General features: G+C 43.6%; 4 protein-coding genes across 14 annotated transcripts in view; 1 reads left to right on the top strand and 3 right to left on the bottom strand.

Moving 5' to 3' along the window:
- Positions 1 to 2,288: 2,288 nt before the first annotated feature.
- On the bottom strand, positions 2,289 to 32,453 carry UBE2D3 (ubiquitin conjugating enzyme E2 D3). 2 transcript variants are annotated; one of them, XM_006126894.4, is made up of 8 exons: positions 31,904 to 32,453; positions 11,332 to 11,395; positions 11,202 to 11,233; positions 7,372 to 7,449; positions 7,018 to 7,123; positions 5,319 to 5,412; positions 4,749 to 4,798; positions 2,289 to 3,597 (listed from the first exon to the last, which is right to left on the bottom strand). In XM_006126894.4, exons 1-7 carry the CDS (start codon positions 31,925 to 31,927, stop codon positions 4,750 to 4,752), a joined length of 447 nt encoding a protein of 148 aa, XP_006126956.1. In that variant the 5' UTR covers positions 31,928 to 32,453; the 3' UTR covers positions 2,289 to 3,597; position 4,749. The 2 variants fall into 2 exon arrangements, with proteins under 2 accessions (XP_006126956.1, XP_006126957.1); XM_006126895.4 differs by lacking the exon at positions 4,749 to 4,798 and having other exon boundaries at positions 31,904 to 32,428.
- Positions 32,454 to 38,009: 5,556 nt separating this feature from the next.
- CISD2 (CDGSH iron sulfur domain 2) lies at positions 38,010 to 57,901 on the top strand. The gene is made up of 3 exons (XM_075929673.2): positions 38,010 to 38,175; positions 55,587 to 55,801; positions 57,510 to 57,901. The coding sequence occupies exons 1-3, from the start codon at positions 38,073 to 38,075 to the stop codon at positions 57,597 to 57,599; spliced, it is 408 nt and encodes a 135-aa protein (XP_075785788.1). The 5' UTR covers positions 38,010 to 38,072; the 3' UTR covers positions 57,600 to 57,901.
- Positions 57,902 to 69,632: 11,731 nt separating this feature from the next.
- SLC9B2 (solute carrier family 9 member B2) lies at positions 69,633 to 93,408 on the bottom strand. 8 transcript variants are annotated; one of them, XM_075929675.2, is made up of 13 exons: positions 93,126 to 93,406; positions 90,584 to 90,659; positions 89,312 to 89,414; positions 88,756 to 88,936; positions 85,483 to 85,653; positions 82,298 to 82,440; positions 80,512 to 80,639; positions 79,710 to 79,885; positions 77,056 to 77,162; positions 75,754 to 75,903; positions 73,750 to 73,858; positions 72,520 to 72,656; positions 69,633 to 70,269 (listed from the first exon to the last, which is right to left on the bottom strand). In XM_075929675.2, exons 3-13 carry the CDS (start codon positions 89,402 to 89,404, stop codon positions 70,033 to 70,035), a joined length of 1,632 nt encoding a protein of 543 aa, XP_075785790.1. In that variant the 5' UTR covers positions 89,405 to 89,414; positions 90,584 to 90,659; positions 93,126 to 93,406; the 3' UTR covers positions 69,633 to 70,032. The 8 variants fall into 8 exon arrangements, with proteins under 8 accessions (XP_075785790.1, XP_006126950.1, XP_075785791.1 ...); XM_006126888.5 differs by lacking the exon at positions 93,126 to 93,406 and adding an exon at positions 92,498 to 92,628; XM_075929674.2 differs by having other exon boundaries at positions 69,634 to 70,269; positions 89,312 to 89,417; positions 93,126 to 93,405.
- Positions 93,409 to 99,222: 5,814 nt separating this feature from the next.
- BDH2 (3-hydroxybutyrate dehydrogenase 2) overlaps positions 99,223 to 104,470 on the bottom strand; it is a 22,593-nt gene continuing 17,345 nt past the window's right edge. For all 3 annotated transcript variants that reach the window (XM_089778050.1, XM_006126885.5, XM_006126886.5), the window contains 3 exons: positions 102,942 to 103,000; positions 102,037 to 102,129; positions 99,223 to 99,440 (listed from right to left, as the gene is read on the bottom strand). In XM_089778050.1, coding sequence (XP_089634176.1) covers positions 99,387 to 99,440; positions 102,037 to 102,129; positions 102,942 to 103,000 — 206 coding nt within the window. In that variant the 3' untranslated portion in view covers positions 99,223 to 99,386. The remainder of the gene's footprint in view (positions 99,441 to 102,036; positions 102,130 to 102,941; positions 103,001 to 104,470) is intronic.

The following is a 104,470-nucleotide window of genomic DNA, read 5'->3' as shown; positions in this document are numbered from 1 at the left end:
ATGAAATCAAGTCTTTTGGTAATCTGTGGTCTTAAATGGTGATTCCTTCAGTACCAGACTGGATCTACTGTAACTGGGCTTTGGCAGTTACTAATCCAGGGCTTTTTTTCTGACAGTATGGCCCGGAACAGCATACCGTCACTTATTTTCCCACAGAAAAGGAATGGGATTTCCCCATGTGTACCAGCACATGTTTTCCTGGGGCAGGCTGGCTCCTGACAGAAGCCTGCTCAGGACATGTGGTGTTTTTTCCCAGGTCCCAGCACAGTGTTGTGTTTCTTAAAGGGGTTGTGACCACATTTCGGCCCCCAGCATAGGGGATTTTTTTTGCTCAACAAGCTTGCCCCAGAGTACAGACACCTTTCTTACAAAAATAAGTACTGTGCTAGTCTAAAACCTACTAAAAAGTGCCTGCTCTAAGCATTATTTCTGCCTATCAGGCAAGTTACTGTAGGAGTTTAACACCATAATTGAACTGGCAGTTTCTTCAAGATGTCATAAAAATGACAAAATTCTGACCTGTACTGATTTGGTACTTTTATTACGACAGCAGATTAACTGGAAGTTGTATTCAAGTAATTTAGAATATTGAGGTTATATTTTTTCTACTCATTGTAAGCCTTAGAATAGTAATTTAGCTTCAGCACATAGAAGCTACTTCCATTATTATACACACAGTCCTGGACTTACAACTTAGGGCTGGCTGGGAAACTCAATTTCAGTTCTACACAAAGTTTTGAGATTTCAGGGAAAAAAAGCTTGATAAACACCAAACATTCTTGTTATGCTATGAGAATGTTTGGTGTTTCTAGAATAAAAAGTATGCTCACTCACTCACAGGGAGAACTTGCCAAGGAGCTACACAGGCAAACTGGCAGCAAATGAGGCAGGTTTCCAGCTGAAGTTTAGTTGAAATTGACATGTTCCTATGGAAATGCACTGTACATTCACACAAAAACACAGTTCAGGTTGCACTGGCTGACATCCCACAAGTAGCAAAATTTCACATGGACTTTTCACTTAATTGACAAAGACCAACAGAAGAATGTCAAACTTCTAATGATCTCTGTTGTAAGCACTTAATTCTGCACAATGCTTCCTCATTTTAACATAGCTAATCCAGCTTCTACTGGAGGGTAGGCGCATTGGCAGATGAATCACTTGGATAGATTGAGGACCAAGGCATTTTTCCTGTGGCAGTAAGAGGCTGAAAATAACCTCACAATCTTAACAGGATGCAACTTCTCTCTTCTGAATCAGGGCACTTCATTGTCTTCCAGCTAGATTCTTTACTCAGGCTCACACAATTCATAGATTCTTAAATTTAGAAGGATCATCTAACCTGACCTGTATAACAGGCTACAAATTTCACCTATTAATTCCTAAAACAAGGCCATAACTTGTGTAAAGAGGCATAGATTGTATCTGGGAGAGGGACAGTTACAGTATCAAATGGACACTCAAGCAATAAAGACACCTGCCTGAGCAACATCTGTTTCACATCTTACAAGCATTTTGAGCCCAGTCTCCTCAATCTTAAATTGCAAAGCTCAGCTAACACTTTAATTTGAACTGAATCTTTAAGCATTCTGATCCCCAAAAATCAGATATATCTATATCCTGTAGAAATAGGAAAAGAACATCACGAAAATCCAGTTACTGAATGAGTAATATTTGTAATAGAGCATGGATCTAACCATTTCTTAAATGATTCCTGGAGTATTAGGCAAACTAGATTGTTGTAAAAATCACAATTGCACCTCTATTTTAAAATGAGAACAAACCATGTACCAAACTACATATTCAAATATTTTATAAAAGTTAAGGTTTAACATTTATTTTACATCTAGCTTTCCATATCCATGTGGAGACAAGAATTAGAATGCACATAAACTATAAGCAGTGCAAAAAGTGATGCCAGAGAGAAGTCACAGATGCACAACAAACTGATAGCACAGGACTAGGGGAAAAAAATGAAGCTATGGACAGTAAGAATGGAGACAAAAAACAAGATCTATGGAGGAAGATGACAAGAAAAGAGAAAGATGATTAATAATGCCCTTGTTGCTGAAGAGGAAAGAAACTAATGGCATAAGATAGTGTTTCTCGTCAAATTAAAAAAATCTAATAGCAATGACTCTATTCATTCACGTTTTGTCACCTGAAATAAATGTCGGTTGTATTAAAATATTCATTAATGTAAATGGCAGCATAGCAGAACAAGTCCTTTTCAATGGATAACAAACATCCCACATAGTAAAGTCACTTCAACACAGCCTCATGACAACTCCCACATCAAAACAGTACTTTATTTTGCATTTTTGCCCCATTATTACTCCCACATTAAGATCTTTCAGCTATCATGTGTACAAGGTGAAAAACGTCTCAGTCAGCAACAGGGTGCATCTGGAAATGCCTCCACAATACACCACTTCAGATCTGCTGGGTCCCAAGTTCATCCCTGAACTCTGGGCTACCAGTACCAAGTATAGCACACTAAGGCTACACTACAAGGTTAGCTTATTAATTCTGCATACATCAGGCTGATCAATGTGTCAACCTGCAACAGACCAAGTATTATAACTGAAAATGGCAAAAGATTCACTCTATTGAACTTTACATCATTATTTGATGTCAAACAATGAGGCAAATCCCAACAGTATATACAAAAACCAGCTTTGCTTTTACAAAAGATTTTGTTTCCCATATTGATTAATCCAGGCAGCTAACTCATTGGTTTATGCAACTTTATTGAAGAAAATAATTCAGTTACTAGCAGAGCTATTAGTTGATCACTCCTCCACTGACAACTTGCTTCATTTATTCAGTGCTATATTAAACAGTGTTCTGGAAGATAGATTAACTAATAGCTCCAAGACTCCTAAGAAAATTTAAATGAATTACAAAAATGAACTGAGACCCTATTCTGGAATACAAAGGATGTTTGACTTCCAATTTCCATTCTCTGTAGAACAAGAACTGGTCATTCTTTTATTGACATGCATAGGATACATCACATTTTCTGTTCTGATGCTATAGATTCTGTACCAATTCTTCAGCCATGTCAGTTATGAGCATAAGCATATAATAAAACCTCAGATCTCTAACACTGGAAGATTCAAAACAGGATGGATGTGTTACTGCAATGTTACTTCCTTTGATGTGAGAAAACTGAACATCCATCTCCCCTCCCCTCAGGTGATATCTTCAGTATCTGTTAGAGCAGTGAGGAATGGTTTTAGTCTCATAACCAAGTTAGAATGAAGACATTGGCCACATAATACACATGCTCCTTTTTTTAAAAAATTCAGAATGTTGGGCAATTGTTCTTGTGTAACTACTTTATAGATTCTAAAAGCAGTTATTGTCCAAAGCTGGAAAAACTAAAAATCTTCTCAGATGAGCATGTGCATGAATGGAAGAAGGTAAACAAAACATAAAAAAAAGATGAGGTCTGATAGGGGAGCAGCCGGATAAGAAAATCAAAAAAGGAACAGTAATTTAAAGTTTATTCCAGCTATAATGCAGGTTATTCTGACTTTAAGGTATCATCACATGGCATACTTCTGAGTCCATTCCCGAGATATTCTGTTGTACCTGTGAATAAAAGGATGAACACACATTAAATAGGTCCAGTTCAACCACAGAGACAAGTGATATTTAATATACTACTTTTAGAAGAAAGTTTTCAATAATTTTTTACTGAAGAAATTTACTGCTTACTTCTTTCAACTGGATGTTTCAGTTCTTTCTACACTTTCATATGTGGTCTTTTATTGAAAAAAGAAGTCTTACTAGAATATTTTCAAGAAATCTAATGTCACAATGTTAGCTTTTGTTCTATTTGAAACACACACTTAGATTACATAAAAATAGGTAAATTGCTAGAAGCATGTTATGAAGCAGACTGTTGCATTCTATGGGAAGTAAAAAAAGGTGAAGATTAAATGCTAGATACATTGTTTGGAACCTGGTTTTAGAACAAAGTACAAAGAACACTGCATGCTATGATTAGAGATGATGGTGAACCCTGCGGTCATTGTGTGTTATTGGTAGATGTTCAGTTACATCCAGACAGAATTCCTATTTCAGTGGGGGAGTGATGCAGGACTCCATTTTTCATATTAGCATATTGCCCAGGCACAGAGAAATATGAGTGTATTGCAACCAATGTTTGTTTTAAAATGGGACATTAAAAAAAGGGCTCTGTCACACACACTAGTCTATAGGAATTTGATAGAAACAGTTAATACTGACAAGCATGCAGTTAACTAAGTTAATTTCTAATTCTACAAGCATGCAAAACAATCCAACAGTACTTTTCCTTTTTTAGCACATCTAAATTTTGCCTCTACATACAGAGTCTGAATTTGGACCACATTTTTATTTATACCCAGTGATTTGACTACACAGACCATATCCCTATACCCCACACTTAAAGTCTCTACACAGTTTGGTTAAATACTTACCAGAATAGGCGCATAAGAGGTCTCAGAACCTCAACAATCCATAAAAAAGAAATCTGTGTCTTACTACCACTTTATTTGCTTTGCCATGCAAGAGTCTGTGAGATATAGTAACTAGCCAATACATTTCACATTAATCACAGATCAAGCTGTTAAATATTCAGGTTCAGTAACTGAAATCCATTATCTTTGTTAGTTAATCCGGTGCTTTAAAGCATGCAGCACTCAAGTGCTGACAGTCCCCATTGTGTTAAATGCACCGTCAAGTACAAATAGTCTTACCCTACAGCATAGCGTATTTCTCTGTCCACTCTCTCGCTAACCTATTGTACCTAATTGGACAAGTATATTTAATATTAATATAAACAGACTTCAGCAGCTATTTCACTTAAGTCTGAGTACAACTATAAAAGCCACATTTGACAAGTTTCTATACAGGTGATAAACCCTTTCTCCAACAGGAAGCTTCAAAATGGAAAAAAAAGTACGCAGTTATCACAAGAAGGCACAAGAGTATTTACAAAGTTAATTTTTCTCCTCAAACTTTAGACTCTTTATATGACCTGATACTTTGAAAAGTCTTGTGAGACTCTGAAATAGTAAGACAATCATTTTAGATAAGCTTTCAAATACACACCACTGCAACATTAGTAAAACACCTCCCCACAATGTCAAAGATGCCATACACTTCTTCATAGGTACATGTTTTCATAGTCAAAAAATTACTACTACTTATGCCACAAACCCAATCCAGGACAGTGAGATTACAAGTAACTCATTCATTTCCCGCCTTTGTTTTCAAACACAAAAAGAGTATGCTAGTAAATTATTCTTATGTAATTCTGTACTTACTTGTCTCTGTCTGTTTTATAGATACGTGCAATCTCTGGCACTAGGGGGTCATCTGGATTTGGATCACATAACAGTGAACAAATGGATAAGAGAACTGCAAAATAACCAAAGAGGTTGCTCAACAGTGTAATTTGAACAAAGATTACAACTAAATACAACGGAAATAATTATTTGCTTTGGTATGACAACTTTAGTAGACTATAAAGAAAAGTTTTATTAGTCTCGAGGTATATGATGCCTGCTGAGTAAGTTTAGAGGTAAGTTTGGTAGTCCAACTCTGATAAGTGTGTGACTCACAATCATTAAAATATATTTATAAGGGTTTTAACTAGCCCTCTTGCAGCTCTTAGTGTCCCACAAATATACACAAAGGTCACACAGTCCAAACTATAATGTACCATGGTGGCAATCAACTGAGCCATCAGCGCCTCCATAGACAGATGTTTGTGATTAATGGATTGGAATCAGATGGGATTTCTTCTCTATAATAGAGATACAGTAATTTAGTGTGATCAAATTAGATATAGTGAAAGGATAAAAGGAAACACTAAAGTAAAACTTCTATGGACAGGGCTCACCAAACAGCGGCGAGCCCCGCTGCGCATGTGCTGACCGCTTTGCGCGGCTGTGCCAGCTTGTAATCGACTCGCCACAGGGGGAGTAGATTACAGTAATTGTCGAGCCCTGACTATGGAGAAATACTGTTTAAAGAATTTATTCTTTATTTCCCCATGAGTGGTTTTTAAAATGTAAAATTCAGAAATAGCACAGAACAAGCAAGCTAGGATATAGTGTCAACACAACATATTATCACATGGCAGATTCAAATTCAGAGCCCAAGCTTAGTTTTTGCTTCTTGGACTGATACAGATCACTAGTTCTGTAGATAAGGGAGCCCTTACTTATGCTAGCTAATGCAACGGTGGTCTCGGAGGGATCAACCACAAAAAGTGAACTCGAGAGCTTTTCTTGAAGCCAATTTGTTTCAAGAGTTAAATTCATTATAGGGAAAACCATAAAATAGTACTGATCACAATCTAAAATTTGATTACTAAGTTCATACGCAAAGCAAGCAATATTCCATGCTAGCCACTAGCAACTGCAAAGCATTAGACAGATCAAAGAAATCAGAACTTTTCTATGTGCACAGATGTACCAACTTAAATTACAGACCTAGTTAAATGCAAAAAGGCAGTATAAGCACTTATTTTGGTTTAAAACAAGGCTTATTTCAGTTTATATTCACTTAGGAACAGGTTAAAAATGAAAAAAGTTTAAAGTAACTGTGCACACAGGGATTCAACTGTGATGGTTCACGTTGGTGAGCAGTCAAGACTTTAGTAATAACTTTATGTAGTTTTATACTTTGGCTTTGTTTTTTAAATAAAAGGTGAAATCAATAAGAAGTAGGGATGTGAAAGGTTAAACAGTAAGCATCACCTTAATCGGTGATGCTTACTGGTTCAGGTTAATCATTAACTGGTGAGGCCCAATTAGGCTGGAATGATGTCCCCCACCTTAACTGGTTATCCAGTTAAGCAATGTTTAACCAGCTAACCAATTATTAGCATATATGCAAAATGCCCTTCTCATTATCAGGCTAGAGTACAAACAAGAGATCAGTGCAATGTGCCAAGCAAAACTAAGCAAAATAATTACAGTATCAAAACAAAAATAAAACTTGTAACATTTTCTTTACCTTTAGAAATAGTTAAAGCAGGAGACCACTGTGATCTTAGAATATCGAGACAAATGCTGCCATTACTGTTAATATTTGGATGATAGATTCTTGTTGTAAATGCAACCTATAAGAAAAAATTAGTACTTGTGTGTTTCACAATTACACTATTTAGCATATCAGAGTTATACATAAACATAGATAAGATGCACCAGAAAGACGTTGGTGAAATATGTATTCCCGTGGAATTTGTATATCCTCTTCCGAAAGTCTAGCGTAGTCTAGATACGCCCTAACAGTCAGATATTCCTGATTTCCATTCCTATGCTTGGTTCATTAAAGAGCACTAGTGTCAAAGAAAAAAAAAATACTTGCCTTGGGTGGTTTGAAAGGGTAGTCTGTAGGAAAGTGAATTGTCAAGAAGAATACACCGCCTTGATATGGACTGTCATTCTGTTGAAGAAACATGTCCACCATAAATATACTCCTGAATTAACTTTGAGAAGCTGTACTATTGAATTAGCAAGGCAAATCATTCACTTAAACACAAAGATGGTGTTTAATTCACAATAAGCATTGAATTTTGATCATACCTGTGCTTAATATTGATGGAATTAGATAACTGACTGCAGCAAGTCATAGTGGTCACTAGCAATTTCCTCCTAAAACAACTGTGTTCTGTAAAGCCTTAATTCAAAGCAAAGCTAGTCTGGCCCTGAAAATTTCTTCCACCCAGCAGTTCCCTCAGCTATTTGCCTATGTATCCAAACTGCAACAGCTCTGACAGTCAGGAGAAAGCTAGAGTGAAAAGATCTTAGAGGGGAGTAAGTATCTGACTGACCACAAGCAATTGAACCCTACTACCCTGCCAGTTGTAGCAACTGTTTGTAGGCCAATTGCAGAATGCAGCAGAGTCCTTCCCAGGCTTCTGCACATTCTGTCTCAGCCACCATCACCGTTTAGCCCTCCAGTTTTTTCCCCCCCTCCCACCATGTGCCTGGATCCCTGTCCCCAGTTAGCCTCAATGGTGAAATCAAAGAGGCTTCTTCCCTCTTCTCCTTGGCCAAGTTACACACACTCACAACCAGGTTCATGGAAACAATTTCTTCCCCAGTCGAGAGGGAGAGAACAACCTCAAGGGGGGAAGTTCTCAGGAAAAATGGTGGTAGAATTACCAGGTGAAATAGGATAACATGTAGAATATACTCTCAAAAAAAGGTAGAGAATGAGGCAGACACTAATCTGGGGGGAGAGGAACATACAAAAGAAAAACTGTTTTAGAAAAATTACAAGCTTTAATAAAAACGTCTTAGAATGCCAATTTTGCAGACTAAAGCAGCATATTCTGGGTGTGTCTAGACTACAGGGTTTTCCCTCCTGGGGGGAGGGGGAGGAAGAGTGGTTAAAAAAAAACCTTCCCCTGCATCTAGACTGCTGCCGTAGTGCTCTTTCCAAAAAAGGTGCTATGTAATGCAAACTGTTCTTTTTTGAAAGAGCATCCAGACTGCCTGGGTGCTCTCTTTCGAAAAAGCGGCTTGCTTTTTCAAAAGTACTGGTTGTACTCTAGATGCTCTTTTTCGAAAGAGGCTTTTTTGAAAGTATCTTTCAAAAGAGGCTTGCAGACTAGACGTAGCCTCAGTGATAAGAAAGAACAAACAATGTTTGTCTACAGCCTTTTGTTTTACATGCTTGGCCTCAGGACTGAGCACAAAAGGATAATTTTACCCGTGTCACAACAAGTTACATATTCTTTCTTTTAAGGAATACTTGAAGCTGGCTTTATTCTGTTTATCTAGTTTTCATACCTTATATAGTTTAAAAACCAGTCTCATTTATACACAGACTAGCCACATCTTATTTAAGTATTTTATATATTTAATACCTGCAAATGAAGCAATGTAGCAAAAGGCCAATAGGTAACTCAAGGGGCAAAAATGTAATGCTGAAGTTGACACTAACGATACAGCCTTGAAAGATCAAATGTACCGTGGAGTATTCACTGAAAAACTGCTAAACTGGCAAATGAGAAGTTCAAGAACTACTTTAACCCTTTTATTAAATAGATGCTAGAGGCAGGTCTTAGTAAAGTCATACAACTGGTTAGAACAAGTGTAGACAAAAACTATGAAAGCTTCCTAATACCTCACTGACAATGAAAACTCAATCTCTACTATTAGAATTCAGTGTCCTAGTGGATCTCGGGTATGGAACAAGTCAAGTCATTTGTACTACCAATACCTACCCTATTATTAAGGTATGAGGTCTACAACACCAGAGGACCACTAAGAATTATCCTAGCTTTAGGAAATTCTATCTTAATATAAAATAACTAATAAATGCCTTTAGACTGACAGCACAAATACTAAGTGAGAAAAGAGCAAGAGAGCAGCCGCCTCCGCCAACCTTACCACACGCATGAATGAGCAGGAAGAGGAAGAACCAAAGAAAATGTGTTTCTGTATTTGAAGCCTAACTGTAGCTTTAGTGCTCTGTGACCATGCAGAGACAATAACTTTATGACACACAATGGAGATCATTCCATATTGCAAATTTACTTAAGTATTTAATATAGCTATTAAGCAAGCAAACCTTCTGGCCTCTCTGAAGCACATATTCTGTTGCATGAAGGGGATATGCTTAAGCTGTATGAACAAACCAGAATTTGAACTCTGAACTGAAAATAAAAAGGATTCTTTTGCCATCCAAAAGAAGCTCTGCACTAACCAGTATCAAAATTATACCTAAATTATATTTGGAGACACTCAAAATCAAAGTAGAACATTAACATTGCTCTTATAAAGATGTTCTACTCTAATTTGACTAAGTCCTGGTCTACACCTGAACACTTCTATTGACCTAGCTGCTGTCACTCAAACCTTCTGACACTGTAGTCTGCACCTAATCCAGGGTTACAGCAGCATAACTATGGCACCTTATGGCACAGCAGCTGCAGCCAGAGTTTAGACAATGACCTAAAAGCCTCACTGAAAGGTTTATGGGCATTTGACTCTAGATTGTCTGCTCAGATTTTTTTAATTTTAAACTAACTGCCTGCCCTGAAACAGTCTAGAATCTGAAAGTGACCTAGAACCTTCTCATATCCCATTAATTAGGGCAATGCAGATTAAACAGGTCTTCATGTTGATTACGCATAGCTGGCAGTTGTATCACTCCCCCTGTAAACTGAGCATCTTTAACCATATTAAGAATCACTCTTTAGTCCAAATTTGAATGTTTCTGAAAAACCTGATAAAGTTGTTTGCCCATTTGATAGGCTTTAATATTAGAATGTGGTTTCCTGCTGCTAGAGTCTTGAACAAGTTAGATTACTTAGGATTTTAGTTAACTAACTTGTAATGCACTTAAATCCTCAATAACGGTAAGGGGATTCTGACATGCTTATTTCTAATCAACTTATACAATCACACTGTAGTTTAAAAATACATAGTAAGCATGCACAGCACATTTTCCTCCTATATGCATACAGAACTTTGCACTTCAAGGAACTTTTCTATCTTTACAGAAGTGCTTGAAACCATGGTACATTACACCAGTCCAAAACTTCTCTCTCCTCAACACTAAGAGCTCTCTCCACCACACTGGGGATCTACACTGCCAAAATTGATCCACCCCATCTGCTTACACATGATCAATCTCTGAGGACTCTCCCTTCGACACTGATACTCCACCAGAACGAGAAGAGTAACCAGCGTCATCAGAAGGGCAGTCTCCACTGACCTTACCGCATGCAAGACACTGCAGTAAGTACATCAACTTCATCTACATTATTTATATAATTGAAGTGACAGATCTGGTCAACGGTGGGAGAAGGGGGTGGGGCACGCTAGTATAGACTAGGTTTAAGAATTTGTACCAGGGGCAGCTACATTGACAGCTGAAATTCTGCGTGCAGACGAGACCCATGGAGGATCAGAACTACAGAAGCTGTTTAGCATTACAAATTCTACATGACAAAATGACAAAACCGTGCATTGCTCTGCAGGACATTTTAATTCATGTACATGTCATGTTATGGAAGTGAGACACCCATAATGAGGAATCTACATAACTAAACTCACTTTTCTCCCCTCCACTCCCAAAACTAGCATTTTTAGAAGTGTCTAAATAGAATTCTGAAGACTGTTCTTGTTTAACAAAAATTATTTCAAGTTAGGATTAATATTTACAGGAGTCAGGATACTTACAGGTCCCATAATTGTGGCTTGCCAATGAAACACTAAAAAAAAAAGGAAAAAAAACTCAGTGTCATTACTTAGGACTAAATATCTTTTTGAATAAGAAAATTACATTTAAACATTTATTAATATTACTTACTATCATCTCCAACTGGACCTGCAGAACACTGTGCTGGAGGGTCACGGGCTAAGTCACTAAGTTCCTAAACAGAAAACATTCAGAGAGTGTGAATGAATATGCTATAGCCACTGTTCAACTGGATGTACATAAAATCCTTAAACTGTTTTTCCTGGATAAAGAGAATGATTTGGTAAGGCTACCAACAAAAACAGTTGTTGCTGGTATTGGAAATGTCTTCACTAAAGAACCTGCTAACAAGACTTGCTATCCCTGCAATTTAAATAAGTTAGTAAATTAAGTTCTGATATTTAGAAAATCAACAACAACAATTACTATTTGTAGCTTTTAGATACCCCAAGTGAAAAAAGAAGTTGCATGAAGAATTAACTCAAGTCCAATTTCTAAGATTATCTTCTTTAAAAATACTTAACCTCTCAAGGGACAAAGAATAAGTAACAGTAAAATTGCTTCATGCTATTCAAAAAAATGGAATTTTATCATTTCTATTCAGAGCAGCAGCACATCTGCTTGCCTCTGGATATTGTGTCCAGTTCTGGGGCCCCCATTATAGAAAGGATGTGGATACACTGAAGAGGGTCCAACGGAGGGCAACCAAAATGATTAGATGGATGAAGCACAAGACCTTCAAGGATAGGTGGAGGGATTCAGGCTTATTTAGTCTGCAGTAGAGTTTGGGGGGGGGGGGGGGGGGAAGGATTTGACAGCAACCTTCAACTTCCTGAAGGGAGGTTCCAAAGAAGATGGAGAGGCTGTTCTCAGTAGTGACTGATGGCAGAACAAAGAACAATGGTCTCAAATTACAGTGGGAGAGGTCTAGGTTGGCTATTAGGAAAAACTATTTCACTACGAGGGTGGTGAAGTACTGGAATGGGTTACCTAGGGTGGAATCTCCATCTCTAGAGGTTTTTAAGTCCTGGCTTGACAAAGTCCTGGCTGGGAAGAGTTAATTAGGGTTGGTCCTGCTTTAGGCAGGGGGCTGGACTCGATGACCTCCTGAGGTCTCTTCCAGCCCTAGGATTCTATGATTCCTCTTCACCAGCATGTAAAATACATCCTATATACGGTGTTGGGTCTCGCTCACTCTGATCACTAGCCAACCAGTCTCTTCGGTTCACCTTATAAAGGACAAAGATTACAAAAGGAATAAAACATGCTTTAAAAAAATATATATTCAACATTGCAACAATTTCACAGAAGAATGTTTTTAAAATCCTGAGAAATCTTAAGACAGAATTTCTCTGCTATAGTATCATCACAAAAATGAAAATGAAAATAGGGATTTAGAATAAAGTTGTTAGCCTACAGCAGATGTGAGACCATGCAGAAAAACAGAAGTCTCAATCTCAAGATTTCACAGATGTTCTTAAGCATGTTAAATTTAAACTAACTAACTGAGTAGTTGATTGGATTTCCATCTACTATTGGATTAATCTATAAGGGTGCGCCGCCTTCGAACTGTAGCAAGAGCCCTACCGGACTCTTGCTACAATTCGAAAGAGAAAGCCCCAATGGGAGCGGGGGGAGGGGGAGCTTCATTCTGAAACATACAAGAACCCAGTTAGGGCTCTTGTATATTTCAAATGCTGAGGTGCCGCAGGGCCAGTGGGGGAGTCCTGAATTGCATTGAAAGATTGTCTCAACTGTCATTTATGTAGTCAAAAGTAAGTCAGTTTACTTATTCTTAGTACCCTAAAATACTGTAGAAGGATTTTAAAAAGACTTTACAGCTAACCTTTTAAGATATGAAACTACAAGGACAGGAAAAGCAAAATAGCCACCTTTCTATAATGGATTAGAGTTAGAAATCATGTCCACTGCACCACAAATTTCTAAAGACAAGCACTTTCTTATATGTCAAAGATTTAAGAAGCTGATTGATTATTGCATCTCAAGTGGGTTTTTGCCCACGAAAACTCATGCCCAAATAAATGTTAGATTTGAAGATACAATAGGTCTCGTTTTTGCGAATATAGACTAATACTGCTATCATTCTGAGGCCTGGTCTATGAGTTTAGGTTGAAGTTAGCTTCATTATGCTGATTTTCTAAAAAAAAAGTCTACACCATAAAGCTTATTTGACCGACTTTGGAGGTGGTTAATACCTATTTTTGTACCCTTGCATGGTTGACTTTGGTGTAGTGCAGACATAGTGCAGTGAAAGTTGACGTTATTGACTCCAGGAAATGTCCGATGGTGCCCCAACACAACTGCTCTGGCCAACACTTTCAACTCTGCTGCTCTCCAGGTACACAGGAAAAGCCCCTGAAAAATCTGAATTTCATTTCCTGTGTGGTCAGCATGGTGAGCAGAGCAAGCAAAACACCTCAATAGCACACCTGAATGGAAATGCTCTGGATTGCAAATGAGCTCCAACATGAAGTGTTTAAAGGGGATCCTGGATCTGATTGCTGTGTGGGGAGAGGAATCTGTGCAGGGAGAACTTCAAAGAGCAAAAGAAATGCAGATATCTATGCCTAAAATCACATAGGATATGTAGAAAAAGGATACATCAGGGACCTTCACCCAGCAGTACCACATCAAAATAAAAGGTGCTCAGACAGGTGTACAGGTTGAACTTCTTAACCAAAAATCTCTGGTCCGGCAACATCCCTGGTCCGGCAGGGCCGCGGATGTCCCAGAACCAGAGTGTCCAGTTGAGGGATGGTGGCTGGGAGCCCTGCAGCAGGGCTAGAGCCCATTAGCGGGGCTGCCTAGTGGTGGGGCCAGGAACGCGCGAGTGGGAGCTGCCTGGTGAGGCCAGGAGGCAGCAGGGCCATCAGCAAGGCTGATGAGCAAGCGAGGTTTGTCGCCTGGTGGCACAACTGGACCCCAGAAAAACACGCAGAACCTGGGGTCAGCTGGGGAGTCCCCCACTGACCCCAGGCTCCACTTGTGCATTTCAAAGCTGGCAGCACACCATGTGCAGCCCAGGGCCAGCGGGAAGTCCTGCGGACTCCAGGCTCCACTCAGGCACTTTGACTTTGGGCTTCATGTGGGCACTTACCCTTTGAAATGCGCAAGAGCCAAGTGCCCACGTGAAGCCCAAAGTCAGTGGGACTTGGCACTGGCCCCGGGCTGCACGCGGAGTTCCGCATTCCTCTTCTGAAATGTACAACAGCCCTGCTGGGGGGCTGTTATACGCTTCAAAGGAAGAACGCGCAAGTGCCTATTGACTAGTTGAGTAGGAAATTCCATTGATTACTTGACTAATAAATTACCTGTAACATCCTTAGTCAGGTACCGAGCAAACCAGACCAAGGAGGTCCATTCTGTACCCGAAGCAAACGGTTGGTCTGGGTCAGAGCTGCAAACATGACATGTATGATCAACTGCATTGGATTCTAGGGGGTACCCAACCGGTGTCTCAAAGCTGTCAGTGGATACCTCCCAAGTGAATCTTCAGGAGGACCTTACAGATGAGGAGACAGACACTCAGCAGACAAGCGGAGCATCTGATCTCACAGCCAGCACCTTTTTTAAAAACTTTGGAATCAATCTCCTCCTCCCAGGATGTATTTCTGCCAGACCCTGATGGCAGGGAGGGCACTTTTGGTGACTTCACATAAGCATGCTACATGTGGGTTCAGGGAATTAGTTTTTTTTCCTGTGTCAGCCACTCTGCCTACATAGTGGGGCTCCCCAGAACAGTTTGTTAATATGCCTGCACAGAACAGGAATCCTCCCTGCACGTCCCCACAAAGCTCTGAAGTACTTTCATCGGTGGGAACTGGATACTGGCACAGCTGGCAGCCTGCAGGGCCACAGTGCTCACTTACCTGTAAAAGTGACGAGGAGTCCTGTGGCACCTTAGAGTCTAACAGATTTACTGGATCATAAGCTTTCGCGGGCAAAGACCCGCTTCATCAGATGCGCCGTGAAAGTTTATGATCCAATAAATCTGTTAGTCTATAAGGTGCCATAGGACTCGTCGTCACTTCTGCAGATTCAGACTAACACCGCTACCCCTCTGGTATCTGACATTTAACTGTGTAACCTACTAGTTACACAGTTTGTGTTTTTAGGAATGTTTTACATTCCTAATGGCAACCTGGAAAAAGCAGATGAAGCTCTGTAGCTGTTCATCCACAACAAAGCATGGCCCCAGGTTTGCTGGCCACGTGAGCCCCTGCATGCCTACATGTTTACCCCATGTTCCCTTGAACCCCTCATGACTGTGGTTCCCCTTTGCAAATGCAGAAGCTCGGTTGGCACTGACTGCTTGCAAGCTAAATCTCTGCTGCACATCATTTCACAGCTGAAGCTAAAGAGCAAGAACCCCTACCTGTTGCTTACCAAGCCTGTCACCAAAATCCCGCTACAAACCACAGATTTTTATGGTGTATCTGCCTAGGAAGCACTTAAAACCTTGTACATAACACTTGCCCATTGTGTATCACAGGTGATCTTTCGTGGTAAAAAGATCAGCTTGTGCATTCTACAGTGTTTCTCTGCCCTTCATTTTTCTCATTATAGCACGTATAATAATGAGTCTCTTGCCCATCCCTCCTGGTCTGCCAGCGCTTTAGCTATCAAACCAAAAGGCAAAAAAGTGTTCTGAGGATGACATGTTTAATGAGGAAGTGTAATCTGTCCACACTGACAGACAGGAATTAAATGTATGAAGGACATGAAGGCTTGGTCTATACTACCAAGTTTTGTCAACGTCCACGCAGTGTGCAGCGGCAGTCAAAAAAGCAAACAGGATGTTAGGAATCATTAAAAAAGGGATAGAGAATAAAATGGAGAATTTCTTCTTGCCCTTATATAAATCCATGGTATGCCCACATCTTGAATACTGCGTACAGATGTGGTCTCATCTCAAAAAAATATATACTGGCATTAGACAAGATTTAGAGAAGGGCAACTAAAATTATTAGGAGTTTGGAACAGGTCCCATATAAGGAGAGATTAAAGAGACTGGGACTTTTCAGCTTGGAAAAGAGGAGACTAAGGGGGGATATGATAGAAATATATAAAATCATGAGTGTTGGAGAAAGTGAATAAGGAAAAGTTATTTACTTGTTCCCATAATAAGAACTAGGGGCCACCAAATGAAACTAATGGGCAGCAGGTTTAAAACAAATAAAAGGAAGTTCTTCTTCACACAGTGCATAGTCGATCTGTGGAACTCCTTGCCTGAGGAGGTTGAGAAGACTAGGACTATAACAGGGTTTAACAAAAAGAGCTAGATAAATTCATGGCCGTTAAGTTCATCAATGGCTATTAGCCAGGATGGGTAAGAAATGGTGTCCCTAGCCTCTGTTTGTCAGAGGGTGGAGATGGATGGCAGGAGAGAGATCACTTGATCATTAACTGTTCGATTCACTCTGTCTGGGACACCTGACATATGCCACTGTCAACAGACAGGGTACTGTCTGATGAACCTTTGGTCTCACCCAGTATGGCTGTTCTTATGAACAAAACAAATTGCCAGAAGGTGTTCACACTTTCCCTCTTTCGAAAGATCATGCTCATATTGGATATTGACAGAGTGAGCAACGCACTGCGAGTATATCCCACATTACAGTGTTGCGGAAAGGCAGACCTGATTGCATTTTGGAATTTACTCAGTGCCTGGAACTGAGACCAGAGGAGTTCTGTGAACTCTATGCTGAGGAATGTCAAGGCAGCACACCAGTCTGTCCCCCTTGTCCTGCAACATCAGTCTGCTTACTGCTGTGTTCCTAGTGCAGGGCTGAATAGGAATAGTCCAATGATTTGCTCTTTATTCCCCAAATTGAGCAGCAACTCAGCTGTCAGACACTTTCCCTAGTTTGGAAACGAGAGGGTCTCATGCTTGCAGGGCAGCAGAGATCAAAATACAGAGCACAGGTACTGTGGGATACTGGCTGAAGCCAGTTCTGTACACAAAACAAACAGTAGCATCTACACAGACTCTTTGAGCACAATGAAGGGAGGAAGAAAAGTCTCCCCCAGGAAACGAATATTTGTGTCTCCAAAACAGAGCATCCCCCCCCCCCCCCCCGTCACATTGCAGTGCTTATGCTTCCACTTCTTTTGTTCGGGGGGGGGGGGGGGGAGGGTTGGACAAAATGCAATTTTGGCAACAAAACTGGATAGTGTAGACAAAGCCACAATGACTCAGTTAAATGCCTTTTCCATACTCCTTCACTCAGATGCCATTAGAGTACTACAATTAGTTACTGCAATGCAAGACCAGATTAAAAAACCATACGTTCCTGGGATACCACCTAAGTATCTTCAATGCAAGCATAACTAGCAAAAATATACACACAAGACACCAGTATCTGGAAAGTGATAAAATATAATGGAACAAAATCCATTATACCAATTTCAATTATAAAATTAAAACCCAATGAGTAGACAAATAGGTCAAATGCAGCAATAGAAATAGGTCACAGCTTATAAGTCATAAGTAGGGATGTTAAAATGTGTTTAATTTTGTGAATATGTAAACACTGAAAATAGAGGAAACAGCGTGAGGGTGAGGGGCTGTGCATAACCGTGTCAACAGATGAGCCTAGGCTCATTAGTTAACCATGTACACAAGTACATGATCACATCCCTAGTTAAAAGGATTAATCTGCTAAGGCCGTGGTCCCCAACACTGTGCCCGTGGGCGCCATGGCGCCCGCGGGGGCATTCGTGTGCACCCGCCACGTGCTCGGGGCTGGCCTGGACCCGGGCGCGCGGCGCTTGGGGGGGGGGGGGGAGGGGGCGCCGGCCCCGGGCGCGCGGCGCTTGGGGGGGGGGGGAGGGGGCGCCGGCCCCGGGCGCGCGGCGCTTGGGGGGGGGGGGGGAGGGGGCGCCGGCCCCGGGCGCGCGGCCACCACCACAGGTTGGGGACCACTGTGCTAAGGGTTAAGAACAGCATTAATTTAAGAAAGTAAACACAGGATAAGGTCACCAATGATAAAGCCACTGTACAAAAAGCAGTATAGAAATCAGTGAAAACAGGCTTGAGGACCACTGAAAGACACCACCTCTTCATTCTTATTAGTTTGCCAGTATGCTGCATACCTTTCAGGCACTTTCCTGTTTTGTCTCTAGCACCGAAGCTCTTCAGGGAACAAGCTAAGTTTATGCAGTGCCTAGCAATGTGGTCCTGACAGTATTTAAGTTTCTATATAAAATCTCCCACATTAAAAGAACATTAAAGCTGTAAACCTAGTACTCAAAAGTTAGAGAATGTCAGACTTCAGCTGCAACTTTAATTCAGCCATCTTGTAATGTACATGGATTAGGTTAGTCAAATGATGATCACATGCTAATTACGTACCTACTAGTATGATCAAATACATCAACCAAGCATCAGAAACCTTTCCCAAGTACTGTGCCAAGATTTAACCCTCCTGCCTGGGCCGTACAGCTCTCCCGGGGTGGGAGGGATGGCCTCTCTCTATCGCATGCCCCGTGGACCACCTGGGTCAATGCAAACCTTTCCACAAGCTATCAGTTGCTAAAGGATTCTCACTGTTAAATAATTACGCCCAAGCCATTTTGCTAGTGCTGCAGCTGGGGAGAACAGTTTCATTTAAATTATTAAACAGATTAAGTGTTTTAACTTTCTCATGTTAGTCTGTCAAACTATCTAAAATGAAATATTATGTCCAACACAAAAGGTTTCAATGTTTTCTTTAGTTATGGCAGGGGAAAGGAACTTCTTTGGGTTGGGGATCAATGACCTACAGAAAAATAAGTGGGAAGCAATACACACACCCCTCCAAAAAACCCCAACCCTCACTGATGTGACCCCAAACGGAGACACCTTGCTCTTCTGGCACTCTAGCCCCCATGGATTATGGAGAAAGCACAGGGAAGACTGAGGTTCATAGGCCAGATTTATTTTTCTGGGGTTACAGAATTAGTGGATTTTGTGGACCCCCTTAGGCTCTGGGGTGAGAACAAAGATGAGGGGTTTGATGTGCAGGACAGGGCTGCCAGCGAGTGGGACAGGGAATCAGGATCTGGCCAGGAGGTGGGGCGTGGGACAGGGTGAGGAGGGTACAGTCTGGAAGGGAGTTTGGCAGCAAAAGGAGGTGGGGGTGGGGGAGGATGAGAGGGAATCTGAGGGAGGGAGAGGGTTGGGGGAGTAATTCAGAAAAAGGTGAGAGAGTGAGAATGCAGCCAAATAGCTAGTTGGCAAGGGAGTCAAAGAAGTGGAGAGTAAAGGTAAGCGCAGCTTCTGCAAAGTAAAATTGTATCCCCTCACATCTTCCTTCTACTCCAGCCCTCAGCTCAATGATTTCCCCCCAGCCTGATCCCTGGCATCGCCCCTTGTCCCTCAATGCAACCATGCCTCCATAGCCTCCTTCACTGCCCCCTCTCCTGCCCTCATACTCCAGAGCCCTCACCAGCAGGGCAGCAGTACTGGGACTCGCATGCTCTGGGAACAGCAGTGGGCTGAGGAGAGGCAGGGGGACAGAATATTTTCCCTGGCTAGCACAGCTCTTTGCCTGCAGGTTGTGGCTCCGGAGCTGGGGCAGGCAGAGCCCAGGGCTGACTCCAGCCCAGTCAGGTGCAGCAGCAGAGTGCTGTGGAAGTGGCTCCCCCACCCTTGCACACAGCCAGCGCATGGCGCAGCATGTATACTGGCCACCCAGATCCGGCTCTGTGGAGCAGACCCAGTCCCACCTCCTCCTGAAGCAGGAGGCAGCCCCAGGAAGGCACATGCCTCTCCTTCCCCTCCCCCCTTCCCAGAAGAAGCCAGAGCTGGTGCTCCAGCCTGCAGCTGCGCAGCTGAGGCTCGAGCTGCAGCACGGGCTCCCTGCTGTGCAGGCAACGGAAGAGGCAGGGCTGAACTCCCACCCCACATGCCAGTTTAATAAATAAATAAAATAAATAATCAGCTCATGTGCTGCCTGTGGCATCTATGCTGGGGGTTGCCAACCCCTGACACTTTAATTGACAGAACCCCTGCCTCAATCAGGGCACAGGATTGTGTAGTTGTGATCCTGCCTCATTGGTACAGACAGGCTAAGAAAGGATTACAGGAAGAGAAAGGCTCCTAGTTAAGACAGTTGAATGTCACTCCAGAGAAATGGATTCTATTTCCCTCTTTCACACAAGAACTCAGTGATCCTGATCACATTACTTAAACCAAATTTCAAAGGCTACCATTGTTTTCTTCCTTTCTGAATTCCTAACTCAAGACACCTTGGGCTTGATTTGCAGAAGTATTGCACACTCTACTATACGGGCTACTCAACAGGTGGCCCACGGCGGTCCACGGTGAGGTTTGGGTTTACACAGGGCTCAACATGCAACCTGCAGGTGGGAGCCAAAACAGAAAAGTAGTCCATATAACAGTCTTCTGTTGAGATGAGTTTTAGTAGTTAAATCCCCGGACTGGCATTGCTCATTAAAAGTGCTGTCATATGGGTGGAAATCAGGTAAATATTTTATTAATATCAGCAGAACTGACTTAAATGGGCCTTGCGTGTTGCCTTAATCTTTGTATTCATTCCAGTCTGTGAGAAAAACTATTTGCATATATATGCAACCACACTTAAGCTGTAGCTCTCGGCATGTGCTGTATCATTGTGACCCCTGGGACTTCCAAACTTGAGTAGCCCTGCTCTACTGTAACGGAAGTTAGGTTGAAAGCACAGCTACAATCATCAAGTACTAAATAAAGGCCAAGTATTTATTTTTAAATGGCCATATGCAACTCAAATTAGGTACCCAATATGACATACTTTCAGCCCTAATCTCTGTTTCAGCTCACTATTAGGGATATAAGAGTAGCCATTTAGAGAGGGAACCTGTTACCCAAATGACACAGAATCATAGAACACTAGAACTGGAAGGGACCTCAAGAGGACATTGAGTCCAGTCCCCTGCTTTCACAGCATGACCATGGATTCCCCAACTGGGGTAGTATGAAGAAATTCCAGGGGGAGCGAGGCGACCCAGCCACTCTCTCTCTCACACACACACACACCCCACCAATCCCACCCCAAGTTTTGCTGCTTCTTTGGGGGGGGGCACAAGGGTCTCAAAAATCAAAAAGAGGGTGTGATGCCAAAAAGTTTGAGCACCACTGGTCTAGATCATCCCTGATAGATGCCTATCCAACCTGCTCTTAAATATCCCCAGAGATGGGAGATTCCACAACCTCCCTAGGCAATTTAGTCCAGTATTTAACTACCCTGACAGCAAGTTTTTCCTAATGTCCAACCTAAACCTCCCTTGCTGCAGTTTAAACCCATTGCTTCTTGTCCTATCATCAGAGGCCAAGGAGAACAATTTTTCCCTCCCTCCTCGTGACACCCTGTTAGATACTTGAAAACCGTTATCCTATCCCCTCTCAGACTTCACCTTTTTAAACTAAGCAAGCCCAATTCTTTCAGTCCTCCCTCATAGATCATGCTCTCTAGACCGTTAATCATTCTTGCTGCTCTTCTCTGGACCCTCTCCCAATTTCTCCACATCTTTCTTGAAATGTGGTGCCCAGAACTGGGTACAATATTCCAATTGAGGCCTAATCAGTGCAGAGTAGGGTGTAAGAATGACTTCTCATGTCATTCTTCCTGGGGAGCCAGCTGCTGCCTCTGATGAGAGCCAGCAGCGTGGGGTGGCAGCCAATGCACACCGAGAACCAGCTCAAAAGGTGGCTCCCAGTGTGCATCGGCTCTTGGGGAACTGGCTTTCACCCTTGGTGTAACCATGTAACTGCTGAAATTTTCAAAAGTTAGCCAATTATATGCATTTTAACATCCCTACTATCTATAAAATGGGGTTATTCCTATCTCACAACACTGTTGTGAAAAGAACTTCATTAATGCTTGATTCAATCCGATGTTACAGCAGGGATAGGAGGGGCACTGAGAATTTGTGAAGTGGTCAAGGGCCACACTCTTCCATGATATCAATGCATATGCGTGGTCTGAGATGGAGGTTGGGTGCAAAAGAGAGCTTGGGGTTAGGGATGGGGGAGTGAGTTTGGGTGAAGGAGGCAATTGTGACCTAGAGGAGCAGTATAGGAGAGAGAGCAGAGTCTGGGAGGTGGCTGTGATCTTGGGCAGGAGTGCAAGAAAGGTGCAGAGATGTGGGTTGGGACTGGGTTGGAGATTGGGGTGCAAGGTCTGGGAGGGGTTATGGGTACAGAAGCAGGGGTAGAGAAGGTTTGGAGTACATGGGGCAGGAGTGCAGAAGAGGAAGGTGCTGGGGTGCCAGAGGCAGGCTTTGGCTGAGAGAGCCCAGCTGGTTCCTCAGCCAGGGTCTCTGCCTTCCATGCCCCTGCAATGGCCGCCGAGGTCATGTATGCGAGCCTGGTGGGGATACTTCACGCACTGCCTGTGCTGTGCACACTGCCTGTTCTGCAAACAGGTAGCTCCCATTGTCTGCTTTCTGGCCAATGGGAGCTACAAAATTTTGCTGGGGGCAGAGGCAGCGCATGAAGTCTCTCCTCAACCCCCCAGGTCTGGGAGCATTCTCTCCTCTTCTCTCGCCCCCCCCCTCCCCCCCGGGCAAGGCAAGCATGGAATCTGATGGCTGTTCCTGCTGGCAAGAAGCGACTGTTAGGCTATATTTTGCCCATCCCTGTGTTATGGTAACAGACACCACAGAATGCACTGAAGGAAATTAACACATCTGTATTCCGTGCAGTTTAGACAGCATGAACTGAGACCACACACTCAATAAAGAAATATCAAATAGGTCCCTCACTGAGTACTGCTCATCCTTGATTTTGGCATTTCTCAAATAGGAGAAACTTTATGTCCATGTACAAGAAAAATCCCCAAATTAAAAACATTACAGTTTTTAAAAAGTAAAAAACCCCAAACTGTATCATGCAGAATATGATGACACTGCACCCCTCCCAAACATGGATCAGTAGCAGAACTAGAACTATGCTAGTTTAGAAACACAGCATAGACCACCACCTAAGGAAACTGTAAGTGGTTACAGTAGAAGGCTGTTACCCTCTATGGAGCAGCCACTGGGGAAAATAAGACACACTGGCAATTTGCTAGACAGAACAGGACTGTTCAAACTCAGGAAATCTTTGTTCAAGTGTATGTTCCAGAAATGGTGTTCCCTCCCTCCTCAAACTCTGTTCCCATCCCCCAAACCTTTGTTCTTTTTTTTCCCCTGTGCTCCCACCCTTCCGCTATTATCAGAGATAGTGGACTGTCCATTTCTCTGCATGAGTCAAGTTTTATCCTCCCTTCTCCACATTGTTGGGGAGCCAGTAGAAGGAGCAGACACGCAGGACAGAAACCCATGTTCTCACACGCATGCCCCTGCAACTGGGAAATGAAACAGAGAATCTTGTTCAGCCCCTTGTGTTCTGGGCTAGAGGATGCTCAGTGCCAATCAGAACAATTTTTCCCAAACAAACCCATAGTTACTAGAGGTTTGCAAACTGATTTTTCAGACTGGTAGTTTCAGTTCAAACTTGGGTAAATGTTTTAAAATGTAAAAAGTGTTAGGAAACACTTTAAGTGAACACATAACCACTATTCAGATTCACACTGAACCTCATGTCAGCATACTACTGGATTTACTTTCCCAAGATTACTTTAAAATTTAATGTCAATTTTTGAAATTCTCAGCACAACTTTTCATGTATGCAAGGCCCAGCTGCCACTTAATATGTGGCTGATTTATGTACCCTCACATTTTATGAATACAGCAATGTGTATGAGAGCTCATGCACAAGGGGAAATTTTCTAACATAACTATACTACTGCTCCAGACATATAGATGCAACGTGCAACAGGGACACATGCTAGAATACCCAAATAGGAACTTACACTGTACACCTGTAGCAAAATATAATTTTACCAGCATAATTATGCTGGTATATTTCCTTGTGTAGAAGACGAATGAAGACTTTTGACGTTTAAGGGACTTCTTATTGGCCCTCTCTTTTATTCCTCTGAAGAGCAAAAGCCTGCTCTGATCTTAGCTAGGGTTGTACATCACTGGTTGTAGTGTTAGATGTATCACCACCACTTAAGGCAGAATCTGCCCCCACAAAAGAGACTAACTCTCCACCCTCAGAAAAGCTCACTCCTACTCTTTTCAACGACCATCTGATCCGCTTATTGTGAAGGGATCAGAATTGGGTACGTTGTAGACTATATGCAAGACAGCATCCCTTCATCTCCAAGATGACTTCATGAGCCAGCTGAAGTTCTGGTTTCCTCTCAAACCTTCCATTTAAGACCCACTCCCTCTTGGAGGAAACAGGGAAAGGGAGGAATTTGACAGTCGCCCAAACCCATCTCCACACACATGCTTTTTGGATCCCTCTGCTTTTCTTCATCTCAGCTACAGATTGCATCATGCCCCATCTCTCAATGCTTCAAGGAGCAGAAGAGTGAAACTAACCAAGTGTAAGGAGCAAAACCTGTTTCTCTTCCCTCTCCACTTTCAGCAGTAAGTTTATGCCTCTTCACTTTTTTTTTTAAAGGAGAAGCACATGGTGAAGCACAGACTGACACACCAGAACACGGTGAGTGAGGTAATATCTTTTATAGGACCAACTTCTGTTGATGAGACACAAGCTTTTAAGCTTACGTAATTCTGAAGAGCTCTGTGTAAGCTCAAAGAATTCTCTCACCAATAGACGTTGGTCCTATAAAAATATATCGCTCACCTAATTTGTCTAATATCCTGGGACTGACATAGCTATAACACCACTACCTACAACAATGCAAGGTGCCAAATGTTGCCATTTGAAATGGAAATTCCACAACATGAAGAAAAAGGAAGTACAACTTACCAGCAACATCTAGTTTGAGCAAATGCATGAAACAAAACAATTCTTGACCACTACATACAAAACTAAACCTGCTCAACAGCTGCTCTGTAGGCAAACTTCATAAAAACTGAGGAACCACTTATTGCATCTCAAAGGGAGCACCACACAAGAAACCACTACATATTCCTACATATTGAAGGAAGAGATCAGGAAAGTCACCTGAAAATCGTGCAAAAAATCCAAAACAACTAATCAAGAACACTTGGTGACAGCTAGCCAACATAAAGTAGAACCACCTACTCCATGATCGACACAACTTACATCCCCAAAAGAAACCATGACTACCAATACCCACAAAATGGACAATGCCCAAACATCACCATCAAGACTACTGCTAACAAACTAAAAGTTACCCACATTCTCTGTAAATGTCAGCACAAGGCAAGTTAAAATGTGTTTTTGTGCAAATGTGTAATTGCTGAAATTGTAGCTGTTACATGCAGGCAGGAGCTGGTGCTCACGAGAAGCTGACTTGTATGCAGAGGGTGGGGAGGAGTAGCTCACCCTCCTGGTCTCTCTAATATTCTGAGGATCATATGGCTACAGCAACACTGCATAGAATCAGACCAAAGCAATTCATGTTTGGCTTTCATAGATACCTTCAGAGTCCCAAAGGATCATGTAACTGCCCTTTAAAATAGGCAAGGGACATTTTTTGTTAACTGTGCCTTTGCAAACAGTTTGTGTTTTACCTCAAGAAACATGGACAAATACAGTATAGTAGTGGTTCCCAAAGCATGGTCCATGGACCAGCCATCTTGAAGATGGGATGCGAGCTCAGGACTCATCTTGCACACAACCTGTAGCAGGGAGCCTGCACTGGTTCTCCAGCACCCCTTCCTGCCCTCCCACGAAGTTGGAGCATCAGCACCAGCTTCCCACTGCATCAGGAGGAGGATGAGCCTTGCAGGCCGAATCTTGCTTGCAGGGGTAGGAAGCAGCTCAACATGCAGCTGCTCCCTCTCCCCCTGGCTAGAACAGCAGCAGCACCGAAAACCACTTGCCTGGAGGCTTTCCCCACTGCTCCCATTGGCTGGAATCACAGCCAATGGGAGCAGCAGGAGGCAGTGGCTGGGAATGGAGAGAGGTATGGAGCCAGGTAAGCATCCCATACTCCCATTCCCTTCACACTGCCACCTGCCAAGGCTCCCCGCACCTCCACTCTGCTCCTGCACTCATTTTGTTATCATGGGTAGTTGGCTGGTGGTCTATGGAAAGGTCTGCCACTCTGCCCGCAGAGTGGGCCTTAGGCCAAAAAGTTTTAGAACCACTATTATGCAGCTATAGGTCATTTGCTGAGACCCTAAAAGCCACCTCCAGAGTCTAACAGACTCAAGATATGAAGAATGACACACACTAGAAGATCAAAGTGAGATTTCTACAAAGCTGAAAAGGAAAGGCTTAAAATTAGCAATGGTGTTCAGCACAGAGATGTTCAGGGCTTGACAAACGGTGGCAAAACCTACTTGCAAGCCCCGCACTGCACATGTGCACGCTGCCAGTAAACGGGGTGACTGGCTGAAATCTACTTGCCACAGGCGAGTAGATTCAGTGATTTGTTGAGCCGTGGAGATTTTTTTATTATTAAAAAAGTTAATCAGCTAAATGCTTCATTTAACTGTCAACCATGGAGCAGCCCCCTTCCTGGGCTTCGCATGGGGGTAGGGAGAGCTGTTCCAGCCAGCACCGTCTGCTAAATTGCGGGCGGAGGGGCTGCTCTGGCCTGGCCGGATTGGGCCTCCTGTTAACTGGTAAGCATCATGATAAGGCTCATGCTCACCGCGTAGCCAGTTAATCCTGTATATATCCCTAGTTCAGTGCACAATTACTTTGTGCAATCTATGCCTTAATTCACTTTTCAGAAAAGTATCTGAAGTTCACTCAACTGGAAACTAGATTCCAAAAATTGTAAAGGTAACCTGTAAAAGAATTTTAAAACATTTTACTTTTCACTATTTCTTTTTTGGTGTTTAAAGGCAGCCTGAAAAATTGCTTAGTTTTCCAGCCTATACAGGGCTGGAATTTCAAAAAGTAATAATGAAAAGAGAAAGTCTAAAATATTTTCAGTCTTCTGTCATAAAACAGCATAGAAACCAGTTTTTGCTTCAATAACGACCTACAAAGAGATCAATTGTTTTTTCCCCAGGATCAGTTCTACTGCTTAATAACCATTTTCTTATAGCACCACTCAGGTAGAGTGGAATTTTCTGCACTTTATCTATGGCATATTTCTTAATACATCCAATCCATCTAATAAGCTCAAAATCACATACAAGCAAAAAAAGCAAATTATTAATCAAGATCCAAATAAGGCAGGACTTGATTTTTTTTGGTAAGGGAGCCATTTTAAGAAACTTCAGTGACCACTTGAAATACGTTATTTAGTACTAATATGGCTATTTGAGATGACTAAGGACTACAGAACATCTTTTTCAGATTGATATATTGAACCATCTTAGCACCTCAGTATAAATTTGCTTTAGTCCTCTTATTTAAGAGCATCTTGACAGAGGCACAGGAGATTACAGAAGTGGGAAAATCGGTTTAAATTCTGTTGAAATATTAATTTAAGTTGTCAGTTGCTTCTCTGTTAGTACTATTAGAAAAGGTAGAGTTACTAAGATTAGGGATGTAAGCAACTAGCTGACTACCCAATAAGTGTAAGCTTATCAGCTAGTTGATTAGTGACTCAGCTACTTGCTTCCCCCTCTCCTTGCTGCCTCTGTATTAGAGGCACCAAGCAAGAGGGGTGGAGCAGAAGATGGTGTGCAAAGAAAGGCACAGTGGGGAGAAAGGCATGAGAGAGACTGAAGCAGTTTGCGCTTGCACGGGGTCCCAACCGCTGCGCCTCTCCATTTGAAATGTTACAAGAGCTACCCGTGATCCCCGCTGTGCCTCTTCCTTTGAAGTGTACAAGAGCCACAGACGGAAATTCCATTGAGTACTTAATTAGCTGATTAATCGACATTTAAGATCCCTATAAAAGATTAGGCAAAACTTCTACTCCTCTCCCATATCTACCCCTCCCCATGTACTCCAGATACACGTCAACAGTGCTTTCAAAGTCAATTTCACTATTTACCCTGTAGCGCCAGATTTTCTTTATTTGTGTAAGGGCTGGCAAACAGCAACAGTATCAGTCTTAAATAGGAAATTATAGTACAGCAAAAATATCTGTTAGAATGGCTATGAAACAAGACTGATTTTTAAAGCACGATTTCAAGTTGCTAACCTACTGAACTGAGCATTAAATGCAATATGCATTAGGGATGTAACAGTGTAGTCGATTAACGGATTAGCAAAAGCTTACAGGTTAACGATAGACTACACACATTTTCTCCCACCCCTACACTTGCCAGTAAATACTTTTAGCAAGCTGGCCAGCAGTCTGGATCAGTCCTGGCTTGAAACAGGCCTGGGACCTACTTTAAAAGTGTATTAGGAGCCGGGCAGGCAGGTAGCCCAGCTCAGTTCTGGCTCACGTCAGGTTGAGGAGGTCAGAACCCACCCCTCCGCCTGACATGGGCTGCTGCCACCCTGTGCGCTGCTGCCTCTTTATCAGAGGTAGCAGCACAGGTTGACAGGAAGCTGGTCTGAGAGGGGAGCTGATTTTTAAACTGGCTCCCCTCGCAGACCAGGTCCCACCAGGCACCCTGCACTACTGCCTCTGATACAGAAGCAGCAGCAGGGAGTGGCAAGGGGCTCCACAAGAGTAAGGCTGGAGCACACTGGCTGCCAGCCCTGCCTCCGGGACTATAGATAGTGACTAACTGATCAGAATTCTTGAGGTTACTCCACTACTCAATTAACTGATATTTAACGTTCCTAGTATGCATCCTTTATTTGAATCAAGTTTTTAATCCTGTCCTTACACATTCTACGAACTATTGGACTGAACAAAAACTTTTCCGGCACAAAATTATGGCATCTGTGTCCCATAGTGCTGGTCCCACAGTTTTAATTTTTTTATTTTAAGAGAAGTTGCTTCTTGCATAAAAATGGTCTGTTGTAATGAGATTCCCATTAGATCAATACCATGCCACTTCTTTGGGCAGAAACTGGCAACATATTTTATGTTGGGAAATAATTTCAAATAGCCACTAAACTGAAAGCTACATTGTACTAGTACATCGGTAGTAATGTTACGTACTTACGTAAATACTTGTAACAAGTTACTGTTGTCAGTTATTACATTTTCATTTGTTTCTTTCCAAATATCAAAAGTTAGTACTCTATTTAAAAATAGCTGCAACATTAAAACTGAAAACTCAGTGAAATGAAGGTTTGTAAAAAACAGACAAAAAAAAACCAAAAAAACCCCAAAACTCAAAAACAAATACATAATCTAAATGTTTTCATGTATACTAAAATGCAACTTCAAAACGGTTAATGAGGTGTCAAATCAAACAAAGGAAGCAAGGATTGAAAGAAAATGCCCCTGTTCGTGATATCTACTGAAAACCAACTGGCCGTGGCAGGTAATATTTCTACAGACTTGCAAGTTCAACTGAATCAGGTATGTGCAATTACAATGCTCTGAGGTCCTGGACTTGCATTTTTCAGCCCTGACTAGTGACAAGAACATATTATAAGAAAACATCAAGGTCTGATCTGTTGCACCATCAAAGCTAGAAACTGATATTTGGATTATTTTAACATTTGAAAGCTGGGGATCTGTGCTTTTCAGTGACAATACAGCCCTCTCTAGCTATAGTGATTGGCGGGACAAATCTTAAATTAATTTGATTGCAATCTCTGTCCTGATGCTTTGATTTTGGCATCAATTTTCCTGAGAGCCACTAGAACTGGAAAGCATTTCAGAATCCCAGATTACAGATAACACATTAATCTAACTATAACCAACTAAGGTGGGAACTACTAAAAAGCAAGTCACAGCTGTAAACAGTACCAATTTGGAGACATATCTTGCCATCTGATTTGGCTAAACTAGTCAGAAGTGGTTACATTTTCAACCACAAACCTTGGACAAGGAAGATGTGAGCCCCTGGACATATTTTTGTTATTAGTCATGTTTATTACAACAGTGCCTAACAATTATCAAGAACAACAATCAAGAATAAAGACCCATTTTGCTAGGCACTATAGATTGTATGGACTGTCTCCTATTATTTTATAATCTAAATAGACTTCTTGATACCAAATTATTTTTAAATATGTTCTAAGGCTCCAGTTAAAAAGAGACTCTAAATCTGAGATTTTAATGATTTATACTTCAAAAATTCCTCAGACCTACACAAGTCTGTGTTAAGGATGCATCTCATCTGCATGAGTAGTTGGTGACAAAGCATATCAGGGAGTCTCCCAACTGCTTCTTAATGTAAGTGATACCATCCACTGTTACAGTGAAAACAAGTTTGGTGGCAGGTTTAAAACACTTTCAAAATAGTTTCTGGTAAAAGTATAATTTTAATTAAAATCTACACATTCTCCTACTTAAAACTTAACAGTTTTGAATTTAAGAGTTTTGTTATTCTTGAGTGTGAACAGTAAATTAAGACACAGCAACAATGTTATATTCCTTTTAGTAAAAATATGTCCAGTTTCTGTAATATCTAAGAAAAAATATGACAAACCCCAACAACTATATTCAATTTGACATATTCATTGTATCATTTCAAGGCACTATGAGTTTCTGGTTGGTGACAAGCTGAAAAGTGACAAGGAGAAAATCATCTATCCAGTCTCAAAATATTTACAATGCCATAATGCTTTTAAGTACACATCAACAGCAACTCAGAGCTTAAGTAAGCTATTTAGCTGTAATCATGCTTGTCATTAGGACCCCAACTGTTGGGAAGCTTGGATGCTGCACTAAACACTAAATTATTGTTCACAGGAACGTCACAACTGAAATTGAGATTTATAAGTTACCTAACACCCACCTTCTGCCACTAACCTTGCTCTCTGGAAGGTTAAACTTCCATCACCTCAACATTTTTTTTGAGTTAGCTGTAAAGTTACTCCACCCTACAGGATTGTGCAAGAACGAAATGCTTAAAACATCACACAACAACGTCCTGCGCCCAAAGAAAAGGATGAGGTAAAAAGCCATCATGAAAGCCGAGGGTTTCTAGGGGAAGTATAAACGTAGAGGAATAGGAGCAGCTGGTGTTCAGAGAGAGTCGACGGGAACGTGGACGTGTGTGTGTGTGTCATGTTATTGCAGAAAGCAAGAGACCCGGAAAGAGCCTGAACTAGGCAAACCCGCCGCCATCTTACAATGCGGGAAAGAAGTTAGACGCCAGGGAAGAGAAACCAATTTGGCCGGGAGGCGGATTGCCCCCTCGGCAGGAGCGAGCCCAGCCCGGGCTGTCGCTGCGATGTAAATAAAGCCACAGCACAGTCGGGCCATCGCTAAGAGCGGTAACGCAAGAGATGGAGGCGATTAGCCCTGCGGCTCGCAATGACACTGACATTTAGCGGCCCTGCCCCGGCCCTCCGGACACCCCACCACGTCCCCGCGGGGCCATGGGCTGCCGGCGGGTTCACCGCGACCTTCTCGGGGTCTGCGACAAAGAGCGCGCCGGGGCAACATCGCTCCCCCTCCCCAACTCGCCCCGCGCAGGCAGCCCGGGCCCCGGAAGGAGATCAGCCGCCCCCCGCCCGCTAGGCCCCCTGCTCCTCGCCAGAGACCGGGGCGGAGGGAGTCACTCGCCCCGGCCGGAGACCGCCCGCACTCCCCAGCCGAAGCCGGGGCGCCGCGCACACCGCAGGCGACAGGGCCTGTCCCCGCGGTGCGGGACGCAGAACCCCGAGCCCCAGCGCCGCCTCCCCGGCCCGCCCCTCGCTCACCTTGTTGATGCGTTTGAGCGCCATTGTGTGTGTGTTGCCGCCGCCGCCCGCCGGGCCTGTCTCTGCGCCGCGGTGACTCCGGGCTCCGCTCGCGTTGACGGGGAGGGGGGGCAGTTGCGTCTCTCCTTCCTCCGGAAACAGCCAGGGGCGCCCGCTCGCAGGGAGCGCAGCCGCCCACAGCCTCCGCCCGACGGGCGGGTCCGGCCCCTTCTCCGGAGATCGCCTGGCTGCCACCGCCGCCGGCCCGCCTCGGAGAGGACAGACGATGCGCTGAGCCTCCCCCACCACGGGAGAAACCGAGCTCAGCCCCCGCGCACTCCCACCACCGGTGGCGAGGCCGAGAAAGAAAGGAGGGGCGAGCAGGCACCGCCCCCGCTCCCGGGGCGGGCCACTAAGGAACCTCGCCCAGAGCCCCCCCTTCCCTCTCACTGGAGCGGGGAGGGACGCGCTAACCGCCGCTGCCGCCTGCGAATCCGCGCACGCGCTACTGAAACTAGTGGGGGGGGGGCGCAAGACAGCCCCAGGCTCGTGCAAGGCCGGTGCACGCACCTTCTATAGTTGCGGGTGAGAGGGTGGGGTGTGAAGAAGAGGGAAGGCCAGAGGGGTGACTCTCGCGAGAGTAAGACTGCAGGCGTCCCAGATCTGGGGGCGGAGACCGAACGCCGCTTCTCCAATCAGAAGGGCGTGCTCCCCCTCTTCGCGGAGGCTGTGACACAGGGGCTTCCGGCGTACGAGACCGGGCTAATTTCCCCCATCTCCCTACGCTTGAGTGGGCGGTTTGTCGGTTATGGAGAAATCCCCAGAGCGAAAGCTCTTGCGGGGCCTTCGAGTCTCTCGTTGTACCCGGCTCGTCGTGGTCACTCGCCCGTCCCCGCCTCTGGGGGGGGAGGAGGGGAGTTCGTCTGTGCGTGTACACAAAATGGCCGTCGCGACCGGATCTACGTTCGTGAATCGCTAAGGCGCAGTACGGCGCTGGTATCCCTCCGCGCAGCCGCTGCGAAGGGGAAACAGATCCCAGTAAGGCCAGAGGGGGCGAGCGAGTGGCAGGGATGCCCCTCCCCTTCCTGTTTGTCTCGCGGGCCCTCGGGTGTGTTTCCAAGTCCGTGTAGACACAGCGGAGCACGTCGAGGTCGGGCTCGTCCTCCGCTGGCTTCACTCGTCACAGCCCTGCGGTTACTGCTGCTTCGCTCCGGCCGGGCTGCGGGGACACCGCTCGCAGGAGGAGGGCCCGTGCCCCACGCTGCAGCCTGGTCCTGTCCCCCGCCTTCTTCCCGCTCGCTCTCTCCCACCCCCACTGTAACCGGGCTGGGGTGGGACAAGGCCGCAGGCCGGGGACGAGGGATGTGAGAGCCAGGTGGAGAGTCTGAGGCGAAGCGGGTCGGAGCGCTGGAAGGCCCCAGGCTGTGGGGTGGGCGGGTGAGGGGGAGGAATGGATTCAGGTTGTAGGGTGGTGCAGGCCGGGCTGGAATGTGGGAGTGTAGGCTCTCGGGTGGGGGGGGGGGGGCTGGGGAAGAGGAGTTTGAGGTGCAGGATGGGATGGGGCTAAAGTATTCAGAGGGCCAGGAGGGTTTCCAAGCTGGGGCAGGCAGAGTGGGTTGTGACGCCAAGGGCAGTGCATGTGGGAGGGAGCTTAAACGTGGGGCATAGAGTGTAGGAGATGGTTTGGAGTAACAGCCCCAGGTTGTGCTTACCTCAGGTGGCTTCTGGGAAGTAGCTAGTATGTCCCTCTGGCTAGATGGTGTTTTGGCCATGCAGCTCTATGTGCCACCTCTATCCACATGCACCACCCCTGCTGTTTCCACTGGCCAGAGTTCCCAGTTCATGGAGTTGCAGAGCTGGTGCTGGAGGCAGTGCATGGAACTCCATGGATGTCCCTATGCCTAACAGCCAGAAGGATATGCTGGCCAGCTGCACCACAGGGAGTTGGGTAGGGAGCTTGCCAGTTCTATGCCAAATGGATTTTTGACAGTCTGGTCAGTAGTTATCACCAGAGTTGCCAGGGTCCCTTTTCAAGTGGGTGTTCTGTTTGAAATCCAGACATCGATAGGTAACGCTGCTTACTATGACAGCAGTTCTTTGGCACCTGAACTTGCATTGCCTTAGTTCTTCAATACCCTCAATTCCCACTCCCTTTGGGCCATGTCACCCTCTCCCCAGTCCTGCCACTGAACTCTGCAATTAAAGAGTTAAGGTGTCATTATTGCACTTTAATTCACTCCTGAACAAAAACAGGGATGGACAAATTGGAGAATGTCCAGGAAAAAGCAACAACTGTGAATAAAGGTCTAAAAACATATAGGAGGGAAGATTGGGGAGAAATAAGGGTTTGTTTAGTCTGGGAAAGAGAAGATTGAAAGGGGACATAATAGTTTTCAAGTACAGAAGAGGTTGTTACAAAGAGGAATGAGAAAAAACGTTCTTAACCTCTGAACTTTGTTTCTTGTCCTATGTACTTAAATTGCAGCAAAGGCAGCTTGGGTAACAATTTGTCAGGGTAATTGAACATGGGAATAAATTGCCTAGGGAGGTTTTGGAATCTCCACCATTGAAGATTTTTAAGAGCAGGTTAGACAAATACCTATTAGGGATGGTATTAGAGAATATTTAGTCCTGCAATGAGTGCAGGGGTCCTAACTAGATCTCTCTGGAGCTCTTCCCAGTCTACCATTCTGTGGTGAGAATTGACACATCACAGGACTATTATTTCAGGCTGCGTGCAGACAGGCAGACAATTTTTAAGGGCTACCTTTGTTAATCATGAGGACTAGAAACCTTACTCTTAAAAAAACAGTTTAGATCTTGGACAATTTGATTCTGCCCAGGCATTCACAAATGTTTCAAATGGGCCAGGTGTTTGACAGTTCTGCACTGCAGTGAATTCTGCCTTTGAGTGAATATTAAATCCTGATGTCTCCAAAACACAAGCTCTGTTTTGTACTATGTGATCACAATTTATCTTGGGCTCCTGTATGATCTTCAGAGACTGAGGTCAGAAGAAAGTCAAGAATCTGGAGGGTAGGTGTATGGTGCACACTACTAGGCTCCTCTGAAAATGAAACACGAGACCCCTTTAGCGTGACCAGAGTGCCAATACCAGAGGCTTTGTCTTATATAGGCAATTATGCCTCCCTCCAAAAACGTGTCCCCATTTTTTGTACTTGCTATCTGGTTACCTTAGAGCTCTTGCACCAAGAGCAGAGAGGATGGTGGGAATGGAATGAGAAGCTGTCTGTAGGAAGGTAGAGGAGATGCTGAGATTTGGCTTATTTATAAGTAAGGATGTTAAGAAGCAGGTAATTGACTAATTGTGTAGTTCATACAATTTGTATCGACTACATGATTAGTCGATAAGGGGAGGTTGGAGTTCTGGAGCAACTCCGGCTGTGGCTCCGCAGTTTAAATATAGTGGGAGCCGGGCTGCCATCCAGTCAAAGCACTGCTATGGTTCAGTCAGCACGCTCCACAAATTCTAGGTATACAAGAGGCAGCAGCCCAGGGGAGAGGACAGGGAAGGCTGCCACAAAGTAGTCCCTGTCTGCAGTGGCCCAGGCTGACTAAGAACATAGGCTGCTCCAGCAGCAGCCCCTGTCTCTGGACAAGGGCTGCTGGAGCCAGCACAAGCTGGGACTGAGCAAGTTCTGGTCAGTCCCAGCTCAGGCTGGGTCTGGGACTGCTGTGGTTCTGTATTTTAAATGTAGCAAGAGCTTAACTGGCTCTTACTACATTGAAAATGCGGAGCCACAGCAGAAATAGGTCCTGGACCAGATCTGAGCTGGGACTGAGCTGGGCTCACTTAGGTCCTGGACATGGTGTGAGCCAGGACTAACTCCCATTATAGCTCTGCAGTTTAAGTGTAGGAGCCGGACTGCCTGCATGCCCGACTCCTACTACATTTAAACTACAGCGCTACAGTGGGGGTAGCTTCTGGACCCAGTGTGAGCTGGGACTGAGTGCCTTCCCTTATTGACTAATCATGCAATTGATACAAATTGTATTGAGTACACGATTAGCCAGTTACCGGCGTCTTAACATTCTTATCCCTTACTTCCACTCATCCCAACTTCCTTTGCTATGCCAGTTCTTGGGATATGGAAGTATGGAACACAGGTATTTTGTTCAAACCTGGTGGCTACGTCTAGACTGGCATGATTTTCCGCAAATGCTTTTAACGGAAAAGTTTTCTGTTAAAAGCATTTGCGGAAAAGCATCTGTGCCAATCTAGACGCGCTTTTGTGCAAAAAAGCCCCGATCACGCCATTTTCGCAATCAGGGCTTTTTTGCGCAAAACAAATCTGAGCTGTCTGCACTGGCCCTTTTGCGCAAAAGGACTTTTGCCCGAACGGGAGCAGCATAGTATTTCCGCAAGAAGCACTGATTTCAGACAGTAGGAAGTCAGTGTTCTTGCGGAAATTCAAGCGGCCAGTCTAGACACAGCAGCTGTGTCTACACTGGGCCACTTATTCCGGAAAATCAGCTGCTTTTCCGGAATAAGCTGCGAGCTGTCTACACTGGCCCTTGAATTTCCGGAAAAGCAATGACGCTCTACTGTACAAAATCAGCCGCTATTCTGGAAAAACTATTCTGCTTCCACTCGGGCATAAGTCCTTATTCCGGAACACTGTTCCGGAAAAGGGCCAGTGTAGACAGCCCAGTAGTCTTTTCCGGAAAAAAGCCCCGATCGCAAAAATGGCGATCGGGGTTCTTTTCCGGAAAAGCGCGTCTACATTGGCCACAGACGCTTTTCCAGAAAAAGGGCTTTTCTGGAAAAGCAGCCTGCCAATGTAGACGCTTTTCCGGAAAAAGCAGCCTGCCAATGTAGACGCTCCTTTTCCGGAAAAAACTGAAAACGGAATAGTATTCCGTTTTAAGCAGTTCTGGAAATTCATGCCAGTGTAGACACAGCCAGCCAGTGTGTGTTTACAGTAAGAGAGTTAGGAGATAGTGAAAGGAGATTTCCTGTTAAATAGGAGGAGGCATCCTGATGCGCATGCTGGTAAAGAAGAGTACACCCTAGTTCTCCCAGGGGTATTTATCACAGCAAAGCTCTTGGCCTTTATGAAGATGTCCTACTCCATGCCATATGGCATTAGAATATGAAGAATTTACTCACACTGATCCTATAGTGAAGCCTAGAGGACACTAATGAAAAACAAAGGGTTGAAGACTGCACACAAGCAGTGAGATCAAGGTAATGGCAGGTTTGTCTTGATTCCGTTTCTCCTTGGCTACATCTACTCTGACATCTTCTTGCACAAGAACTCTTTTGCGGAAGAAGAGTTCTTGTGCAAAAAAACTTCCACAAGAGAGCATCTACACTGGCATGTGCTTTTGCACAAGAGCATCCATGGCAGTGTAGCTGCTCTCTTCCATAAGAAAGCTCTGATGGCCATTTTAGCCATAGGGGCTTCTTGCGCAAGAAATTCATGTTGCCTGTCTACACTGCCCTTCTCTGGAAGAGCTCTTGCGCAAGAGGGCTTATTCCTGGTGGGGAGAGGACTATCTCTTCCAGAAGAAGCCATTTTATAACGCTATACTGTAAATTTACTTCTAGAACAACGCTGGTGCAGTACAGCTGGCAAGGTTTTGTGGAAGAACAACCATTCTTCCACAAGAAGCTGCCAGTGTAGATGTACTTATGTTTGCATATTACTCTTATCACTGCCCTTCACCCTGTATTTACTTTCCCCCGTTTGGTAATTTTATAAAAAAATGTTACTAACTTTCCTTGCCTCCTTCCTTCTACCTCATTTCGGATTTGAGCCACAGGTTGCTAATGGAATCTATATCCTTTACCGTACAGACCAGGGTTTAGTTGTACCCCCCCCCCCCATCACTCCACTGCTGCCATGGGGGAAATGGGGGTGGCATTTCTGTCCCCCGGACCCGCGGCCCTCTGTGGAGCAGGCTGAGCTTCGCCCGCAGCTCACTCGCTGCGAACGTTTCGCCACCTGGCTCCCGGCCATGACCATCCGGAGCTCCCCCGAGAGAAACACGCACAGCAGCTCCGTCCCCAGAGTGCTAAGACCAAGAGAATTACGTCACTTGCCCAGTGCGCAAGCGCGCTGACCGGAGGCCCGCACATGCTCCGTAGCAGAAATCCCACCTCCAGCACGTGACGAGGCAACGGGCGGGGAGGCCGCCGAGTAGCGCCCCTCCCCCTCCGATCGCCATGCTGCTGGAGAGCTTGGCTCGCATCATCAAAGTGCAGCTGCCTGCCTACCTCAAGCGCCTGCCCCTGCCGGAGAGCATCAGCGGCTTCGTCCGGCTCACAGGTACCGCGGGCTGCGCCCCTCTGCTGGTGCCGCAGTATCCCGCCTGGCCTGCCCGCCTTGCCCCGCCGTGTCCAGCCTGGCCCTGCCCGTCCCTGCCCACCCCTCCTGGTCCTGACTTTTCCCCCGTCTCATCCCTCCACCCCAGCGCCCCATCCTAGGCCTGGCCCTTCCCTGACCCTCCCCCCAGCGCCCCGTTTTGTTCCTGCTCCCCACACTTCAGTCCTTCCTCCCCCAGCATCCTAGCCTAGTCCTCACCCTGTCCCCCCTCCCCCAGCTCTCCCTGCTTTCCTCCCAGCTCTGTTCCATTTTTCCTCAAGTCCTCAACCTTCCCCTAATAACCTCCCACCTTCCCTGATCTCCCCTCAGCCCATTGATTCCTTTTAGGGCTGTTGACTCACAATAATAAGTTTTTTAGTTAATCACCATTAAAATTAATAGTTAAACTAAGTTTTAATCACAGTTGCAATTTGTTAAATATTTTGGACGTATTCTGAAAATGTAGAAAAAGCATCCAAAACACAGAATACAAAGTGTTTTGAAATGTAAAAATGATAAACGTAATATTCTTAAATTTGCCTCAAGTTTTGTAGTACAGTGTCTATTGTATAAGTGCAACTTACAAATGTAGATTTTTACATTACTTCATTCACACAAAACAATATACAACTTGAGAGCTTACAAGTCCATATGGTCCTACTTTTTGTTCCAATCACTAATAGATTTTTATATATATATATATTTTTGCAGGAGATAATGTTACTGGCTTTTTATTTACAATGGCACCTGAAAGTGATAACAGGAATTCCCCTGGTACTTTTTATAGAAGCTTCACAAGGTACTTATGTGCCATATAGGCTAAATATTTGTTTACCGTTTTTGCTTGGGCCACCATACAAGAGGGAATACTTCCATGCTGATGATGCTTGTTCAAAAAAGTCATTAATTACATTTGTGACTTAACTCTTCAAGGAAGTAGTATGTCTCCTGCTCTGTTTTACCCAAATTTTGTCATATTTCATGTTATAGTCTTGGGATGTTCATTTTAAGAACACTTACTACAGATATGGCAAAACACAAAGAAGGTAGGTACCAATGTGAAATTTCTAAAGTTAGCTACAGCACTTGATCCAAGGTTTAAGAATCTGAAGTGCCTTCCAAAGTCTGAGGAACAAGGTGTAGAAAATGCTTTAAGAAGTCTTGAGAGAGCTACACTTCATGTGGAAACTACAGAACCTTAATCACCAAAAAAGAAAATCAACCTTCTGCTGGTGGCATCAGGCTCAGATGATAAAAATGAACATGTGGTGGCCCACACTGCTTTGGATCATTATCAAGCAGAAGCTGTTAGCAGCATGGATGCACATCCTCTGGAATGGTGGTTGAAGTGTGAAGGGACATACAAATCTTTAGCACATCTGTCATGTAAATATTTGGCAATTGCAGGCAATTGCCAATGTCATGCAGACACCCTGTTTTCACTTTCAGGTGACTTTGTAAAAAAATGAGCAAAGTTATTTGCTGTAAATGTAAACTAACATGTTTATGTGAATGAACAAAAATAGGAGCGAGTGGACTCTAAAGTTTTACCTTGTTTTATTTTGAATGCTTTTTTTCTTTCTTGTACAATTTATAAATTCAGCTTGCATGATAAAGAGGTTGCACTACAGTATTTAATGTGGGAATCGAAAAGTACGATTTATTTTTTACAGTGCACATACTCGTAATCAAATATAAAATGAACACTGTATACTTTGAATTCTATATTGCAATTGAAATAAAAGTATTTTGAAAGGTAGAAAACATCCAAAATATTTAAGTGGTATTCTGTTGTTTTAACAGCACCAGTTATCACAATTAAATTTTTAAATCACTTGCTAGCACTACTTCCTTTGCATTCTCCCCATCCCATTGATTTTCCCTCCCCTTCCTTTCACCTGGAGCTCCCCTTTCTTTCCCCCAATAGATAATGGGAAGGAGGAAGTGAGCCAATTAACATAACTGGCTGCAGAATTGCTTATCTCTGTGCCCATTCTGATGGTGGCTGAAAGGTGGCCCCTGTATGCCATAGTTTATCTAGGCCTAAAGGGATGATTGAGCTTCTGCTTTGCAAGCTTCACAGTAGCAGACAAAAAAGCATGCCTGTGGCTGAAATAACATAACTGCTGGGGGATAACATGTTTACTCTGGCAAAATATTACTGCCCAGCTGTGGCATGTGTTGTTCCTACAAGTTTTAAGAATTACTCTTGACTGCCAGTACCATGCTACAGTCTCTTCCCCGTATGAAGCTGTGTTCTTTATGCCTCTGATATCACTTCCAGAAACAAGATTTTGCAGTCTGAAAGAGGCTAATAAATCTGATGCCTATGGCAGAATAGACTCCAACTTGCTTCTCTGTGGCTGCATGGTCTCTGCCCAACTAATAGGACAGAAAGCAAGTTTTATCATGAGTCGTGACTTGAAAACCTTCAGGGAGCAAATGTTTGCGTAAGAAGGTGAAGTTGTTTTACAGGTCTTTTCTGCCTGTAACCACACTCTGAAATGTTATTACTCTTCCTCAATTCAAATTGTAAATCTCAGCTCAGCCTGGACCAGTTAACCACTGTGTAATTGTTACATATAAGACTAGCACTTTTAACCTTATTTTTAAAAGCCACACACAGTGGAGGAAAAATGTTTTTTGAACTTAAATAGGCTTAAACTTTCATCTGCTCCATAAATACCAGGAAACGATTCTTCAAAACATTGTTAAACTGAACCTATTTTAGAAATATCTACTAACAGACTTTGTGCCATATTTTCATTTACACTATGGATCTCTCTCTTCCCCCCCCCCCCCTTACATTTTGACTGATTCTCATTTACCCCTTACCATGTTAGCCTGATGTTCATTAGTGGAAGTTTTTAAGGCTCCATCTGTAGTTCAGTTAACCACATCCCCTGACTTGGCTGTAACTAGGTCCAGTTGCTGAATTCAGACAACTTTGTAACAAATACTTATTTGTTAAAAACAACTGTCAGAGCCCCTTTAAGTGGTATGTTACTTTTGGATAAGCATTCTTTAGCATGGGGGGGAAAAAACCTGACTGATCACATAAGGGAAATTGGCAGCACTCTAGTAATTTTCCCTATCACACAAAGGGAGCAAACTGAACAAGAGAAGAGATTTTTGCCCTCCTAAGTTTGTAGGTGTCTTTGCATCTACTACAGTTATGTTTTTCCAACAGAATTGTGAGTTTTCGGGTGTGTGTCTCATTATTAGAACTACTTGGCCTGGTTTCTTGACTCAATGGTAGTGTGGATAGGACCACGAGTATTGTATTGTTTTAACTAACATGGTTTGTTTGGAAGCATAAAAAAATTACATACAAGAATCATTGCTCTGGCAGGGTAAAAGGACCTTTTAAGTTGCAGCGTCAGACTCATTTGTCCATACTGCACCACAAACGTACTCAGGATGTAAATTCCCAGTTAAAGTTAACCAGTTAAAATGGTATGTTTAACTAGTTAACACTGATGTGCTGTGAGCCGGGGGTGGGGGGGGGGGCCTGCCAGGCCAGGCCAGGCCACCATTTACCAGGTAAGCATGACAGTAAGGCTGATGCTAACCTGGTAACCTTTTATATTCCTAACATGTACCTGTTCATGAGTGTTGAAGAACAGTTTATTTACAACCAGACTGAAGTATTATTTTCCAGTTTGTTTATGCTGTGTGTTTACTTAGCATCCCATAATATGTCTGTCCCTGCCAGGTTAAACCCTATTGAACTCTATGCTTCTCTGTCCTCAAGAGTTTTCTCTAGTTTGACATTGGTAATCATTCTGTACCTAAAGAAAGGGCTGGATTCAACTCTCAAAAGTTGAATGGAAAGTCTCCCCAGCTTCAGTAAGAGTTGGATCAGGCCCTATAACCTTAATTTTTGGTATTTCCTGACTTCACTGCATGATCTTGCAACTAATATTGTATTATCAAAATTAAATTAAAGATCTATTTCCTAGCTTTTTAAACACTTTTTTAATTTAGGCTGTGTCTTTGGAATTACATCAGTGAAAGAGCTCTGTCCTGTCAAGATAAGCAACTACATGCGTGATCTTACAGTGGCACAGTTGCATTGACAGCTGTGCTGCTATAAGATTGCTCATGTAAACATGGCCCAAGTCTCTTCTAGAATTAGCTAGCTGAGCTCATACATTTCTATAACTGAGGAGATAAGTATACCGGTATATTCATTCTCACCACATCTGTCTTGAAATGCATAACTGATAGCATAGTGCTACTTATTAAATTCAAGCTTTTAAAAATGTAGTAAAGGACTTACAGGACATTAAGGCCAGTTAGCATACCAGCTTTGAAGGTTCAAGCGTTAGTCATGAGTTCTTTTGAAAAGATTAAAAAAAAAAAAGTGAGGTAGGGATGGGGACCTGTTCACTCACATAAATTATCACCTGGGGGAGGGACCAATCTTGTGATATATCAGTCCCAAAGATGAATGTTTCAGAAAGTAACGAACATAGGTAAGAGGAGGAGATTAGACTGGAAACTGCTTTGTGATTGTCACCGAAATCCTTCAGCAATTTCGTAGCTGAAATTCCAGAAGCCCTGTAAATTCATTGACTCTGGTACTTACTGATTTAATGAACACTTAAACAATCAAGCAGAGTAAGTATGGCTGCAGATAGAAAATGCAGTCAGAGATAATAGGGTGTTGTCCATTCTCAACTTAAATGTCTTTTCTCTAAGATGTAAACATGCATCATGTTGATAGCAATAAAGTGAGAAAAAACAGCCAAGAATCTGTGGGTGCAAGGTTGAAGTGTTTGTGTTACAGCAGACTTGAGCCTTTTTCAAGAGCAGCCTCCTTGAAATAATGTTCTCTTGGCTAGCAGCCCTTTTTTCACAGCAGCAGTTGACAACAGCACATGATTGATAGCATGACATTGTTTGTGACCCCAAAGCTGGAGACCAGCTAGTCTTGTAGGTTAAAGATGTTTACTCTCTCACCATCACTCTTCAAAGATTTACACTGGCTTTGTATTTTGCAGTTATATTCATAGGAGCTTTATAGATATGGAATAGTGACAATGCTTTGCATTTCACCATAGCACCTTGCCAAGGTAGTAACATTTGGTGATGAAAGTGCAGAGCATTGGTGATTTATCCTTTCATGGTATGTGTAGAGTTCTTGTGAAACCAGTAATTTAAACAGAAATTGCATTATTCTCCATCTCCACATAAGCTCTGCTTGAAGGATGGCTTCAGCAGTTTATGGCAGTACTATGATACCTTCTGGAGAAGATTAGTGAATTCAATTCCCACAAGTCAAACTTCATAAAGTTCTACAAATAAGTATTATTTAGCCATTTCATTTGCTATAATTTTTTTAACTGAATATGGTAATGGTTCAATTTGCAGTACCTGCTTACTAGAGAAGGGGAGGGGAAGGACAAAACTGGCTTTTTTGCTTCTCTGTAAAAGGAGGGAGTTTGGAAAGGATGAAAAATGGCCACCATCTGAACTTTGCTTTTCCGAAGCCATTGAAAGAGTTCTAATGGGAGTGGAGAATTCTACCTAGGGATGTTAAATATTGGTTAATTGATTAATCGGTTAACCTCATGAATTCTTAGTGGTTACTCGACTAATTCTATAGTCCCCGGGTGTGGAGCCGACTGTCAGTGCACTCTGGCCTCACTCCTGAGGAGCAGGGAGGCAGCAGCGCAGGGTTACAGGCTGGTCCGCGAGGGGAGCCAGTTTAAAAAACATCTCCCCTCACAGACTGGCTGCCTGTTGCTCTGTGCTGTTGCCTCTGATGTAGAGGCAACAGTGCTGAATGGCAGCAGCCCCTGTTTGTGGGGGGAGGAACTCAGCTCCCAGACCAGGCGCGACCCAGGACTGAGCTGGGCCACTGGCCAGCCTGCTAAAAAATGTACTGGTGAGGCGGGGAATGCAGTAGTCTACAGCATTAACCTATAACCTTTTGCAGTGCCTTGGGGTTGTCATAATCAACATCAATTATCATTGTAAATAAAAAAAAAAAGTGTAGAAGATTGGGATGAATCCATAATGACCGTATGAAACACCCTGGAAGTTGCTTTTTTGAATAAATTCCTGATTTCAGCTTTCTTGCCTTCTGCCTCTCTTGCATAAAAGAGCGCAGAATATGCAATTGTGTAACATGCTGGACAATATACTAGTTCCAGTTATTAGGTAGGTAGAAGATTTGTATTTGAGAGATATCAGAAATACTGATTAACTTAGAGATTTGATAATATACTCTGTGGTTAATTGAATGCCAGATAACAGAGCTTTTACTGTACAACTTATTTACTTGTTTTCCTAACCTACTTTTAGAGTCTATGGCTCTGATTAGGGATGTTAGCGACTAGTCAACTGCTTGATAAGCATAAACATGAGTATAACTGTTCAGTCCTGGCTCCAGCCGGTACCAGGAGCTACCCCCGCTGAAGCTCTGCAGAGTGGCCTCTTATCAATTAATTCATGTAGTTGATACAAATTGTATCAAATAGACGATTAGTCAGATAACTGCAGTTTGCTGACAGATCCATTGCAGAGTCATTCTCACTTCAGTGCCACTGCATGTGGGCAAAAGGAGCTGCCTGCCCAGATCAAATGGCAGGAACCTTAAGTTATTCAAGCAGCAGCTGTAATGTGGGCATGTTGAATAATCAGTTTTGAAGTAGTACATTTGTACAGCAGTACACTCTGCTTCATTGCTTTATGGAATCCTTTAATGATGGGACATGTTTACTTCCAAAAAGTAACAGAACAAGAATACAGCCAAATCAGTGGGTATGTGGTACCAACGGTATTTCTGCTCTTGAACTGAGGAATCAGTAAGAATTTTCACTTAATTTTTAGCAAACACTGCTCTTTAAGTAGAGCTATTTAAAAAGACATTTTCAAAGTGTTTCCCTAGCTCTTAGAAAAAAAATTCCTTGAAGTATGCAATAAATATATGGTTACTATTGAAAATTTGTCTTCTGTTGAATTCCCCTTACCCTCCCTCCGAAGGGCTGCAGTTGGAGACAAAGGACTTGTCTACACTAGGAAGATATACATCTTAACAATCCAATGGTAAACCATAATCATAGAATTCTACAATCCAGGATGTGTGGGAACTGTAATTCAAACAGTTACTGATGAAGAATTAAAAGATTACTGTATACTAATACAGCCATATTTTGTACGAAGATTATTAAATAGAAAAGCATTTCCTAGGACATTTGCTACTCTATTTTATTATCGTGCTCGTTGTTATCCTGTCCTTAATTAGCCTACTTTTCTGTCTGTCCTTAGGTTGTAAGCACCTAGAAGGGTTTATCCCATTCTGAGCATGGGAAGTGGCTAGCTCCAGTAACTAGTAGGCACTAGTGCAGACCTGGGCAAAATACAGTTCACGGGCTGAATCTGACCAGCCCAAGGATGCTGCAGGGATCCCTAGGCAAGCTCCCTGTTTGCCTTGCCCCACCTGCATGCCGCTGAGGAAATTTCACTTTAAAAACTGGGTGAGCGGGGGTGTGTGTGTGTGAGCTTTAGGAGCTACTACTTCTCTCCCTCCCCCCCTCCCCAACCCCCGGAGCACAATCCCATTGGCCAACTTCTGGCCAGAAACTGGCCAATGGGTGCTGCCTGTTTCAATAACAGGCAGCCGTGAAAGAAGCACAAGGGGCTTGAAGTTGTTCACAGAGCATATGGCTGCAGCCTGTGCTGGAGCAGGGCAGGCACAGAGGCTGATTCAGGACCCTGCTTGCACCCTAGCCCCTCTTTTCCCCAACACTATATGCCCCCCCTCCCGACCTGCCCTCCCTCCACTCCAAATCCTCTGCTCCGTTCCTGTACCCATACCATCTCCCAGATCCATCAGCCCAATCCCCTGCCCCAAATCAGTCTCCTCCTGCTCTAGCTCACAACCCAAACCCCCGAATGCCCTCCTGTACCCCCAATTCCCTGCCCTAGGTCACAATCCAACCCCCAGCACCCCAGTTCAGTGCCCAAGTTCACAACTCCCTTCTGCACCCAACCTTCCTTCTGCACCCAACCTCCATCTCAGACCCCACACCTCCTCCATTAATATGGAAAAGTGTGGCCCTCATCCACTTTCCAAATTCTTGGAGTGGCCCTCCCAATCAAATTATTGCCCCTGCAGTAATTTTTGTCCACACACACGCACACCACACCACACATTTGTTTGACAGTTAACCTTGTAGTTCGAAGCAAAAGCAGGCCTAACTCCAGAGGAAGAGAGTAGATAAAAAGTGTGAAAAATTGGGATTTGGAGGAGTAATAAGTGCCTTTATAAGAGAGAGCCCCAAATATTGTGACTCTCTATACAATCAGGACATCTGGTCACCCTTCCCCAGAGACAGGATGTGCACTAAAATATTTGGCTGTTAAAACTTTTCTTTTGCATTACTAAGCTTAGTAAGCTACATGGTATTCAGAGCCTTTTTTCCTCTTATCACAGAAAAATGAGGGAGAAGACAAGGTGGAGAGCAGCATCTAAAATACAGCTTTGTATTTTAGGCCGATGAAAATCTTGGACCTCTGCACTAGAAACAACCTTTTTTTGAGATCTGATGTTAGTCATGGACACTCTCAATTATGGTGAAATGCTGGCTGCTTGTGGCAACAGGGTCACTCTGGTGCCACCAGCTCCAGGGGTTTGCTCTTGCAGCAGCAGAGAGGCTGGCATTAACACAATGGGTGGGGGGGAGGGCGGGAAGACAACACTCTAAGGAAGGGAGAGGGCAACTGCAGAACCCCATGGCTAGGGCCAGGCTGCAGCCCTGTAGTGGAGCCCCACAGCTGCAGGGCTGCACACCCAGCCCCTGGCTACCACTTATGGGTCCATGGCTGCCAGGCTGCGCTCTTGGCCCTAGACTGTGGGACTATGTAGCCAGCCTGCCTCTGCCTCCAAGACCTGCCCTACCCTATTGTCCACTCCTTCCCTGAGCTTGAACACCCCAAATGGCTCTCTGGAAGCTCTGGGAGGACAGGAGAAGAGTTGCTGAACATGAGCCCCTGGCTTTTCCACGTGAGTACTTTGAATGCTGAACCACAGATGTTGCTGGACAAGGCAAGTCCAGATTATAGAGGTCCAACCTGTATAAATCAATGCAATATACGGAAACACAGCTTGCCCTAAGTACAAGCATCAAGAGTTAGCAGGGAGGAAAAGAGCAGAGTTTGGCATTGGATTTCAGACATTTATCTTCTAGTGCTGTCACCCTTAGTGTTCAAATGTCTCACCTCTCTTACTATTTTGCTATGGCTGCCTCTTTCCCATTTCCCCCCTCTCTCATGTGTTTGTTCACAACAGTCATCCCAAAATGTACAGGACTTTCTTATGATTATGCTTTTTATGCTGGTAGTACAAAAAACAGCATAAGTATATACTACAGGCTGTGCTCACTATAAGTCCAAGATATGTTCCAAAAAACTTGGACTTATAGTGAAACAACTTAAAGCGGGGAATATTTTTCCCGCAGCTGACTTCCATTTAAGAAAGTTGGGGGAGTGTTTCGCACGACATCAGTTCCTACAAATGTCAGTGACTTTAGTGGGGAATGGATGTATACCGGGGCGACAGTGGAGGCGCTCTCTCTCTCATTTTTATATTTATATTTATATTTATATTTATATTTATATTTATATTTATATTATATATATATATATATATATATATATATATATATGGAGAGGGAGAGGCGGGCGGGCGGCAGGGCTTGACAAGCGGCAGCGAGCCCCACTCGCCAGCTGTGTGGTTTGGCACACTACGCATGTGCAGACTGCGCTGCGGCACTGTTCCAGCTTAAAATCTTCTCGCCCCGGGTGAGTAGATTGACTAATTTGTCGAGCCCTGTATATAGGTAACCATTATCTGTACATCAAAGGGATGTGCTCATGAATGAGGTAAGGGCATGTGTTCACTACCCACTGAATTGGTGGGCAGCAATCGACCTCTAACATAGACAAGTCTGAACCCATGGGCTGGAGCAGGCGCAGAACCCTAGTTCCCTTATAAGTGAGCTGAGGATTTTTTTTTTTTTTTTTTTCCTTCTCATTTGGGAGATAGATCAGTGAGGAGTTTTTGGTGTGTTTTTGCTTCTTGCTTGTGTGGCCCCTGACTCATTTTTCTGTAGGTCAGTGGCCACCAGGCAAAAAGTTTCCCCAGCTCTGCCATACAGGAAGAGGTCAGTCCTATGGAGCCACCTCTGTTCAGAATACGTGTTTCTGTAGTTGCTGTGAAAGTGTGTGGAGTAAGGTTAAGGGAGTAGAGAAGGCAGGGGCACATTGAAAAGTAGCCTCTGCAGCCCACTAGAGCAGTGTTTCTTAAACTGTGTTCTGCGGCACACCAGTGTGCTGCGAGGCAATCGGTAGGGTTACCAGGTAGTATCAGAAAAAATACCGGACATGCTTGATGGGAGGGGTGGGGGGAGGAAGCAGGGTTTGGGGGGATTTGGGATTTCTTAATGTATTAGTTAAACTGTGATTCCACATAGACAGGGCTGTCTGTTCTCCCTGTCCCACATAACTTGTAGAGTTATCTAGTGGAAATCTGAAATTAGAGGGACGGGTTTTTATGTTTGTGTGAAAAAGAACTAATTGATTGGATCTGTAAAAACAGAAAGCAGTACAATCATCTGAGGGAGAGAACCCAGCTAGTTAACTTTGAGGAGAATGTAATTCAGGAAGTAACTTCTGAATTTGCATAGAGCCAGAAGTTGTACACTGAATGGTAGATAGTTCATCACATTTAATATTTCAGTTTACTGAGGAGCTGCTCTGTAGCTAGTAAGAATAAAGTAGTAATATAATTACTGGAATAGTAAGTAGGCACCTTCATGATTTAGCTTTTGCAAAGAATATTATAAAGTAATTTTAAAGAGGCAAAATTACCTCTGCTGCTTAGTTTCCCTGTGAACACCAGTCTTTGCATTAGAGAGCCACTCTTGCTGACTCATTCCTTCCACCTGATTTTTCCCCCTCTAAATGAGACAGAGAGAACAGAATATCAGAGGCTGTAAACTTCAATTTATGGTGTGACCATTCACTTTATTTAGGCTGTCACCATCAGGGTTCCCTTTCCATTCACATCTAATAAAGGTCTTAGTTAGGGAACTTAAAATGTTGAAAAAGGAGTGGGCATCTACTTCCGAGAGGTTTAGAGGAAAAATAGGGAGGGGGCAACACCCTGATAAGAGGTATATGCCCTGACTTCTTGAGAGAGTTGGATTCCTGTCAATGTTATTTCTAGACTCTCCCCAGGGACTCCATTTTTTGGATTGGCCTTGGGCTAAAAAAGCTTAAGTTTGAATACTCACCCATTTCTGATTGTAGAAGGGAAGACAACACTCTGGTCTTTTCTTCCTTTACTTCCCCAGAGTGTTCTGTGGAAGTACTGAGAAGAGGCTTTTTTTTTTTTTTTTTTTAAACGCTCTACCTCCTTCCCACCCTCCCATTTTTGGGTACCCTCATAAATAGCTCCAGTGATCAACTCTTACTGCTCAGCTTTCGCCATGCATCTTCACTGTGTAATTGGCCTGATTTTGTTTGTTGTCCATACAATTGTGAATAGCATCAGTGAAATGGAACAGAATCTTGTTAATTCGTTGCATCTGGCTCAAAGTTGTGGATCTACATAGGCTCTAACACTTTGTAGGCTGAGAAAGATATTACTGCATGAGCTCATATTTGAAATGTTTTGTAAACATCGGGGTTAGAAACCTGTTTAAAAATGGAAATCTGTCTCTGTACAAACCAGTAATGTCATTTTTCCAAGCTGTTTTAAAGGGATTCTCTGGAATGCCTCCAGGTCCCATGTAACTGTCTTGCAGAAGTCATTGGCTAATGAAGCTAAAAACCTTTCGGCTACGTCTACACTGGCATGAATTTCCAGAAATGCTTAAAACGGAACAGTTTTCCGTTATAAGTATTTCCGGAAAAAGAGCGTCTACATTGGCAGGATGCTTTTCCGGAAAAGCCCTTTTTCCGGAAAAAAGCCCTGATCGTCATTTTCGCGATCAGGGCTTTTTTGCGGAAAAGACTACTGTTCTGTCTACACTGGCCCTTTTCCAGAACAGTTTTCCGGAAAAAGGACTTTTGCCCGAGCGGGAGCAACATAGTTTTTCCGGAAAAGCAACTGATTTCTTACAGTAGATCATCAGTGCTTTTCCGGAAATTCAAGGGGCCAGTGTAGACAGCTCGCAGCTTATTCTGGAAAAGCAGCTGATTTTCCGGAATAAGTGGCCCAGTGTAGACACAGCCTTCATGTATTGCTAACCTAGTACAGGCAGTCCCCGGGTTACATGGATCCGACTTACATCAGATCCCTACTTACAAACGGGGTGAGGCAACCCCGCACTAGCTGCTTCCCCCCAGCAGACCAGGGAAACGCGAAGCTAGCGCCCCTCCCCTCCCCCAGCAGACCAAGGAGATGCAGAGCGGCTTTTCTCAGCAGACACCTCAGCTTGAGAATAAAGGACTGAGGGAAGTGAGGTGTGGGAGAATAAAACTGAGCTCTGGAGAAACGTTTGGCTAGAGTTTCCCCTACAATATGTACCAGTTCCGACTTACATACAAATTCAACTTAAGAACAATCCTACAGTCCCTATCTTGTACGTAACCCGGGGACTGCCTGTACATATAATGAATACAACATAATATCTCTGTGCTTCCTATTCCTGGTTGTTATTGGTCTCCTCTCTGTGGCTATGGCTACACTATGAATTTTGCCGCAAGAGCCAATGCAAATGAAGTGTGGATTAGAATTTTCTCACGCTTCATTTGCATATCTTTTCATTCCGTTTTTGTGCAAAAACAGGCAGTGTGGCCGGGGCCACTTTGCTCAAACCCCCCTTTTCCCACAAGATCCTTATGCCTATCCTGGAGAGGCATATGGATCTTGCAGAAAAAGGGGTTTTTGCACAAAACGGCCATGGCCACACTGCCTGTTTTTTGCGCAAAAACCCCTAGCGCAAAAATGGAACGAAAGAGGGTATGCCAATGAAGCGCAAAAAATGCTAATTTGTGCTTCATTTGCATTGGCTTTTGCAGCAAAACTCACAGGCTTCGTCTACACTGGTGGATTTTTGTGCAGGAAGCCTTTTGTGGAAGAGATCTCTGCAAAAACTTGTGCAAAAGTGCATCCAGACCTCAAGGCACATTGCAAAAGCGATGTGCTTTTGCACAAGAGAGTGTCTACACTGCATGGACGCTCTTGCGCAAGAAAGCTCTGATGGCCATTCACAGAATGGCCATCAGAGCACCTGTGCTTTTCCTGATAGGGGTTTCTTGCACAAAAACCCTTCCAGAGCATCCACACCTGCCTTTTTGCGCAAGAGCTGTAGCGCAAAAAGGGGTTATCCCTCATAGGGAGAGGAATAACTTTATCGGCAAAGGCCCTCTATTCTGCCGATTTACTTGTGCAGAAACCTTGTACTGTAGACATAGCCCTAGCCTGTATGTCTGTACCCAAATGGGCTGAGACTTTGTTCCTTAGTCATGCCTACCAGTTCAGCTAAATGGTTTGCCTTTGAGCTTAGTGTGAGGTTCTCCGTGCCATGTTAAGATGCCAGTCATTCAAAAATCTTGAGGGTCCTCTCCATCTGTGTTTAGTTTTTAATCATGTGTTTTGTAAGCACCCTACTTTAATCTGTAATGTACCTAGGTGAGAGTCTTATCTGTCCTGGAGCTCTGAGTAGGTCTTAGAGTTGTGGGCCAGGAGACCCACCTTCTCTGCTAGTGGTTCTACTGAATATGTGAATTGAAAAAAAATTAAGGATAGAGAATCTTTTCTTACATCATTTTCATTCTCATTAAATGTACCTTCAGAAGTTGTTAAAGTATTAAAACAACCACTAGAACAAAGCACTTCCTATACAGCATTGTCTTACACATGCTGTGTCAGCATGCATCATGGTTAAGGCATAATTCCTACCTGGAAAACCAAAACACAGGATCACTTACTTCCTGAGAGTTCTTGAGACATTTTCAGGTTTCATTGTTTCTGCTATTGACAACTGAAAGAATAAATGAGATTATTCCAGGATAACCTGGAATAATGGCTGAGTCCACAAAGTGCCACTACTTTAATCAGGAAACCTTGAATGGTTTGCTTCTCTGGCTAGATCATTAGTTCTTGCCATACATATCCAAGCCCAGTCCTTTGTGGGCACCTAACTCCAGAATTAGTCAGACCTGGACACTCAGCACCTTGCAGGATTAGACTTCTGATGCAGTTTAGCTCTGGACAAGTTGACTGGAAAGAAGAGACTTCTCTACTGAAATATTAATGCAGATTTGGATTTTACATAAAGATTCACTCATTTCTTCTGTAGACTTCCATGGAAGAATGAAAGAGCTCAAGACTTCACATAGCTGTCATTTATGCTAATGACAGAACAGACAAACTATCAGCAACTGCTGTCTAGCACATAAAATACTACTGTGTTCTTACAAATGAAAGACTACTTCAGAATTCAGTCCTGTCAAATTAAAGGTAGTTTTGGGTGTGTGGGGCAATGAGAAGAATCAGAGGTAATAGAAATTACTATATAGTGTTGTTGGGGGCTGATGCAAGTTCTATGAGAAAGCAAACGAATGACTTTTGCCGTTGGAGTTGCAGAAAGATTGTGCTTCTAGTGAAAATTCTGTACTAAAGTTGGGTACTTCTCCCTTTGGAAGTGTATAAGTGCCTCTTTCCCACAAGCCATGATTCTTTAAATGCTTATTATCATTTTCCCAGGTAATGTAGGTATGGAATAAGTGAAGCGTGAATAAGTCTGTCACCATACAGCTCTTTAATTGTTACATACTTTACCAAATAGAACTAATTTCAAAAGAGGAATGGCATTCTGAGTTAAGAAAATAGGTGTTCTTTTGATAATCTGTTTACCACAAATGCAACTTTGTTGTACTGACTTAAAAAACCTGTTGCATATTTTGAGTTACTTAAAGCTTAAGACAAAATATCATCCTGTTTGATATTATATGTTCCTTATTTTAATCTTGACACAAACTGTAGAACACATCTAGCTACATACTGGCCCTACACCCATTTAAAGAGGAACTTGGTTTAAATGCAAACAGCAAGATACTTGGGTTGTGTGTCATCTTTTACAAGGAGTTTGTGTTGTAATAGTTTGGGCTTCAAGATCAGCCTATTAAAACGTTTTTTAAATAAATAATTTTTGTACTTCCCTCTGAGGATTAAAGTAACTCCAAATAGCCACCAAGAAAATGTTCCGCTTCCTCATACCTCTTTTCATCAGAGTGTGTGGGGCAGAATCTTAGCAGGTTCTATTGAAGTCAGTGGAGCAATGACAGTTTACCCACTTGAGGATCTGCTCCTGCATGTGTCTTGTAAAGATTAGTATGTACTAGTAAAATGGGTGTATATTTAGCAAGGATGTTAAATTGCAGTTAATCAGCTAATTGGGTAGTTGATGGAATTAGTCGATGTGGGAGTGGTCATTACCCCCCACTGTGGCTCTGCAATTTAAATGTAATAGGAGTTGGATGCTCAGCAGCCCAGCTTCTGCTACATTTAAACTGCACAGCCACGCTGGGGTTAGCTCCTGGGGGGGGGAGCTGGGCCTCAGCAGTCCTGGCCCGTGCCAGCCCCAGGAGCTAACCTTGCCCCAGCTATGCATTTTAAAATACAGCCCTGCAGTGTCCCAGGGCTTGTGCAAGCTGGGTCTGAACAGTTCTGGCTCACACCAGCTCCGGGACACTACAGCTCTGCCCGCCACCCACACTGCAGAAACTGTGCTGCAGGGGAACCGGCTTTTAAAGCCAGCTCCCTTACATTCCTAATATATAGATGCTTTAGAATGAAGTAAGAAGTTAACACAACAAGGAGTTCGGTGACACTTTAAAGACTAACATTTATTAGGGTCTTCAGGGGGTAGCCGAGTTAGTCTGTTACAGCAAAAACAACAAATGGTCTGGTAGCAGTTTATAGACTAACGCAACACGTAGATGATATCCACGAAAGCTCATGATACCATCTACATGTTTCGTTAGTCTGTAAAGTGCTACCAGACCATTTGTTGTTAGGACATACAGGAACTACATGCTGAAGAGGAAAAAAAAAGACAGGAAAAAAATAGAAGAGTTGTGATATCAGTGTTAATTAAATCAGAATGGATGTGGCTTATCTCAGTAGTGGTGAGAAGGGGAGTGTACCTGAGTGGGAAATTACCTACTGTAATGCAAGCACTACTCCTTGTGTTTACTCAGACCTCCCTTCAGGGTGTCAAATTTGCAAATGAATTCCAGGCCAGCAGTTTCCATCAGACTTCTTGTTTTTCTTGATATAGAGCTACCTCTCTGAAACTTGTAGGAGGTTAAGTGGGTCTTCAGAGTATGCTCAGAGCAAATGGAATATCAAGAGTTTAGGAGGCACCTTAAAACAAGTTCTTCAATGTGTGCTCATGTGGCAGTTTTCTGTGGCTTATGTTTGCTTAGCAAGAGCTGGATGGGTTTTATGGGAACTTCAAATCATATTTGTCTGATTTCAAGAGCCTCCCTGTGTCAAATGGTAATATCCTGCTCCACTTTTAAGACAGTAGAGCTCTTAGAGAAATTAAGATTAGCAAAATGATTATTTTTTTTCTCTCCCACTAACTTCCTTCTTGAAAATAGTTGCACCATTTCTGCTGCTTTTTTCCCCTCTCCTTTTAAGATTTCAACCTGAAGCGGACATGAGACATAACTTCAGTCCCAATGATTAAAACTTGCTGACATTTTAAGGAATTGGAAACATAAGGTGATAGGAAATCTTAAGCAACCTTTGCATACACATGCTCATGTATATAGAAGTTGCTTGATGCAGTGGAGAAGACAACTCCGTGGAGAGATCCAAAATAGGTTTCACACTGAGAAGATGATACCTAAGAATGCTCACTCAAATTAGGTCTGGCCATTTTCTAACAAACACAAAACATGATGTTAATAGTTCCTTTTACATTTGCTAGAAAATAATCCCAGGCTGATTTCAGCAAGCAAATAAAGCACTAGGGAAGCTTTATTTAATATGAATTGTGGTTTGGATCTCTTCACTGACTCCCCTTGGTCTACTGCATCAGCCTTAGACTTCAGGGGTGAAAACTTAGCCCCACTGAGATCAATGGGAGTTTTGTTCTAGACTTCAGTGGCACCAGGATTTTACTCTTGTTTGGTCTCTAAAGCTTATGTATTCTTCCCCTCCCCCTCTCAACCCCCCCAAAATCTCTCTTCACTTCACTAGTCCACTCCATCTGTTAGCCTCGATGCCCCACTTACTCTAAATTAAAATAGGAAGAGCTGTTACAGTACCATTTGAGTAACTGATGCTGAAACCAGTTCACGAACCTGATGCTCTATATAAATCAAGTGTTTATTTTGTTTAGTTTCAGAATGGCTGCGGTTATTGCCTTTCCTGGGTGTCCTGGCACTACTAGGATACTTGGCTCTTCGTCCGTTCCTCCCCAAGAAGAAACAGCAGAAGGATAGTTTGATTAACCTCAAGATCCAGAAGGAAAATCCCAAAGTAGTAAATGAAATAAACATTGAAGATCTGTGCCTCGCTAAAGCAGCTTACTGCAGGTGTTGGCGTTCTAAGACGGTAAGGTCTAAGGCTATGTAGTTAATTTATTGCTAGTTTTGCTTTCCGTGAATTGGCACATTACTTCCACCCTGAGGCTCAACAAATGCATGGGTTCTCTAAGAGATCGTCAACTCTCTTTTCTTCACTTTCAACCCACATCTGCAGGAAAGAGTAGAAACCTGCAAGACACATGACTGTCTGTTCTGTCCACAGTAAGTGGAGTGGCCATTCTTTAGTTAGGTGAAAACTAAAGTAAATTTTGCCTTTCCATTTTAAATATTTTGTTTAACTCCTAGAGAACAGCAGGGTGAGTGAGAAAACAGTACCATTTTGAAGTTCATGTCTGTTCAGAAATGTGTTCCACCTCTGAACAAGATCTTTTTTTTTTTTTTTTAACTGTAATTTGGGACTCATAGGCCAAGTGAAAGCTTTTGCCACTATTCTGTTCTGGAGTAGATTTTTCTCACTTTGATCGTATTTCATCCTGGACCGATGAAGCCTTCCTAATGAAATGATTTAAAATAGATCTCTCTAAACATTTTATGCGGGACGACAGTGATGTCATCACAGCACTCTCCATCCACAGGAGCCAAGCCCACCCACAACCAACTTGGCCCTCCCTAGGGCCCATGTGGAGTGCTAGGGCTGCCTGCGGCCCCAGCCAACCCTCCCCTCCCTGCGCCCTCAGCCCTTTCACTCACCCTTTCCACCGTGACCCCACACTCCCAACCTGCATATGCTCCTTCCCCCCAGCCACACACCTACCCACAGTCTGCTCCAGTTCCCTCCCCTCTGGCCAGACACCTACCCTCAGAGAGAGAGGGATTGGTGAGTGTAGCAAGCAGGAGGCACAGCCCCCTAGTTATTTTATAAAAATGTTTTTGATGAAACAGCTTTTCCAATGGGGGCAGGGAGAGGAAGGGTTTCATTAAACTGTTTGACCAGCTGTAGAAAAAAACCTTGAAGTACATTGGGTGCCTCTGGATTTGACTGTTCTTCCTTTGGTCGGTTTTCTTAGAGAAGGTTTTTTTTTAATATTTTGTAGGTAGGAGCAGGTATTGTCAATGCTTTATGCTGCTGTATGGAGTTTAATTTCTTAGCAGCAATAAGCTTCTGATTGACTAGTGCCATATACCTGAAGAAAGATGGGGATTGTTATGATGTTGGAAAAAAACAATAGCAGAAGAAGCCAGAAACTTAAATCTTTTCCTTGTAAAATACTCTTTAGCTCCACTCTGATGCAACATGCTCTTTTTTGACGCATTTAAATGTGGCTATATACTTCTGTGCAGAAAAAAAGTTATCTAGTCTAAAGCTGCCCAGACTTTAATATTGAGAGCTAGCTTGTGAATTGGTTGGAAGTGAAAGGCCTTTTCACTTATTAAATAAACAATCCTTTATCCCTGCCTTCTCTGCCTGCTACTTACTTTTTAGAATCAAATCTGCAGCTGAGTCTCGTCACCTATCCTGAAGCTTTAGGGAAGAAGTGGCAACAGCTGTCATGTAAGGGGTGTGTTGCATTTTGTTAAATTATAGTATGAGCATCTTTGAGCTATAGGCTTTGAGTTGCTGGGAGGGGAAGGAAGACGACTTGGGGATCCTGGATCTCACTCCAACTATATGGATTATCCTCTATGCAAGCAACCACCACCTGTTTTAGTTGCTTGCAATGCTTTTACCACAAAACCTGTACAGTAAATACACTAATCACTTATCTTTTTTCCAGTTCCCGGTCTGCGATGGCTCTCACAACAAACACAATGAGTTGACAGGCGATAATGTGGGTCCACTAATACTGAAGAAGAAAGAAGTATAGCGAATCTCTAGTCCATTAAATCATGACTAAGTCATTTATATACTTGTAATTGCAGGACACAATGTTTTATGTACGTTGTGGCATTTTTAGTCTAATGGTTGCTATAGATTATTTTGGTTAACCTATACTTACAGACAAGTGCTAAAAGGTAGGTCTATGTTGTGATACTTTGTTCTGAAGAATCATGTTTTGTGTAAAACTGTACATATGCTTTTTTACCTGAACAAAATGACCACTCAGTTTCACAATTTAACTTTTTTAGGATGAAAGCAATGTAATAAATTGTACTATTCTTAAAGGGCCAGATGTGTACTTTTCCATTGCTTTTATTATTATCTGAGATTCTATTCCACATGGATACAAAGAAAGATGTAATTATCTTGCAGATAATTCTTACCCTCAAGACACTTCTACCTAATATGAAAATCCCAGTTCCAGGGGCAGACCAAAATTTCATTACGTGATATCTTTATTCCTGTCTTGACTACTGCACCACACGGACACCCACAATAAGTCAATCTCCCCATGCCAGTTTCATCAGTTAGTTTTCAATAAATAATTCTTACCTAGCCCACACTGCTTGCCAAAAAGCTTTGATCCTTCAGTGAAAGGCACTACAGGTCAATTATTCAAAACCAGAAGAAAAAAATAATATGACATTGCCCCAATCTGAATTCCATACAGAAAGACCTGAAGGCCCTATTTATAATGGGAATTTTTGCACCATTAACACTAGTTTAGCTGAACCAGTGCTAATAACGATGCTCGAGTTCAGGCAGCCTACTGACTGCCAATGCTGTCTTCAAAACAGTACCAAGAAATTGTGTATTCAGACAGCAACCTATCTACATTACAGCTTCTTTCTTTAATGGTAGAATATTTTCCAGTGTCTCTGATGTGAACTGAGGCCCTATCTGTAACAGATGTTGCATTCCTAGATTTAGTCTGAGATGCTAAAAGGGCCTGGTTGTAGAATATATGGCATTTTATGAGAGTGTTTATAAAATGTCAGCACATTATGGTGTTCACATACTTGGTCTGCCAAACCACGTAATGGAACTGGAGTACAGACCTACTGTAAGGTTTTAATCCATTGTGTTCAACATGCTAGCCACATGTGGCTAGTTGGCCAGTTGAGTGTGGTTATTCCTTCAGAACTGGTTGGACACTATGGCTCTGTCTACACTGCAGGCTTTTGCCAGCAGAGTATGCTAATGAAGTGCTCATTAGCATTTCACTCATTTGCATATTCTCTGCCAGTACTTCTTGCGCAAGATGTTTTTGTGTAAAAATAAGCAGTGTTGATGGGTCTGTTTTGCACAAAAAGCGACTTCTCTTCATTTTTCTTTAAATAGAAAATGGCAGAAGTATTTGATAAGCCCCTTTGCTGTTTCCAGAAGCATGAAGTTGGGATGTCAACATGTAGTCAACTAAACGATTAACCAATAAGCCTAGGCCTATCAAGTAATCTTATCGACTACATGCACTCCTCCCTCCCTCCCTAACTGATAGAGGCAGCAGCACAGAGTGTTAGGGGGCAGGCTGGAGTCAATATGCATGGCAAGCCAGTTTTCATGCAGGCTTCCGGACCCACCTTTTCTCCTAGAGGCAGCTCAAGAGGGCAGGCAGTAGCTGGTGCTGGGTGGAGGAGGCTTGAAAGCTGGTTCTCCCCAGCTCCATGGTGCCATTCCCCTCATCCCTGCCTTGCTCTGCTGCCCGTACAGCAGAGTGGGGTGGAGGTGGGCAGGAGAGGCTGCCACAAAGCTGTCGAAGTGGGGAGGAGGTCCAAGCTCTTTGTGGTCAGAGGCTGCTCTGCACAGCAGTTTCTGTGGGGAGTTTGGACCCCTGCTGACAGGGGCTGCTACCCCCCCCCCATGCAGCTTCTGAAAGACAGCAGCACAAGATGGCGGGGCCTCCCCAGGAGTCGGGCAGGTAGCAGACTGGCTGCCAGCCCCACCCCTGGGGACTATTGAATAGTTGTGTAAGATTTCGTGGGGTTACATAACTATTCAGTTACACAACCCTGACGTGAAGCTTTATTTCAGCTGGAACAGTGCCTGTGAAAGTTTATTTTTCTGATTCCTTTCCTAGCTACTTCTGTTGCCATTGTAATTCAGCAAAGTAAAGTTAAGATCCAATGAAATGTGACAAATCCATAAATTGTCATGCATAAACACAAGAGAGTGGTTAAGTTAGAGTTCTCATCTGACCATGGTTCAAATCCCACTCAATCAATGGAAATGCTTCAGTGGGTTTTGGATCAAGTTTGTTAAGGTTAGAGAAGAGACTTCAAATCACAAATATACATGCTTGCAGCCAAATGTCATTTTGGTACTACAAATGTGTAGCCAACTACAAATCTTAAAATAAGTTCACAATAGTTGAAGATAGTCAGACAGTAGAAGTGTGAAAGCTTCACTATTGAAAACCCAAAACCAGGAATGATTTCATGTTAGGGTATCAAGTTAAGAGGGGTTTCATTTCATCCTACCACCACCTGGAGGCTGAAATATGGAAGTGTACCAATACAACAGGAAGCCTGATAGTATCGAATGCATGAGCAATACAGAGGAAGTCTGTATTGAAGCGGACAGCAGTAGCACAGCCAACCATTAAAAAGCAGAAAAGGTGTAGCTTGTTGCTGCTAAATCCCTACAACTCCAGCTTTGTCCTGTTTCTTCAAGATATTTTATCAATTAGGACTATTAGAGTTGCCATATCATGTGCCTAGAGGTACCTATGTCTGTATTTGATCCTGCCTCTTTCTGCCACCAGTACTAGATTCTTCAGCTGCGGGCAATGCAGACCATGAAGTACCTAATTAAAATGCTGAGTATGGGCAGATGGGGGTTGGAGGAAAATTCTTTCCTAAACCTTTGACAGTTTGTGTCCCCAGGCATGATACTGGGATGCTCTTATTTTAACATGAGTAACTACAAAAATCAGTTATATAAATTAAATAAGGTAGGGATGTTACATAGCATGTAATTGAATAGTCATGTACTGTAACCACATCAATTTTAGCAGTTACATGACTATTCTATGGCCCCGGAGGAAGGTCCAGCAGCCAGTGCACTCCTAGCAAGCCTCTGGTACCCTGCACTACTGCAGGGTGGCAGCCGTACTGAGCTGGTTCCCTGCAGTTATTCGCTCTGCCTGCGCCCGCCCGCCCCCCCCCCCCCCCCCCGCCTCACCTTCTGTGCTGTTGCCTACGGAGTGGGAAGGAGCAGGCAAATCCAGAGGCAAACTCCCTACAGGGCCAGCAAGGGGAGGGGGAAATGCATGTAGTTGACTGGATTAACTGATATGCCCAGGTTTCTTGTATACACACACCCCTATACATATAAACAACATCCAAGTTAGCTTCACCTGGGAACTGATCTTGGCCCCTGAAGTCAATGGGAGCAGGATGAGGATCAAATCAAACCTTACTGCAAAGTTAGTAAAAGCCACCTTTTTTCCTGCTAAAATATTAGGTGATTAGTACTGTCCATTATTAGTCATTCTATTTGAATGTTTGTGTTCTCTTTTACTGAGCTTAGATGCCTCAGACTAAATAAAAGAATCCTTATAATAAAATTAATAGTTTTACTATCAAAATACTTAATTCTAAACATTAATGTAGTAGCATAGTACATATCTTTGAATATTTAAGAACAAAATACAAAGATTATAAAAATGACTTGCTGCTTTTGCAAAAATATTAAACTTTAGAAGTGATAAATTTTATGCATCATAACCCGTTTAAATTATTTGCCCCCAAAAGCTATTAACCAGACCAAAAAAAGTAATTCCTTTTATTGATACCTCCATGTTAGAGCTTCATAAATTCCAGTATTTCATATAGCTGATTACTGTTTTCCTAATTCTGTCCCAAGGAAGTCCTAAACACATATCACCCACTGCACAATATTAAGAGCACATAATGCTGTAAAACATCAGTTTTAGGCTTTTCTTATTAGACTTCTATAATTTCACCTGCATATGTTGCTTTAAACACTTTCATATAGTACATGTGCATAATAAAGCTCATGATATATTTTAATTGTGCATTCATTTTATTTGCACATAACACAAAATGGTATGGCATGCCATCAAAAGCTTTACAGCCTCTCCCCGACTTACAGACCAAACACTTGGCCGTAACTCAATCCGTTTGTTACTTGGACCCCATTGAGTTACATGCGACCGCGCTGTTCATAAGCGTGGGTCGCGTTCGTAACTCGGAGACTGCCTTTATGACCGCTCCATGGGAGCTTTGGTCATAAGTGTGAACGGTTGTAATCCGACCGTTCGCAACTCGGGGAGCGGCTGTACTGACCTAAGATTGCCTGCCGTATGAGTGGTAGAGTAATAATGAGTTACACAAATATCCCCAGTGACATCAATAAATCTTTGATACCACATAATGACATTGTTATAAATAACCTGTAGAAATAATGAAAAGATTTTAAGCTATTATTGGGACCATTTCATTAATCCCTCTAGTGGTAAAAGCTGTTGTTTTAGTTCTGTCCTTGAGGCCAATTCTATTCACAAGAGCACGTCAGCACATTCTAAACTTCCACTGGCTAAAATAAACGTGTTTAAGTGATTTGCTGATTGGGAGCATTAGTTACCATGAGTCCAGCTGTTCAGGAGTCAGAAGGAAAGCACAGACTTAGAATATGAGCTATGTTCCTTATTTTATGTCCTTTCACTTCATTTTACACTATTGGGGGATGCCACAAGGCCCTAGACACATGTTCCTGCACAGCTGACCACGACTGACTTCGTGACAGTTTTGCAGCAGCTGTTCATGCACATGTCCAGTGCTGCCAGCTAAGCACCCGTCTCAGATGAACAGCAGCCCATCAGGGCTAACAGCTACATCCTAGCAAAGTTTATGTAACTCCAAGATGGAGTCAGGCATGCTGAGTGAAACCCTAATGTACATCTGCTTTCAACTATAAATGCAGGTTCTGGACTAGGCATAAGTGGCTGCTGCAGTTTACAAATGTGGCTTGGCTTAGCCAACTCTACAGTGTGGCTGTGGGGCAGCAATGCAGATGATCAGACATATGAAGGAGTGCACAATCAGAAGATGGACAAGTGGACTGGACTGCAATACCTTGTTGCCCTCGATGCAGCAGTTAAATGGCTAAATAATCTAGATCAGGGTTTCCCAATTTTAGCCACAGAACCCTTTAAATAAATAAAAAAAAAGCCAGAGGAAACTGGTTGACCAAAAAAAAAAAAAACCTACACAAACACACACCACACATCACATGCTGGTTCGCCCCTAAGACTGCGGCAGCCCCTTGAAAATGGTGGCCCTGGGTGACCACCCAGCTTGCCATCCTTAGCACCAGCTCAGGAGGGATTGTGTGTGCTCCAGCCCCATGGGAAATGGCAAGGAATCTGGAATACCAGTGTGGGCTTCCCAATGCTTGGGGGAAGCCTCAGGTGCCAGATCCAGGCAAGCTGGGGCCACCGTAGGTTCCCCACCCCTCTTTAAAGCAAGATACTCAACTTGATTTTTCTCTACACTTCCACATGAGGTGTACAATCTTAACTGAACACAGATGTGGTGGTTGTTTTCAGTAGCTCACAGTTCCTCCTTTCCTCACTAAACACATCTTCAAACAACTTCCAAGTGCGATAACAGTTGTTTTCATAATTGTTTATTTAAAAAACTACCCAGTCCCTCCACCACCACACACAAATGTAGCCATCAATTAAAAATCCACAGCATTGCTGCTACTCCTCATCTACTAAAAAGCACAGCACCAATTCATCACTCTCAACAGTTAGAAATCATCAATTTCTAAGGTGATCAGAGATAAAGGTCACACATTTTGTGAAGAGGAGTGTTTGAGGTAATATGGAGAAGGTGACTTGAGAATGTTTGTAGACTACACTGATTTCTTGTGGCTTTTATTAGGGTATTTATGTGCAGTCTATCAATCTTAACAGGTTTTTACTGTCATGGTGTTTGTATATACAGGCAGTCCCCGAGTTACGCGGATCCGACTTATGTCGGATCCGCAGTTACAAATGGGGATTTCTCGCCCCGGAGAACTAGAGCAGCGGGACGCCTGGTCCCGCCGCCTGCCTTCTCCGGGGCGAGAAAAGCTGCTCCCCGTCTCCCTAGTCTGCTGGCGGAGCCAGCAGACCAGGGAGACGGGAGCAAAGCGGCGGAGCACCTGGGGCCGGACCCGCGGCCGCTTCCAGATCAGCTGGAAGCGGCGCGGGTCCTGCCGGGTGCTCCGCCGCTCTGTTCAGCATCTCCCTGGTCTGCAGACCACGCTTCCAGATCAGCGCCGCGGTCCGGTCCAGGTCCTCCGCGGCTTTGCTCAGCGTCTCCCTGGTCTGCAGACCAGGGAGACGCTGAGCAAAGCCACGGAGGACCCGGGCGGACCCGCGGCTTCCAGATCAGCTGAAAGCGCTGCGGGTCCAGCCCGGGTCCTCCGCCGCTCTCCTCAGCGTCTCCCTGGTCTGCAGACCAGGGAGACGCTGAACAAAGCGGCGGAGCACCCGGGGCCTGACCCGCGCCGCTTCCAGCTGATCTGGAAGCGGCGCGGGTCCAGCCGGGTGCTCCGCCCGAAAAGAAGCCTTTTAAACTAGCACCAGCAGGTCCTTAACGGTTCTGATTAGCCTGCAGCTTCTGGCAAGCTCTTAATTGACCCTCAGCTCTTCCTGCTTACATAGGATATGTCTACATTGCATTCCTCCTTCCAGAGAGGAATGCAAATGCAGACAAATGAAATAGCGAATGAAGCATGGATTTGAATTTCCCATGCTTCATTTCCATAATGGCAATCTGCCGCTTTTCCAACAGAGCGTATTTCGAAGAAACAAACGGGGTTATTTTGAAAAGAAACCCTTCAAAATAACCCTTACTAATTTATTAAGGAGCAAGGGTTATTTCGAAGGAATAGTTTCTTTTCGAAATAATCCCTTTTTCCCCTCAAAATACGCTATTTCAGAAATGCAGCTACCTGCCATTATGCAAATGAAGCACGGGAAATTCAAATCCGTGCTTCATTCACAATTTTGTTTGTCTGCATTTGCATTCCTCTCTCGAAGGAGGAATGCAATGTAGACATACCCTTAGGAAACAGCGAGCTGTTCACCCAGAGGCCAGCATATCTACTTTCCACCAGACAGCCGTAGTCAATTGGCCTGGGTCTGTGACCGCATGTGTATCATACATGGACATTGGCATTTCAGAAATACTCCGTCTTTTTTTTTTAAAGGGGGGGCGGATTCTTTAACTTAGTATTAAAAATGTAAGCGCGGGACACAAAATTGATTAAAGCCGTACTGTTCGTAAGGAAAGCCCAAAGACTCAGTAAATCAAGCGAACACAGTATATATACAAATAATTCAATATTTTAGTAAAAGCAGGTAGCTGAACACCAGTAAGGAGTTCAAATCCAAGTGCTCCCTGCTCAATTAGCATTCTATATTTTTTTGCATCTCCCTGAAAGATGCTTTAAGGACTCCATACCTCTGCTTGGGAGTAGAGGAAGAGCTCTCCAGAGAGCTAGTTTCTCTTCCACTCCAAGGTTCTGCTGGACGTCAGGCACTTTTTCACTGCAGCAAGCAATACCAAACATCCTGACTGAGGGCCTAAGGGTGGTGGCAGGTCCAATGACATGACCTCAATTAGAAAGGACTGGTTGTTAGAAACTTGCTTCAATTTCAGAAGTGGGAGGGAAGGTACAACTTGTTATTCTGGGAATCAGGTCTGCATCAGAGATTGTACTGAGGCAAGGATTGATGCAATAGCACAAAGTTTAGTGTTTATATTAAGTAAAAATCAAGACAAAAATCACTCAGCCTTTTGCTCTCCTGGTGAGGTATTTCTGAAGGAGAATCAAAAGTGTACATTGCCATGTGTTACTGCCCTTCCCATCGCTATGGATCTTTATGGAAAGGCAACTTTCATATCACCCCATACTAACATGGTAAGCACATACCTCACTAGCTAAAACTGGGTGGGACAGAGGCACTGGTTCAAATATTTCTTTCTTCTCTCATATCCTCAGAAGTGCAGGGCATCTAGCCGTTTCCACCATTCCTTTTGGAGTTGTGCTGGTCTGTCCAGGCTACTGAGTGATATGCGGCTGGTCCTGGCTCCTCTATTGTTCCATGTAATCTTTCTGTAGGCCACTCTCTTTTTTTCCTCTCCATATTTGCACTTGCCATGGCAGTCATGTTGGTGTATCCTAAAAACGTCTTAAATATGTCCATCAGTGCTCTAGTTTGCTCTGCTCTTCGCAGCACTTCTGATGATGTAAGAAATTCTTTCCAATGGACCCTGAAACGCTTCTGCCAGCTTTTCCTTTGATCTTCTCAATTAGCTGATCTTCTCAAGGCCTGTTGTAGATTTCCATGTCTCTGTTCCATAAAAAGGGACAGTGCAACAGGGTTCACTCACTGCAAGGATGTCAGCTGCTTTGGGCATTAGCTCCTTCTAGATCGGATACGTAAGAACAGCCATACTGGGTCAGACCAAATGTCCATTCAGCCCAGTACCCTGTCTGCCAGTGGCCAATGCCAGGTGTCCCAGAGGGATTGAACTGAACAGGTAATGATCAAGCGATGTCTCTCCTGACATCTATCTCCACTCTCTGACAAACAGAAACTAGGGACACCATTCCTTACCCAGACTGGCTAATAGCCCCATCTGTTGCTCATTCATGCGCCCTGCCACCTGTCTGTGGCTCAGGGTGCTGTCTTTGTAGCTCAGCCCTTCAGCCAGGTTGCTGTGCTTTTCCCCCCATCTGGGGGTTATCAAAGTCTCTCCATCCAAAATGACAATTTTCTCCCATGGCCTGACTCTGCCACTTCTATTGTGGCTGGAAGGGAAACTCAGGTTCACTCTCTGCAACAGGTTTAATCTCAGGGACCACCTACTTAGCTGCCAAACTCTGCATTGTTCTACCTGACTGCCATTTTCTTTACCCCACTCTGCGTCTCTCAGGCTTTTGCTCCATTTCCTTACTGGATAAACCCTTCCTCCAGGGCCTGCATCCTGTGTGATTGCCATTCCCACCCTGAGTTTACTTCCTTCTCTAACATCCAAAGCATGGCTGCAGACTCTCTCACCGTGGTCACTTTTCTCTTGCCAACTTCCTGGCTTTATACTAGCCCTGCCTCTTCCTTCTCAGCTGGGCTCCATCATCCATCTTTGGTTACTTAGGCCACTTACTTCCCCTCAACTGTGGTCTGTCTGCCTCACTGGTCCTTCCTCAGCAAACCTTTCTAGGCTAGTGTGTGGGGGGAGGGGAGATAGCCCACCCAACACAGACAGACATGATGCCAGTGTTCAAGAACCCTATTTTTGGGTCAGGGACAAGCTTGCTGGTTTCCTACATCGTGTTAAGTTTATGAAAATTGTTTGCTGCTCTTGATATTCGTTGCTTAACATCCCCATTGTTGTATATCTGACTCCTGAGACATGTAAAACAACTTTCCTCTTCTAGTGGTTTATCCTACACTATACTTACAGTGGCACGTAGAGTACAGACGCAGCATGGTCAGCCTGTATTGAGGTAGATAGCGTGTAGATGATGAGACACTCTCTAGGTAAGTAGAGTGCCTTACATGCCTGAACCCCCAGTATATATCCCACACAGGCTGTCCACATGGCCCAAAGCAATGCCACATTATGTTGTTATTTTTAAGAGTGTCATGTCCCACTGCCGGGGCCTTCCCATGTTGCTGGAGCTTTTTCCCTCTGTGTGTAACGTGTAGCTCCTGTAACCCACATGATGCCAGACACGTAGCTCTAGCTAGAGGTTACTTTGGGACAATGGGAGTCATATATTTTGTCCTCCCTTTGTGGTGAACAAACCAACTTATTTTGTTGTGTCTGCCAAAAATGGTGCCTTTCCTTCCATTAAGCAATAAGTAGTGCTAAGCAGGACAATGTCATAGAATCACAGAATACTAGATCATCGAGTCCAGTCCCCTGCCCTCATGGCAGGACCAAGTACTGTCTAGACCATCCCTGATAGACATTTATCTCACTTACTTTTAAATATCTCCAGCGATGGAGATTCCATAACCTCCCTGAGCAATTTATTCCAGTGTTTGAACACCCTGACAGTTAGGAAGCTTTTCCTAATGTCCAACCTAAACCTCCCTTGCTGCCGTTTAAGACCATTGCTTCTTGTTCTATCCTCAGAGGCCAAGATGAACAAGTTTTCTCCCTCCTCCTCATGACACCCTTTTAGATACCTGAAAACTGCTATCCTGTCCCCCAGCGAGGGATAACTACTATCTGTCATCAGTGAGAACAAGATCAATGGCGCTTTATCATTTTCCCATAAAACTTTCCTTTCACACTAACTTTTTCCTCATGATACAGTCAATGACTGGTGCAAGGAATAACGGGGGGGAAAAATACACCTCTGCCCCTACTTGAGCGGGTGCTGCAAACTGACTGCCAATTCAGCATGATCATATAGCTCCTGAATAAGCCTAACAGCCCATACTCTACAATAATTCTCCAGAGATTCTCTGTGTACGCTGCCAAAAGCCGTCTGGAAATCTATAGAGTTTATCACAGGAGGTGCTTAACCATTCCATGCTCAGTTCTAAAGAAGTCTAAGCACAACAATATGGTCTCACCTATATCCACCCTTCATTATAATGTTTTCCAGAAGAGCCTTTTGTTCCGCAAGGCAGAGGGAGGGCATCTGCTGTTCCAGTGTTGTCAGTGCTCTATGACATTGGATTTTCAGGGCCACTCATTTTAAACTGGGATGATTGCTATTCTTTAGCATTAATCACAAGGGAAGAACCACTGTTTGACAATGAAAAGCTGCTCTCTTCGTACTGCCCTCCATCATCCACCGTCAACCCAGGTATCAGCTGTCTGTGAAAATTATCCATGTTTCATGGATCAGATGAGAGTGAGGGGGGAGTCCTAGGCATTAACCCTCTGCACTTTTTAAAACAATAATTTATTTAATATTGACAGAATTATAGAAATTCACATGGCAAAAGTCTCCTCTTGTAACCATATTTTCTCCGTCTACTTGGGGCATCCCTTGGGTAGGTCACAAGGGGCCACTAGCTGGGCCACACCTTATGGGTTGAGAAGAACTCAGAATCTGTGGCAGTGAGGCCATAGCAAGAGCCACAGGCTGAAAGGAGCAACTCATTCTGCCTAGGTCCTGCTTTGCCTGCAAGTTCTGGGCATGGGAAGTGGTGCTCCCAGGGGTGATACAGCTGCCTTTACAGCAATGGCCCAGGAGTGAGTTGTGTGTGCGCAAGAGGGAACAGAAAATAAAACATCCTTAGCAGTAGTCACCCCACACCTATGCAACCCCTCCAGTTAGCTTTATCCACCAGCTCCAAACTCAGCCTTTCAGCTAGTAGCTCCTACAAGCACCACACCAATCTTGCCTGTGTGCCCACTCATGACTCAAGCCCTCCTGCAGTTTCTTGCTGTGACTCTCCACATTCCTCTGCTGTTACAAAGGACTGAAAGAGATTCAGGTCGACCACAGCAAGAACTCACCAGGTTTTGGGGTCCCCGACAGGACAAGGCAGAGAATCACCCTCTTAGGTGAAAATTTTCTCTATAAATTGTCCAAAAGTTATCAGGCGCATGGTTCTTTAAATGGCTCCAGGGATGGGGCTCTTCTTTCCTATTCCTCAATCTCTGATCTCAACATGCAACAGTTATTCCTGATACTCTACATTTCCTTCTTTCAAATTTTCATCTCATTACTTCCAGTTATACACCCTGAACAGTTGTTCTTCTGTGATGTTTACACCCACACTCTTCAATTAACCATAGACCATTATCCTATCCCATCAGTCATATCTAGCCTACATACTGTACATTTATTTCTTTTCATCTTTCCTTATAAGGCTCTATCAACAGTTAACAATATTTTGCAAAACACGGGGTATGTCTACACTACCACCCTAGTTCGAACTAGAGTGGTTAATGAAGTCATACGAACTTGCAAATGAAGCCCGGTATTTGAATTTCCCAGGCTTCATTTGCATGTTGCCGGGCGCCGCCATTTTTAAATGTCTGCTAGTGCAGACTCCGTGCCCTACACGCGGCATGAACTAGGTAGTTCGGAATAGGCGTACAGGTAGTTCGGAATAGGAAGCCTATTCCGAACTACCTAGTTCGTGCCGCACTAGCGGACATTTAAAAATGGCGGCGCCCAGCAACATGCAAATGAAGCCTGGGAAATTCAAATCCCGGGCTTCATTTGCAAGTTCATATGACTACATTAACCACCCTTGTTCAAACTAGGGTGGTAGTGTAGACATATCCACAGAGGCTACTGTCTTAATGGGACCAGTAACTGATTGTTACCTATTTCAATTTCCATCTGAACAGTACAGACATTGCATTTACTAAGTAACTAGTAGCAGCAGTTGTGAAACCAGTATGCTATCCACTGTTTCTTTCCTATGCAGGCCCAGAGATCTCTGCTTCTCTTCCTTGAACACCTTCCTCCTCTTCATCACTGCTTAGTTGAGCCTTCTGCAGAAGTCTGGGCCCTGCCAGGCCAATAACCAGCGCTCCTATTGGAGCTGTGATCAGGATTGCCAAGAACGCCACTGTCAGCACATCCATGCCATACTTTTCCAGCAGTTCATCCTGATGCCCTCTAGCTGTATCTAAGGCAAGGGAACCTATCGCCGCCTACACAGAGAGAAAAGCTTTGTTAAAAACACAGTGAAATGGAACAACTAACTCTGTGCATTTAAAGAAGGAAATGAAGGGCCTGGTCCTACACGTTGGCTATCTCTACACTGGCGCGATCTTGCGCCAAAGCGGCCGCTTTTGCGCAAAAACTTGCTGCCTGTCTACACTGGCGGGGAGTTCTTGCGCAAGAACACTGACGTTCTAATGTGTGAAATCAGTGCTTCTTGTGCAAGAACTATGATGCTCCCGCTCAGGAATAAGCCCTCTTGCACAACTGTTCTTGCGCAAGAGGCCAGTGTAGACAGGCAACATGAATTTCTTGTGCAAGAAAGCCCTATGGTTAAAATGGCCATTGGACCTTTCTTGCGCAAGAGAGCGTCTACACTGGCACGGATGCTCTTGCGCAAAGACACATGCCAGTGTAGACGCTCTCTTGCGCAAATACTTTAACGCAAGAACTCTTGCGTTAAAGAGTATTTGCGCAAGATCATGCCAATGTAGACGTAGCCTTAGAGTTGCGTGTGGGTGCACATGTGCATATCCATTCCATTGTTAGCCTGCTATATTCTCACGGCTGGGGGCATGCCTGCTTTTCACCCCAAATGGCTGCCATCTATTTACATTTCTAACACTCCCAGCACCATAAGATTGGGGCCCCCATATACAAGGTTAAGGTATTTGTCAAAGAATGGCCTTCATTCTATGTTCCACTGTAGGCTGCTGTTTCAAGTGGGGTGCGCCCTTGGCAATAGTCTGCCCAGAGAAATACTGCTGTCATGTTACTCCATTATGAGGGAAGGCCTAATTAAGGAGATGAGCCTACATTTTCAAAAATGATTAGTAATACCCCAAAGTCACCATTTTTAATGCCTGATTCAACCCTTTTCAAGGGGCTTGAATTGTACTTGGACACCCAAAATCACTAGCTGTTTTTGAGATTTTAGGTCACGAGTCTTGGAATAGGTCTTAAAAGGTGCAACACTCAGGGTTATCACATCTCTGGGGATTGCAGGCCCCAAAGGCCAGGGCCTTCCAAAGAGACAGCTTTGCCCTCGGCCCCTGGAAGCTTCACCTGGAGACTGTCAGCGTCTCCTCAGTATCACAGCTGCCCACTTCAATGGTGGATTGTCACTGACAGGGAAGGACAGGATCACTGGGTCCGTGGGCAGCGAGGATGGCTTCATGCTCCTGAGAGGGCTGGGGCCTTGGGCAGAAGAGCCGGTGTTGCCAGTCCTCAGTGCTGCCTGGACAGTGCAGCAATCCCCTCCTCCTTCCACTCCCACGCCAGCTCTCAAAGCCAGTCAGAGCACGTGGCGTGGGACTGTGGGGTGCACTGCCTGGGGCTCCAGCAGCGATTCTAAAGGGCCGGGGGCTCTAGCCACTTCCACAGCTGCAGTAGCATCAGCGTTGGCTGGGAGCCCCTGGCTCTTTAGAATCTCCAAGCCCCCTTTGCCTCCTCTCCCTCCCACTCATGTGGGTGGGCCTGGTCACAGAGTGGGTTTTAAACAGGTGCAGCCCTTGTGTACAGCGCCTGGAAAACCCTTCAGCCCAAACTAATGAACCACACTATGCAAGACAGGCCTATTACACCTGAACTGAAATTTCGGTTCCTGGCAGGTTCTTTTGGTCCATACTGATATTCGACACACACAATTTTTACACACTTTTCAGCCTCAACCTGTTTGTTTTAACACCGACAGCAGGCTTTTTAGATGGTCAGGCTTTACTCAGGACACCCAAACCTCTCTGGGAGGGGATGGAAGGAGAGGGGCATTCCCTTTTTTGGTAGTTGGCTTCCGGGATTCCTAGAAAGCGGCAGTGAAGTCCACACTCAGAGCCAAATACATATTTAGCATAGCTTTTTGCTGCTCAACTGCTGCCACTACGTCCTTTCACTTTTAAAGGGCAGATGAAGGGAAGCAAGAGTTGGAAAAGCAGCAGAGTCCTAAACTTAGCTTCAGTTATCCTGTAGGAAATCTCTCTGTACTGCCCTGGAGCTTACACCACAGCACATCCCCCAAATCCTGTGCTGCAACTCCCCTGCCCATTTCAATATGGAAACACAGAACTGATTACTTCGAAGTCCCCCACAGAAATCCATTACCCCTTCTCTTACTTAGGCCAGCTCAAATCAGGAATAATTCTACTGAGGTTGATGAATTTAGTTTGGTGTAAAACTGGTGTGAGAGGAGAATCGGGCATGGTGACTTCTATGATCCTGTCACTCCTCCTGTTGTCATACGCTACCTGGACAGTGGCTTTGGGGATCCATGCCAAGGAGACAAATATCTTCTCCTTGAAGTTAAAGCCAGCAAAAGACACCATCAGGAATGTAGCAGTGATGCGTACTATTAAGGCAATGCCCAGTGTGGCGATACAAAGCCCTACAGCAGAGACAAAAACAACTTCTTGAAACAGATCTGAGGAAGAAAGGGCTTTTACAACTACAGATTAACAACATCTTTGCATCAGTTTTCTTTTAAATTAGAAAAATGGGGTATAGGCTACCAGAATAGAACCAATACTGTGTGTTTGAAGGTATTTTATCAACCTAGATTTTTAGTGAATCAGTAATGTGGGAATCTTTAGGTGTGAAGGGTTTGCTTCAGACAACAAAGTAGATAATGCAAGGTGCTATCTTGACAGAGCCATTGTCACTTAAAACCACTTGCGACTGTGCATTTGTGCAAACGATGGTTTCAGCCACAGGGTCCAATCTGGCACTCCTCCCTCAGGCAAAACTCCCACAAAAGTCAAGTGTTTTGCTTGGGTAACACACTACTGAGAACTAATCCTGTTACATTGACTGGAAAACCCAGATTTTGTTCACAGCTTGAGGAGATGCTTAAGTCCTACAACCCAGCACTGGCAAACCTGACCTGCTATACACGTAAGATGCTAACTAGAATATTTGCTGTAGCATGTCTCGGGCAGGTAAAACAAAGGAAACAAATGTGTGTAACTACGTCATAACCTAGTGGTTCTCAAGCTTCAGCAACCTGAGGGGTCCCATTTTAATGTAAACATTTTTGCAGACCCCCAAACTCCTTCCTCCCCAACCCCAGGTCCTGCATCCACTCCGCCCCTTCTCCCAATGCCCCACCCCCAGCTTACGTCTTCCCACCCTGCTCCACCCCATCCCTCCTCTCCACTGCCTCTTTCTTGCCCCCCTCTATGGTCCTATCCCTCCCTCCCAGAGCCTGATGCATGCTGCTGAACAGCTATTCTCTGGTGTGCAGGGGGCACTGGGAGCGAGGGGAAGGAATTGAGGGAGCAAGGAGGACAAGTTGATTGGCAGTGCTAGTGGACCCTTTGGAGTGCCCTTGTGGATTCCTAGTGCTTGACAGACCCCAATTTGAGAAATTCTGCCATAACCTATTTCCCAATAGTCACTACAAACTGTTTTGTAGCGATTCTTTCTGCAGGATAGCTAGCAAAAACTCTAGTCAAAACTATTGGTCTTCCAAGTAGTCTTACCCACAGTTTCAGGCTTGAGAGAGAAAACAGATATTTCTGCTCCAATTAAACCAAAAAGAAAGGGCTGAAAGATGTCCCATGCAACTGCAACAATTTCTTCCACAGCCATCTATAAGGAAAGGGTGCAATCTGTAAACTTACAAAAATTGGACCTTGTAGCCTTAACATTTGATTTCATCACAACATAAAATGAGTCGGACTGACATGTTGCTCTGTGTCCATTTTTGACTGTGTTCTATTGCAAAAGAAATATTTTTAAAAGGAGCAAACAGTGATGCAGTGGGGTTGCTGAGATGCAGGCATAACTCATTATGATTTTCTGCCAAAATTATTTTGGTAAAGCTCTATTGCACTATGTTTATCCAACTCATGATTGATAGCAATTACCTTCCTTTTTACTAAATAGAGTGAGTAGAAGCAGGTCTGTGCTGCCCATTCTTTTGCCATGTGCTTTCTCATATAAAGAAGGGTTTTGCAGGTAAAGAAACAGGGAAAAGACTCCGTACTGGAAAGGAATTTGATGTTTCACTCAAGACAGTACATATTGTACCATGAGTAGGATATCGTGCCTCTGCAGGAAGGACTATCAAATCTCTGTTTCCTTATATGTTTACATTTCCAGGGACTAATTTCTTCTACATAGCCAGAAGGGATCTTGTATCTCAGCTATCTTTTCCCTATGTGGATGTGTTTTGTACAACTGCATCTAAACCTACATGCACATATATACAATTGTGTTCAAACTACATATCCCTGAGATGCTGAAGAACAAAGCTGCCAGATGTGATCACTGTTAAGGCTGATCAGCGTTTATGCCTAATGTTGTGTCCATTCAAACATTTCAGAGTTACAGCTGAAGGAGTTCTTCGTTGCTACCCCATGCACACTGACTATTTGCAAAAGCAACAATGTTCATTTGGCACCACGCTGCAGAACTAGTTTCTAAAACAAAACTCTTTTAAAATGACTCAAATAAAGGGAACAAAGCACCAGTACTTCTACTGGCAGGTACATTTTTCCTCCTTCTGTTATAAATTCTGGGTTCTTGTTTTTTCCACTCCAGCTCATCTGAAGGAGTGGGTTTTGCCCATGAAAGTTCATGATTCTCTCTATATTTTTGTTAGTCTTGGAGGTGTCACAGGACTAGAGATGTTAGCGAATAGTTGACTGGAATATTGATTACTTGCTTCCCCCCCTCCTTGCTGCCTCTATGAGAGGCAGGAAGCTGGGGTGGGGGGAGGAAGAAACAGGAGCTGGTGCTGGGGGGAGCCAGCTTAAAAGCCGGTTCCCCTAGCACCAGCTCTGCGGTGCCACCTGCCCGGGGTGTAGGAGGATAGCGGGGTAGGGGAGGCTGCTGCAAAGAAGCCTCTGATGGCAGTGGGCCAAGGCTCACTGTGGGCAGACGCTGCTCCGGCAGCAGCTCCTGTCTTCAGGGGTCCCCCTGCGGACAGGGCCTGCTGCTGCCAAGCAGCCCCTGTTCGCAGTGGCCTGGGCTGGCTTCTGTGAATAGTGGCTGCTGGACTCAGTGCGAATCAGGAATCAGTGCGAATCAGTTTACGCTGGTCCGGGACACTGCTCGTCTGCATTTTAACCTCCACAGGCTCTTACCGCATTTAAAAATACAGAGTCGCAGCATGGGTGGTTTCCAGAATTAACACAAGCTGGGACTACTCTGTCCCGGCTCCCTGAACTACCCTGGCTGCAGCTCTGCAGAGAAGTCCTTATCGACTAATCAGATAACTGCAATTTAACATCTCTACACAGGGCTACTCATTGTTTCCAAATAAAGGGAAATAGTCTTTAAGAAATACATCTACCATGTTCTAATAAGTAGATTTGGGCTTCCTGCACATGAGCATAGGCATTTGCCTTATAGCCAAGTGACCTAACTCCTGCCTTAAGAGATTCTGGTTAACACCTTCTGGACAACCGAGATCACAGTCTGACCTTGTGTGTTTCAAGTGACTTCAGCTGACCATGAGGTCTGGGTATCTAAACAGTCACCTTTTCACTGGACCAACCCATGCCTGCAATGAAGGCCAAGACCAACGTGCAGAGTCCTCCTGATCCGGGGAAACCAAAGTACAAGCTGCCGAAAACAGCAAATATGGACAGGCCCAACACAAAGTATGCTCTCCTCCATACGAGTGATGCCTAAAACCAGGGAAAATAATTTTTAAAAAGTAAATTTTTATTTAAAAGAAAATAAGAAATTGAATCAAGATGTACGAATTATAACTCCCAAGAACGATGTCAGCTTTGAGGGTGTTTTGTTTTTTTGCTTCTATACCTATGGAATTTTAATACCAGATATTCAATAGTTCCATTGTACTATCCATCAGAAATCTTTGAGTGCAAAGAGGCTTTTAAGCCATAGGAATTTAGAACACGATGTTCTATACAAACAATCTTACTTAATGGGAACCACTGAGTTAGCAGCATTTAATCATTGGTTGTTTCAGTGATGGATTTCTTCGTACTGATAATCAAGAGACAAAGGATGAAATCCTAGCCCCTGTTGAATCAATGAGAGTTTTACCAAATATCCCCAAAGAGACTGGGCAGCTTCTTTGTCCCACTGAAATCTTCAATGAGACAAGGAAGTTGCCCAGTATCTTTTGGGTTATTTTATAAACTCCTATTCCTCTAGTCCAAAGGCATTATGCAAACTGTAAACAAATTATTGTCCACTTAATCTTCAAGTCAACTACAAAGGTCTGGTGTAATTTACAACAGTGTAATCTTAATTTTTATTGAAGGCAAAAATACTTCTGAATGTTAAAATAATAATAAAGAGGCAAGTCAGTTAAACCCAGGAAACTCAGTACTACCATCATCACTTTGCTCTTAGTTCAGCATATTGTACCCATTTCAGGAAACTCAGAGAAACAGGAATTTTCTCATGCCCATCTGAGAAGCACATCAATTTAATTGATGGTTACATTATTGGCTGAAACTAGGGCCAGATTCTGTTCCTGCTGAGCATGAAAACTCCGAGTGACTTCAACAGGAATAGAATTGGGGGCTAAGGGTCTAAACTCCCAGCACATTGGAGCATTATGAAACGGCATGTCATTAACGTGAAAACAAACAAGTAATCCATTATAACAAATAATAAAATTTCACAGGATTCACAACTGTAGGTGCTAGACACATACCATTCTCTATGAAGTCATATCTACACTCACTCTGAGTTAGGAAATGGATTGTCTCATTCTCCTGCTAACAAGTCTCCACTCGTAGCAAGAGAACTATGTTTACCTCAGGTGAAATCTTTTCAGAAAAGTGTTTTTCATTTTTTTTTACCTGATCATTACTTGGGAAATATTGAATAAAAACTCCTAGAAGCCCACCAGCTGCTATGCCAACTGCAACTTCCAGCACCCCTCGGAGGATATTGTAAAGCGTGGAACCTATTCATGAATAGTAAAAGGGAGTTTAGACACAAGTTTTTACACGGTACCCTTCTCGTATTACCCACAGATCACCATCCCTCCTGCAAGAAAAAACACAGAAAGAAGTGACCCAAATGTTGACCAAGAAATAAGGACTGGCCTGACCCTCAGATTCATGGTAATATTGCAGTTTTAAACTATAAGGTGAGAGCTTCTGTTCTTTTGCACAGAGTGGAGCAAAGGAACAAGAATTCCAGGACCCAAATGCTATGCAAGGGCAAGAGGCGGCTAGCGGGCCAGATCTGGCCTGCCAAGTTGCCAAATCCAGTCTGTGGCCACCTCACAGGCACCCTTACTACAGAGAAGCTGCAGCCGCTTTCAACAGCAGGCTGCTAATTGCTATGCAGTCTGGGAAGGGAAAAAGACAAGCTTTGCACACTGTCCCCACCCCCTAGCAAAATCCTTCAGCTCCCATTGGCCAGTTTCTGACCAATAGGAGATGAGAAATGTTGTTGATGGCAGGTGCAGTGAATGAAGCCTTTTCACTTGCCCCTTTCTCGTGCTGGAGCAGAGCCATGTGGAAGCAGCCTGCCCAGCACACAGGCAGGGAGCCTGTCTCAGGTTCCTGCAGAGCTGCTGGCTGGGAGCCACCTAGGTAAGAGCCTTTCAGCCAGCAGCCAGAGCGTTCCTCTGACTCTTCTTCCCCTCTTCCCCCTCCCCCCAACTACCTGCCCCAAGCCACCACCCAAACCCTCTGTGTCCCCTCTCCCCACCTCCTCCAGGTCACAACTCCCTCCCAGACCCTGCATCCCCTGCTACACCCCTCCCCCAGGCCAGAATCCTTTCCTGCACCCATACCTCTCCCTGCCCCTGAATCCAATTCCCCTGCTCCCACATTACCACACAAACCTTCTGCACCCCCTTTCCCTCCTTTTCCGAGGTCACAATTCCCTCCCAGGCCCTACACTCCCTCCTACCAGTCAGAATCCTCTCCTGCACCCATAACCCTTCCTGGACCCTGCACCCCAAGATCCTACCCCAGGTCATAAACCCCTCCTTCACCCAAACTCCCTCTCAGACTCCACACCCTTTACTGCACCCCAGACTTCTATCCCAAGCTCCCTTCTACACCCCATCTACCATCCCAGACCCCCGCCACAGAAGTGTGGCCCTCGACCACTTACCAAAATCTTGGAGTGGGTCCCCATTAAAAATTATTGCCCACCCTGCTGGAGTGCATGCTCTCTCTGCAAGATTGCAGATATTCATCTGCAGGGCTTGACAAATAATGCAATCTACTCACCCATGGCGAGTAGATTGCAACCCGGAAGAGCCGGGTTCAGGCAATCTGCGCATGCGCAGAACGATCTGCGCATGCGCCAATCACCAGACAACGCGGCTGGCAAGCAGGGCTCGCCGCAGTTCGGCAAGCCCTGTTCATCTGCACTAAGTATGGTTGAAACTTTGGTCTTTTCGGTGGGGATAAACTCAATCTCAGGGAAAATACAGAACTGAGGAGATATTCAGGCCCCAACATGGACATCAGTGTGGGAATTAACAGTGCTTACGACAGCACTGATTTTCCTTTCTGCTTTCTAAGAAAGAGCTTAATGTGCAGTCTGAGTGGAGAGAGTCACTGGCAGCAGGGTTTCTGAGCAAGCAGTGCTGACAAAGGAAAACAAGACAGGAGGTGTAGCATAAAAAAGCAAGGTTCTCTAACATGGACAGGGCTAGGGTTAGTGTGCTGGGAGGCAGGTTCAGAGGGAGGGCAAAACTTCTCTCCCTCCTTCCCAGCAGGCCAATCTGGGGAGCAGGAAGACACTCCATCCCTAATACCTATCCTACATGTTACCTCTAAGTAGCTGCAAATGAGGGTGGGTGGTAGAAGATATAACACGGTGTGCAGCAAACCACTGTTAGAATTCTCAGGGACACCAGTAAGAGCTAGCCACTTCCAACACTGTCCTCGGAAACTCTTTCCCTGAGGCATTCAGAGAGGGGCTTTCTGGGCACAAAGTGAGCTATAAGGGCTGGTAAGTTTTCTGTTTCAACCAAGACATAACTGGTTTTTACTAAAACTACTCATTTGATTTTTTGTTGAAAGCATGGATTTGACCTTCTAATAAATATCAGTTTGTCTAATATCTGGGAAGATGAAGATTTACTCAAATGACTGTCTAACTTCCTATGGGCAGCAGGGAGGGAATGTGGGGAAAATGCTAGCAGAATTGCTTGCCACATCTACTTATTCAGATTAATAAACAGAATGGAGACGGAGTATTAATAACTTGTTGAAGGTCACCAGCGACTTGGTGGCAAAGTTTAGAGCAGTATTCAAGTCTCCCAGATTCCAGCACATGCCAAAATGCTTTCCTGCATTTCTGATTCATGTCAAACTTTGCTAAATAAATGCAAATGGATAATTTCAGACATAATTATTATCTGAGTCTCCAGTATATAAATGGAGTCCCTATGGATTTACCATTAACTGGTCATAACAGAGTCCTTAACATAGTTTAGTATTTGCCCTTGATAGTGGTGCCATGTATGGATTAGCTAATACACCTGTGGAGAAGGCCATGCCCAAACACGTGTTGAAGCCGGTGATGGCCAGGATGTCATCAATGCTGCCAGCTGCCATTAGCAAGGTCGGGACACCCTTTTCAACCCCATACCCTCCTGCTTGTAGGATCAGCATAGAAGGGACCACAACAGCAGGAGAGACAGCCCCTAGGACAAAACTGCACACAAACAATGTCATTCATCCCGTCTTAAAAATAAAATACTCAGCTGGAAAATCCTCCATGGCCCTTTCATCTTTAAGCAATATAGATACAGAATTTGTCCCATTGTGTATTTACTTTCACAGCCCCCTGAATATCAAGACAAATCTGTATAAATCTACAGTCCACTTCTGTCACCTACCCAAATGAGTGACATTAAAACAAGGGGCTTGACAGAATCAGAGAAAAAGCACCTGCATAGTCCTGTCTTTTGTTTCACCCCTCCCACAGATATTGTAGCACATGTAGAGGACAGATCATATACTAACACTTGAATTTAATGAAACAACTGTTCTGCACGTGGCTCTTTAAGGGAAAATTCTGCACCCCAGGATTTCCATATCTTAACAGTGAACCTGAGAACTTTTTGTTTGTTTGTTCTCATAGGCTAGAACTCACTTGTCTATGAATACCTCCCCTTCAAAACCAGCTGCAGAGCCTGGCCCAGCTTTCACAGCATGTTACCACAGCAAGACACACAAGTGACTGGTACTGAACCTGTGTCCACTGCCTGGCATTAATGATGCACCAGCTAGTATTAAGCCATGTTGATTTTTTATAGAGGAGAAAAGAGAATAAATTACCCTAATATAAATCCCCATTGCCATGGCAAATGCATGAGTAAATGGGCAAAAACAGCAGCTGCACATGTCTCAGAGAGGCAGGGCCCGAAAGAAAGCCTTAAACAGACTGCCTTTAACTTCTTCAGAGCCTGAAATATAAACATGTTTACATATTAGTAACATAGTCCCTCAATTAAATACAGAGAAACACAGCTACAGCTCTGCTATGGTTTATTACTGAAGTCCCAGTGACATGGCATCATATAGTACAGTCTAATTTAAAAGCTAGGACTTAGGAGATTTTAGTGGGTTGAGCCCATCTTTGATCTAGTCTTAGCTTTGGACTCCTTGCGTCTGAAAATGACCACACCACAGAGGGAAAAGAACCCAAATAGGGAACTTGACAGCCTAACTGTGTGTAAAAATGAACCCGAACACAGTGTTTTAAACGCTTCTTAAAAGAGTAGGATGCTACATTGGAAAACAAATATTTTAGGAAATAACAATAGAAATGTTTCAAACTGAGATTTTTTTCTGGAACTTACTATGAGTTTCCTCAGGAAAAATCTAATATATTATTTTGGACACTTCCTATGCAGCCTTTACCTTGATTAGGAAAAATCCCTGAGTTTAGGTAGACTTAGCTAACACGTGCAAGTTATGCCTGGCCTACACTCTACCTCTGTTCGAGCTTAGATACAGGGCAACCTTGTACAGGGAAGCTTGAATATACAGTAGTTGTAAAGTAGGCACAAGCCCCCTTTTTTCTTCCCTCCTTTATTTGCATTGAGGTTATCAAGTTTTGCAGTGGCTAAGGGAGGGATCATAAAAATATCATGGAATTTATTATTTACCAGGACTGAGGTCATCTGTCTTTTAATCTAGGGCAACTGGACTCTTCTTTACAATTTATATCCTCACATAAAACACACACAGATTTTTTTAAAATTATTTCTTGCATGGCTTCCTTTCACCAGAGTGTCTTATCAGAAAAGGGTTTCTCTTCTCTTCCAGGTTCTGGATTCCTGGATTGATTATTTTTAGGGCTGTCAAGCAATTAAAAAAATTAATCGCGATTAATCGTGCTGTTAAACAATAATAAGACTCCTGCTGGCCCCGGGGCTCTGCGTTGCGCTGCCCCTTTGAAATGCTGCCACTGCGTTTCAAAGGGGCAGTGCTACAGGAAGCTGGGGTTAGCTGGGGACTCCAGCTGAGCCTGGGCTCCCATGGCACTGCCCCTTTGAAATGCCTCCGTGGTGTTTCAAAGGGGCAGCACCAGTGAAATGCCTGTGATTAATGCATTAAAAAATTAATGCATTAATTGTGCTCTGCGTTAATCACAGGCATTAATACACAGCCCTAACTTTTTTACCTCTTTCTCCCTTTGAATGATCTCTCAGCAAGACAATAAATTTTATAGAGAAACTTACTAAACATATGGCACAGTTTACACTACTTGAGAAATCAAGATAAAGGGCATATAACAACTGAGATGTCTGGCTCATAAATGAGAAATTTATTTATTTACTTAGTGGAATAAAAAATCACAAAAGGGACTGTGCTCACCAATCCTATGTATCTAGCTGACAGGTTATAGATATTCAGAATATTCTACCTTCACTGATAGAAGAATAATATCTTACTGTATTTTTAACCACTCCTAATGGAAACAAGGCTATAAAATTCAAAACTTACGAGCTCTAACAGTTCACATAGTATTAATTTAAAGAAAACAGCTGATCAAATCTTCTGATGCTGTTAATGGGTTGTTTGCATGTTTTTACACCAGAAACATTAGCTAATGTACCTTTGGATCAAGGCCAAGCCCAGCTCGGACCAATATAATGGAAAGGGCAATATTTCTCAGCACTGCAGACCAATTTGTATTTATCTTGACCATGTCACTGATGAATGGGGTATTTCGGATGAGAAAACCAGCAAGCAACATCCCTAAAAAGACAGAAGCCAAGAGAGATTGCAACTGAAAAATTAGAGGACAGGAAGCAAATTAAAAACTGAGCAAGACATTCCAAGGCTGAGTTATTGAGAATGATGTGGTTTGACTGACCCATCTCAAAGTGGTGGTGAATTCAGCACAGTTGGTGAAAAGTTGGCTAATAGGTCTTATATTAAATGTAAAATTGTCAGCAACAGTTTTTTCACACTCTGACCGACAAAAGCTTTAATGACAAAAGTACTAGTGTAGACACATATTAGGCATGTGAGTGAAGTAGACAGAAGTAGGATGTGTCTACACTACCACTTATGTGGCAAAACGCACATCGCTCAGAAGCATGAAAAAAACCATCCCCGAGTGACATAAATTTTGCCAGCTTACGTGGCAGTGTGCACAGATCTCCTGCCAATACAGCCACTGTTACTTGTTGGGGTGGTTTAAATATGTCGATAGGAGGGCTGCATCAGCACACCTGTGCTGCTGTAGGTCTATACTGCAGACATAGCTCTTGGCAAGTACTCAACAGCCAGCAGCGTCCACTGTTCTCAGCCTAAATGGTGGTGATTGGGTGCTATCTGAGCTCCTTTGAAAATCTGGATATATATATACCTCCAGTGAGATGGCTTTGCAATTATAACAGATAGGTATTTTTCGGCACAGGCCTGCCATGCCCTATCTCAGCGCCTGAACCTTCAAATATTTAATTCTGGCACAGAGCTTAAAATTTATCTTATGAAATACAAAACCATAACAAGATTTTGTTTTTAGTCAATACAGTGCTCATGTTGCTCACAGATTGCGGCCTTGGCTATGGCTTTTATTTGACCTGGAACACTTCTACCTGGTTGGTGCTATTTATTCTTCTTCCCACGCCCTCTAAGAGAAACAAAGGGAGCACCATGATTAATTTGTGATTCACTCTGACAATTACAGAAGCCAATGGGCTGGAACACTGGCCATAGTCTCTCCCCATTGCTTTGGCCATGTTATATGGCTTGCATAACTATAGGGTTGATTGCTCCCTCTGAAAGCCATCTCCATTGTAATCCTCTTCTCTAATCTATGCAGGGTGGCATAGAGACCCCCCTCCTCCCTTCATAGCACACAGATGCCCTGCAATATAACCACATGTAGCTGATTTGCTGGTGAATCCTCCACAGAACCGCACTGTTAACATTAAGAAGTGGGAGGGCCACCTGCATTAAACTGAATTCCTTCCAAAAGGGGTAAATCAAGAGGCAAGGATGTCCATGAGTTAATATAAGTCCTTGTATTTCACTACCATTTTTCGTGTGAAAACAAAAAATATTTCATATTCCCTTCTCCCTCCTTGAAATCTAGATTTTTCCCCCCAGATTTTCCTCAAATACTAGGAATCTTCAGTATGAAGATTATCAAAAGCATCTCACAGGCATGTGCTATCCTTCTTATGTTTTTGTTCTTCAGCATTACCCATTTGATGCCTAAGTCATAACTTTTGAGCAAAGGAGTAATTTACAAAAGTAAGAAGAATCAATATGGTCAGAAACAGAAGCTCAAACTACCCTTAGAAATAAAAAGGGGTTAACGTTGGATGACTTTCTTTTTCTTATTCACCTGAATCTGTTCCTATTTATGAAACCAGATTCATGTAGAACAAATTCTGAACTGATACATCAGACTAATTTATTATTTTCATAATCTCAGGGGGCCAGATTCTGACCTGCTGCTTAATGATTCTCTGCAAGCATTCCCATTTTCATGTCAGGGTAGCAAGAGAACTGATCAGAAAAACACTGATGGAATGTTTTCCAATGGAAAATGCACTTCCATCGAAACTGAAACACTTCATGCTATTGGGTTGAGTTCACTAACATTTAGAAAAATGAAAAAAAATCAGACAACACTAATAAAACATCCCATTTCACAACATCTCATTTTTACATTTTTAGAATGACACGTTTCAATTTTTTATTTTGAAACTACATCTGGTTTTGAAGTTTTTTGTTATTCTAAAATCTCTCTCTCTCTCTATAAAAAAAGTTCGTCCTGCCACGCAACAGGTTGATGTCATCAGGTTCTCTGGCCATGAAATTGGCCAGAGAAAGGGGGATTGGTAAGCATAGCGAGGATGGGACACAGCACACTATTATTTTATATAAAAGAAAAAAGTCATAACATAGAAAGAAAACGTTTTGATCAATACAAAAAGGAATGTTTTGGGAATTCTTCTTCATGGTGAATTTGGAACAGGCTGGGTTTCATTATTATTCAAAACTAAAACAAAATTCTGAAGTTGTTCATTGACATGGGATTGTTGAGTCATAGGTAGAATAATCTGAGCCCCAGTCAGCAATCATGATGACAAACTGGAGCCAAGATAGACAGAAAGGAGAACAAACAGACTGCTTGGGAAGAGAGATTTTTAAAGTGCTGGAAACTTCCTTTTCAATCATTTCCATAGTCTGAATGAGATACACACAAGACAGCTCAATAGTAATAATCCTTATTATAAATGCGTTATTAGCCGACGACCTAGAGGTGTGGTTCTTGCTTTAAGTGCCAGAGATCCTAGATTCAAATCCTAGGGAAGTCACAGTGGCAGGAATGAAAGTTATAGAAGAGATATTAAATCTGGAACATTAGGGCTTAAAGCCAATCTCTCTCAGGTTACGTCTAAACTACAAGCCTCTTTCGAAAGAGGCTTTTTCAAAAGAATCTTTCGAAAAAGAGCGTCTAGACTACAAGCAGATTTTTTACAAAGTGAGCCGCTTTTTTGAAAGGGAGTCTAGACGCTCTTTTGAAAAAGCACAGTTTGCATTCAATAGTACCTTTTTTCAAAAGAGTACTTTAGAAAAAAGGTGTTATTCCTCGTAAAATGAGGTTTACCACGATCGAAAAAACAGCCACGTTCTTTCGATTTACTTTCAAAAGAACACAGCTGCAGTCTAGCGGGACACTGGACTACATGGATTGAGCCTGTATGGGAACTGTGATGTTCCTAAGCAAATCAATGCAAGAATAAAAAGAGGAAGAATATATCGTACAATACTTACCAAGAAGGGGAGGCAAAGGAGGCAGTGTTGGTATTTTAATGAGCCCAAAAATTTTACCTCCAATGACAGCAAAAAAGAAGAGAAACAAAATTCCAAATACATTCCCTCCTGGAAGACACTCACTGCCTGTGATGGACCAGACCACAGCCCAGACAAGAATTACTGTTGCAACTAGAACAAGACAGGAAAAATGAATTTAATCTCCTCTAAGGAATGGCTTAGTTCAATTTAGATTTACATTTGCTTGATTTTAGAAATAAAAAATTACTTTTTATGTCAGTTTAGCTACAACAATCTTTGATGTTCTTTGAGCTGGAGCTCTAATTTTGTTGATGCTAAATTCTGTAGTAAGTCACAACAGTGTATGTATGCACTTAGGGCCTTTCATTTAGTTTTTATTTTATTTAATTTCCAGGAATTTATCAGTTTATTATCACAAGATCAGGTGAAAAAAATCAGTGCAAAAGGTATTACTTGTTATGGGTTAATTTCAGGGGTTTATTTAGGTGGACAGAGACAGGAGAAAAGTATTCAGCAGATTAATGTGGTTTGCTGCAGAACTCAAAATACAATCCCACCTCTGAGTTTAAAAAATCAATATATCTTTAATCCCCAAATAAAACTTTTCATTTGAATAAACAATGTATTGCTGTAGGCTTAGAAATATTAGCCTATAAATATTTACATTTAATAATTGGGCTACCCCGTTAACTTTGTCCTTTTTTTCTGTTTTCATTTTTAATAACTTTTGGATACTTCCTTCTGTTCTGAAATGTATCCTGATACAGATTTTCATTTCTGTCCCACTTTAGGTGCAAAATCTTTAAAGCATTATCTGCTAACAGCTTGAAATGCATACATGCTAGGCATGCAATTCATCAGTACGTTCAGATGCACATACACTTCACAGCTTGTGTGCGTGCTTGCCTGCTTTTTTATTGTATCTTCTAATTTGGACTAAGCCATAGCTTTCCTTCAACAGGCAGGTTTGCATATTAATGGGCTACTGTATCATGGGAATACATAGATCTCACACAATGAATTGTATTTTCCTAATAAAACAAGTTATTTTTATATATTTGAATGATACAAAAGTAGGGTGAAAATCAAACCTGAATAGTATTTTTTGTAAAATCTAGAGAATTTTTCATAAAAATCATTTTAAAGTGAAAATGAAGAGTCTGCAAGGTGCTATGGGAGCATCTGTCTCAGATCCAGAGAAACACTTGAGTACGTGTTTATATTTAAGCAGTTAAATAATCCTTTTAACACACAGCTTGCCTGTATTGTGAAGTCTTCTGCCATTTGAGGAATGTACCAATCTCTTAGGCTACATCTACACTGGCACCCTTTTCCGGAAATGCTTAAAACGGAACAGTTTTCTGTTATAAGTATTTCCGGAAAAAGCGCGTCTACATTGGCAGGATGCTTTTCCGGAAAAGCACTTTTTCTGGAAAAGCATCTGTGCCAATATAGATGCGCTTTTCCGGAAAAAAGCCCCGATCGTCATTTTCGCAATCAGGGTTTTTTTTGCGGAAAAGAAATTTGGGCTGTCTACACTGGCCCTTTTCCAGAACAGTTTTCCGGAAAAGGACTTTTGCCCAAATGGGAGCAGCATAGTTTTTCTGGAAAAGCACTGACAATTTTACAGTAGATTGTCACTGCTTTTCCGGAAAAGCAAGCGGCCAGTGTAGACAGCTGACAAGTTATTCCGGAAAAGCGGCTGCTTTTCTGGAATAAGTGGCCCAGTGTAGACACAGCCTTAGTGTACATTCTGGCACGGTCTATTGCTGTTAGAGCAGAGCTCAAATTTCATTTTGAAAGAATAAAAAAATTGCAGCTAGGTGGATATAAGCCCTGGATTCTTCCACTATGAAAACAATTCCCAGTGTATGCACCTTTGTTAGGGATCTCCGCACAACAGACTGCAGAGCAGAGAGTTTCCTCTGACACATCAGAGAATCAGGGGAAATTACAGATATTTCATAATTTAAAGGTAACTTGTTCTTCCTGGCTCATACTTCTGGTCCTGCAATCAGCTAGGGAGAGCAAACAAAGATGGACACAAACAGAGGAAAAATCCCAGGATGATCCACCCCTCTTGCACCACCTTCTCACAACCCTAACAGGAGAGTTACTTTATTTTAAAGTCAGAGTTTCTTCTGCCGGTCTCAGGCTGCTGGAGGAAGAATCAGAGGGGTAACAAATATACTAGCTTTTGAGTTCAGAGTGGCAGAGCAGAGGATGGAAGGCTCTCACGTATACTTTAAGGCTGCGTCTAGACTGGCAAGTTTTTCCGCAAAAGCAACCACTTTTGCGGAAAAACTTGCCAGCTGTCTACACTGTCCGCTTTGAATTTGCGCAAGAACACTGACGATCTAATGTAAGATTGTCAGTGTTCTTCCACAAATACAATGACTCTTCTGTTCGGGAAAAAGCCGTCTTGCACAAATGCTTTTACGCAAGAGGGCCAGTGTAGACAGCTGAGTACCGTTTTGTGCAAAAAAATCCTGATGGCGAAAATGGCGATCGGGGCTTTCTTGAGCAAAACCACGTCTAGATTGGCACGGACGCTTTTCTGCAAAAAGTGCTTTTGCGCAAAAGCGTTCATGCCAATCTAGACGCTCTTTTCCACAAATGCTTTTAACGGAAAAACTTTTAGCCTAAGAGTGTCTTCACGTGGGCAACTTTGAATGCTTGGCCAGCCAGGAGTTTTTAATCTTAATGTGAACTTCCATAACAGGTCAACTTTTTAACTGAATGGGTCATTCTGCCTTTGGCCAGGATCCTAGCTTGCAAACTCTTTGACATGTAGCACTACACTGAGACCTAAGTAACAAAAGAAGGTACTTCTGCACGCTAGTGTATTCATGACCTGGTTTCAACACAAGCCATTTATTTGGCCAGAAATTTAATTATTTTTAATCTTCTTTACAGTTCACTTGTGGGTGAGAGCATTCAAACTGGCCGAGGAGTTCATGCTTCTGAACAGAACAATTTCTAATATGAAGGAAAGCCAGCTATTAAGACAAGAGGAGCAGGGCAAGGGGTAAAGTAAGAGATGAGAAATTCAAGTCAGTCCTTGTTCTACATAAAAACTCTTCTATCAGTGCACCTAAAGATTTGACTGACGGGTCAAAAGGAACAGTTTCTGAGTGTTTCTTTGCTGTTTAAAGAAAAGCTGTCAGCTACCACATCTAGCCAACTCAATGCTGGCATGTCTACTCTGATGTCAAAGAATTAAACATTTTGCATCTTCTGTCCCTTACATACCATTTGTTACTGTTCGGGCAAGAAGGCCTTGAGGAGGACAAGCAAATATTCGCCTCAGTTTCCTTGAAGGCTTTGATTCTGTCAGCGGTTCCTGAAGTTGCCTCGCACAGTTGTGCAACAGAGCAGTTTCTTCCGTTTGTACATTTCCGTCTGTGCCTTTGCAGTCCACGACAGCTACCTCCTGGGTTAAAAACAATTGTTAATGCAATTTAACAGCTGGAAACGTACAGTAACAGGCAGCAGCTGCTGCCAAGCAAACTTCCTGTGGTCCACAGAGAATTTCTGCAGTAATCTTAATTGTGTGGCTATTTGTAATATTTACATTTATTCACCTGACATTTCAAACAGTAGTCAGGACCACTTATTTCAGGCAGGTAAACCCACAAAGGAAACAATTTATAGAATATCCGTGAATGTAAGAAACCAAACCGAGGGGGTACAAGTTCCCCTTTTAAAACTAATTTCCTTCAATATGTTGATGAATCTGGAGAAAGGAGAGCTGCCCTGGATAACCCTGTACTATGAGAGGCCTGAATACAAATACAAATGCAATTACCTGAGTTTTATGATTCATGGGAATAGTGCCATTTTCCACCTCTATGGATAGCTCTGGCTCTTCACCCTCCTCCACAATATCCTCCTTCGCCATGTTGACAAACCTACTAGAAAAAAAAACAACAGTGGTTTTGAAGAACAAGCAGAAGCAAAACTAGATCTTGTATATTTGCCTGTTTCAGGGCCTTTTCTCCCCCACTTGAATCAATCAATCAATCAATCAATCAATCATTTCCTTCCTTAAAAAAGAAATCCTCCTGGATACCAGCAAATGTACATTACATATTAAAAAATACAAAATGAAGCTTTACTGTACATGTGCATCTAATTTATACCTGTTCATTCTTTAAAACAAAAAACCCTACGTTAGAAGAACAGCATTGAGATTGCCATGTCAGGAACTCAGAAGTGGAAAAAGTCATAACTATATTTGTCTGTGCAATCTCAAGTCATTCCCCTGGAGCATATGATTCTAATAAGTATTTTTTCCCCCTCGCAAAAATATTAAGAGGAAGAGAATCAGATTTTCCCGTGTCTTATCTGGATTTCTGGTTCCGCATGAATAACGAACATATGATGTGGGAGGCAAATGGAACGTTCAGAAAGTTAAAACCAAGCAACAAACAATTTTTAATAATGCAAATGTACAGATGGCATTTTCCCACAGCCTAAACATTGGCCAAAATGAGGTTGTATTTCAAGAGGGTAGTAAAAGGTGCTTTCGCTAACTATTAAGTTCCTACTCCAAACTGTGTCAGAGCTATTTTAAAAAAAAGTCCTTAAGAATGGCAAAACCCCATTTGAATTAAGCTTTCAAGTATTTCTTGATCCCTTTTTACTGTCCTCATCACATGTGGTATATGAGCATCTCAGAACAGTTACCTAATTACAAAAGAGCAGCCTGAAGGATTCCTTCATTTTCAGCAGCGTTCATTTTATTAAGCATGTCATCGCATGCACCTCTCAGAATTGCCACCAGTCAACAGGTTGGCACAGTTAACTTTTGCGTGGGCGGAACATTCCATTAGAATGTTCTTCTTCTTCAAAACAAACAACAGAGAGAGGGCACGGACTCCGATCAGCGCAACGAGAGATCTCCCAGCGCTTTCCACAAGGACAGATTATTCAAAACAATCTTGTCTGCTCCGTGGGTACCTTGACCCAATGAGGAGGAGCTGGGAAGGTGTCTATGGATCATTGATGGAATGCAGTGGGTATCGTCACCCTGCTCCGTCTCCTTGCAGCCGGTCTGTCAGTGCTGCTCTTTACTCACTTGCGAGGAATCCCAGTTCAGCAAAGCAGCACACTCTCTCTCTTCTCAGAGGCGGTCTCCAGGGTTGTTTGATTCCCTGCAATCCAATAGAAGGAGACAAACTCAACGCAGCATAAAAGTCTGCTGGATTGCACTGCATTTTAGGCTAAAGGTGGGAACGTGATGAAGCATGGCTCTCCAAGGCCACCCTATCTGAAACCCAACTCCTGTCAGAAGACCTTTTCTCATGATCTCCAGAGGCGGGGTGGGCTATAATTTTAGAAGGGGGAACCACTTCATACATTTTTTTAAAGTGGCCATGGGCCACCCTGGAAGAGGTGGGGCAAAGACACTTCTATGCTCCTCCACCCATAGACCCTGATGAGCCTGGAGGTGGGTGGAATGCATTGCCCTCTGTGCCTAGAGAGAACCGCCAGCTGTTCTGAACAGTTGATGGTTCCTTCTAGGCGCCTGTGCCCCTGGTGGTGGGAGGAGACTTCGTGCACTCTCCTGTCCCCAGGTCTTGATTGACCTGGGGGTGGGGGTGCGTCAGGATGGCCATGGGCCAGATCAACCCGCTTGGTGGGCTGGATTCAGCCCGCAGACCCTTTTTGGCTCACCCTGTCCTGAGATCTCTTCCAACCCTATAATTCTAGGAAATGAGAGACCTATCATGGAGCTCTGGTTCCCTCTTTTTTACACCCTTCTCCCTGGCAAGGTTCTGTGGGCAGAAGTCTCTTTCTACTTAGCCCTTATATATGAATGTAATAAGTAAAAATCCAATCCCAATCCTGTGGAAATTAGTGAAAGATATCAGTGCATTCACTGGAAGCAAAATCAGGATCTAATGCACATTTACCCTATTTTCTGCTATCGAAACCAATGGGCGTTCCACACATATCTGACATTGTTTTCTGGCACACTGAAACTGTACACACTCTCTGATAACTGGTACTTTCTGCACGTCAGCCCTTTGGGTGTGAATGGCAGTATCCAGAAATCTATCAAATAATTTTTGTCTGAATTCCTGCTTCAGTTGAAGTGCTCCCAACTCAAACTCAGAGTGGGCTGGAGTGCAGTCCTTTGAGCCAAGAATTGGCCTTCTTCAAGATACAATAAGTTTGTAACTCCCAGAATTATCCATCAACCTCTCATTTGTAATGTTGACACACCTGGAAAGGACTGGCATAGCGAACAAAGGCAGATTGTTCCATTGCTTTATTAAAAAACTGGGTGTTTGTGTTGAACTAGTCAAATAGGAAACCTATTTTAAAGGTGAGAAAGACATCCCTGAAAATATATACCATTTTTACATGTTCTACAATAAGACAATGTTTTTGCTCCATCTCTGTTTTCCCTTTTGTTTTCATATTAACCCCATCAAGCCATTTTGTTTTAGTTTACGATGCCAGCTTTCTCCGCTATCAGCATTTGTACCACTGTTCGTAGACCTGCGTTGTTGTGGACTTTTAATAAAGCCACTGTGTGTATAATTGATGTTTTTGTTTTTATTCTTAGATATATTGGATGAAATATTACTCCCCCTCCATTGAAGTAAACAGCAAAACTTCCATTAATTTAAATGGTATTAGGATTTAATCCACTATTTTTAATGTTAAATTACAGACTATGAAGGTATAGATTTTTGGAAAGAGATTAACTTTACCAATCCCTCACGTCTTCTCTTTTTAGATAATTTGCACCATTATTTTTTTCCATTTTTTCAGTGATGGAATTTACTAATGTTGCTATTTTCTCCTCAGGCTACTTAAAGACTCTGAATTCAAAGACAAAAGACAGCACTGGATCTGTAATTAAGGTCTCAACCCAGCAAGGTGAGTTGTATACATGGCATCCTGACTCCAGAACAATTTGCTGCACTTTGCAGGATCAGGACTAAAGTTACTATTGCACAATACTAACGAATTGTCCTACCTAACATCAGGACCTCAGGACAGCGTCCAACAGACAGACGTCCACCTCACTACGCCTCTGCTTTACAACATGCCATGCGGCCAGCGATCTCAGGGGAGAGGCCGCGGATTGGTGGGACAAGGCGACTCCACGCTGGAAGGGAGACACAATGGACAGAGGTCCTCAACCTCAGTGCAGCCTCCAGTAACATGAAGAATAAGCCACCCGCTCGCACTGAGGCGCAAAGCCGAAGGGGGCTTCTTACATTCAGTCCCAGGCAAGCTGAATGAAGGCGCCCACCCGAGTCAGAAATGGCAGAAGCCACGCACATCATCTGGGCCTGCCTTTGGCAGCAGCACCCGTCTGCAACGCACGGGAGACCAGAGCAGCTGTGCAAACCCAGCATTGCTCTGGGCAGGGATGGAGGGGGGGGGGGGAAGGACAGGTGGGGGGGTTACCCCGGGCAGCGTGTGTGTGCGCGTGTGACCAGCTCCATTCTGCCCTAGCGACGCCAACCTTGCTCCCTCCCCGGCAACCCAGAGACAGGCTCAGGCAACGAAACCCCTCGCAGCACCCTAGGGCCGCGCCGGGATGAACCCATCACCCCGCCCCCCAGCGCTGCACCTGTGCCGAGCCTGCAAACACCTACCTGGCCCCCGCGGCGGGTCCTGCTTCGCACGGCGCCCGCGGCAGCCCACGCGGGCAGGGCTAGTCGCGCAGCGCGGGGCCGGGCGCACGATGGTCCCCGCCGGCCGCCACTCCCCGGCTCCCGCTCGGCCAGTCCCAGCGGCGGCGGCCCGGCCGCCAGGACAAGCCGGGAGGGGGGAGGGCTGGAGGGGGAGGAGAAGCGCCCCCCCGCGGCGGGGAGGCAGGGCGGGCCGCATAACGGGCCTCCCCCGCCCCGCCAGGAAGGGGCGGAGACGCGGAGGCTGCAGGCGCCCTGGCCCGGCTGCAGCATCCCACAGGGACAAGCGCGTGCTGGGGGGGCGCGCCTGGCTTCCCCTCTCCCAGCCAAGCCCCCCCCGCCGGGCCCTGTGTCTGCTGGAGGGCAGGCAGCGCTACGGGAGGGCCATGCCCAGGAAAGACACGCGGCACCTCTTGGGGGTGGGGTGGTCAGTCCAGAGCCAGGGACTTTGCGATTAGCCCCGCCCGCGTGGGCTGCCTCCGGCGCAGCGCGACACAGGACCTGTTGCGGGGGCCAGGTAGGTGTTTGCAGCGGGCGGGGGGACTCGACTCAGCACAAGTGCAGGGCTGGTGGGGATGGTGATGCCTGGCTGGTTTGGTAAGTCCAAAGCAAGCGGGGAGGGGGGGAGAACTGGAGCTTTACTGAACCCTGCTGGGTGTGAATGCAGCAGAATGAAGTAACTGCACATTTGTTGGTGCTTTCCCAGCAAAGGATCTCCCCCGCCCCCTCCCTTGATAGAGACTGGCTACATGACCCTCACGTCCTCTCTGCTGTGCCCATGAAGGCCCTCACGCAGCCAGTGAGTGGAAGGAAGCTCACAGCTAGAGTTAAAAAGAAAAGATGTTACCCCCTGCTGTTAGTCACCTTCATGGAAAAATGAAGGCAGGTTACATTTTGTGTCACCCTTGACTTGCTTAAACAAAGTTTTCCATGGAAAGAATCTGCTTAACACTGGACATTCTGACTATTCCGTCTGGGGACTAAACGTCTGTTTTCCTTTCTGATGAAAAGTCAACATTTTCCAGGGAGGGAAAATTTCTGCCTGGCTCCATAAATATACAAATATAGCTCAGGTTCAAATGATGATGAATTTGGAACAGGAATGCTCTTGTGTAAATCTTAGTAAGCCTATTAGAAAACTCCAGCCTCATAATTTATCCACCATCAATCTGAAAATTAGCTGTGCAAGACACTTTCTAGCATAGACAATGAACTGGGACTCAATAGCTGGAGTGGATTCAATCCCACAGAAGAGCATGGAGCTGGCTTTGGACCCCACCTCAGTTCATCAATGGTGAAATGGGTATAATACCATTTCTCTACCTCACAGGAGTGCTGCCAGGATAAATTTGTTAAGCTGTAGTTAGGATTCGGTAACCACAGGAGGCCCAAGACCATTTGCAAACTGCTAGAAAAGTTGTGTCAACAGAAAAACACACACACCAAACTAAAAATTTCTGTTTTTACATTGAACAACACAAGCTTACACAATACTGAGCTGAAACAGGAAGCTCTCACCTCTTCTCACAAAATAAGTTATGGCAGGTGTCACAGACCAAAGACTTTGGCCTTGATGACAAACTTATAGAAGACGGAAATATTATTTCACCATCCTGAACTAGCAACATTTGGTTTCTGATCAGTGAACTCTAACCCAGCCACTTTGGTCTAGGTTTAATTTTTGCTTTAATTTTACCCAGCGCTCCCTAGAAGTCCCTTTAATTTGGAGATTGGAGGGAGAGTTGTCAAAATTCCACGCGATCTGTACACTATATACACACACATGGCAATGGGTTTGTCTTGTGTCAAATATTCAAAAATATTTGCTTTACGGAGGATCAAGCATGATTATAGTAAATACTAAGCATTACTCATTTCCTCAATTATATCAAAGATTAAATGACATATTAATCCTTGTACTTCCTTATGGCAGGCATTCCTACCTTGCTGCATGTACCTTGTGTTTAAGTCCCCTTCCCATCAAATTCTCAGTCAAAATACCAGCATTTCAGAGAGTGATCGTTGCACACTGCTAGCCAGCAGCATGCAGAGGAACTATCCAAGCCTTAATGACTGAGGAATCTAACCTTATATTTTAAGGGGAAAAAAATATTAAATGAATTTAGTGCTTATAAAAGCTGCCACTACAACATCCGAAATACTGGATTCCTCTGGCTGTAATTGGACATGCACATTGCCCAGCACCTTTCAAAAATCAAGTTTCTGCGTTGGTGCTGGAGATTGAGGCAATCCTCACATACACACACTCATATCCTCCCCACTCTAGACGTGAGTCTATGCATGACCATGCTTTCTGGAGATCATTTTTCTTTAATAGGTATTCAGCAAATATTCCTTAAGCAGTTACATTTATAGGCATCCCCTGGCATGGATGTAACAGTGTGCCACCACCGTAGGGTTTTTTTTTTTTTTTAAAGAATCCAGTTAATTGAATAGTCGATTAACAACATGAATTCTTACTAGTTATGACTATTTTATAGTCCCCAGAAGTGGAGCCAGCAGCCACAACCAAGGAGACACCTGCCACTCTGCGCTGCTGCCTCTGTGGGGTGCCAGGTGGGAGCTACTCCATGAAGGGAGCTACTTTAAAAACCAGCTCCCCTCATGGACCAGCAACCTGTTGTCCCAACTACTGCCTCGGATATAGAGGCAGCAGAGTGGGGTGGCAGCAGCGCCTGTCTAGGGATGGGGGTCTGAGCTCCTGGACCCCACTTGAGCCAGAACTGAGCTGGGCTGCCTGCCTGGCTCCTAATACATTTTAAATGCAAAGCTGCAGTGGGGATAGGTCCCAGACACAACGCAAGCCAGGACTGAGCCAGGCTGCTGGCCAGCCTGCTAAAAAAATTTACTGGTAGGGAATGGAAGGGGGCCAAATGCATGTAGTCTATATAATTAACTGATAAGCTTTTGCTTATCAGTTAATCGACTATACTATTACATCCCTAATCCAGATTACTTAGATTGTAAAATCTTTAGAGCAGAGAACAGCTTTTTGTTCTTTTTGCATAGAACTGTAACGTAACTAGTGCTCCTATATGTACCCTTCATGTAAATCATAAGTAACTCAGCTACAGACTACCTCTCTGAAAAAATGAATTGAGCATTATTTTTGCAACGTGATTGAACTGGCTGTTTAGTCATGTTTCACTAGCCAATCACAGTCAAGGATGTTTCATATTGGGAAGTTCAAGCAACAGAAAACCTAATTTGGGCATAACATATCCATTCCTCACACTTGATCATGGAGATAGTCAGCAGTGGAATCAATTAATCCAATCTTCAGTCCTTGTACAACTTACTCCATTTTTTCTCCTAAATTGTACACACAAATTTACCACATGGGGGTTTTTGTTTTTCTTCCTAAAGATAGTCACATGGAGCTCTGCCTCTGCATAGTAATACAGCTGTTGTGTTGAAGTACACACAGGATAGGATATAAGAGAGGTAGAGACTGCTGTACTGTGGGCAGTAACACATGCAAACCTGTTTTTTGGAAACAGCCATGTCAGTAATGAAACAGTTATACTCTCTGCCTCTAGCTCACTTTGGTTCCAGTACCTAGAGAGCCCTGCACAGATACAAACTTGTATCCACAGTTGCATCTGTATCCACAAAAATGGGCCACATATATCCCTGACTACATCTGTGGATGCAGATACCCACAGATATCAAGTGAATAGCCATGGAGTTGCAGGGTTCTATCAATAACTGTAAGACCATAAGAACAGCCATACTGAGTCAGACTAAAGGTCCATCTAGCCCAGTATCCTGTCTGCTGACAGTGGCCAATGCCAGATGCCCCAGAGGACGTGATCAGCACAGGTAATCATCACATGATCCCTCCCCTGTCATCCATTTCCAGCTTCTGACAAACAGAGGCTAGGGACACCATTCCTACCCATCCTGGCTAATAGCCTCTGATAAATTCATGGAGAGTAGGTCTATCTAGTTCTTTTTTTAACCCTCTTGAAGTCCTGGTCTTCACAACCTGGTCTGGCAAGGAATTCTACAGATTGATTGTGCCACATGAAGAAAAACTTCCTTTTGTTTGTTTTAAACGTGCTACCTGTTGAATTCATTTGGTGACCCCTAGTTCTTATGTTATGGGAACAAATGAATAACTTTTCCTTATTCACTTTCTCCACACCAGTCATGATTTTATAGACCTCTGTCATATCTCCCCCTTAGTCCCTTCTTTTCTAAAATGAAAAATCCCAGTCTTTTTAATCTCTCTTCATATGGAACCCATTCCAAACTCATCATTTTCATTGCCCTTTTCTGAACCTTTTCCAGTGCAGATATATCTTTTTTGAGATGCGGCAACCACAGCTGTACACAGTATTCACCATGTGGTCATACCATGGTTTTATATAAAGGCACTAAGATATTCTATGTCCTATTCTCTAGCCCTTTTAAAATGATTCCTAACATTGTTTGGTTTTTTGATGCTGCTGCACATTTGATGCTGATGTCCCCAGCTGACCCCGGCTCCGCGTAGCATTTTAAATCGTCAGCGCAACATAGAGCCCACGATCAGTGGCGGATTCTGAGTCCTATGCTGACCCTGGGCTCCATGCTGCACTTCTGCTTGGAAATGCACAAGAGCCTCTGCTGTGGACTCTTGTACATTTCAAAGCTGGCACCCTGCGTGCAACCTGGAGTTAGTGAGACTTCCTGCTGGCCCTGGGCTGTATGCAGAGTTCCTCATTTCTCCTTTGAAATGTACACGAGCCCCCGCTGGCTGGGGAGCTCTTGTACAGTTCAAAGGAGGAATGTGGAAGTGCCTATTGACTAGTATTCCATCGACTACTTGACAAGTAAATTAACCGTTACTCAACATCCTTAATTCCTATCCTTTGTTTCATGTCTTAACCAGTTATCAATCCACGAGAAGACCTTCCTTCTTATCCCATGACAGCTTACTATACTGAAGAGCCTTTGGTGAGGGACCTTGTCAAATGCTTTCTGGAAATCTAAGTAGACTATATCCACTGGATCCCCTTCTCCACCTGTTTGTTTACCCCCCTCTGTGAACTCCAGTACATTAGACAGACATTATTTCTCTTTACAGAAGCCATGTTGACTTTTCCGCAACAAATTATGTTCATCTCTCTGACAATTTTATTCTTTACTATAGCTTCAACTAATGTGTCTGGTACTGAAGTTAGATTTACTGGTCTGTAATTGCCAGGACTACTTCTAGAGCCCTTTTTATGTATTGGCGTCACGTTAGCTATCTTCCAGTCATTAGGCACAGAAGTCGATTTAAAGGATAGGTACCAAACCACAGTTTGTACACATATTTGATGTAATTAGTGGAGAAAATGTCTTACTGATGGCAAAATCATACTGAATCTGTGTACTAACATTACAGGACCGTTGTCTCAACACTGCATCAGGTCTACTCCTATTAACTTTTGCCAAATGTAAAGTTTGTCCCACAGTCTTTTAGGCATTTGGAATACATTTACTTTTCCTCTCCAATGTCTCAGGAACTATGAGCTGCTTTGTAGCAGCTGTTAGGACTGTCAAATACATTATTACTGGTGGTGAAGAGGGTAAGGGAACAGATTTAAATCTTTGCAAAGGGAGAGGTGGGGGTCTAGCATCTGATTTACAAGAATTAATATGCCATTGCAAGAAATAAGCATCCATTACCTCCAGAGGGACTATGATCAGCATTTCACATAGTTCAGACTTAATTATACACATTTCCACTGACTCTGCTTTGGGTTGCTGTTGTACTGTTCAGGTCCAGTTCAGCAGGCTCAAATGCAGCCTGATTCCTCCATTGCCCAAGGCTACTAGGAAAATCCTGATGAGGGCTTTCAGTTTCCCAATGATGCAGACACCAAGAGCAAGTGACGCTCACATGTTGTTCTACATATAATGTTGTTGATCCATCTTAAATGTCCAATTGCTCTTCTTCATGTGGCTGAGCTGCCACAGAAAACAAAGTTGAATGAAATGGGCTTTATTGCTAGCATTACACTACTGTGTAAAGTATGCAAGAGAAAAACCAGACAATGGAGTTCAGAAATAGAGGTATCGCATGTCTGTGCTATACACTGACTTTTATTTGGCGCTCAATCGTTTTAGTCATTAAAATAGTGCAAACTATGTGAGAGAAATGTCATCTGTTCCTCATTTGCTTTTCCCCATTATACATTTTCCATTGAAAACTTCAGCAGAAAGTTTCGCAAATCACAAGCTCCAGCCTCCATCAATGATAAGTTGATTGCCCGTCATGTAGGCAGACTGAAATCATAAGAGGAAGATTAACCAGCATTTATTACTAATAAACAGAGAAAAATGCAAACAATTATTGAGGTTCATTTAACAAAAGCATTTCTTCTATTTACAGATAGGATTTAATCTCCACAAATACAATGGGGGCTCTGAACATTTCATAGATGAATAACTTATAAACTAAAGCCATTTAGCTACCTCTGTGGGCTGTGGTTAAGTCACAAATAACCAGCTGGCTTTAGGAATTTTGACTTACAGTGGGTAGGCACAAATGTGTCATGGAGGGACCACACGAATATTCACAAGGCAAAGTTATAACATCAGGACTGCAGCCATATCATTTAGCATTGAGAGATGATTAGTTCTTGTAGTACAAGCAGGGTCTGACCTGGTTAGTAAGTTAGGCCAGGTCTGGCCCATAAGCAGGAATTTCTGTGTGTGGAGGGGGCACTTTTTTGTACATGTGAACTGCAATTTTTCTAAGTATAAAGGAGCTCAAAATAGTCACACGAGGAGTGTGCATAAGAAGGTACTGAAAAGTTTGGGTGGAAACAGTGATTGATAAAATGATTGTTATAACATACTAAACATTTATACAGTAATAAAGATTTTATAGAAATTACCTTCTGGGAGCATGCAGGTAGATGATGGCCCCCTGTTCCCTCGGCCGTCTCTGCCCGCATGGCTAGGCCAGCACTAGGGGGTACGTCTCGACTACATGGCTCCGTCAATGGAGCCATGTAGATTTGTTTATTTGGCAAAGGGAAATGAAGCTGTGATTTAAATAATCACGGCTTCATTTAAATTTAAATGGCTGCCGCGCTCTGCCGATCAGCTGTTTGTTGGCAGATCAGGGCAGTCTGGACGCTCCCCTGTCGACCTTAAAGCCCTTTGTCGACCTCCCCGGTAAACCTCATCCCACGATGCACAAGGGGGAGGTCGACAAAGGGCTTTCAGGTCGGTGTGGGAGCATCCAGACTGCCCCAATCTGTCGACAAACAGCTGATCATCAGCTGGTCGGCAGAGCGCGGGAGCCATTTAAATTTAAATGAAGCTGCAATTATTTAAGTCGTGGCTTCATTTCCCTTTGCCGATCTGTCTAATCTACATGGGTCCGTCGACGGAGCCATGTAGTGTAGACACTGCCTAGGTGAGTGCAGGTAGAGCTTCCAGCCAGTGGGGCAGGGGTTGGGGCTGCTCCTCGTGGATTGGGGTCACCATTCCCCTGGCCCTGCCATGCTGCCACCAGCCCCACCCATCCATCTGTCCCCACAACACAGAACGCTCCCATCCCCCTAACACAGTGGTTCTCAAACTTTTTGGCCCATGGCCCATCTGGTTCAACACAAGCCTTTCCGTAGACCACCAGTTGCTAATAGAAACTTGCTGTCAATTACATAATTACACCCGAGCCATTTTGTGAGTGCTGTAGTTAGAACAATTTAATGTAACCCATGAGAAAGGAAATATTAACTGAATTTTTTAAACAGACTAAGCGCTTTAACTTTCTCATGTTAATTAATAAAACTTCATTTTAATAAAATAAAATATTAATGTATGTCCAATACAAAAGGTTACCATGTTTTCTTTATTGATGGCATGCTGACTTGGGGGGGGGGGGGGGGAGACAATGGGCGGGTGTATTCGCACTCTTTGCACCCCCCTGCATACAGGCCGGCAGGTCTACATTAGGGGAGAAAGTCAACTTAAGTGCCACAATTCCAGTATGTGACTCGCATGCTGGAGTTGACATACATTAGGTCGAATTTCCATGGCATCCCCGCTGCAGTAGGTTGACGGGGAAAACTCTCCGGTTGACTTCCCTTACTCCTTGTGACCCAGTGGAGTCATTAAGACTGTCCTGACTACCGGCAATTTAATCGGATTTAGTCCTATTTTATATTTACAATGTGTATGTAGCATATTATATCAAATGTGAAGGATGCGTGCTGCTAAATTGGTGTTGGTACTGTTTGTGCTCAGGCTTGGGCAATCAGGCATATGGATAACTTTGCTGGCTCCACTGTATGTCCTGTGTGCCCTTACTATACACTCTGGATGTAGCCTGTCTAGACTGGGGAGGATTTGTGGTTCAGCTATGTTCCTGCATCTTCATTTCACATCATCACTTGGCTTCTGATCTTTGATTGTTTGCAGGATGATTATGGCCGAAAAGCTATAACTATTCTTGGTTATGTTTATCCTTCATGAGAGATTTAACTGTCTCACCCAACTGTTTTGTTACAGAACATCTGATCCCATCATACCAAAAATGGTGTCACTTGTGGTAGAAACCAAGTAACATTGTGGGGACAGTGGGAAAGGACTCCATAGCTCCCAGCACCTGCAGAACTGTGCAGCATGCAGCCAACATGTTCAGAATGCATGCAGAATCCAGAATGTGGCCCTCGGTAATTAATGACTTAGCCTTCATTGTCACTGCCCAGAAATAACTCACTGTTCATCTTTTGGGCTAGTGTCCAAGTATGTCAGTCTTCTGTTGCTGCAGTAATCGGTCTCCAAGACAGTGTAAGTGCCTACGGAATAGCTTCCATCTACAGAGAAGCCACAGGATGGGGCTAGGTTTTGTTTGCACAGCACTTACTTCATCAGAGGCCAGATACACAAAGAGCTGGGCCACTTCCTCAGCAGTAGCCATCCTTCCAGTTTTCTGTCTAGCCAGAAAGTCTTCCAGTGCCTGCAGATACCAGAACATTCCATGCCTCACCATCACACACTGACATATGTAGACATGATTGTTTTGTGCGTCATAAAAAGCCATGTGGTCAGTGGGCCACAAGCTTATAACATGTTTACTACACAGATAGTACATTTGATGCCCAAAGAAAAACATTGGCAGGGTGATTTTGGATATACCTTCACAGAGATTAAAACAAAACAAACTGTCTAGTCTTGCGCTGGACCCCAAGCTCTATGACACTGTGAGCCCAGGTCAAATGACCCTAGCCAGCCATGGCCACATTGAGGGTCTTTTATCCCGGTGCAACTGTTCGTGGTCTAAGTTCTGGGGTTGCAAAACACTTCAGTACCCAAGAACCAGAGCTTTAAATTCTAGTAAGGTCGGCTCAGCCATTTCTGTGTTTGCAGCAGACAGAATTTTTTGCAGGGGCCTTACAGATGAGAACCTAAAAATTCATCATCTGTTTGCCAACACATTCCTCACCTTCACTGTGTGTGTTGTTTACTGCACATCAGCTTATTGCTGCCATGTGCCCCAAAATGGCTGTATCAAATTGCTGCTATAGATATAGGACTATAAATCATTCGTGAAGGCTTCAGAACAAAAGCCATTGTGGGTTTCTTTAGCATAGTGTCATGGAAGGACCGCAGATGCCATTCTGGGCACCAGGTAAACAAGCTGCCATTGCATAATCACTGCTATAGCTAGCCATCAATGCTGAGATTTAGGCAGACATGCTGTTCTGTTTTCCCCAAATTCTTTAACATAACTGTGCACGTGTACAAATACAAATTAAAAAGCCTGCTTACCTGTTCTGGGTTAGGCCTGGCTTGGATTCTCTCTTGTAGAGATGGAGTGTCAACAGTTCCTAAACAGATGTTCAGAATTTACCACAAATACTCCGTGGTAAAGGACTTTATCACCATTTATATGCTGCCATGGCCATACAGGACTTAACAAAATTGGTATAAAGTTTTCAAAAAGATCTTAATGAATTAGGACTCTAAATCCCATGAATTTTCAATGAGACAGACTCTTAAGTGGTTGAGTTATTTTCTGAAAATGGAACTTAGTAGCTTAAGTCACAGAGATGCTTTTGAAAAGACATTATCCACCATTAATAAAAACCCCAACATCCCTTCCCTGGTGTGCTAACACGTAAATGGAAATGGAAAAATGTTTAAAAAGTGCCCCACTATTCCAGATAGTGACAAAAAATAACTTTTCTTTCTATGGATACTAATCTACACAGGAAGACCCTAGAAGATTTATTATCAAGTATTTTCATGGCAGCTCACTTCCTTAAGCAGCTTTAGTGTGCTGCTCCCCACCAGGGACAGGTAATGCTGCTTTGTTCCATGCCGCTGAACATTGACAAATTAGAATACAAATCAATAGTTCAGAGATAGATTGTGCCATTCTCTTGGCTTCGGGAGGTAGTGTTGTCATACAACATGGCTTTTTAGTTTCCTATCCCAGGTATCCTTTCATTTTAGTGCAGTGACTAGGAACTAAAGATATAAAATCCCATTTTATTGGGTAGCCAGTTAAATGGGATGTTTAACCAGTTAATTAACAGCAGGGGCGGATGGGGGAAGACTGGAGCTGTTTTAGTCTGGCCCGAGCAGCCCCTGCCTGGGACGTGCCCAGGCCCGCCACAGACTGAGGCTGCTCCAGATGGCCTAGGGCAGACCCTATGGGGCTGGAACACCCCCCCTCCCAGTTGGTGAGGAGCTGCTCTGACCTGTACCGGTTAACCAGAACCGGTAAGCATCACCTGCTTAGGGTGATGCTTACCAGTCAACCTTTTACATCCCTACTAGGCACCTACGTGGAGAAAGATCAGCACAAGAGATGGGGTTTCACTTAGAGCTGAAGGGGTGGACAGGCAAGCACTAGCTTGAGATTAGTTTTTAATTGCAAAGGATTTTGGAGAAGGTCCTTCATTTGTGCAGTATTTTATTTTCCTGCAATGTTGGTGTGAGTAGGAAGAAATGAAATGAAGTGGGGGAAAAAAAAATCAGTGTTGTAATGAAGTAGCCAGGCATTACTTGAAAATCTCTCTAAGGACACCTTCCACCTTTATATTCTAGGCTCATGCTTCATCTTTGTCAGAGGCAACATGTGGCTTGCAGAAGAGGTTGAAAACATGGAAAGTCTTAATTCTGCCTGGTTACAAAAACTTCTACAGCAGCAGAACTATTGTTCTCTCTTGGCATCAGCACAGGGAGGAAGGTAGTTCTGCTGCTGTAAAAGATCTTAATAAGGAGTTTTTGTAACTGGTGCTGCTCAGTTACCTAATTCAGGTGTTGTTTGCTGTGAGGTTGTTACTCAGCTT

This window comes from Pelodiscus sinensis, chromosome 4 (genome assembly GCF_052426305.1).
Source record: "Pelodiscus sinensis isolate ZL-2025 chromosome 4, ASM5242630v1, whole genome shotgun sequence".
Classification (NCBI taxonomy): domain Eukaryota; kingdom Metazoa; phylum Chordata; order Testudines; family Trionychidae; genus Pelodiscus; species Pelodiscus sinensis.
Note: the sequence above shows the minus strand (reverse complement) of the source record. Positions and strands in the feature narration are given on the sequence as shown.

Excerpts from the sequence above, each read along its gene's own strand:
- UBE2D3 (XM_006126894.4), bottom strand. The coding sequence starts at position 31,927 with ATGGCGCTCAAACGCATCAACAAG. Across the intron at positions 11,234-11,331 it reads AGGTCCAGTTGGAGATGATA|TGTTTCATTGGCAAGCCACA; the intron begins GTAAGTAATATT and ends TTTTTTTTTTAG. Across the intron at positions 5,413-7,017 it reads TGCTTTAACTATTTCTAAAG|TTCTCTTATCCATTTGTTCA; the intron begins GTAAAGAAAATG and ends GTTATTTTGCAG.
- CISD2 (XM_075929673.2), top strand. The coding sequence starts at position 38,073 with ATGCTGCTGGAGAGCTTGGCTCGCATCATCAAAGTGCAGCTGCCTGCC. Across the intron at positions 38,176-55,586 it reads CGGCTTCGTCCGGCTCACAG|TTTCAGAATGGCTGCGGTTA; the intron begins GTACCGCGGGCT and ends TATTTTGTTTAG. Across the intron at positions 55,802-57,509 it reads GGTGTTGGCGTTCTAAGACG|TTCCCGGTCTGCGATGGCTC; the intron begins GTAAGGTCTAAG and ends TCTTTTTTCCAG.
- SLC9B2 (XM_075929676.2), bottom strand. The coding sequence starts at position 89,404 with ATGGCGAAGGAGGATATTGTGGAGGAGGGTGAAGAGCCAGAGCTATCC. Across the intron at positions 88,937-89,311 it reads CCATGAATCATAAAACTCAG|GAGGTAGCTGTCGTGGACTG; the intron begins GTAATTGCATTT and ends TTTTTAACCCAG. Across the intron at positions 72,657-73,749 it reads TCTCAAGCCTGAAACTGTGG|GGCTTTGTATCGCCACACTG; the intron begins GTAAGACTACTT and ends TCTCTGCTGTAG.